This window comes from Xiphias gladius, chromosome 8 (assembly GCF_016859285.1).
Source record: "Xiphias gladius isolate SHS-SW01 ecotype Sanya breed wild chromosome 8, ASM1685928v1, whole genome shotgun sequence".
In the NCBI taxonomy this organism is placed as follows: Eukaryota; Metazoa; Chordata; class Actinopteri; order Istiophoriformes; family Xiphiidae; genus Xiphias; species Xiphias gladius.
The window spans coordinates 27,181,045-27,325,223 of record NC_053407.1 but is presented as its reverse complement, the minus strand read 5'-3'; the positions used below and the strand labels follow the sequence as shown (position 1 = coordinate 27,325,223).

Genomic DNA, 144,179 nt, shown 5'->3' with positions numbered 1-144,179 from the left:
GCATTGAGCCGGAGCCTGCGGAGCGGCGATTCACACAAGACAGAGGCGGAACGGGCGACGTCCGCGGGCAGAGATAGTCGGTCGTAACCTGCACGGTTCGCATCCATAGACACCCGCCCCCCCCTCCTTGTCTCTCTCTCTCTCTCTCTCCACTGTCCTACCTTTCCACTCTCCAGAACGGAAGCTAGAGGTGGAGGAGCCGCGGAGTTATATAAGAGCAGAGGACGCTTCAGCCCCGTCGCAGGTCCGGTGTGACTCATTGATAAATAACCCGGGCTCCCTCCGACCAGATGCATGAATGAGCGCCCGCGTCGGGAAATGCGTGAAGGGGACCGGGATTCTTGTTGATGCCCCAGAGCGCGGGACCCCGACAGACGTCTGGACGCAGGCTTCCTGGGTCTGATTTGGCCTTTTGACTCGACTCTTTTTCGGCTTTTTCACACCCCTTGTGTCGCTGAGGGCCCCGCAGAGCAGCGGAGCGGACCGAGCAAGGCACCCCCCTGCAGACCGTTCGCCCGCCGCCGCGGCCAGGAAGCTCCCCGCTTTCTCCAAAGGCATCTTTTGTTACACCTGCTTATAAATGCTTGACAAGCTCAAGCCCGTCGTCCAGCTCGACTCGGTAATGGCGATCAGCAAGACGGTGGGCTGGCTCCGGGAGCAGCTGGAGACGCGCAGGGACGGGCTCCTGGTGATGGACTGCCGGGCCCAGGAGCTCTACGAGTCGTCGCACGTCGAGACGGCCATCAACGTGGCCATACCGAGCCTCATGCTCCGCCGGCTCAAGAAGGGCAACCTGCCCGTGCGGTCGCTGCTCTCCGACGGGGAGGACCGGGAGAGGTTCGTGCGGCGGTGCAAGACGGACACCATCGTGCTGTACGACGAGTACAGCCGCGAGTGGAACGAGAATGTGGACGGGGGCTCGGTGCTGGGTTTACTGCTGAGGAGGATGAAGGACGAGGGCTACAAGGCCTATTATCTGGAGGGTGAGTGCGGTTCATTCACATTTCGGGGCCCCGCGGCGGCTGCTGTTCATTCACACCGGCAGATTTTAGCGCAGGGGGGGGGGAGGCGCCTTAGCCGGTCGCCTGGTTCATGTCAAATCTCATTCTGTCATCATTGCGCTGCAGCCCAAAAAACAGTGCATCTGAACGGGGGTTCGCTTTTGCTCATTTTGTTTGAAGCCGCAGTCAAGGCGAACCGCCCCCCCCCCGCAGAACAGAGCCAATAGTTACGCAGCTCAACGCGTCCGAATCACAAGTTCAGGTGAATATTTGAAGCTCGAGTAGCGGCCTGGTATTCAGTGGATGTGTGCTCTGTTTTTCCAGGTGGCTTCAGTAAGTTCCAGGCCGAGTATCCGGCTCTGTGCGAAACCAACCTGGACGGCTCCCCCAACAGCGGCTCCCCCACCGCGCAGGTGCTGGGGCTCGGCGGGCTGCGGATCAGCTCCGACTCCTCGGACATCGAGTCGGACATCGACCGGGACCCGAGCAGCGCCACCGACTCCGACGGCAGCCCGCTGTCCAACCCGCAGCCCTCCTTCCCCGTGGAGATCCTGCCGCACCTCTACCTGGGCTGCGCCAAGGACTCCACCAACCTGGACGTGCTGGAGGAGTACGGCATCAAGTACATCCTCAACGTTACTCCCAACCTGCCCAACCTCTTTGAGAACGCAGGGGAGTTTAAGTACAAGCAGATCCCCATCTCGGATCACTGGAGCCAGAATCTCTCGCAGTTCTTCCCCGAGGCCATCAGCTTCATCGGTAAGTAATCCCGCAGAGCTGGAAGCCCACTGCAGCTTCTCCGGCTGCAGAGCCTTACCCCCCCCAGGGCCCCTGGCTCGTTCCGTTGCTACCATGCTCATTCACTTTTAGGGCTGCAAATAACGATTATTTTCATGAATGATTTAACTGCAGATCGTTGCTGCTGTTGGTTTTTTGAGTGGCGCACCTATGAAATGCCGGGAAATGTTGACTCGGGTGACTCTTCAGATGGCCCGTATTGTCTGTCCAACAGCCCAAAACTCAAATACACCAGTTTACAATGACACAAAAAGGGGTGAAATGCAGCAAATCCTCACATTTGAGAAGCAGGATCCAGCTTGTCTGTTGATTATTCGACTAATCGTTTCAGCGACTATTCACTTGAAATCCCCACTCGAAGACATTTTGTCATTGCTGTGAATGTGTGCAGACAAAGCGGAGGAGCGGAACCATATATTCGGGGGCATAATCTCTTTAATTTGTCATGTGTTATCAATGCCAGGAAGTTCTTAGGTTCTTATTGTGCAATTGAGATTAGATGAGGTGTCCCCGGCTGTGGTTTTATCAGTCAATCAGGCAAGGGGACAGACAGAGCGGGCAGATTAAGGCCATTGTGTTGAGGCAAAGGAATACAAGCCCGCCTCTAATGGCGCACAGGCTAAGATGCACTGTGTACAAATGATTTGACTTCAATGGAAGACATCCTGGCCTATCTCTTGTCCCGGGGCTTGTGTAATTGCAGCACAAAGGGCGACGTTGAAACAAGAGAAAGGGGAGGGTGAACGAGGGGAGGGCGGTAATTCGAGCGCAACAGGAAGGAAGTGGCATTGAAAGTAATCTAGGACATGGCACTGCCCCCCTCTCTCCTCCCTCCACATTACAAAAGGAGCCATTTACAGGCCCTGTTGACATCCTGTTCGCCTTGACAGGGTGCCCTCATGACTCCTACGTTTACACGCCCAAATGGCACCATTGTCGGAGTAACCCTAGCGAGCGGAAGAATGGTTTAATAGACCGTAATAGTCAATTTCCCAGCCGGCTACTCTAGGCCAAAAACGAAAGAATGTCGGCTCTGTTTATGTGCGCTACTGCTGCAGCCCCTGTTTGTTGACTGACATGCCTGGGAGATAGTCGGGATAATAACTTCCGCCGCTCTCCCTCCCTGGACCCGCTCCAACTTCCACCACGGCTCGACTTAAATGTCACAGATGTTTATCACAAGTTTTTGCTCCGTCTCTATAAAAAAAGAGGCCGCGCACTTCATCACTTGCACGTCCGAGAGCGCAAATAATGCCTAGAAGCAGTGCATAAGATAAAATACATATTTTCTAGTTTTAAAATAGCGATTAGTTGACTAACAGGAGCAGGCTTGGGTTTTTTTTGACATTTTACAGACCAAGCAATGGCTTAGTCGCAGCTCTAATGCACGTTCTTGGGTTTTGTTTTTGCTCTACATCTCCTGTGTATGAGACGTTTTGGAAGAGGTCCGTAACATTTCCGCCCTTTTCCCTTTCTACCAGATGAAGCCCGAGGCCAGAAGTGCGGCGTCCTGGTCCACTGCCTGGCCGGCATCAGCCGCTCAGTGACAGTGACGGTGGCCTACCTGATGCAGAAGCTCAACCTGTCCATGAACGACGCCTACGACATTGTCAAGATGAAAAAGTCCAACATTTCCCCCAACTTCAACTTCATGGGCCAGCTGCTGGACTTTGAGCGCACGCTGGGCCTGAAGAGCCCGTGCGACAACCGCATGGCCGCACCGAGCCAGCAGCTCTACTTCACCACCCCGACCAACCACAACGTCTTCCAGCTGGACCCCCTGGAGTCCACGTGAGGTCCGCTGTCACCGACCCCCTGTCCTCGCTGGAGGTTTTGTGTGCCTCCTGTTGGAAAAGCTGCAAAAAGTTTCTCTTTTTCCCGTCGTCTGCTGTGCGACTGGGCTCTTGACGTTGATATTGATACAGCTGGTTTGAGGCGACAGCTGCTGAGCGTGGTTGCCGGAGGGCCAAAGCTGTCTGGCCAAGACGCAGCTGCTGTTGACTAAACGAGGAGAGACAGTGAAAGAGACAGAGTAAGAAAAGAGGAAGAGAGTCATTTAAAGAGTGCAGATACTTTCTACTATCCTATATCGCTGTTGGACTCCTGAAGTCTTTATCTCTTTTGTCAATGTGTCTGGGGAAACTTATTTGTTGGACAGGTGTACGTTGTGCTTCAAAGCTCCTAGGCTGGTGTGCCAAAGATACATGATTGTTCAGACTGGACAGAGCTAAAAATTAAAGTCTTTTTTATGTTTGTTTTGGGTTATAGCACTGGTCCCCCCAAGACCTCAGGATGCATTGTCTCCTTTGTCTTCTGTGAAGACTTGCCCGTGTGGGGCTGAAGCACCCCAGCTTTCGATGGCACATTATATACTGGACTCGATTTTACATTTGTGGAGTCTTTTCGAACATTTATACATTGAGTATATATCTTAATATAAAAAACAATACAGTAAAAGCCTTGCTCTAGTATATACCCTTTGCAACAAGTGGGTACTGAAGATTCTTTGTTTCATATTCTACTTTTATGTAAGCAAACAAACTGCATATTGATCAGTATGTCTAAGTTTATTACGCCAAAAATTTAAGTAGGCTTTCCAATAATTGTGGAAAAATCTGTACATGTGTAATATATTTGATAATCGCTTTACGTGTGAATTCAGCCGACCGGCCTTGTTTTTGCACCCACCCTCTCACGAATCAAAGTCACCATGGTCGTTTGCCTTACTTTTGCGCTCAGAAGGTTTTTAGTGCATTAGCCCTCAGAGAAATTCACCAATTCTCTCAACTCTACAGCATCCCAGAGATTTTTTTTTTCCCCCCAAATTTTAACGCAAAAATTAATTAGACTGAACCTCGAGCAGTTTAAATAGCAGCAGCTTTTAATTTGGCACCACATGAGAGCTAGCTTAAGTAGTCAGAATGGCCATCTATGTTGCTCTGGATCTCTGAAGGTTAATGTGAGTAATCCTGATCTGTGCACAAGGGTTGAAAGTCTCTGACATGTAGACAAAGCAGGAGGCTTTGCTTGCCTCGCCTCTTCAGGGAAAACTTGTCAAGATGAGAGAAAAAGAATCCAGAGCTTTGGAGGGTTGTGTTGCCCCCTCCAGAGAGAAGTCCTCTTTCGGGAGGAAGCCATCTATCACCCCCCTTTTCCACACTCCTCTCTTACGAATGTAAAGAAAAGATAAGTTATTAATAAATTGCTATTTTGTCTACACCTTCCGCCTCTTGTGCCTGTTTGTCCATTGACACCCTTTTTTTCGGTGTTTTGTCTGTGTCCACAGTAACACATTTATGTAAGCGTCTCCTCACCCGCAGTATAGTTGAGTGTTAACCAGCTGGCCAAGTCACGACAACAAAACCAGCCGCCATGAATCATGAGGCTGTGCACAAAGCCCTCGCTATTCATTGACTACAGCACTCAACACATCTCCCACTTTACTTTCCAGTACAGAATTAGCATGTCCTGTTACATGATGCTTGTGTAACAAAGCATCGTGCGCACTCTGTTCACTGCGACAATCATTCATGAAATGCAAAATGCGACTCAACGGGTACATAGTGATTCCAGTCACACCGTAAACAGCCCGACCGGTTTTTCCAGGTCGTGCTCCGTGGCGAGGGCTTCAAGTTCACATAAACACTCCCACGGGCACTTCCTGAGGGTGGGCCCTCTGTATTCACCTTTCAAAGGAGGCAGAAAGTACCTAGATATGGTGTTACTTGTTAGCGAAGCATAACAACGTGTACCTGTTAGGACCTGGAGGCTCGGCAGAAGATGATCCTCACAGCGCAGGTGAGGCAGGAGGAGCATTGTGTTTCTCACGCATGCAGCGACTTGCTTCACAGCTCAACAGAGATGCGCTTCTGTGCACCGACATTCCCACGCATGCTGATTAACAGCAAACAGACTGTGTATGTGTGACTGAAGTATGTTCATTCTCTGGAGTGCGGGGAAGCAGAGCAAGCACTGATCTCTGTACATCAAAGTTAATAGACACGGTGTCTGTTGGTTATCTGTAATAAGGGATTTTCAAAGACTGAATCACATGCAGCTCTTTTTTTTCTGCTAAGCCCTTGATGTGTGCAGCATGCACTTGCCTGTCATGGAGTAAAGCCCTCAAACTGAAGCTGAGAGAGTGTGTGTGTGTGAGTCAACACAAACAGCAGCCTCACTGTGATCAGCTGCATAGAGTCGCTGTAATTGCCAAGTGCAGTGTAGGCAGCATAGACACAACAACTTGTGAGTTTAGAGTCTGAAGTTTCACCAAACACACTGACAAGCGATACAGGGCCAACAATACCTCACTTATAAAAAAAAAGTACACAATGTAAAATACAGTGGACAGTACTTTTAAAGAAAAATCTTTTCAGCATTTATACTTTTCCCTTATATGCGTATCAGAATACAGAAAATCTGAAAAAGTATAAATATCTGGAAAGGAAATTAGATGAAGTAGAGGCAGGAGGCTGAAATATTTTCCAAAAACATCTTGTAAAACTCAAAATAATTGAATAATTACTAATAAAATAACTAAATAATAAATTAAATAATATGTAAGCAATTACCAGACAATATATATATGGGAAAAAAATGTCTCGCTGACATGTCTTCTGTAGGTTTAGACTGGAAATACAATCTGACATGCAGTTGAACAAAGCAAGTGAATCATTGGCTATGTAACAAAGGGGCTAAACCGGCGCACTCATGTCCTGACGTAAATGATTTATAAAAAGACTCCTGCATTTCAGTAGGTGCCAGCACTCTTCCCCTTTGCCCACTTTCCAGTTCAGGTGATACTTTTCCATTCCCTGGTAATCATTTCATAATAATACGACTCCTACAGTCCGACTGTAACAGCAAAGTAAAAACAGTGAAGAGCAATGTTTGTTCTAACTCACTCAATTGAGTTTTTTTTTTTTTTTTTTTAAGAGATCATAGATCTTAGGGTTTTAAACGTGCCACATTACCCACAAGAACTTGCGTGGCGAAGGGCGGGAAGACAAGAAGAAAGCAGAAACCTTTGTAGAAATCTCCAAGTTATGTATACAGTGCTTTATACAGTGGTTTCCATTATACCATGTCATGCCAAGTTGTACTGCAGGCAAATAACTGCGGGATGTTATACTAATATTTACTAGCATCATCATTCATTCCCTTTTCTGCTCCTGCTCAACACTTTTAGGGTCATGGGGTTTGGACGTACTGGATGGAAAGAAGAGTCACCAGTTTATCAGAGGATTAATGCAGATGTACTGTACAGGCTATGAGTGATAACATTCCTACCCATCACTAATCTTGGTGGGAGTCCAGTATCCAAATCCATCCAAATTGCAGAAGAAATATGCAAACTCTATACCTGAAGGCCCTTGGCTGGGGATCAAATTCGAGTTTTATAGTTGCTGTAATTACGCTAACACCACGGCCACTGTTCCACCAGCAACATGTACCAATTACCCAAGTAGTGGATCCACGCCATATATGTTTATATTTCACTAGACGTTGGACCGTTATTGCAATTCCTAGAGCTACGTTGCTTCATGGCCAAAAAATGGTAGCTATAACCCTTGAGATGGGTACATTTAGGTCTACCAATCGACAATGGTTACGCTTAGGTTAAGACCGGAGACTGATGGATCGTAAGAGTTTGGTAACTCTGGTGGGTAGAGAGATTGAGGGTAGGACTTAAGTCTTTAGCGATAACTATCGTGGGACCCATGAGAACAAATACCCACATAGTATGTACAAAATCAGACACCTCTCGAGCTCTAGATGGCCAGTTTTAGTATTACTAATGGCTGAAATTAGATTTTTCTAAACAGTGTATTCTGGTCCAGCGATTGGCAGCTGTTTAGCATTTAGCAAACAGTATGTTTACCTGCAAACCAGTAGTCTGACTACTGGAAGGAGAAGGGAATATTGACAACTTGGAAAAAGTGTTTTACATGGTCTAAGCGCTGTAATCGACATCTGAGGCTTCAACATACGCCTATCAACTAAAAGATAAGAACATCACCTTAATCAGGCTAAGGCTGAATATTCAGTGTATGTGATCAGACTATCTGAGAGGCAAAAGCACAAGTGTTCAGACGGGAGTGGTGCCCTCAGAGTAGCATGAGATTCAGTGTCTTGCTCAAGGACACTGTGACAGATATGAACTCTCTGGCTTGGCACAGGGGATCAAACCTGTGAGCCTGCAGGTGAAGGGACAGGTCTCTTCAGCCCCCCGGATATCGTCCATCAAACCTAAACCCAACTATAGCCGAGCCTGGGAAGCTCTTATTCTTAAAATGGACTGCTGTGATGTCATGGCAGGACTGTGATTGACAGATAGGGCCGGGGATATGTGTGGCGTGCCGAGCACCCCGGGGGCTCTCATGGCCGTTCTTCCTGTCTGCAGCTTGGCCTTTCGTGGCTTTAAAGCCAAGGATTAAAGGGCACAGGAAACTACCAGTGCTAATTTTAGACAGGTATGTAGATGGGCTTGGCAGACCCCATCAGCACCTTCATCACCACAGTACCGCTACTCTGACAGGGCAGGCCATACAGGGACCTGGGCAACACGTACGGCAGGGTCATGGCAAGGGCTGTCGGGGGGGTCTGCATGCGTACGTGCGGTCAGATGACTGATAGGCCTGGGGTTAATTGTACAGTAGTGAGGAGAATAAACAGGCGTTCGGACTAGAAATAGCACTGGATTAAAAAACACAAGGGTCTGCGCTGGTTTGATGTGTTGTTACAGGTACAGGTGATGTGATCCAGGAGGTCCAGTTTATAATTCTTTGAGACAGGACTTAGAATTGTGGAAAGTTATCATGACGGCGCTCATTTGATCCTCCTTCTCGATCAAGGTGAGTTAAACAATAGAAATACCTCATTCAGGTCACGAGAGAATTTACCAAGAATGTGCACTTTCACACATGATATTGGCCAATGCATCGTGTTGTGGCAAAATTTAAACTACGTTCAACATTTTTGCTGGATGATTCTTCATTTTTGTTGCAACCTCGTTAAAGTGGATCGCTGAATTTTATGTTTTTCACCTAGGAGCATCAACAGGCTGAAACGCTGAAGCACAAATGCAACATAGATGATCTGACAGAGTGTGGACTGAGGTCTCATATGCTCGGCAGGCTGATAGGCAAATAGAGAACAGGTGAGACAGGCTGCTGGAAAGATTAGGTCACCTACATGAGCGGAACACTGAAGGAGAGATGTGAGGCAAGATGTGAAGCGTGCTTGGTTAGATAAATGTCACAAATATATCTATCTAACAGTGTGGCTGATGTATGGGAAAAACTGAAGTCACAAATGGCTTTATACAAGGAACACATGAACCCTGGACATCAACGCTGTTTGGTTCTTAGGACGTCATGACCTGATTTTTAAACCTAAGAAAAGATGACAGAAAGAAAAGTCATGCAAAGCAGCTATTTACAGCTCCAGCGGACTGGTAAGTGAAATATATACTGTATATCTCAAATGATTAATAAGTGATAAATGACTTCTCTGAGTACTTAGGACTTATGCTGAGAATACCAAGCTGCGTCATCAGCATACTGGGAATCTGTAAATTCAACTTCAATTCTGTAAATTCAACAGGAGGTAGAGAGAGGGAGCCATCTTGAAACCACCCAGCTTACATAGGCTCTGTCACTACACGGTCCGAGTACAACGTAGACGTGGGTCGAGCATGCGCCATTTTACGACATCTTACCAAAGGCCAGTTTGTGTGTGAAGACAGAGACCAGAGAAGGGGACTGATAAGAGATGAAGATGAGCAGATTTAAATGGAAACGAAATGAAAAGAATGAAAAGAATTAAAATGAAATTTTAAAGGACAAATTCAATGAAAAATCTAAAAACTCCAGACTGTGAGAAGGTTGTCCATGCTACTATATAATCCAGTTCAGTTAACAAAATCTTCTTTAAACTTGGCAAGATTGTTTTATTGGCTATGTACTTTGCTTTATAATCTATCATTTGCAATGAAATGCTGACTTGCGAAATATGGTCAAAACTGGAAGTAGCTGTGCAAGATGGCGGTCAAAGGTTTTTCAGCACTAATGACCTCCCAGTCTCCCACGCATGTGCATGTGTGGTGACTCAATCTTGTGTTGGTTGACACTACTCAATCTGTCAATGAAAGTGGAACACTGCTCAGTCTATTGAATGGCATAGCTGTGTTCATCAGAGAGCCCCATCAGAGGGGGTCAATCTGTAGGAGAGAAAAACCCATGAAAAAAGGCACAGAAGCCTCTCTGCAGTTGGAGAGACATGGTGGTGGGCCCAGCACTGTGCTCTCAAAAAAGCGTTCGGACATTTTAATAAACCGGAGGGCTGCCTCTTCATCCATGCTCACACTGGCCGCCATAGAACAGCGGGCATTAGAAAAGCCAGCTATACGTACCAAAGCATGAGGTCCTCCTGAGATACGAAACCGTGTTAACAGCGCAGATATTCCTGATGGTATTTGATCAAGCCAATCCACTGTCCATTTGTCAATTGGACAAATGAAAACACTGAAGAGAGGGAGGAATAAAAGGACATTGACGTGGAGGCTGCGCTGCCTCAGAAAAGAATAAAGGAGAAAAAAGAAAGGGCTCAAAATGAGGCACTAAGTGATGCTGAGAAAGCCTATGAGGTGAATGTACCCAAGAAACTTTCATCAGATCAGGAATCGCAATATCGCACTTCGAGACCTCGGCAACCTTGAAAGCAGGCCTATGGTGGACAAGCTACAGTCAGAACTGAAAAGTTTAGCTGGACAGTTGAATAGGCGTAGAGCATCACATGTGGATGATTACAAGACCAGAACGGTGGAAGATGGATCTGCAGGAAAGGAACTGATACTGTGAGTAAAAGCGCCACCTCCTGCAAAAATCGCCCACTGTGCTGCTATCAAGCACTCGGGCGGTTCAACGTGTTGTCAGATGCGTATCATCTCCTTGGGCTTGCGTAGCAGTCCCTGCTGACCCTTTCCCGGACTCAGGTGCCTTGTGAAAGAATGTTCTCAACGCTCAAATTCATCAAAGGCAGACTTAGGAGCAGCCTGTCGGCAAACAAGCTGGAGACGTTTACATTGAGGGCCACCGAGAAAGACGTCGTCATGGCATTGGACTCCGACGTGGTCCTTGATGGGGTCACTGAGAAGACTGAGCTGTTGAGAAAGCTTCACCTGTTGCCTAATAAGGTGAGGTGAAAGCCTGGTCTGGGCCAAAATGCCAGGGCCGATTTTTTTTGTCCCAGTCCAGCCCCGCTACACACATATGTTTCCGTAGTAGAGTAGAATAAAATAACCGATTACAAGAAGGAGCCTGATATCACCAGGCTGAATTCTCAAATAATAATAGCCCAACTGCCATTTTGGCTGCAGAATGAGATTGTTCGGTTTTTGCAGCAGAAATGGCTCACGACTCCAGGTGCTTGCTAATAACACCATCCCCCAGTTGGAACAGCTACGTTGCTATTGTGTGGGGAGTTTTTGTTCCAAAACAAAGCACAGGCCAAAAAGTAACTTTTGAAAGTCTAAAATCAGCACCTGGACAAGTAATTGTTGAGTTGCTGGCACAGATCAAACATCCAATCAATCAACTTCCGGTTTTTGCTCCAGAGCATCAAAACTCATTCTTAGTTCCCCTAACGCACATCGTAAAGTAACATCCTGAAGTGCTGAGAATGTCATATCCGTTTTATGATTGAATATAGACAAGACATCCGGCGGTGGGCTCGGTGCGGAGCGCCATTGCCCCAGTTCCCACTGGCTGTTTGGCCATGAAAATAAAGGCAAGAGGTTGTGGAGCTAAACTTGGCGCGCCTGCTAATCCTCTGCTAACGGTTCCTGTCACTCTTACCCTCAAGCGACAGCGTGTTGACAGCAGCCTCCACCCCCTTCATCTCGCCCCCCCTCCATCCATCCCTCCATCAGCTCCCCCAGCACCCCCACCCACCTGTCTCATGTCACATTGCTTCCCTCTCATCCACTCCAGTAATTTCCTGTTGAACCTCACAGCTCGTGTTACAAGTTCCAAAATTGCAAAGGCAGACACACACACACACACACACACACACACACACACACACACACACACACACACACACACACACACACACACACACACACACACAGCCCACAAGCTCATTCTCAAAACACGTAGACATAAAATGCAGCAATCACTCTCTCGCACACAAATACACACACATTCCCTCTTGCATGCCAGCCATGCTATCGTTTCCACTGCCAATCCTCACAATCCCATCGCTTACACCATCACGCTTTCCTATTCTCTCTCTCTCTCTCTCTCTCTCTCGCTCTCTCTCTCTGACCAGATTATTAATCCAGCTCAGGGAACAGGCCGTGACCAAAAACCTTGTTGGAAGCAACAGATGGACCAGCTCACAAAAAAACAACGAAATCCCCCAAACACTTCCTGTCAGCGGATTTGCGCGCACACACACACACACACACACACACACACACACACACACACACACACACACACACACACACACACACACACACACACACACACACACACACAAACCTATCAGCCCACAACACCTCTCATGAATGGTTATGATAATGGAGTTTGGCCTCAGCCCAAACGTTGTTAACCTTGACAGTGATCCCGTTTGTGTGTTCAAAGGTGTAAAGGAGGTTTAGATTTGAAGACGTGCGTGTGTGTGAGAGTGTGTGTGTGAAACCGGGGAAACCTGGGACTTTTTTTCTTTTCCAGTTTTATGTGTGTAAGAGGACTTGGGGTTTTTCGCGAGTGAGATCTGACTACCACCCATGGTAGGCGTGTAACACTATACTCGGCTGATACTGATATACTGCAGCTCGATTCAGGATAAAGGGCTTACTACACTTAGAGACACCTTCAACAAAATTGGACTGAAAATAAAAAACGACGCTGAAAGGAATCCTTGTTTATGCTTTAGAAATGTGCCGTTCCACCATTCATAGTTCTTCTATTAAGTTTTTGCATAAAATGAGGGACTCTCTTTAATGGACCGTACTAAGGTGTCTTAAATTTTCACATAGACATCGTGGTTTGCACAATTAGCTGTGATCTCCAGTACACAAGATACTAAATGGGCTTGAAACATGCCAAACCACCTGTATGGTCCTTTCAATGGATAAAGAAATCACCTTGTTTTAAAAGCCGTTCGTGCCTCAAATCTCCACCCTCCTTCAGTTTCCCGCTCATGCAGGTGACATAATCCCTCCGGCAGCCTGTCTCACCTGAACTTCATTTGCCAATCAACCTCCCCAGCAGATAAGACCGCGGCCCCACACTCGAGCATTTCGGCCCGTGCTGCGGTCTTGTTAACAGGCTGACAGATGTTTCCCCCGATTAGAGCCTGTTTACCAGTCACCAACTTCTGTATGATGTGCTTACTGTTGTTGTGTGTGCTCGCTGGCGCTTCCTGTCTGTTTAATAACGCTTCACGCCAGATGGAGGTCCGCAGGTCAACCGTGAGATAACAGGAGACGCGTTTGATGCCTTTATAGTCTCAGCACTCATATAAATGCACACTTCCTCTCATAGCGTCAGCGAGCCCAGCCTGTTGCCGCATCATGGCCTCTCAGACAGGAGTGCTGTCACGCTCCGCTATCGTCACCTCTCCTTTGCTCTGAACCTCCCACATGGACAGATCTCCTACAGCCGACACTCCAGTCACTGACAGCTGATGTCCTCCCTTCCTGTGTCCTGCTCTATGTCTCCAAACAGCAAGTTTATTTAAGCATCTTGACATTTCTTGAACGAGAAGAGGTTTTTAAATGGTTTGCTCTTATAAACAAAGTTTCAAATAAGATTTCAGACTCTTGTGGTTTCTTCACGGGACGGTTAAAAAAACGGAGTGGTTTCAGCTTATCTAAATCTAAATTCCAAAAATCCAAAATCCAATTTATGCATTTTAACAGTTATTTGGGCTGGTAATGCTTTTTGTCACTCTCTGTTAAAATGGTGGTGGAAACCATTTTTTTTTCCCTCTTCATCAGCAGATACATTTTGTCCAGTTGCCATGTTCATCTTTCCATTTTCTCTAAAAGCTGAGTTTACAAGAAGGCTCAACATAATAAATCGTGGTTAGGTCTCAGAACAACCAGGTAAACATCTTTTCAGACAGAATGCAAAGCATTTATTTACTTGGGATTGGATTTAATTTTTTGCTTTGTTCATTCATTCGTTCAGAGCCCACACTTTGACGCATCGTAGCAGGACACACACAGGTGGTATTAATAACATTAAAGACAACTGATTCCATTTAGATTGTGCAGATGATGCTATTCCACATGTTGGAGTACTGGGAGCCTCAATGATATTATTTCAAACTAATTGTTTGTCTCAGTGTTTTGCTGTGAAACAGGTCTGTTCAAGTTTTCTTCAATTAGTACATGAACTCTTATCACAGCCATCCCGTTTTTACAAATTAGTGTGTGTGTGTGTGTGTGTGTGTGTGTGTGTGTGTGTGTGTGTGTGTGTGTGTGTGTGTGTGTGTGTGTGTGTGCGCGCGTTCATGTACGTTTGAGAGTCAAGACTGGATCGTGGGGTTAAGGTTAGACTTGAAGTTTAGGATGAGGTTAGGGTCAGGGGCTTTGGAATGCTTTACGTCCTTGAGGATCTTCACAAGTATAGGACTGCAAACATGTGTGTGGGTTTTATTAACATACTTCCCAACTGTTAAAATCATCACTTGTGTCGTTGGGACCTTTGACCCCACCCACACCCTCTGGAATGATGGGAAAGAATGTCTGGAGTAGGGGGAAAGTCAGAATGGAGAGCCTTGTTTTGGGACTCAGTGTTTTTGCTGTCCTCGTGTGTGTGTGTGTGTGTGTGTGTGTGTGAGTGCAGTACAATAGAGTGTTCTCTATCACAGCCATTCAGCCCACGCAATTTCCACAGAAAGGGTTTTTTTTTTTTTTTTTTTTTCCCTCGTGTGAACACAACCCTACCAGGGCTTTGCTCTGGAACATTTTTAGCAAAATATCCAACCTTAAACATGATTTTTTTTTTTTTCAATTAAACATTTTCACTCAAGGTAAAGCTGTAACTCTGACACATGTTGTTGAGAATTTTTTTCCATAAAGACCATCTGGTCCTTCTCACCAGACAAACTGAACCACGAACCCTGTCCTGGTGCCCGACCACTGCCACAGTGTCTCTGAACACAGAGCCTTCAATTGCTGAAAATTTTATAAAGACACATGCAGTCCTTCTCAATGAGCTCCTCCTCTTGGCCATTGGTAAACCTTTTGAATTTTGTAAGGTAGTATTTGGCATTTTGTTTGATCAGAGTTGATTTTATTCATATGTACCTGATCCTTGAATGTTCCTTGTACTATTATATTAAAGCCATCTGGTTGTTCCAAGGACACTACTCTTGTTATTTGAGTCTTTTAATATTGTAAATCCAAATCTAAGAGTGGGCAGTCAACATTTAGCTAACTCGTCATAGTTTCAAGATCTGATAATTTTCCAGATGTCCTTACAGGTGCTGAAACTGAATATTCTCACAACTGAATATTCTCACAACTGCGCCTGGAGTTATAAGATGGAACCTTACAACTTAGGTTTATATTTCCGTGAATAGGAATGCAGTCTAGACAGCTTTACTCATTAAATTAGACTGGAATAAAGGCAGATGCAGTATTTTAATAATGAAAGCTAACAAATCAACAGGAACACTGACATCCAAGCTGCACTTGTCAGGAAGTATCTACCCTGCTGAAGGCAATAAATGCATATTTAGTAGCTGTCTGGCCTTCATGTGGAGTGGAGAATGGAAAAGCAAATTTAACTACGAGAAAAGTGTTTTTATTGTTAGTATGAAAACGTTGATGATTATTACTGAATTCTTAAAAATGGTTCTTGAGGTGAAATAGTTCCAATTTATTCCAGGTGCAAAGAGTCGGCGGATGCTGCCAAAATCAACAATAGGTGGAATCAAAACCCTCCCCTGACAAGCTGTGAGGCTTATGACAAAAATAGTTATGGTGTTCAAATAGCTGGGTTTGTCTTCGTTTTCTAACAGCATTGCAGATGTGCCCTCAATTTTCTCAGATCCCCACCGCTAACCAATAAAACTGGCTTTGCTGCCGGTGACAAAAATAGTTCGACCATTTACATTACTGGAATTGCCTCTTTATAAGTTTGTGGATGGGCTTGCATATTTTCATAACACCCGGCTTCCCGTCCCTGCAGCCGCCCCCCCCGTCTCCCATCTCCCACTGTGATCCATGTGCGAATCAGATGGATTTGCGGCGTGCTGATAGAGCTGACTGTGTAGCGCCGCACGTGCTACTGTGAGCTGTCCCAGATACAGGCAAAGCGATGGAGAAAACATCCGATTTTCATGGTTTATACCATAATAGGCTTTTACCATTATAGGCATCTGGGCTGAGCCAGCCTGGATGGTTAGAGGGGTGGGTGTTTTTTTTTTTTTTTTATTTGAAAATTGTTGGTCTGAGTTCTGTGAATCCAGAAGACACAAGAAGACCAAGTAGACCAACCACAGTCATTTAGCAAATAATCAAGCTGAAGTGTTAGTTTAATAGTTTTAACAGCCAAGAAGGAATGCAGACGCAGCTTTGCTACAGTCAATACATAATAAAGAACCAGATCAAACAATTAGAACATGAAAAGCTGTAAACACATACTGTAGTATGTGTTTTTACTAACAGAAATGTGATTCCTGTTAAGGATTTGATTTTTAAACTTCAAACAAGCCTCTTCTAGCTCATTGTTTTGGTTTTACTGCAGGATTTCAGTCTGAGCCCCCCCACCCCACCCCGGCAGACAGCATTTTCCAGCAAACAAGCACAGATAAAAATGAGGCCATGTTGAATCAACTTCTGATGTTGTAGCTAAACTATTGTTAGCGATGCCACTTTCAGTGGCTAGCGCTATCACAGATTGCTTGCAACGTTATTTTCCCGTACCCCTTTCTTAAAATATTGCTTCAGCAGTAACAATTTTTGCAGACGTCTTTCACTAGCAAACCACACACACTGTGCTGCATGTGCAATATTGATAGGTTTGTTGTGCAATGTGAAAACAGAAGATACTGGTTTTCATTGGTTTATGGAGCTGCCATTTTACCCGATTTATGGGTCTCAAATTCCATAAACCAATGTTTAATCTTTCATTAATTAGACTTTAAAGTCTAAAAATAAAAATATATTTCAGAGTGTGTTTATCTGAATCTTTTGTCGCTGAGTGAAACTAAAGAACCCCAGTGATATGATTGGCTGTGGACCTCCACCTGGCTGAAAACACCAACGCTGCAACTTAACTGTTTCCTTATCATCGTGAGTCAGACTGGAGACTTACGAAACCTTTTCAAGAACTATCTTAGGCCGATCATAAACCTTGCGTCGACGTGTCCTTCCGCCCACGCAGCCCCTACCTGAGGTGACCGCAGTGATCTTTCTACTATCGTTTTGCGGGAGAAAAAGAGATGGAGGGAGCAAGACATAAAGAGAGAGAGAGAGAAACAGAGAGAGAGAGAGAGCCACAGGGAAAGAGAAGCAGTGGTTGACCAAAGGCGATCTCTAACGGCTCTGAATCATCGCCGCTGTCTCCATCAAGCCCACGCAGCCAGCTCAAGAGGAGTATAAATAGTCGTTATCATTTAAAAGCTGCTTTAAAAAATGACAAAATGAGAGAAACAAGGCGAGCAAACATCACATCCCGCCCACACAGACAGACCTGGTGTATCAGGCCCACTTAACTGATGCTGCTTTTTCTTTTATTCCACTGTGTTGTCTGTTGGCTTCCATTTCTGTATTTCACTTTCTGCATAGTGCCGCTTGTGTCCAACACCTGTCTGGTGTCACTCGGTGTGATGCGTGAATATAAATAATCCTCTTGTGGTTGACTATGCCCCGCACCTTGCGATCAAGCAGAAAAGATTTAAGATTCTTTTGTTCTCTACCTTCATACAGTCTCTTTTGCAGTTTTGGATTTTTCTTAATGCTTTAGCTCCAAATGGAAGACTGCTTGGTCTTCTGGGACATGAAAAAAATCAACAAAACTTATCTTTCCAAAAAATATCTTTGCAAACTAAATTGCAAAAATTCTGAACTGCATAGAGCTAAAACTAAAAGATTTTTATGGTTGACTATTTTTTTAAAGGTCATAGTCCATTTTTAATTGTTCCTGAACGTTTTACATTTTATCATATCTTATAATATATTCACAAACTGTCACTGTCATCTAGATAGTGTTTTTGAATACTCAGCGTATTTGGGAAACGTAATGCCTATTCAGGTTCTCTCTCATTTTCTTTTATGTGTTGTACGTGGAGTTACGTGCTGTAATGTTTCTTGGTGAACAATGGTTGGGCACAGAGACTTCCTGGAGTCTTGTTGCCAAAGTGAGGCTGCCAGGCAGCCAGCGCCCAGAGACCCAGAGACACTGCACAGACGTGGTTGGCCGATGGACAAACTGTTGTTCGTCATGTTTATAAAGTCATGTTTTATTTTTTCTGTTCTGAAAAACCAGCTGTTTCCCCCTGCTCTCAGTCGTTATGTTAATCTAGGCTAATCACCTTTTGGCTTTGGCTTCCTACTTAATGAACAGGCAAGAGGGTGGCATTAATCTCCTCTAATTCCAGAATGTTGAATTATGTCTATAAAGGTGCTACATGTGAGTTGTCTCTGCTGCCAAACGTCGTTTCTTGCCGGGAACAGGTTGTGGTGATGGAGGTCGCTCGCCAAGAGCTTCAGCCATCGTCGCGTTTACAAGACAGGGGGTTAGAATACGTCCTCTGGTCAGCGCTACTTCTTCGTCCTCTCGACTGAGGGCAGACTCAACGCTACAGTGACTCACTATCGCAAAGTAGTATTACAAGATGGGATGGGCCGGGGCTAGCTGGTTAGCATGCTAACTTCAGTAGTAGAAAGAAGTGAAAGAAGTAAAAGCAAAACAAGACTTTTGGCTTTGCTTTCCAGCGCCGGAGACAGCACTTGGCGGGTAAATGAATGAGGTTTGATGCTGAACTCACAACTTTTCATGAAGACTTGCTAAGTAAACAGCTGTTGATGCTAACATTGGCTATGTAGCGACAGCAAAAACATACGCATAGCACCTTTTTAACTGTCTTATTTACTTGTGCTTCCACTCATCAAAGTCGAGAAGGTTTTGATGACAAAGTAGTGAACATAAAAATAGCATCTAGAGAAATGATCACCACTTGCTTGTATGCTAAATGCAGTATGTAGCTACAGCCAGCAGCCGATGTGCAAGCCCTAACATGGACTGGAAACAGGGGGAACAACTAGTCAGCAGCTGGACTACATTTTGGCAGGGAGCATTGACTACCTGGACTCCCTGGTGGTTTCTTGGCAACCTCAGAATTTAAGGAAGTCACTGCACCCAGCCAAGAAATAATCTGTCACATAACCCTCATAACCACATATTGTTAACAAACTTTGATGTATAGATAGAAAAAATTGTCAAATCATAGTGTTGCTTGTTTTTTAATAAAAATTTCTAGTTGAGCCTTGGGCAATGTGCAGGTTCCTTCCTTGTCTCCTTGACCTTTTTGATGCTCCCTTCCCTGAGAACCTTCTTTCAAGAGGGCAAAATCGTCGTGAATCAGTAAACCTGCCTTCTTCTTAGTGTGCGTGTTCTTTCGGCATGGTGATTCCAGACATCTGCAGTTTTCCTCTCAGTCTTCTACCCCTTTATTAGTGAAACTATAATAATATCCTCGTCAAGTATTCCCTCCTGTTTCTCGCTGGTTTGGCTGTGCTGTTTCCCGTCATCAGTGTCCGCCCACGGCAGGTTGCTGGCCCGTCGAGGAACAGGAAGTGGAAGTGGGTGATTAAGGCAGATCCAGGCCTGCTTGCCCAGTGTATCCAGCCCAGGTATGAGTAATACTGCTGACACAACTGTGCCACTTCAGCGACAGAACAAGGGAACGAGAGCTAATAAGGGAGAGAGTGGGAGGAAATAGCACTTCATCACTTCAGGATCCCAGCACACTTCACAAACTACTGGGTGACAAACAGAATACTTCACAGGATTGTTGACATTTACCAAAATAGACATCATATGTAACTCATTGGACGGGATATTTCTGTTTATCACAACCTGGGTCTCATTTTGGTGGTTTGGGCCATTGTTTTCATCATTAATAATAACTCAGTACAGCAACTGCTGAAATCTTGCAATGAGTCACCATTGCTAAAAATATGACAGATAAGGCAAGAAACATAAGCGGTAATAAGAGAGTTTTACAAACTTTGGGCTTACCAAGTTTATTGTGAAGAGCGAGCGAAGGCAAACAGTAAAATTATTATCCAAACTGCCTGTTGTAAACATTTACCAAAGCTTACAGACTGACCTCCTGATTCAATTCTTACTCTCCGTACTCTGTACACAGTGGTTTGACTACGTACTATTAATTTGCTTAAGTCTTCACTATAAAACATTTTGCCTTTGGGAAGCTCCAATGTGGGAGACTTAGGAATAGACTGCAAAACAATCAGCTTTTGTCAATAAAGGAAGCTGCCAAATTCAAATGATCTTTCTTTATAATATACAGTACATGTTTGGTCATTGTTTATCTTCTGGATTGGATTTTGTAGTTTTTACAGCTCAGTGACACAAGACGATCAATTAATGTTTCAATTTGTACTATAACCAGGAATAATATTATTTTTGATGATGAACTTCGATGAATTACATCCCTGAAGAGCATTTTAACTAAATTTACACCAAAATATGTTAAAACTGTCTAAAACGTAACTGGTAAAAAGGTTTGGTGTCAGACCTTTAGAATCCAAAAGCGATGGCGTTTCACTCATACGGTACATACTGCCATTTTGCATGAAAGTGCAACAGCTAAACAGGAATAAATCTACTGTAGAAGAAGCGGACAAACACATTTTCCCACCCAGTGTAGGCTTACAGGACCACAAGGCAATTCAGCTACAAGACAAGTTGAGGTTTGGGTAAATGGTGCATATGTCATTGATTTCTTGAATGGAAAGACTCTCATTTTGTTCTTAGTATGCTAGTGCTGTCATTAGTTACCTCCAGTTACACATACCATCTATTTGTTTATCCAGGGATGGTCACAAAGCATTCGGGGAAATGTAGGAAGTCACTAAGTGAAGGGAAAAACGTGGGGCAAACAGCAGGTAGAAAATGTGCAGACAATAGTTTCTGGCTGCTCTCGTAAACACTTTCGATTCTTTGTTTTTCTGTCTTAGCTTTGGGGCCTTGCCCAAGAGCACCTTGGCTTTAGTCCCTAAAGCATGAAGAGATATCCACCAACATTTTCCTAGTGTGTCCGTACATGTGAAATGACACATTTCTTGTGAAAAGACGTGTTCTTGAACTTCCACTGACCCCGTTTCTATTTGCATCTTCTCCCTCTTCATCTTTATCTCTCATGTTTAGTATTATCCCCATTCAGAGAAAAAGAGGTAAACATAGACACTCTCTCTGTGTTCTCTCTCTTTGTCGGCCCTCTTTGAATCATTTTGCGTCTCTGTTGTCCGGCCAACAGTGGGCCAGATAAATAAATACACATCGTATTCAATCATTAGCCAGCCGAGGCTTAAAATGGAAAAAAAAAAAAAAAAGACACCAGGGTAAAGACAAACAGAGCCTGTCCTTGGTCTGAATGAACCCTCGCATGCTGCCTGTGCATGGGAGGAGTGGAAGCTGTTAGTAGCTTTCCATTCTCTGAAGGAGTTTTTTGAGTCGCAGATAGGTCAGCTGCATTCCAAATAACTGATGTGCAGGTTTTTACTGCTCTATACTGAGCTGTTAGTACTCCTTCCGCTGTTAAACCCTCAAAATCAATGAGAAACAGATTTTTCTCCATAGAAATGGATGATGTTTATTCCCCCAAATATCTGTGGCCACACCGCTTCATCACAGTGGTGCCATCATCCAAGTTTTGCTCAGTGTGGGCTATTAAAAAGGATTTTCTTTAAAAATGTGTTTTTGTTTGTTCTGCCAATATTACCGGCAAATCAAAATTCCCTTGCAAAAGCTTTTAGAATTTTGAAGTGAACTAGACTGAACTGTAATCATTGACATCAAGATAATAATCAGGTGATCGCATAGGATGCCCAGAAATATAAATACAATCACACTACAAAAACAAATCAATTTCATTAAAATGAACAAAAATGACAATAACTATTATTAACAAAAGAGAGGAATTTTTGAGCGATAATTGGACTGAATTTCTGTATACTTTTTGTGTACTTTGAAGGAAGATGTCATACCCTGTGCAGGCTGTGAAGCCACCTGGGATAAATCTGTGGTTTTGGGCTATATAGATCCAACTGATTCCACTTGACTTGGAGTAGTCGTTGAATAATTTTTAGAATGATTGATTAAAATTATGTGTCTGTGACAATCATTGCATTCACATCCCGTATATCTTTCTCGTTAGGAAGCCTTAAATTGTTTAGAAAAACAGCCAAATCACTGGTTGCTTCTGAGATCTTCACAACTAAAGAAAAAAACTTGAGTTTTGACAGCTACTGAACCCCACTGAGTTTCCTTCCTTCTGTTTATGTCTAAAAATAAAAAAAGGCAAAGATATTAATCCCTTATATGGCACTCACCTAGTTTCTATACTTTCTTCACACTTTATAAATAAATGTCAGTTTATTTATTTAATCCATGTATCCATCTGTTCCTGCGGTGTCCATTCATTCTCTTCAAAGCACAGATATGTCTTACAGTTATTGTAAACAACTCTGCATAACTTCCACAGAACATAAGAAAAAAAGTGATTTAATGAATCAAACAGCCATTTCTCTCCTCATTTTCCTAATCCAGCCGTCAATAAAACACCTCTAAATGTGTCATTCTTCCCATACCCTCCTGTACTCGCTCTTGAAAAAAGGCCTTGGGCGCGTAAACACAGCAGCCGTCCTCCTGTTAGAGTAGAGGAGGAAGTTCTTTAACAAACAGCAGGGGCCACACCGGATGGCAGGGCCCTGGCACCTGATGAAGGCTGGAGGCTCAGGAGCTGACAGGGGCTTGTAAATATTTTAGTGCGTCTAATGTAATGTTTTCCCTGGCTGCCACCCCACCCCCCCCTTCCACGCTCAACTCCTCGCCTCAGTTCATAATGTCTGATTATTGACTCCTGAAGGAGAGAGGTCAGAGGTCAGGGTCAGATTCACAATAGAGCCCCTGGAGCTGGTCAGACGGTCAGTGTCTGGATCAAGGACACGTCAGCAGGGTGGATGTTCATCGTCAAAGGAGAATTCAAAGGGTGCTTTCACCTAGCGGAGCCCATTAAGTGAAACTTTAGCCCTTTTTGCTGATTGCCCTCTCAGCACGACAATCGGAGAAATAAACTTTATCATCATTACGTCGACTGCATTAACACATTTACAAGCCGAAGAATAACATTTCTTCCTTCAGCTCTGGTTAATATTTATGTTCCGTCGGTGAATTTGTTTTACTCACGCATATCCTGTGCTCTTTTGTAGCGACGGCTGTGTTACTGTTCAGAAATGAATGGTACGTACCCACAAGCCCACAGATGGTTAAGGGCAGTGAGCCAGGTGGTGAAATAAGGCCAGCAGCAGTATCTGGACAAGTAGCAACCATGATGGAAAGCTTTGCAGAAAATACCCTCTTCAACGGCGCTGCTGCCGTCATCTCAGCTTTAACAATATGGTCCCTTTCTCGTGTCTCATCTTGTTCAGCTATCTTTACACTATGCATAGCTGGACGTTCAGAATACCTGAACTGCTCCTGAGTAGACTTTTGTGGTTCTTAAATTCTGCCTTAGTTGAACTACGGGCCCCATTACAGCATTTCTGTTTTGTTTTTTTGTTTTTTTAAAAACCTGGGAACATAGGAGATGCACGTTTTGTTCGAGCTGCTGCCATCACTCACATGGCCAGAAGCGCACTGGTATCCATTTTTAAGGGCTATCTCTAATGGCAGTAATTTACAGCTTTTGCAGTCTTCTTCAGTTATAAAACTTGAAACGACGCGGTAAATCAATTTACTTATTTGATTGGCCCATATTAAACTCACAGCAGCAGTGAGGCTTCACTAAAGAGCTTGGAACTAGGGTTATTTGTGTAACCAAGAAGAAAAAAAAAAGTAGATAACAAGCTGCTCCAGTGAGTGAGAAGCAAATTTATCTTCAAATGAATTTATTTTCTGTGTGAATCCGAATGTTCGTATCAAAATTGACCCTCGGGGCCACTGTAAAGTGGCCATAATATACGTAGGATAACACCCTCCATAACTTTGCTCAAGCATCTGTAAAGGATGACGCGGAGGCAAGGAATCACCTGATTTAAGGTGAACGAGAGTAGTTTGTTGGCTATTCTTCCATTCATAGTACCTGAGTACTGCGGTTTTACCCTGGGGGGGGGGGCATGACTTAGCTGGGAATTTCTGAGTGTGTCTGAATTAAACTGCTGTACTTAGCACCTCAGAAATGTTGCTTTCGTTCTTTTTAGAGATAAATGAAAACAACCAGACTTTGGAATTAAAGTCTGGGATTAAGTCATGGGACAGAATATGAAAGCATAAGAGCTGAAAAAAAAGGGCTTTCTTGAGAACGGACTCGGACATCTTCAAACACCAGTTGTTTGGCTGAGGGGATGATCTCCTTACTGAATACTCGAGCGGCTTCCTCCTGCCTCCATTTCCTCCTTGGCTGTGACCTTATCTTTTTGTCTGCAATATGTGAAAAATTGACTTTAGAAGTGGGGGGAAAAAATGCAAACAAGTGCTTTAATGAAAGTAAAGTAAAGTGAAGTGTACGTTAAGTAAACAAGACTTTTTTTTTTCACCATACATCCACAAGACCAGAGGCTAAACTTCATCTCGAATCAAATCAAGGACCTTGAATCAAATACCTACATGTAAAGTGTGATTTCTGTGGATACGGCATATTGAGTTTACTGCCGTAACTTAAAATTTCTCGAACTTCCATTAGTAACATGCACTTTATCAGCTTCTCCAAGACAAACTGCGGTGTCATTTCTCACCAACATGAGCTGTCAAACGTTTGTACAGAAGCACAACACCTGCAAACAGGACGGGAGTTTAAGGGAGTTGCGGAAAAAACGCCTTCGCAGAGCTGATATTTTGGCTGATACCGGATGATGAATTTCAGTCGGTGACGATGGATGCACATATCGCATTGCGGAACAATGTGCCACATGACTCCAAACTGAGCATCAGATAAAGACATTCAGCCATTAGTAAAATTTCACATACGCGTTACCTTCTGTCAGACCGGCATTTACTTAAGACATTCCTGTACTGAATCTACATCAGCCAGACACACTGGCTCCGAGGTTTCAACGGGGAAGAAACTCTACAACCTCTGACCTGCTGTTTTTCTTTGTAACTGGGGCGAAGTCTGACGCTGAGCCCGTGGGCCTCTGTCTGTCGGACTGACACTTAGCTGAAAGGTAAGAAGAGGAAACGTCCTGAAATCAATACTCTCCTTTGTGTCGATGGTGCGCCCCTTCTGCCGGAATCCATACATGTTAAACCTCCAAGCGAGAAAGGGATTTTGAATCAGATTTTGAGGGAAAAGAAAGCTCTGAATGTCTGATTCCCTGTGCCGCAGGATAGCTGAGTTTGCACTGATAGTTCAGAGGGAGAGCAGCTTGCTTCACCACTGCGACCAAAAAGGAAAAGCGAGGAGGCTGCTGCAGGGCCAGGGATGATTTTATCAACACGAGTGACTTCTCGGTTTCCCATTAAAGGAAAAAGTACCATTTTCTAACAAGGCAGAGACTATAAAGGATTTGTTTAATTTATTTTAGACTTTTATGAATGATTTTTCATTAATTTTTCATTAATAAGCTACAACATATGGGATGCCAGGTTGTGAAACATCCCTTTGGCTGGTATATACACTGTAAAAAAAAAAAAAAAAAAAAAGATCATAATGGAATTTAGTGAAATTCACTAAACTTTAATCATTAACTTAATGTAAAAAGATCAGCTTTATTTTTTTCAAGTCAACTTAAAACTCCTAAGGATCATTTTAAGACCCACTTCCGAACTTATAATCATGAGTTCTTCTTTGACTTGAAGTCTTGTGACCTGCAGTGATGAATGAATGAATGAATGAATGAATGAATGTCCTGCTGAGCGTTCTCTAAACCCATCAAATAAATGCCGTTCAGCGTGACTAAACTGCTGTTCACTCAACTTAACGCGTAAAGTCAATAAACCTTTTTCTCACACTGACTCAACTCGTCGGGTTTCGCATTGCAACGTCTCATGAGCGGAGTCGATCTGGCTTAAAATGTTTTGCGGTGTATTTTCACCCTCAGCATAACTTTGTCTTTTTAACTTCATCTTTAAGAGACTAGTCAACATTTCGGGGAATGTGCTCACGGGCTTTCTTAGAGTTAGATGAGACGACCGATAACACTCTCACTGTGCGTTTAAGCCTGAAGCCGGAGCCCGGCGGTGCTAATTTAGCCTCGCTCTGTCTGTTTATCCATCTATCCATCCATGTGTCCATCCATCCAATGTAACAAACATCTGGTTAATAGCCAACTGGGAAAACCGAGTCTGAAATCTTTCGCAGGCACAAACACAGCGGCCATATGACCCTCTAATAAATATCCAATAAAAAAGGGAAGAAAGCGGGCCGAGCCATCTGTTACACCGGCTCAGGCATCATGTGCCTGTCTGCAACATTCACAGCCGCTGATCGAGTGTCCTCGTCGGTGAAAGTTTTCTCAGTGTAACATATCCCCTAGTGACACAGTGGGAGGAAAATTTCAAACACAGAAGGAAAGGCACTGTCATGACAACAGACAATGAAGTAAACCGTAAGCCGACTCGATGCTGGTTAGGTGTGTGCGTGTGTGTGTGTGTGTGTGTGTGTGTGTGTGTGTGTGCGTTCGTTCGTACTTGCGCTCATAAGTGCACTGGTGATTGCCATGAAACCCTAGAAGGCCGGTTGCCGCATTACTTCCTTCCTTCTCTGTTCCTAGAGACCAACACTAATGACTAACATTTACTGACTAAATTACACACTCACACACACACACACACACACACACACACACACTGATATGCACCACACACAAATTGTGGGCACATAATCACAGGGACACAGGCATGCACGCACTGAGGCACACACACCGGGAGTGCACCTTTGAATCTACATTTATATGAGCCGAACACCCACTGGAAAATGGTTGAGAGCAGGGTATTCATTGTACTTTTATACTTGTGAGGACCCTCACTGACATGAAGGTTCCTCTAGCCCCTAATCATCAGGGCCACATGCATCACTCTTTTAGCAAACCATACAAAAAGAGGAGTAAACAGCGCATCTGTTGGACTATTTTAAGAGGAGGATTAATACAAATTTGGTGCACTAGTGAGTATTTTTGGTAGCGGGACGGTGTATGAGGGATTAACTCCGAGTAAACTACAGCACCCGCTCATTGAAATGAAGTAACGTGTCACCCAGCGCAACGCTTTGGCCCAGTGATGTGTTTTTAATAGATTTTGGACAAAAAGGGCACAGAGGAATTAGCCCCATTAGGGCTGGACACGCGATACCTGTTAGTGGGTTTGTTGACCACACTTATGATTATTCCTCCCTCAAACAGCCTTTTGAAGAGGTCAAGTCTGGGAAAAAAATTCCTTCACTCTCAAAGCCTTAAAATCATATAAAGCCTCACAAATATAGCAGTACAAGGACACATGCGCACGTGCACATGCACACACACACACACACACACACACACACACACACACACACACACACACACACACAATCCAATCACACAATCCAAACACAATGATCCATTTTATGATGATGTTCACCAGTGGCAGTGTTCTGCTTCCTGTCAAAACACACACACACACACACACACACACACACACAGGAGGAATACAGACGGCCCCTGCAAAAATTGCCCGCCACCTGCCTGGCCCTGACCCCTCCTCTCCTGTTTTACAATGAAGAAGGAAGAGTGTTAAATTGCCTTGACCCCTCGTTCAACTCAGCCAAACTGATCCCGAGGACTGAGATGGATAGGATGGTGGGCGAGCCGACAGACTGACGGGCGAATGGAGTTCAGCTTACACGGTGGTTTCCCCCTCTGGTCAAGGCAAAGTAGCTGGTTAGCGGAGTTAATATTGGCCACGTTAGCCTGCTGTCACCACCTTGACGTTATACAACAGAGGAAATAAAAGACTGGAAAGCGACCCGCTGTTTGAAGTCATTCTGTATTTTTCGTCTTTAAAGCGATGCTCCACCCAAAGTCAGTCTATTCAGTATCAAACAGGTGGCTGCGAAAAGTTTGCAGTTTATTTCTTCACAGTTCACTTGATTTCGTTCTCTCACCGACAGATTTCACTATTTGCCGTTTTTTTTGGGGCAGAAAAAAAAGTATCAAAACACCCACATAAACTTCTCGAAGCACTCCTCCAACGTTCGCCCATAGGCTCAGCGTGTTCCCATCATATTTCCTTAACAAAATAGGGCCAAAATATGCTACTCCCATTAGAGTTTCAGAGTTTGAAGCAGCAGGGAGAGACACCGTGAAATTTTTTCATTGCTGCCAGCATGTGACGTCATTTCCGTTGAAACACAATGGAGCGGGATGCTAGGCCGTGAGGGATCAATCTCAAGTGTAAATCACTAGGTTAAGGAGAGAGGGGCAGTGTGTTGTGACGAGGCAGAAAGTGAGGATTGTGTGTCGCTCTGTTTTTGGTTTGGCGTCTTTTGTTACGTCTACTACTGCAGCATGAGGTCACCGATGACAATGCACTCTTTTCCAGGAAGTTCACTTACGCAGTTCTTGGGTTCTTCAAACAATGGGTTGTGCAGGCCTGCGAAAAAATCATGAAAGTCCAGAGAGGAGGCCTTTGAACTCTTCTATATATCTGGGCTATGTCTTTTTAAAGCTGAACATTTAATCCAAATAACAGATTGGTCGCACGACTATCGAATTTCAAAACACAGGAATGAAATCACCCTTATATTGATAATACACTGACAAACACTTGACAGCAAATATATCTAAATTATTTAAGTATTTCTAAGGCTGTTAAATGTTTGTTACATCAGCAATATTTTTTAATAATGGTCATTTAAGAAACACACAACATTGTTAATTTTCCCCATTTAAGTGGTCAAAAATTAGAAGAAAAGAAAAGCAAGTAAAGCAAGTAATGTCTAGTGCAATTTGTTTGTAATTCATTCTAATGTATGAATAAAGCAAAATATATTTTCACCTTTTCTGATATAAAGTGACCATTAGCATAAGGTGATTACTAGCATTGCTCATTCTGCTAGACACCCTTCAGTTTAACCTTCACCTTAACTACTTAAAGTTCACATTGAAGTTTGCGGTACTTTATGCTTTTTTCTTTTTTCATTTTCTTTGGCAAAGTTTTTTTATTCACCACTGATGCTTTTGGCATTTTTGGAATAAATAAGGAATAAATATTGTCTGGGCACCAATACCCAGCATTAGTAATATCTAACAGTCTAATCTAACCACAGACTAATTTTCATGAATTTCATAAGGATCTACAATGAAAGGGGTGGTCAACTCCTTACGTGGCTTAAGGAAAAAACAAAACACTTATACGCTGTATGTTACTGCAGGTATGGAACTACATTGAAGCCCCACCAAATGACTGATAAACTGTTGCAACCCTGCAAGCACAATTCCTGTTTTTCCGGTTTTTACAGCAAATGTGTAGGATCCCTTTCTGGGATATCCAAGTGGACGAGAGCAGGGCAGAAAAGAAACCGGGCTAACACCTGTTCAAGTAATCCAGGACTACACCCACGGCTTCCCAGAAATTCTAAAATATCATCCCATACTTTCCTCTCTTTTTTTTCACCCCTCTCCTCTTCTGCCCCTGCCCTGCTCACCCCTTGGGCCGGATAATAGAGAGCTGAGGGCGACAGCTGCACTTTAACTGCCCCAGGAGGGGGCATTGAGGGGGCGGGACTGTTGGAGGAAGGGGCTACGCAGAGGAAATAGGGAACTGAAAATAAATTCTTTCCAAATGAGAAGGAGGGGCATGCGTGTGAGTAAAAAGGTTGGTGATGTTGCACCTCACCTGCGAAGTCACCCCACCCAGTGAGGAGGACGTGAGAAAAGCAGGATAACGTTAATTACAGGGTGTGAAGAATGGGTAGGAACCCGAGAGCGCTCTGTCAAGGCTTTTTACGTTTATCCAAGCCAATAAAAACGTCTTAAAATAAGGATTATGAAAGTGAAATAGTTTCTTGTTTTGGCCTTTTGACAACCAAGTCTGTTAGTCATTTGTTCTCCTCCCAAAAGTGACATCATTTGTCTGATTTAGTGCTATGAAACATTTAGCCAAAGAGGTTTTGCCTCTTCAAATCTCTTCATTGTGAAAGCACAAACAGAATTTCAATGTAAAGGACGACAAGATTTAATCCACAGCACAAAGGAATTATAAACACCTTACCGTCAAACACAGTGCACTGTGAGGCCTAACAACACGTCTTTGCAGAGGTGGAAAAACTGTGTATTTAATCAAGCACTGCACTCGGGTACAATTTCATGTTTCATGTTTCATGTTTCAACTTTATTCAACTCTGCACCTACCTCACAGCTACGATGACTAGCTACTTTGCAAAATACTACTACTAATAATAATAATTCAGTATTCATTCATCCAGTATACATGCATATACATTGATGATAGTGGGAAAACTATGTAAATCCATCTGTCCGTACTTTACACCTCCTCCACCATCTGTGGCACAACCGGTAGTATGTGGTTTTTAGATTAGAAATGACTTGGGGGGTAATAGGCTGGTTAGCCACACAGGAAGTTGGACTCTAACAGAAAAGGAAAAGTCAGGGATGTAAGATTTGAATATTCCCCTGCATAAAATCCCTGGATCCCTGCATCAGTGAGCATGGTGCACTCTGTATAACCCTACTCCCAGGCTTGCCAAAGGCCATCGAACTGCACAAAGGCCTTATGGGGCCCCCAAAGGAGGGTGGAGCCATGGAGAATGGATGAAAGCAAGGAGGAAGGAAAAGAAGGGCTGTAACAGACGACAGCCCCCAACCTCCAATGAAGGGCCAATTTCATACTGTCTGAGAAGCCGAGGGGAGAGAGCGAGGAAACGCTTTGAATCTGCAAACGTGTGAATGTGTTCTTCCGCGTTGTGTATGTTTGTGTTACCCTGAGTGTGTGGGAGTAACTGCAAGTGTCGGGCTGAGACACTGAAAGGTGTCAAATGTTTTTGTGTGAAGTAGAGGAGGGATTAGCAGCAGGACAATGCAGGGCAGTAATCCCTGTTTTTCCATTCCGTCCTTCTTCTCCTTCCATCCTCTCTTCTCGGCTTCCTGGCAAGGTTCCTTTCCTTTCTGCTGTTGTTTTTGCATTTACAACTGTGAGAGAAAGTTGACCCACAATACGATAGAGACCGACCTAGATTGGAGGAGGTTATCAGAGAGTATATAGGGGGTATTAGGAAATGAAAAGATAATAAGTTGCTTAGCCGCCATGGACCTGACAATTCAACCGTTGATCGTCGACTGCCAATGAGAATATTTTTGTCATGTGCCTGGCATTCCCTCAACCCTTGTGAGTGTCCGTTAAGAGATTTGACCGAGACAAATCTTCAGCAGAAACAGCCAAAGAAGAAAGAGAAACAGAAGACCGGTTGTTTACTCTACCAAATCCACAGTTCCTCCCATTGACTGTGGTTTCTTCTTCAGTGCCAGCTGGAAGTTTTTTAGGGTATTCACATGGAGATAGTTGGCTAGTTAGTTATGGTGGTTTTGTTAATTGTATTGACATTTGTAGGTGTCAAATGTATGTGCAAATAGGCTGTTAGATGACCTGAAGGTTTCCAAGTACAACTTTTAACAGAATACAGAAAGCAGAACAATGCGATTCATCCACTGGTCCATAGGCGCTAGTTGTTTTGAGGCTAGTTTGGTGGTGCCAGGGTCCTCAGAGGGAACATCTGATAACAGGGAAGGTCAGAGGTTAACCAGTGTGTGTTCAAGAGCAATAATCTGCTTTCAGAGGAGACGCTGAGACCAAACACACATGTTTTTGTGACAGAATATTGTGTTCAGCCAGACATTTACCACACAGCAGACTTTTTGTTGTGCTCGTCACTCATCATACAATTATTGCTCAGAGGCAGCTTGAAGGTGTTAACGGCAAAGTTAAATCCAGTATGTAGACACAGACACAATAGAAATAGGTGCATATACATCAACTTGTAATGCCCATACAGCGTGGCATTATCCAATACATGAATAGTGAGATAAATGTCTTTTGCCACCACGAAAGAGATACAGAAGAGAAAGAGAAATGTGTAGTAATCAACAGCAGTTTCACATTGTTTTGATAAAGCCTGACCCTGGAACAGCTGGGGTTAAGGGTTGCATCATGAAAAATGGCCACAGGGAATTTTCCCCCAAACCCTTGAGTTTTGTGGTCAACCTCGACACACTGCTCACTTCATCATGCCAGCCAATGTGGCAATAACCATTCGCAATCAATTAATTATTCGTTAAAGAATGTGGCTCGGCTGCACAGCTTCCACAGGCCTTGTGTTAGAAGAGAGGTAACACAGGCGTGCTGATGAGAGCACCAGGTCAAATGGAAAAGCCTCACCTCCCAGTATGAAAAAAAAAACTCAAGAGAGGTGGTGGGGTCAAAGGTCAGGGGCTCCCTGCGGGCTGTGAAGCGGCATTTTTCCTTCGGTCCATTCATTCTGCCACTCGTTGGGGAGACAGGGGTCACCGGGGGGTTGAGAGGTCAGCTTTTGAGTTGACAGAGGCCCTGTTCATGCCTGGCATTAACATGCGTCTTGGGTGATCCGATCACAAATGGACAGCTCTAAGTACAGGTGTGAATGCACCCAAGACGCATTCGGGACACACTGAGATCCGATCACTCGGACCACAGTCGGAGGTGGTCTGGGCCACATATGGCCCCATTCTTTTAGCAGCGTTTGGACGTATGTGTCCTGGGCCACGGCGAAGGACCGCCTGCCGAACTGACGTCCTCTGCGTAAGCGGATGTAGGTGCTCATTCGCAAACAAATACAAGTCGTACAAATCACGCAAGCTGGCTTTGTCCACGGCATCTGACGATTTCTAAAAGCCCTAAGAGGTGTATTAGGCGTGAGTCAAACATCTTGGGCGATTTGGTTTGCCTGGAACACACCAGGGAATAGACCCAGTCTGTATTGTTTGGATTTCTTCTTCTAAATAGCAACAACACATTTGGTCTTTTCAAACGGAAATAATGTACATGTTGTACATGTATTTGCATGTGGAGTGGGGAAGTGAGATGAGATCACAAGTGGTCACTCGAGACGCGTGCTAATCCCAGGTATGAACAGGGCTAGAGAGAAAGAGTTAGATGAGAGAGACGGGCAGATAAAGGGTGGTAGCTGCTCTGTCGAGGCTGAGAGGAGCTGAATATAGTCTGGTTTATTTAAGGTTATGTGACTAAGTTATAAATGTTCCCTCCTACCAGGATTTAAGTTAATAGTGTCTCAGTAGCACATGCATGTATATAGACATTTACTGAAATAGGAGAGGTCTTGAGGAAACACAAATACTTCTACTACTACTACTTCTTTTTTTACTGGGAGGTAGATGTTCAGATACCTTCAATATACCTTTCAACGCTGTGTGTTCAGTGCAGAGATAATTTTAGGAGGTTTAGGTTGAGCTTAGTGGGCTTGGGTGGAGACGGTTAGTCTCCTTCAAAGAGATACGGCCTGGGCTAAACGTATCCCAGAGCTAACCACCGAACGCACTGAGACAGAACCGGTATAGGTCCAGGTAGGACGGCATTTCGCTAACCCACAAACCTTATCCTCATCTTCGGTGTTACCGTCTGATATACTGTATTTTACGTTTGACAGTGAGATGGAGCAAATTTGTTTTCAGTCCTTATGGGTCAACACACGTTATCCAACTTGGCTTCAAAGCTCCCTCTCAACCTGGTTCGCCACCGGTTGGCCTTGGTATTAAACAGTGGTAATGAGTTCCTATAATAACTCTTGGAATACTGTAAAATTACTATATAATTAATTTAGGATTACCATGATCCTATCATATAACCCAATTAAACATATATTTTGCTCTTTTAAATCTTGCAGATACTTAAATATGATTGCGGAGAGTGGGCCGTTATGCAAGCTTTTCATAAGGAGACTGAATAGAGAGAACAAAGCCTTACACCATGCCCAGTGCACCGTCTGCCATAGTTAGTGTAAATATTGCAGTAATCACTTTTTAATTAACTCAAAGTTCCCTGTGCTTGAAAATACTGCTGTTGGCTGAATACGAAGCAGACTAGTGTCGCAGGGTTTTCTTCCCAATAAAGCTGAGAGCTCTGTTTGTAGCAGACCTTGTATAAATGTATCTCTACAAAGTCTGCTTTTATCGTTTGTGCCTGGAGTGTACGGCGCTAAAGTCACAGATTTGTTATAATCGGGACATGTGTTCAGTGTCCCATGTCAAACACGTAGTGTGTGTTTCGATGAGAAATGTAAGGGTGAAAACTGTCAAAAATGGTAAAATGTACTGTGAATATAAATCAACTGTACGCGCAAGATAGTTGGAAAACTAATAGAAAATAGAAGCTCATTGAAAGTGGAAAAGCAGACCTGCACGCTGATGGATGTACGCTTGAGGTTACTCGGCCGACTTAAGGATGGCGTCTCGACACGTGACCCGATCTTGCAAGTTAAAACCACCGCGGACTTCTGTCCCATCTGAGCGGTTTGTGCCTCGCGTGGGTGGATCACTAGCACCTGGGCCACACCCAGCCACACAGTCATAAAATCGCACGTCAGCGACTCCCGTTCAACCGCCAGGGTCGACGGCTGCAGTGACTTCATAAACTCAGCCGAACCTCTGCCCCTTGCTTAGTGTTTTCATACCATGACGCCGAGTACGACCCCCTCCTGCTGTGGATACATCCGTCTACGTTCTTAACCAGATCAGCCGCAGGTCGTAGCCTCCCCATTGGTTTAACACACGGAGGAGTAAGATTAATGTGAAAGTGTGTCAAAACAGACAGAACTGGCCTGCAGTAAAACAAGGACAAGATTTTACTCAGCGTAGTTTTCATTCTTTGCAGTGTCCGATTACATGACATGACTGTGTCACACTTAGTTCTTCAGTTATACACCATAATACTCTCCATAAGGATACATCATTGATAACTATTAATACTATTATTAACAATCATAAGACTGGGAAACTGCTGTCCACTACTGAAAACACTGTATAAGTTATTTTTTTGCATTCAGGTTAATAGACTGGAATGATCACTTAACTGTCAAAACTAGTTTATGTTTTTTTACCCTCAGATGTGAATTGTGCTTATTGTGCTCAGCTATGTGAAAACTGAATTGCCCCACGGGCAACAAATTAAGCTTGTACTGCAAATTGAACCGGCTCCACAACACTGCCAACAATCCTATCCAGCCGTTGAGACTGTCGATGCAAATCTGGATAAATAGGAGATCTTATTTTCTTTAAACAAGTACAGGAAAAGGAACTGCCGGCGAAATTATTTTCGCATGTGCATTATCGTACTTGTCGTCGCGACTAACCAAAGGAAAAAACGAGGCTACGTTTAACTTGTCGTCATTTTACCAGTGAGTCAACTGGTAAAATGAAGCATGACTGTTGTTGCTATGGTCACACATAGTTTAATATACCTAACACAGTCATTTCAAACAGTGGTTAGAGTTTTGAGGTGAACCAAGATGTAATTTGAACAGACCATTATTTTTTTTTAGCCATGGTAAAAGTAGAATTATTTCATCCAATGCTCAGATTTTGTTGTTGTTGTTGTTGTTGTTTTTCTGAGCAAATGAAATATTCAAGGCTAAAAAGGAGGCGTAACTAAGTCTTTGTTAACTGCTGCTTCACAGTGCTGAAGATCGAGTGCCTAGGTCCGAGATCAAATGCAGGTCAGGATCTTTTGGCACGAAATAATTTCAGCTGCTTCCACTAGTGATAGAGTATAAAACAGGTGGCCCAGTTGTGCTGAAGGAGGAATATCAATAGCGAGCACTGCGTGCCGGGATTTTGCCGCGACCGCTGATGTGTATATATACTGTACAGTTCATGTCGGCGGGTTCGCGCGTGCGTTCGTTGTTTTTCAGCCCCGCGCAAACAGGTCGTGGAGCCTGGGGCCGGGTGGAGGAGCAGGGATGAGGAGAGAAAGGAGCTGAAAGACAGGTTCTAGGTGCAGGAATGTGCGGAGTGCAGGTGGACAGGACGGTGACGAGCTGCTGAGAGGTTTGCCAGCTGCCATGTCATACAGATCCGGGGTTCACAGCACGGGCAGAGGTGCAGAACACGCCCTCCCCCGCTCACTCACCAGCCCATTAAGTATCTGTATCTTTTCCACTCTGTTTTAACCCTCTATCCGCACTAAACCGACGTGTTTCAGCATCCAGAAAGTGGATAAATCAGAAATGGCAGCGTTTGGAAGTAGTCTTAACCCCTGCTGTTCTCTCTCTCTCTCTCTCTCTCTTCTCTTCTCGTGATCACACGCACATGCTGACACACAGGAACCCTGCTTCCTCCTCTATCACACCTCCCGTTCCTGTAAACTCAAACAGAGGAGCTTTTTGCAGGCATATGTACTTTTGATCTCAATCACTTCTGCAAAAGAACCAAAAAACACCCACGCATGAGAAGTTGCATGTCAGGTAGCTTCGTACAGCAGCTCCTCCTCGCAGCTGGATCCTCTCCAAAAACGAACCCACATCGTGAAACAGACTCGAAAAAACATTCGATGAACACAAGACCCGGACCACAGTGCTTCACAGACATGCATGCACACACATATCAAAAAACGTGCAGTTGCACACACAAACAGGCGCTGGTAGACACACACACACACACACACACACACACACACACACACACTGTGAAACAGGATACTGAAGGTCTTTGGATCTCAGCCAAAGCACGACTATCTGAATGGTGCCTGGCACTGCTGATCGTTTTGCGTGCACTCCCACGTCGTCACGTGTGAGGCGTCTCTTTGTGCCTCCTCTAGTCTTTTCATGCCTCATTTTGAATGCTTCTGTCGCCAGAACAAAACAGGAATTTGACTCAGGTGTCAAGAGTGCGTTCGTGCCTCTGGGACGAGCGCGCTGTCGGTTGACACCCGGGCAAGAACAGGCCGAATTCCTCTGCAGACTGTTGAATAAAAGCAAAAATAACCAGCCCTGCTTTTGGAAAATGCCACTGATTGGACCGATGCGGATTTTATATTAAAAAAACTGCACAGTCGGCTGTTTAAAAGTAGTGCCTGCGTAATTTGTGGAACATTTTGTTTATCATTCAATTACATGCATTCATACTAACTGATACTAACGGACTGATTGTTCACTTGAGCGAACGGAGCAGAAAATAACCGCGTGCATCTAAAAGGGGACGCGTGGAGCGTGCTTGCAAAAAGTTAAGCGGTGCAGTAGCGTGGTGGTGATTCAGGGGTTGCAGAGGGGAGCAGGGCATCAGTGTCAACTGCACCCAGTCTTTCTGGTGAACATCTGTGATGCGATGACCCCGACGTGACCCCCCCCCTCTGGAGAGGAAGTGGTGTGGAACCATGTGAGGAATGGCGTCATAAACAAACCGCGAGCTCAGTGTTGAGGTGCGATGTAGCACACTTGGGTGACAGCTGAGGAAGAGTCAACCTGTGGTGCATGTGTATTCTGAGAACTCTCCTTCTAAGACTTGATTTTACCTAGAATCTGTTGTCACGACTCCACTACTATTTTTTAAAGTACACTTTATTTCATTTTATCATGTATTTTGGAATTATTAGTATCATTATTATTTCATTATTGCTTTTTAGATGCACTTTAAATTTTTACCTGTTGTGTAGACTGTCGATTGAATGCTGCACTGCTGTAGCTGCTACATAAACACTGTACCTACTATAAACACGTATACCTATCTATATAAATCCCAGCAGCAGCAGTGCGCCGACCTCATCGCCATAAACTCTGTTTGACATCTCCGCCTATACCTTCGGAAAACTGAGTCAGGGCGAAGTCGGGCCCGCTGTTTCCCTGTGTAAGCGTTTTGTACTTTTCACCTTTGAAACCGACATCAAAGCATCTCAGCATGCGATCTCTCTAATCAGCCGATATCTGTGTAAAATCTACACGGAGAGGTCTGGAGCAGCGGCAGGGACCGCACAAACTTAACTCCCCTCACATGCAAACAAGAACCTGGCTGACCTCAACTTGATCCTGCCGTCTGGAGTTGCAACAAACCAGGGGAGTAATGAGGAATAAAGCCCTTTTTACTGCCACCCTGAGAGGAAGTCACTAAATGAGGGAGAGGGGAGGGGAGCAGTAAAGCCAGAGGCTGTTTGTCTGTTTATAGCCCCTCATATAAAAACAAGAAAGAAAGGAACAGTTTAGTAGATGCTGGATAGCTGAGTGGTAGGGTAATGCTTTCTGATTTGGAAACAGATGTCCCTGTGTAGCTTGTGCATTCATGTTTTGTGGGCCTTAATGGCGTCTGCACACCTGAAAACTTCAGTTCTTTGTTCGTGTTGTGGCAAAATTCCAAGGCGGGGGACAACGGACCTCGCTACTCAGCAAAGATGCAGGCATTCAAGTGCAGGGCCACTGATGCTGCGCGAAAGTCAAGTCAGTTTTATCTATGTAGCCCTAAATCACTAATTTTCCTCAAAGGACTTCACAAGTTGGACAACAATTGCCACCTTCTCTCTAACGCTTAGAGAAATGACAAAGCTCCATCTTTCGTGATTATGATTTGGCTTTGCCGCCTCCTCAATGGGTTTGGATGTCTGCTGAGGGGCATCAGAAAACAAACATTAAGATGCAGGCTGGTTAAAGACTGTGTAACTTAGCTTAAACAATGCACCCGCACCATACAAAGGACCCCGTGGGTTAATCTGGACCTGTTTTAATGTTGGTTTTCCATTTTCTGGTGTGTTTGCCGTAGATCCGACCACAGCTAGAAAAAACCAAACGATAGCACAAGAGAGCACCGGCAGCTCCAACTCAAGGAACAACCTCTACAGGGTCACATTAATAGAGTCAGTGCTCATGAGTATGCAGAGGACACGGTGCACGGATGGTCACAATATGAATGCACATACCTTCAGGCAGCTAAAACTACTTGGTAAAGGTTAGGAAAAGATCAGCTGCAGATTGTTGTTCCTAATGTTTTCAAGAGCATTCAAAATGTCAGCTTTCGCGCAGATGTTCGGGGAGGTTGTTTGACATTCTCACATTCAACACACTGACTTTTTGCGGAAGCATTTTTTGTAACTTTAATCGTTTTTTGTGTGTGTTTTTTTTCACATATATGGTAAAGGATCCAAGAACAAACATTAATGATAAAAACACTTGTCCAAGGCCAAAGGGAAGAAAGTAATCACACAGAAAGACACAAGGGACCGACTTTACATTCAAGTGATGCATGATAACTTGAAATAGGAAAAGTTGTACTTCTAATTATCAAACGATTTTTTTGAATCGGTTTACGCTTCCATCGCATTTCTCCGCCAACGCTCAACTGGTCTTAATGTGGAGGAGTGTTCTTTGGGGACTTCTGTGCTTTTGCTGTTCCTGCTGCTAGGCTTAATGAGCCAGGGAGGGTTGTGGAGGACTGAGAGTTAGGGATGTTTCAGGTACATAAAAGGAAGTACCGCGGCGACGTTAGTGTGCATTCCTCCCCCCCGATTATGGCAGCAGCGGTAGCCTGCTGAAGTGGCACAGCAGATGGGAGGCCGACTATAGCGGTGGAGAGCTGTGGGGGGGGCGATATCAAAAGAGCTGCTGAGGAGTGCAGAGTAGTGTGGTGTGCAGGCTGTGCGGCAAGGGGGGGGGGGACGCTCCACTGTGGGCTTTTATCGCCAAACAAGAATGTTTGTGTAATCAGGCTTGTTTAGTCTGGTCAGATAACAAGGAACATTTACAATGGCCCTGTTGGGATGAGGTCTGTTTGATGTGCGGTTTTGCACAGAAAACCTGAGGAGAGGTCATGTTTTGGGGGGATAAAACACGCACGTTGTTGGTGTGAGTCACTCATAAATGCAAAAGTTGGCTGTTTTTTTTCGTCTGTTCATTGCACACATTTGTCCTGCTATACCCGTGAGAACCCTCCATTCGTCATGTTAAATATTTACAGTTTGCCTACTAACAACTAGTTGTAATTTGTCGCAAGGCGGACTGACAAAACTATCCAGGAATCCATCACATATATTTTACAGAGGCTTTTATCCGAAGTGTCTTACGTGCACATACTGTACATCGGGATGCAGCTCAGACGCTTTATTGTCTTGCTCAAGGTCACTTTGGCGTGTAGACATGAGGCACCAGGCATCGAAAACACAAATCCTACGATTAATGACCCATCCCACCACCTGACAACCAGCGCCAATATATTACCCATTTAGTGTGAATAGAAGAGATAATACAGTACAGAAAATGGACAATATACACTTACCAAGCACTTTATTAGGAACACCTGTACACCTGCTCATTCATGCAATTCAATCAGCCAGTCATGTGGCAGCAGTGCACAGGCATAAAATCATGCAGATGCAGGTCAGGAACTTCTGTAAATGTTCACATCAAACATCAGGATGGAGACAAAATGTGATCTGGGTCACTGTGACTGTGGCATGATTGTTGGTGCCAGGCTGGCTGGTTTGAGTATTTCTGAAACTGCTGATCTCCTGAGAGTTTCACACACACAACAGTCTCTAGAGTTTAGTCTGAATGGTGCCAAATACAGAAAACACCCAGCGAGCGGCAGCTTTGTGGACGGAAACGCCTCGTTGATGAGAGATGTCAGAGGAGAATGGTCAGACTGGTTGGAGCTGACAAAAAGTTTACAGTAACTCAGATTACCACCCTTTACAGCTGTGGGAAGCAGAAAAACATCTCAGAACGAACAACACGTCCAACCTTGAGGCGGATGGGCTACAGCAGCAGAAGACCACGTCAGGGTCCACTCCTGTCAGCCAAGGAGAGGAATCTGAGGCTGCAGTGGGCACAGGCTGTACCTACACTGGACGGTTTAACTAAAAACGTAGCCTGGTCTGATGAATCTGGATTTCTGCTGAGGCAGCAGATGGTAGGGACAGAGTTTGGTGTCACCAGCATGAATCCAGGGAGCCAACCTGCCTCTCGTCAGTAGTCCAGGTTGGTGGTGGTGAATGTTTTCTTGGCTCACTCTGGGCCCCTTAATACCAATCAATCATTGTTTGAATGCAACAGATTATCTGATTACTGTTGCTGACCATGTGGATCCTTTTATGGCCACAATTTACCATCTTCTAATGGCTACGTTTAGCGTATAGTTGCATGCGAACGTGTGGGCACCCCCTGGGCAAAGTCCATATTTGGTGATTTTTGAAGTGAAAAGAAGTAAACACAAACAGACATTAAAATAAGCCCTTCTTTAAATGATAATGAACTGTTAATTTTTATTTCATTAACTTAAAAAAATTGAAAAAAAAAACAATAATTGTGGCATGTGTAAAAGTTTTGGAAGATTATTTCAAATTCGGAGATATTTTTAACCTGTCTTGCACTCGGCGTATGTTGAACATCAGTGGATTATCCCAATTATTTCTCTCCGTGTAAGTGTACGTGGTTCAAGTAGGCATAGTGGGTAAGAATGAACACACACACACACTCTAATGCAACCACTTAACATAAAACAAACACTCTGCTTCCTCCTCTTCTTTCTCTCTCTTCCTGACACACACACACACACACACACACACACACACACACACACACACACACACACACACACACAGCCTCCGGGCCAGCCTAAGCAGGACAGTTGCTGAGGTAATGGTCCTCTGAGAGACACAGCCGTTCTCCCTGAGCTCCTCCTGCATTATTGAAAGGCCAGTTCATTCATGTCAACAGGAACTTCCTGCCTGCCTGAGCAAGTGTAAGGGATACACACAAGGACCTGTCCGCCTGCACAGTCAGTAACTGGAGAATGCCAAGGCCCGGCTAAGAGGAGCCGCCACATCCGCCACGTCGGGTGGACCGAGTTGGGTGTATGTGGGTTGCGTAACCCACCGGGACTTGACACCAGCGGCGGCAACAATGGAGCGTTTGAAATTTTCTCTGCTGTGATTAGTGATCAGGAAGCTGAGAAAACTGAAAGGAGGGTTTAGTTCATGGGGCTTTTCAGGGAGTTTGTGAATGGATAGTTGATGGTTCACTCATTGTTCACAATGAACAGAGCAGGGAAGAGGGATTACATGCTTTCGGCAAAGGAAAATAGCTGGTGGAACCCAATCCTGAACCTTAAAACTAGTCTGAGAGCCCGTTAGTCCACACTCTAATCAAAACTTTACATAATTTGAATCAGGAAACTCAAGTCCAAACCAGAAATATTTCTCTCAAAGAAGGATAAGATATCTGTGTAGCCAATATCTTGTCACTCTGGTGGATTCTCACAACTTGACTTTCGATGCAACATCAGGGACTTCTGGGACGTAAGACGTTAATCTTTCGATTTGCAACAACATCGTATCCTGACACGCGTGTGCAGTGAATAAGCTTTTCATTTTTCTGACAACAAGTCTTCGTGTCTTTGAATCAATCCGGCAGCAGCCGACCACACTCGAGTTGGAAGCAGAGGCGCATTAGGCAGTGCAGACAAACACTAAAGTGGCTCTTAGATGCAGCAGTGATACGAGCTAAATGCTATCGTCAGCATGCTAACACACACGCCATGACAATGCTAACATGCTGATGTTTAGCGGGTATGTTTTCCGTGTTCCCCATCCTACTTTAGCATGTTAGCATGCGTCTGTGCATGTTAAATCTATCATTTGTCTCATGCAGAACCTCCTTCTGAATCCGTCACGTGAACAGAACTCAGGGGCTGAAGGTCATGGTGTTATGAGAACACTTTGCGTGCTGACTCAGAGGTTGGTGAGCGGGCAGCCGTCACGTCTTGACATTGATGGGTGTCAATATATGGATCCCTGCTCCGGATATTTGATTCCTGCCTTCGCCCAGCACTGACATGAGGTGTTTTTGTCAGTTTGTCCTCTGGCCATCACCAAGCTTGTGGTGCGCAGGATTTCTCCTCAGCCTCTACCTCCCAGCCCGGACCCTCTGCCCTCAGAGGATGTCATGGGATGCAGGGAAGACGCCAGATTTAACCGCAATAGTTCACATGACTGCTTAACAAACGCTGCCATTCAGGAACGAACATCACTGAAGCAAAGCATGTTTCACTGTGCATGTGCTCTCCTTGCACTACTTTCTTACCCCACTGAGGATTTGAATCAATTGTATGCTTAAAAATTGATAAGAATTGATAACTGTGAATTTTACACACAAAATTTCATCTATATCAGGGATAAGCATAATGTTACTCTTTAATTTGGTTGAACTATAAGCTGCGACAGGACACAGTCTATCCACCCACCTAGTGCTTCTGTGCAGCATCCCCATGTTTGAGCGCATGTTGCAGCTTTGGTCTCCATGCAGAGATGACGGTACCAAACATGATAATCCCTCGATGTGACAGTAAGTCTCTTGGTGACTGTGCCCAGTGGTTGCTTGGCAAGAAATAGCTCCGGCACGGAACTCTCCATAAAATCAAAAATTGGTATTTTTACACTTTGGATTTAACGAACAAGGTACAGTGCAAAATTTCCCGAAGCGTTTTATTGTGGAGGTGCTCCATCCCACCTAAAATAAAGAACTCATCATCTAGCTTCAAGAGAAAACTATTCAATTTTCATGAAACGTAAAATTAGGCTTATTAAATTTCAGTGGCACTACATGACTCAGCAAAGGCCACATATTCAATAAATGAGATAATTAATTAAATCTTCATTAAGTAAGAATATTCATAACACGTTGATATGGGTTAGGATCTGCCTGATTCAGTTCTGGAGACACTGACTGACTGATCATGTCATACATTTGCTAAGCAGTTACTTCTCAGATCTGCATGTCACAATGTGAAACTGTTCCTCCTAATAAGAACTTGTCATATGTTTACGTCCGAGTGATGAAGCCCTGTAGTCGCTCTAGTAATTTATCACGGGGCAAAGGTTCACGTCAAGAGATGTTATTATAGACAGTCAAAACTGTTTTTTGTTTTTCTCTTTTAGCATGACGATGAAATCTTAACCCAAACATGCTGAGTACTTATTTTGACCCAAACCATGATCTTTTCCTTAACCTGACCCCGTTGTTATTGTGCCTAAACCTAACCCAACCTTTACCATAGCATTGTCCGATCAGAAAACACATTTTTCTCTTTGGGAAGTCACCAAAGAATGATGATGTTGTTTTAACTGATAGGGACGTGTCCTTTCGAAATGGCAGGAATTTTTTTTTGCAAATTGTTGGGGCAAAAAAAAAAAAAAAAAAATTGACATGAGTTTTTACAAGAAACACAGAGACAAACAATGTCTCTGTGTTTCCCAACTTGAAAAAAAAAATGAAACTTGAAACTCGAAAAAATTATCACTGCACTCCAACTCACGCAACAGACATAAGTAGGTGTGGTACGTCACTGGCTGGACACACGTTTTACTGAAGATAGTCTGCTTCGAATTGAAGTTAATTTGAAGTCGGTATTGGCCTTGTACAGCAAGTTAAACAAAGAATGAAACAATGAATTCATTTGAGTTGTTTTATCTGAACCTCAGTTGACAAAAGGCTGGAAGGAAAGGAGAAAGAACTTTCTTCAAAACGGCTCAGCTCCTCCCCGTCGGCTGGTCACATCGTTGCGTTAAAAACAGTAACAGCAGGTTAAAAAAAAAACAAAAACACAAACAACAAAACAATATTAATTTTTTATCTATAAAAGCCAAACAGATAAACGGCAGAAAAGTCAGTAGTTGGCTGCCAAAGAGCAAACCAAACAGATACAACATAATAATGGGAAAACAAAGTCTGTAAAACCTGTCTGCAGAACTCTGCTGCACAAAGTGCTTTAAAGGACGACATTCTTGCTCCTCATGGGCTGACACGAAGCTTTATTTACTTGACCTCTGAGCCAGGGGTCACATGCCCTCAGCCCCCATTTGAAGTGGGCCACTTGTAGAATTCCCAGCACACCTTTCATGTGGTAGAAATTCCTGTGTGTCCTGGTAAACACTGTGAAGTTTGACCTCATCTAACAGGAAGTTCAAAAGGTCACCGTGGTTTTGGTGGGTGGAACCTCCTCAACCCCACCTGATAAGCAGCAGATTACAGCTTCATCCCTCGGGCCAGGTCTCAGTGACCTTTGTACTCTTCTGAGACTGACCACACAACAGCAGTTGAAGGATGTGTGATAATGATGGCATGATGAAAATGTCAAATAATTCATTTATGTGCAGGGTTAATCATATTAAGTAATTTGAGGGTATAAATGATTAATTCATGCATGCAGACGATCAAGACTTTCACCACCGACAACCAGCGCCAGTACCAACAGTACCAGCGGAGGAAAATGGCCGACACAAGCCATGAAGATGGTCACGAACAGGTTCATATAACAGACTCACTTTTAACACCTGGTGAATGACTCCTCCCTCGCTGGTGGAAAACATTTAATCAGGGCTGTAGTGTTAAACTCTGACTGCCATAAGTCACAAGAGGGACTGAGTTAAGACCATTTCAAACGCAAAGGCGACTAAATCTGAAAACTTACCTTTTCCTCTCTGCAGTATCCGGGCCCTTCGTCTGCACTTAGCTTTCACAGCCTCATATTTTTATCACATAAAGTAAAGAGTAAGAAAAACAGGTCACTTGCAGAACGTTGCCTTGCCTTAAATCTACAGTATTTCTATGCTGCCTTCACTGACCTATTTTAACCCCTCTCCCAGCCCTTGCAAGTATGATCTAAGACTGCTAAAGTCAAACATCTGACTCAACATGGCATCACTGCAGAGCGGAAGCAGAGGCTTGTGAGGAACTAAAATATTGATGCTGTGAAAGGAGGCGTGAGTTCCCAGATTTGCCTCCTGCGCTCTGCTACAAACCAGGGGAATAATGCATTTTCTACAATCCAGCTACATAATGTGTTGGCCTTTCAGTAGAAAGGTTCAAATCTAAAACTTGACGTAGTCTTTTCTTGGAAAAAGTTCAATCTCAATACATACAGAGCTTTGCTGTCATGCAAGCTGTCATTTCGTATATAGTTGTCCATTTTTTAAAATTTCTTATTAGATGAAACTCTTTACTGCAAGAACAGCAAAAATAATCTTATTTCATTTCACAGCCCCAACTCTACAGTGCAAAATCATGTGTTTAGGTCTAAGATGAAGGCAACAGTACCTTTTCCACAATTACACTTTACTACAAGATGATCGAGTAGCAATTGTTGCACACCTTGTAAACTTCTCAGACCATCTGAGCACTGGAAATAAAGGGGAATATTTGGAGACAGAGGAAGGTTGATGGTGTTTGATGACCTACAGGCAAAAACCAAATTGTCTGCTGTGTTTAAAACCCCGACTGAAGCAAGTACCTAGCATCCTGAGTCTGGTTGAGCACGTGTTAATGCCTGACTGGGCATCAGGCTGAAGCTGAGGATTTGGAGACCAACACGTTGGCCACTCAACTCATGACACCATGTGGCTGCAGTATGCAACTGTTTTACAGGTGTCTCTCATTCAGCTGCAGGTCAGAAGCACCACGGATCCGGGGGATCTCCCTGCACTTCTCCAGTTTTCGATGAAAAACGGTTTGCTATTTAAAACATGTTTCTTTGTTGTTGTTGTTGTTGTTGCTGTTCTTCAGGGATATATAAATGGAAACAAATGGATTCATTCGCACAGAGGATTAGGAGTAGGATTATATTCAAGGTTTTCTGGAAGATCATGTGTTTATGGGAAGTTGCGTAATACACTGAATGAGCCAGAGTAGCTTCAGAAAAAAAAAAAAAAGTTAATGGAAACAGTGTGTGTGTGTTATGGTTCTGGAGTTAGATATGTGTATTGTTGGAGTGCGCTGTGGAAGCCGTTGCGTTGGAAAGAGAGCATACAATAATGAGTAATAGTAAAAGTAGTTTTGTGTTTTGTGTGTGTGTGTGTGTGTGTGTGTGTGTGTGTGATGACAGCGGAGGCCTCGGTGCATGTGTGGCGGACCAGTGCGTGGCTGCAGGTCTCATGTTCAGAGTCCCTGCGGGGCTTCTCGCACAGCTTCCACATAGTTACATCGTGACTCATAAGTAATGCAATGCCCCGACTCCCTTCGGCTCCCTCCGACCATGTTCCCCTGCACTGCTGCAGATATCTTCACACTAGGCAACAGGTAGCCGCAGCTAAATGATCTGATTGGTCCGAGAAGCTGTACACCCCCATTCGGTTTTTTGGGGTCTACATCACACGATCAGGCTTTATTGCATGTTATTATGTATTATTATTATTATTATTATTATTATTGTTATATGTATATGTATTTTTGTATTTCAGCTGTTATTGATCAGTTTTCTTTTTTTTTCTCATTGTAGCTAATCCATTAATCCCACTTTTATTCTTTCAATTGGTCTTTTATGTCTTTTTACTTTGTCAGCTCACTATTTTTTCTGTCATTTTTGCTTGTATACTGTTATAATATTTGGAATGTATAAATGAGTCGTGTATCTTTTCTTCTGCTCGATTATCTTTTCTTTATTTTTCTCATTTTTTTCATCCTTTGTCTTTCTCTGTATTCTTCTCTGTCTTACTTGACCTATATATTTTCTTTTGAAAGGTTTTTCTCTTTTCGCTCTCCCTTACCTGCCTCCCGTCATCGGCTAATCAATCCTGACCCTTTTAAACTGTGTAGGCTGGAGACATGTACATAGTTGTGTTGCATTCAATAAAGCTTACAAGAATGAATCATCATACATTTTTAGAAAAAAAAGAAAAAAAATTCACTTTTGGCCTTGAGCGACTGTGGCACTTTTTCTGTCGTATCATTTATCTTTGTACAGTAAGATACGGGTTGTAATGTCTGAATGACAGTAGACTGAAAAATCTCGAGTGAGTAGCAGGGACAAAAATGTCACGTTACAGCAGATGAAGTGTTGCTGTACATGACAACAACAAAACCCACTGTACAGCAGGCTGGTATGGGTGTGAAGAGTCCACCCACTGTACCCAGCAGTCTCCTGCGCTCATCTAATTATAGTCTATGTAAATGCGGATTTGACTGTGATCTTGGGGAGCTTTTAGAACAATGAATCATATTGGATTTTGGAGAGGCACAATGGAAAAAAAACAATTTAACGATGGAAAGACTGAATCACTGCACACACAGTTGTAAACACGTCAGGTGAGTCATTTCCTTAATAACATGCCTGTAATCATCATCATTATAAAGTAATGTTGTGCAAAGACCTTCTGTGACCTCCAGGTTGTAACATTGCTCAACGAGGATGAGTCATAGTGGAGAAGTTACACCCGCCAGCACCTCTAGAAAAACTCGACACTGTTGCTGGTCACTTTTGGAGGCTTTCGAAATACTGGCCCTCAACTCTCAAACAGCAAGAAAGGAAACACACTGTATGGCATTTATTTTTTTCCTAAGCAGCCATATATGTCTAAACTTCTCATTTTAAAAGGAATAGTTGGACATTTTGGAAAATACCTTTATTTGCTTACGTGCCGAGAGTTGGATTTGAAGATCGATACCTCTCCGACGTCTGTACGGTAAATATGAAGCTACCGCCAGAAGCTGGTTGGCGTAGCGTGGCACAAAGACTGGAAATGGGTGAAACGTTCCGATCAGCATGTTCGCTGTTGCAAATGAATAGTCTGTAAAGATCATTTCTAGGAGACAGAGTTGTCATGACAAACTGACGGCGTCAGCGCAGAGCTGGAAACGCCAGCGACGTGGGCCCACCTCCAGAGGACTCTCCTGAATGATGTCATCTCTAGGTGCCCATACATAATTTAGCCTCCTGGCTCACGTTGAGGTCAGGTCTGCAGTGTTCTCCTCCAACAGCCATTTGTAAAAAAGAAAAAAAAAAAAAAATAGCTCATAAGTTTTTAATGATCTGGTGCTTTGGTGAGAGCCAAGGTGCTGGGGTAACATCCCGGGCTGGCTTTTCCTCCCTGTTCTACAGAGAGAGTGTGTGTGTATGTACAACAAGAGTAATTACAGTTTGGCATGGTCCCTCAAAAACCCGTACACACACACACACACACACACACACACACATGCACACGCATACAGTACATTCCTACCTAACCAAGTCATTCTGATTAAAAAAAAAACCCAACTAATTTTTAAACACTTTCAGTTAAGGTCTTTTTCCTATATAAATGCAAAACCGCCTTTGTAATTTTCTTTTAAACATTCAAGATCCAGTGTCTACCTATGAAATAGGAGACCTCCATAGCCTGCAGTGCGGCTGTCTGTGGTGAACACAGACTGGGACATGTAAACATTAAAACATGAATATACACAAAGCTATTTGGCTTTTAACATTTAAACATCCTGCTTTGAGGAAATATTCCGAAAGATGCCCATGTATTTCACTCTGTTGGCCAAAAAGCACAACGATCTAGAGAAACCAGCAGTCAGTATGTACAGAAATCAAATATCTAGGCTATAAAAAATATATACAGTGCTCCAGGTACTGAAAACAGGCAGGAATTGAACCAGCCGCTGCCCCTCTGGCGCTTTACGGTCACAGACATTTTTCAGTCTTCACTGTGGGACTGGACTTCAGAATTCTTCAAACTTCCTGCTACCTTCTTTCTGTATCAGATTATTCGAGCACACACACCTGTAATTCTCCAAAAGTCTCTTCTTTCACATAATCTCTCTTTGCATTAGTCATTCAAGGATTCCGTGAATCTGTGTTTACTTTAATTCAAAGGATTAGTAAGGTATTGCTTTTATTATTTGGTCACTGAAACCGCCCGGCTCCATGCTACCCCTACCTTACACAACCTCGTATTAGGTGAAACTGGGACAACGACAGGTAAAACCACATGACACCCTCGGAGTAGCTCTCACCTGCAGCTGTCAGACCTGTAACTGTTACCTCGCATGACTTCTCAGTCCGAGGTGTGTTATTCTGGCCTGCAGCTCGCACATTGTCACAGCAAGTGAAATTACCTTCTACCGCTGCTAACTGTCAGTGTCACATTTAAATGGTTTACAAATGTACAGGAGATTCAAATGGAAAACAATCAAATTCAAACATTTTTATCTAACCTACGTAGGTAAGTTGAGTCGGGCATTTCAGACATTGTGTTGATGTGCTAAGGCTCAATTATGGGGGAAAAAACTTGAATCAAGGTCCCCTTGCTGGATTTTTTTAGAGCTTTCAATCACATCTAAAGGTCTTCATCAGCAAAAGGAAGTTTGCTCTGTTGGAGCTCTCAACTGCATCTCGTAGTCTTCATCAACGGTTGGACTTTATTCAAGCTATTACTGCCTATTGCCCCCAGTAAGCTCAGTTCACTCAATATCCATCACAAGCAAACTCCATCCACTAACTAATACCCTGAGATATGGTTAAAAGCTTTTGAAAAAAACTAGGCGGTTGACCTCGAGTTAAGATCTCGGGCAAACTACCGTTTCCAAAGTCAAGAATGAACTTTGTTGTTGAGTGAAACGACCCTGTTCACTGTCAGTTGCAGTATCGTCTTCCAGCTATGAACTTTTGGGTTCACAGGCACAAAGACATTTTTCAGTAAAAAAAATCAGTTTAAACCAAAAATAATGCACCTTATACAGTATTTACAGAATTTCATTCATTGCAGTAACAAACTGAGCTTGTTCCCTAGCTCATCGGCGTATCAAGAAAATGTATGATGCAAAACAATGTGATGCATCTGTTACCGAAGACTGATCACAGATGGGCAACTGGATAAAGAGAAAAAAATATGGTATGGAGAAAGGAGGAAGGGACAGATGGGGATAGAAGCAAATGAGATCAAATAGGGTACATGGGGAAGAGGAGACTCAGTGGTATGATGGTGATATGAGTCATTTTTGAGAAAAGAGAGTTGTTTTCAGCACATGACAGAGGCTGGAATGACTGTGCTGTCCAAGAGTCGTGTGACAGCCTTAAAGTATGTAAGGAATGGCCAGGAGGTATGAGGTTTGCAACTCTTTTAGCAGCCTGTTTCCAGCGTCAGAGGTTGAATGCAATTATAACATTATTTCTGCCAAACGAACAAAGTGTCACACTGTTATAGATGCTATATTTTGCTACTATTCTGTAAAAAAAAAAAAAAATGTGTGTTTGATCTTCCTGTCCAATACAGTGTCCCGGCCATCACGACAGTGTATTATAGAGTTTGGAAGGTGTTTGCTGATGGGAAACTGCAGGTCTTTGAGCGCCTCATTACAGAGACAGCAGATGTCTTTGGCCTTTGGTGTGGCATGGGACTGATGTAGAAGAAGCGGGTGGAGGTTTTTTAGGAAAACGCCTTCTCCGTGCCACATCAAAGCCTGTTGCCAAGATGGCGAAGCCTGTGAAACCACATCGTCAAAGACAAACTCCTGCATGTGTCATGATCAGACGGATGTAGGTTCAGAGCGCTCTGGCCGTTATTGTGCGGCCAAAGAGTGGTTCAGGTTCACACGTGAAAATATGACAAATTGTACGAGGAGTGAATATAATAATTGAAAAATCTGTGGAAATGGGCCTATGGCCAAAAAAAACACCAAACTAAAATTTAAGCTTGATGACTGCAATAGAGAAAAGTTCATCCTCAGGGGACCATGAATGTGTGTACCAAATTTCATGGCATTCAATAGTGGTCAAGACATTTTTCTGCTTATAGAATATCAACCTGTTGGTGGAGTCACCAAAGTCAATAGGATTCGCCACCTGGGAACCATGAGTATCAGTACCTAATTTTTATGCCAGTCCATGTAGCAGACGTTAAGATATTTCACTGAATAAATGAAAGCTTTGACCTGCTGGTTGCTAAATAAAAGTCCGGGGATCACTAAAGTAATTTGGATTCATCCTCTCGGGACCTGATATATCTGTACCGAATTTCAGGGCAATCCATCAAAGACTTTCTCAGAAATTTTAGTCTGGAGCAAAGTGGCGGACAGCCCGCCACCGCTGTATCCTCTATGTGTTAATGATAATACTAACAGCACATAAAGCTGAAATCAATTCCATTGGTATCGTATACAGAAAAGCCGTCTACTGTTACTGTAAATGAATTGGGTATTTTTGTGGTTGATGTTTCCAAAATCATCAAAAAATGCAAGAACTACAAGAAAACTTTAGAACCATTGAAACAGTGTCAACATCTGCTTTCAAGAAAGCGATCCTCATTTGTGCTTTTAAAATGTTGAGCAGTGAGCGTCACCTAACATCCGTGCCCAGAATGCTTATGAGGAATTCATATTTTCTGCCCCAAGCTGTGAGTTCGGGATGTATGACTGTGTAATGGCTCTAAATGTGCAGGAATGACTTAAGCATAAGCAAAGTGTGGAATCATAGATGAGCGTGTCTTGGTCTGCTCTTACAGGCTGTGCTTAACTTTTGATTTCTTTTTGCTTCTCTGTGTTTGGGCAAGTGTCTCGTTTTGCATTCTCGTAATTCTCATTAGGATGGCAAGTGGAAAGCTAGTTTATTTATTAGCTGGTACCGTCTCTCTGTTCCAACTGTATGTGCTTGAGATATATATTGCACCAAGAAAGCTGAACATCACAGGTTTGGTACAAGTGTAAATAATGTGATGTTTCTTTAATGTTTCATTGCCCTTCATGAGTTAGTTGGTGGGGGTTTGGTATTTATCCAACCTAAATTTGTCATCAGATTCTTTAGAATGCATATTTAACAGATGAGTAGGAAGGTTTAGAGACATCTCCTGCCTTTTCATCTAAATGCATTTATAGAGCAACACACTTTTGACAGTTACACTGAGAAACCAAATAAATGTTTAATAATAAATGTTTTCTTAAAATTAAGTGTCTTATTATTATTATTTTTTTAATAGAATGATCTGTTCAAGGTCAGCTATGAGGTGTAGCAGAAAAATGCTTCTAATTCCTTGTGTTCTTTGGTTCAAGCGAAAAACTTCCTTTGAAGGCAACGTTTTTCTCCAGCCCCGTGAAAAATCTCATACAGTCTTTTACAAATTTGGTGCACAAGACATTTGGATGACCCTCCTAAAAATTAGTCACTCGGTTTTTAACATTTGACACAATTTTCTAGGAACTGCCAAAATTCTTGTGGGCAAGGAAAACCGTGAATGTGCATAACTGTGTACAACTGTTGAATGCACTGTGTATTTGCGAAAACCTTTGAGCTGACACATATTTTCACATGGATGTTGACACGAATTGCATCAGAGCTCGTAAATCAGTTCATCTTTTTGCAAGGTCCCCAAAAATCATGGGCTGCCATCAGCCAATCAGGATGGATGTCTATCCCTATGTGAAAACACGTAAACTGGCCCTAATATGGATGTAGATTTAAAAAAATTTAAAAAATAATTTTTGGCATTTCCTCTGTAAAATTGCTAATTTTGAAAGCTGTGTGGCTTCGGTGGAGATTTGTTAGGGGTTTTCTATTTTATAGATTCAAGGCTCTGATTTACACATATGGACCCGAACTGACCCCAAGCGGCAACATAATTTCCCAGAAAAAGTGTGACATGACTGTTGAGGAAAAAAACCCTCTTGCTCTATGGTGAGGAACAAGAAATTACAGATGCATTAATGACACTGAGCTCAACTCAGATTTAAAGAATTTATTACAGAGTACTGAATCAAATTAAAATGAACAACCAACAACAGTCAGCAAACAGAGTCAGAGTCTAACTATTCGGCCGAATAGGGTGCAGTCTGTCAGCCTGGAGGCTTCAAGAAACTGACACACAAGAGGTTGAAATCACGGCCCTTAAATGCAGAAAGTTCAGGCAGCTGTCACGTACACAAGTAGGTGGTAGATGCATGTTGTGGCGTAACTCGTACATAAACAGTTCAAACTCCATCCGCTGTTCTCTAATGCAGAGGCTTCAGTTTGTCTAAGACCAGTCATTGAGTACAGTACTATTTACTTAAACAGTTCATTGAAACACACACACATGCACTCTGTCTGGTCAGAGAGAACATCCTACACAATTATCACACAATTAAATACAATTTAATACACCAAAACAAAATAATAGATTAGGAAAACATGATTTCCCTTACAATGACATCCGCAGACAGGTCACAAAGCCCGCTCACACATCTTGTGCGGATCGGATGGTTATCTGATATCAAAAAAGCCAGGTGCACATGCAGCCAAAAAGAATCGGCACATTACAGTCTGGATGCAATCAGATTTGTGACCCGGCAAACGGAGACATGTATGTGTGGCTAAGCGCCAACAAAATGTGTATTAAAGCCCATCTGCGTGTTATCCAGAAATGAGACACTTGGAATGAGACCTCAGTGTTTTGGTGGGGATGGGAGTGACAAAGGGGTCCAGCCATCCTCGGGGAGGCTGACTCTCCTCTGATGCATTGCGCAGTCACTGCTGTTTGGAAAACCGTGTTGTTATTCCGAGGTTTAGACTCATCACCCAGCCCACAAGTTAAATCCTAACCTTCCAAGAACTGTAACGGCAGGATGAGTCTTGTAGTATCTCAGTTACTCGGAACGAGACGCTCTCCTGGTGGAGTTGTGTTTTTTTACATCGAACCCTTGCCTTGGCTTCAGCTACAGCTGTTAGTTTATTTACACCTATGGACACAAAAAGGAAAGAAACTGGGAAAGAAATAATTACGGACGGACTAGGTTGAAGGAAAAACTAATAAACACAAGAGGCTCATGAAAAGTATGGAGGCTAAAATGAGAGAGGCAGACATTAGTCCAGCATGCTGAGTGTACAGTACGTGTGTGGGAGAGGACTGAATACCTCACCCTCTCTCTCTCTCATTTTCTTTCTTCTCTCACAGCTTCGGGGAAGTGCGAGATGGTGGTGGAGGTGTGAGGCGTTATTCTTAGCCTCCCTTGTCAGCGTTCCTGTCGCACTTTTTCTTTTGGCAAGCTTTCTGAAACGGAGATATCGCCCGCCCGCCTGTCACTTCACCCATATTTGTGAATTCTAGTGAGAGGTCATGAATTTGAGGGGGCGGGTAAGGTGTAAGTGCTACCACTTAAGTGTGTGTGTGTGTGTGTATTACTGTGGTCAGCTGTATATATTTGAGATTGTTTGGGTCTGTCAATGGCTGTAAAAAACTGAAAGATGGGAACGTACTCATGGGATTATGGACCGAAGATGGTTATTGTTTTAATTATTGAATTCAATTATTTCTTTGGGATTATGACCAAATGAATACAAAGATACTGACATTCCCATCAGCCTCAGCTGTCCTTTGTGTTAGGTACTAACTAGCAAATGTGAGCCTGCTGACCCACTAGCTTGGCGTGCCACATATTTCAGATTGTTTGATAGCGCCACAGCAACATTAGGAGGATTTATCGTACGTGATATGACCACGTTGGGCTATAATTATATTCCCCCAGCCAGCTGTGTTTACTTTCTTGAACTTAATTCAGGAGACAAGCAACAGTAAAAAAAGGTCCAGCTTGTTTCCATAATGACTATTTAGTCCAGTTGCTGTATTTGGGCCATTCTACCAAACTGCTGTCACACCAAAACCAAAAAACAAATTTTAAGTATGCAAATCTTAGGTGTTTACTAAGATCCTTCTGTCCCCTATTGAAACCCAAAATAATTTTTGAGATTGCAGTAAGCTTAATATATATAAAATAAGAATTTATAGGGCGCTTTCAATTGGGAAGTGGCCGTCCCAAACCCCTAAAATTATGAAAATGATACTGAAAATTTTTTGGGTTATATTTCCATTGTTGCTTTTAAAAAGATCTTTTTAAGTTTTTAAAAAGTGAAATTAGAACAACATTTATTTCATTTTATTTTATTTCATCATGAAGCTTTATGTAAAAAAAAATGTGGTCCTGCATTTTCATGTCTCCACTGAAAAAGTGTAAGTTTCAGTCCATGGGCTGAGACGGATTTTTAGCCACACCCCTATATTTCTGATCAGGAAGTATGACTGCATCCCTCTCTCCCATGGCTGCATGGTGAGTAGGTACAGTAGGCCTCATCATTTTGAGGGAAACGTGTTCTTAAGTCTGAAAATCAGTGTGTAACTTTAAGGAACGACACTACCAGTCGCCTTTGGGTGTTTTCGTTTTTGGGTGTCATTGCAGAAAATTTTGTTTTTTTGTGCGTACAGCTGTTCAGAACTGTGCTAGCCAACCACGTGCTGACTAGCATCTTTGAGACAGGCTCACAATTACCTGAAATTGTCACGACCGAAACGTGCGATGACATTTCGGCTGTGACAGGATCGTTTCGGTCGTGACAAAAGAGAACGCTGGTCGTTTATTTGGGGGAAATAAACCAAATTTTAGCACAGTCATTCAGTATTTTAATGCGAACTCCATGTCATTTAAAATTCCGTGACGTGACTTGGTTTGAATACAAGCTGAAATATAACGCTTACTTAAAGTCGCAGTCTGTGATTCTAGCGAAAGGTCGTTGACTTGAGCTCAACAGCCAATCAAATTACAACCCTCCCTTCCGTGCACCTGAGGAAACGTGTTGGTTGGCCGGAATAGTGTGTGGTTGGTTCTGAGCCCATTTGTCTCCCGTTTTACAGAGCCAGGACCGTGTAGGAGGCTGCATTTAACAACAAGTGTATTGGACTATAATCGCGGACTGCACCTTTAAGTCAGCGTGTTACATTAGAGTGCAGCTAGTAGAGACACGGGTGAATAAAAATACACAGGAAAGACAATCTGGGTGACCCAGTGAATTATGAAGAATAGTCAAGAACTGAAAGAGAAAGAATCAAGAAACAAGGAGAAGGAGGAAAGTGGAAGAGCATCTGCGAATTATCTGTCGGGCAGCAGAGACACGTCAGAAGAAAATGGAGGCAAAAGACAGCAATAGCACAGGACGCCGGTGAAAAGACAGGAAGAGGTGGAGACATTTTGCAAGGCCTCCACACCACCTAGCACTTCCAGCGAGGGTGATCAGACACCAGTGTGCGAATAGCTTTTCTCACTTGCACTCTCCTCAAGACCCAACCTATCCGGTAGCTCCTCGGTGAGGTGCAAGCTGAAATCCAGTTTCTCTTACGTCTTCTTCTCCGATATTTACTGTCAGATGTGCGTCTGCCATACAGTGCGTGCTGGCTGCCTATGTGCCGCATTTATGAGTTATTAGTTCGTTTTATTGACCTAAAAAAGTTGACAGACTGATTCAGCCGTGGCACACAAATGGCGGTGGTCACTGCGGAAGCGTCACTGCCACAACCAAAAATGCGCAGTCACGACCCAAACACGGGATGTTTTGTCAAAAATAAAGCATATTGGGTTTTCAGCTAAGATGTAATGATAGTGTTTGGTTCAGTGTCTATTAAAACTAACCAATCCTTAACTTTGAAGTCAGTGTGATCAACTTTATGCCCTAAAGATTGGAATAAAAATTACAACGAATCCCATAAATGACACTTACAAAATTGTTAAGAGAAAATCATTGTAATGTAAACAAAATCTGAATAGGTCAATACAAACCTTCTTATTGTTGTGTTTCCGTGGTGACAAATTGTGGGAGAGGAAAAATATTCTAACATTTTCTGAAAATACAATACTAGAAATGTATCCCTTGGTTATTATACAATTACATACAAAAAACATGTTTATTTCAAGATGTTTCCAACTCTGACTTTGAACCAGTTCTGTAGAATGGCCCATTTACATTGTTTCATTCTGGGGGGGGGGTCATGGTGAGCAGGATGTTTTCAGCGAATGGTTTTGCTAGATGTGCGTTATTAAAAAAAAAAGAAAAAAGGAATATGGTCAGAATAATTTGTAGAAAAGAGAAGCAGCCAATGCTGACCAATTACGGTTCAACCTATTTGACCAATTAGGTCCCCAAGTGGAATGATAAATCCAGCTCAAGCAGCCGACAGAATACACATTAGGTAAGACTTTATTTGGTTATTTGATGGACAAAAGAGCTCGAGTCATCGAGGGTAAAGGTGGCTTTCATTTGGTTTGTGTGAAAGTTTCATAGCAATCGTTTTAACAGCATTTTAGTGATTGTGTTCCAAATGCGAAGCTAGTTGAAATAAAGTTATGTGACCTGTGATGTGTCCTGCACGTCTACAAATCTTTCCCTCTTTGATCACTCTCAAATCAAATCTGGTGCACATTTAAAGCGTGCATCTTTTGACCTGTCAGCTACAAAAACAACGCTAACAGGGCAGGGAAAGAGTAGAAGACTGCGCTTTTACTGAGCGGCACAAGTACGTACTGTAAACACGAGGGAGGGAGTCGCTCAGATGGGCATCTAAAGCTCCCCCTATCTATCCTGGATATATAGAGGGTGGTTTAGAAAGATGCTGCAGCACTAAGTATGTACTCAGCCAATATAATTCAGTTATACATAGGAAACTAGAGAGACAAGATAGCACACGAAATCACGTTAAAGTCTTAAATCACTTTGAGAGTCGTCTGTGTTCAAATGTTATCTTTCTGGTTATAGGTAAAGCTGATCAAAGCATTAGAGGGGGGGTGCAGATCTTTCCTTTAGATTTACAGGAAAGCCTCCTGTTTATGCCAGAGGCACATGAAGGCCAAAGACAAACACTTCGTCCTTTCAGAACACTATCAAGCCCGGGACCTACCACATCAAAAGCATTCTGCTGCCAGCCCGGCTTCCCCGATGCTGGTAAGCAGGACCGGTCTGGGCCAGGGGCTGCATCATGTGTGTATACCCACACCTGGCTGCCATGTTTACCCGGCAGTCAAAATGTAGACAACTGTGACACTTTGCTAGTCTGGTTCCTCCGTTACGGCCCGACATGGTTAAATGCAATTATGGCGGTTCCCACAACAGGAAAACCTCGGCGTCAAAACTGATCAAAGCTACTGCATTTCTGACCCGGCTAGTTGAAGCCTGATTTTTTTTTTCCTGTAAGTTCATCTGGCTGCATGTTGCCACATGACCGACACAATAATAACGTCTTTATCTTTGTGGCTTTTAAAGAGCAGTGTACCGGATAGTTTTAATCGGTTGTGGGTTTGGACACTTTCAAGTGTCATTTCACAGATTGTTCAGGAAAAGAGAGTAAAGTCCAAAGGAAGCATACACCGTCCTCTCTCGATGATGAATAACGTCACAATAAAATTCATTGCTATAGTTAAACATCAGATTTAAGTGCATAAGTCTTGAGTCTTAGTTCAATGACTCTCCAGAGCTCTAGTGCAGAGATAATATCGCATGTTGTTTTATGAGTTAACTTTTCGACTTGAGAATAAGGCTTTTCAACTTTTGAGGATGAAGTGTTGCAAGATACTGGTTGGTTTCTTGTAGAAATTCTAGTCCGGTGTGGATCATTTCCCAAAACAAGGCCTTAATGTAAGGACCACAATGCGAGAAATCTCATTTATTTCATTGTAAATTTAATTTCTTTAAGGTCGTAAACAAGTCTCTCAACAGTCTGCAGAGACACTTCGAGTATTAATTAATTATTATGGATATTTTATCTAAAGAATGAAGCCCTCAACTTAAAGTGAATTCCAGGGGAAGCAATAAAAATACATACAAAAGTCAACACTGGCTGCGTGATTTTTTTTTTTTAAATGAATGAGTAAATCATGAGTGAAGCTAGTGACAGAGAACAATGGGGGAGGGAGGGGGGAGAAAAGTACAGAATGCATGGGTGGAAGAAGAAAAGCCCTGTATCAAAAGCAGAAAAGGAAACACCCCTCAGAAAGCATCAAAATGCACGAGTGCTGGGGGGTGGGGGACGTGTCTGATTCATCCACTCCCATTGGCTATTTATTTTGGTTTGATGGAACAACAAAATCCATGAGGGAAGTTTGGACAGCTCCGCAGGATGACGTAAAAGAGATGTCTGTGTTTGGGAGGGCGGTGGAGGGGGAGTCGCAATCGCAAGTGGGCCACCGCCTTGAAGTGAGGGAAACTAAAAAGATGCCATGCTGTGCAGAAAAAAAACCCTCCAGGAATTACCCACAGCCCACACAACCTGACAGAACCTCAGATCTGCCTATTCCATATGTCCACTGCATTTAAAGCATTTCCCGCAGCTGATGCTCATTAAAAGTGATTTACTTGCGTTCTTTAGTGAGCGTCGGTGAATTTTATCCGCGTGGCCCTGTATCGAATGTGATGTCGTGGTTATTCACAAGTTTATTGATTCAACCTGCGGAGGTTAATAACAAGAAACAGATTTTGAAAAAAAAAACCCGACAAACAGAAAAATGAGGTCATCTGTTTGCACGCTGGCTTGTATCCACACACAACACACACAAACATATTTCTACATTAACTGGCTTCGTTCCCTGCGAATGTCACTCCCCCGCAGTCATGTGTTCCTGTTTGATGGCCCATTTCTCTACTTCCTGTTCATGTGGAACAGGGACTTAACTCGCTGAACTCAGGGACACAGCTTGTTGCACACACACAGTTTGGACACACGCACACACACACACACACACACACACACACACACACACACACACACACACACACACACACACTTCCTCTATAGTGTTTATTAATTCTGTTTCTTTAAGAAGAACTTTAAATTGCTCTTTAATTAAAATATATTTTAATTAAATGGCATGGAAGAAATTGCTCTCGACTTGCACGCAAAGTATTTTAAAAATGCATTTTTCTTCCTCGTCTAAACCTGGCGTCTAGATTGTTTACAGTGCAAGTCGACCACAGACCGAGTTTCAGGTGTGTTACGCTAGCAGCGGCTAGTAGCAGAGATGAGTAGCTGCAGAGGTGTGGTAAGCTCACTTCTCTCGAACTTTAAATCTTGAGACTCACCCGTTTATCAGGTTTCACAAAAGGCTTTATACTTAATACTAGAGACACAACTCCTTATTTTTAATATGACTTAACCGGTGTTTACTCTTAGATAACTGTCGAGGACCAAAGGTCAACAAGATTTGGCTCTAACCCAGCCCAAACCCTGTCAAATTCCCTGACCGCCGTAGGGCCCAGCGCAAAACTCTATCTCCTGCACCCAACTGAATCCAGCATCGTGTGCCAGTTTGGCTTTAGACCTGCCAGTGTTTGTTACCTACGAGGTAACAAATGGTATTAGTCTGTCTGCAGGACTGGGTTTTGTGGAGGGAGCAGTAGGAGACTTCCAAAACGTTTTTGTGGGTGCTCACTGACAAGCCATAGGAAGGATTCTCAGACTGGGTTGTGCAAGACATTAGTCATCATGGCATGATTCATCTCTCATTTCATTCCCCGTCCCTTGTCTCTCTCCTCTATTCTCTCGCTCCTCTCCCAACTCTTTCTGTTTCATGTCTCTCTTTAGTGGGGGCACTGGAGGTGACACAGAGTGAGATGCTGGCATCTTTTACTTTTAAAAAATTGCATTGGGTCAAGCGAGACACGAGAGGAGTTAATAAGTCACAAGTGTGCTTTGAGGGTGTACCCAAGCTGCACGGGTGCCATTAGCTTATCAAAGTGGAGGGAAAGCCTAAGTCATAGGGCTAGGCAATATGACATTTAAACCAAATGACCAAATGTAATTTGATAATGGTAAAAAAAAGTTAATAATTTTCCTATTACATAATATTCTGTTTTTACATTGCTATGTTCTCGTAACTGCCAGTTGGCTGATTCCAGACCACTGAATAGCCACCCACATCTCTAATTTTGTTAGTGATTCAAAAAGGTGTCACTCTCATGAAACGGCTGTTTTGATTGGTTGGAGAGACGGAGCCAATCAGAGCCATTGTGGGTGGGGGGTAGGTGTGTCAGAAACAAACAAAAAAACAAAAAAAACAACAAAAAAAAACTTGCAGCGACATTTCTGCGGACGGAAACGCCTTGTTGACGAGAGAGGTCAGAGGAGGATGGCCAGGCTGGCCGGAGCTGACAGAAAGGCTGCGGTACCTCAGATAACCGAGAAGCAGGGAAGCAGAGGAATGGACAAGACTGGACAACAACTCCGGACGGACAACACGTCCAACCTTGAGGCGGATGGGCCGCAGCAGCAGAAGACCGCATCTGAAAGTTATGTGATGCGATCATGTCAACGTGGATGAGAATCTCAAAGGACAGTTTCCAACATCTGGTGGACTCCATGCCAAGAAGAACTGAGGCTGTTCTTCAAAGGGAGGCCCCACCCAGTATTAGTGTGGAGTTCCTAATAAAGTGCTTGGTGAGTGTATTTGTGTGTGCTGAACTTACCTGAGTGTGTTCGTTAGACAGCTTAGACTCAAACAGTTATGAAACTTAGCATCAACTCAACTTTCTGTTGTCTTCCGGTTCCTTTTCCCTTTCATAGCTTCTTGATTTAGGGCTCTATTTTCGCGGCGGTGCGGGGCGCGCACGGGCGAGCTGATATTTTCCTGCAGCGCCCTGAGGTGATTTCCTCCACTGCGGCAGTTTGGTATCTCCCCGTGGACCCCAGTGAAAGGACAGGCGCAGTAGAGGGTGTGGCGATACCAATATGGGGCCACGCTGCAATCTTGGTGTCAAGAACGAGTGTGTTTTGCGTGGTCTGCCACTCGCCTGCGAAGAGCTCGTCTGCAGCTAATAATGATGCTTAGCATTGCAATGAATCTATTGTTCCTTTGCACGGTTAAAAAAAATAGTGGAATAATTTTGGACATTTAATCTTTTTCAAGTTTAGAATTACGCAAAGTTTTTGAAACATAATTCAAATCACAGGGCGTAGCGGTTTCCATGCTGCCATCTTAACATTTTCCCGCCTCTGTGCTCCTCAGTCCCTTTTCGGGACACTGGCTTTAATAACTTTGAAAAGCAGAAGACTGCGGAACGATTGCATCTTTGCTGCGTGTACACTGTTCCCTCACTCTCACTGACTCCTCACGCCTCCCACGGTTGGAGCCGGACTTTACGCCACCTCATGTAAATGAGCATGGGCTTCTGCGCCTCTTGCTGTGTTTCCTTTCACCCGAATACGAGGTGCAGTGCCGTGCCTTCGTGCTCTTTAGCTGCCACAGCGGCAGAGCCTTTGCACAAGGTAAATTCCTTTGTGCTTTTTTTTGTCCCAGGGGAAATACAAATTAAAAATGAATCTGTACAGCTCTATAGATGTGGACGGGGCAAACACGTACATCCGATGGCTCCTTGTTTCAGTCAAAATGGATGCAGTTGAGGCTTTTTTTTTTTTTTTTTTTTGATGAAGCGCAATGCACCACCATTACAATGACAGCGTCTGTGCCGTACTCACCCCCCCCCCCATGCAACTCCATAACCACTGTGACATCACCAAAGTACCACCATGTCCTGATAGTGATGCTAAGGTGACTGGTCCAGGAGAAAGAAAACAGTGCAGCCGGCTGTATTGCTCACTCGCCTTTTCTTTTTCCTTTTCGATTTTTCCTCCGTCTGCACCCTCCTTCATCTCACCTCACCTATCGTCACCCTCCTGCCCCTTCCCTTCTTCATCCCCGCTCCCTAAGTTACGTAACAGGGTGATCGCGGCTGTCCGCTGAGCCACCGGGGGATCTGAATGGAGAGGAAATTATGAATGAATATGCAGCCATTCTTAATCTTGTCTCTCCCTCTCTGATGCCTGCACATCCTCTGTCTCTGGGTCTTTCTCTAACGTTTTCAGCTTTTCTGTCTTTGCGCTTTCTCCCCTGGCAATTCCCCCTTCTTTTTCCTTCCTCTCCTGCTTTCTTTTTCCTTTATTTCCTTCTCCGTCCTCTTTCTCTCACCCCTCAGCTCAGCATTACAGCAGCATGGGGGCTGTTGCTGTGCAGATTAAGTGCTGTAATCCTGAAGCGCAGGGATGCAGTGCGCATGCACGTGAGTGCTCGTGTGTGAGCACATGCCGATTTTCTGCGGAGGACCGGATGTTTCTGGTTGCTTTATATCATGGCAACAGCCGTGGTTTATGACCGCCGCTCCATCCCTCTCCGCCTTTCCATCATCATCAGCGCTGCCATCATTATCATCAATGCTCCGTCTTTCGAGTTTTTAGGGGGGATGGGGGCACAGCTGTGCCTGCGATGAGGTCATTGGACGGTTTCAGTGCTCATTCAGGAAAACAGCAGCTGGATCAAAGAGGGGGGAGTGAGAGAGGAGGCGAGAGGGCTCGAACGGGAGGGAGAAACATGCCGTCATCAGAGGGCATATACCCATGTGCTCATTCAGAAAAACTGGCTTCGACACAGAAAAGAAGAGATAAAAGAGAGGGGAAGGGAGGGATATAAAGCTGGGTTTATAGCAGCAGCTCGGTTCCCATCTGTGTAACACCATTGTTTCATGAAGGCAGTGGATGGCAACGGAGGAAGGGTAAAAGAGAAACAGACAGAGAGAACGTCGATAGAGACCATTGAAGGATTTTCAGCTAAAAATGATATAAACAGAGGAAGGATAGGAAATAAAAGGAGATGGTACAAAAGACGAAGCAAAGGATTGTGCAGAAAAAATTCCAGTGTTGTGCTGAATGAATTGATTGCTGGAGAATTTTCTGCTGAAACCCCAGACAGCAATAACCCGAGTCTTTATCAGCATCATGCACAGATGTCTAGACGCCAATGAAAAGGTAACCGCACAGCTAACATATTGACCAGCTGCACAGTGAATTTGTAAACACGGTGCTTTGGAGATATTGTGCCTTCCTTGATGCAGGGAACTGAAGAAGGAGGCAAAAACTGAGCACACGTAGTTCGCCCAGACCGAGCTGCATGTGCTGCGATGAAAGGGACAGGGTGTGAAGACAGGTTCTCGTTCTTGTTGTGAGAAGAAAAAAAAACAAAACTGACAGAACATGAGAAGTGACAGGAAATCACTCCGCCACCTTCCGGCTGCCGGCCCAGAGACTCAGCAACAGCGTAAAAAAGGAAAAGATTTCAAGAAGGCACAGCACTGATATGGCTAATTGATTCAGTTGGAAGTGTTTATTTCCCTGGCTACATGTCGTGCAAATAAAGTTTTTAAAATATCAGTTCTCCATGGTTCAAATAATTTTGTTGCGTTGTGTATGTTGTACGGTTAACTACATATGTCTAAATAAAGGTTGTAAATTAAAACAAAACAATGAAATGTTTCCCACAAGCCCAGGACTGCACCAGGTAGGAGAAGAGAAGAGTTGATTAAGCATTAGAGATTACAGCCAAGAAGTGGGTGGATATCATGGGGGAGGGAGAAAATAGTCACAGCGATGTACTGTATCGCACTCACTGCTGCAAATTTTTGTATGACAATAAAGAAATTGTTGTTAAACTTGGTTAAAATCTTTAAGCGCTTGAATTCTCATTCTAATATCAAGTTCTGCAGATGCTCCTTAGTAAACCGCAGAAGCACATTTTGGTTTTTTTTCTTTTGATTAAAGAAACCCTTTTACCGGGAGGTTGTATTGAGCCTGTTGCTAGCCCTGAGGCTAGCCCCAAGGTCTAGGACGCCACTCTACAGGGAAATGCTTTCTGGACTTTCTTTTGGTACAGTACTGCAGCTGGCCGCCTGGACGGATTTCCAGAAGGACTGACTCACAATGCACAGAGGGAACTCGTGTCCGTCGGCGGCGTACCTGCAGATTTTTCTGTCTCGCAAGACTTCAGCCCATATTAGTTTGATCTATGTAGAAAACGGACAGTAATGGACATAAAGTTACTTTTTAGCTATTTCTCGTAAAACCTGACGTAGGTCATGGGGCTCTACATTGTGGTCTGTAGGTTTTGGGACAAAGATCAGGAGAGGATTTTTGATTTGACGGAATGAATCAATCGATTCTGCTTGTTCAGATGAAATTGCTTCCAAATGCTGATGGTCGAGGAACTGAAGTTTACTCAAACTGCTTCGGTCACAGAGTTCCGAGTAAGATAATGTTTGTTAAACGCTTAAAACATCAAGTGTGAACGGGGTCAAAGTGATTTGTGTTGAAAAGTGGTCTCACACACACACACACACACACACACACACACACAGATACATACACATACACAGTATTGGGGTTAAATTGATTGTTCTCCATGGTCCATGTGTCTGTTTGTGTCAGTGCTGAGTTTGTGTGTTAGGAAGAGATGCAGGGAGGAGATTTTGAATGTGTGCTTATGTAAAGAAATACCACAAATTCTCAAAACAGTGAGAGATAACAGGAAGCAGAGAGACCTGATTTACTCCAGATGGAGGTAAAATGTCAAGAGCACTATCTGTTTTGTGTGTTTGTGTTTGTGACAGTTCACCTTTGTGTGCTGGCTTCCTGGCTTCCCATTAGCACTGAGGATACCACTACACATAATAATAATAATGCAATTGTGTGTTTTCTGGGGTGTGTGTGTGTGTGTGTTTGTGCTTGTGGGAGCGCGCGAGTGTGTGTGAGTGAGAGGGAAAGGGAATAATCTGTGGACCAATGGAAAGCCAGCGACACACACATGCATTCACATCCTCAATGCCAATAGTCACACGCAAACACATAAGTGCAAACACACACGCATGCACGTAAACCCACGGGGCCACTGTCATCTGATTTACCTCCTGTGACAAGGGAAAATGAGAGCACTGTTCACTGATACAAACACAGAAAACACCCGCACACACACACACGCCCATGTACACACACACATCCTTGTTTTACTATATTAGCGCGGACCCATCATTGCCATAATGAATTCTCTAGCCCCTTACCCTAACCGAAAGCCTAACCCCAACCCTTACCTTACCCTTAACCCTTACCTAAACCCGATTCTAACCAGAACCCTAAAACCAAATCTTAAATCTTCAAAAAGCCATTTGAAGGTGTGTCAGAAAGTAAGGACCCGCGTAATTGTCCTCGCTTTCCCAAAATGTCCTCACTCCGTAAGGTCTGTAACTTTGGTCCCCACAATGATAGAAAAACAAGTTAAAAAAAACAAACACACACACACACACACACACACACACACACACACACACACACACACACACACACACACACAAAACACTTAAACCTCTGCTTACACACAAACACACTTACATTCACATGGCTGGCCAACCTCTGTTCGCAGCAAGGCGCTAATTAGCCGCTCCCTCCGGCCTTGGGGCTTCTGCCCATTTCCTGTCAACTTACGTAAATACTGAGCCATTAGAGGACTAGTCTTGCCTGAAATGTTAATTAGCAGTATCTCATCACTGTGTCCCTCCATTTACTTGACTGAGAAGCACGCGAAAGTTATAACACTGCCTCTTTTCTGGCCACACCCAGAGTAGTTTACCCCAGGTGAGATAAATTAAAATTCTAGAAATAAGCAATTGTTAGCCGCAGTTACATGTGATGTGTTGTATTTGGACTCAGTGTTGCTTAAAAGGAATCAATCACAAACTCAAGACACCGCATTGTGGGTGTCAAGTAGCCTCTCATCATTGGACGTGTCGACTAACACCGTAGCACACACTAGACATAGAGACAGAAGAAATAGTTACGGTACGGTGTTGGGGATGTGCTGGTTTTGGGAGAGAATGTAATATAATTGCTGTTTTTTTGCTGACACACGTCTGAGTTTGGAAGTAGGACGGTGGCTTATCCCAATGAGTTGAAACATGTCAACGCTGCACTGCGAGGGTTTAGAAAATAAGGTGCAGTTGTTTTGATGCATGTCAGAGTTCGGTGATGTGTGTTGGCCTGAATGCCATCTAGGTCTTCCTCTCAGCCCGTGCAGAATATCCACAATTTTGGCACCTGTTGTCTGTTAGCTAAACTGCGCTAGTTTGGTTAGCCTGTGGATATGTAGCTCATATAGCGGGCGACATTTGTATCCCGCGTCATCTGTTGCGAGCATTATGGTCTCCCGGTAAGTTCCAATACCGGACATAAAGAGTAGCGGAATGATTCAAAATGTGTGCCGGAAGAAGACGGATTTGTCTCCTGAGACACGAACAATGAGACGTGCTCAGACCATTTGTAACGACACCCCCCAGTTTTGTCTAATACAGGGTCTGAGCCCTGCTATAATGTTCATCCATTTCAGTCAGTCCGCTGTGCCTGCCTGTATAAGGAGAAGCCTGCAGTCGTTCATGGCCCGGTTTCCCTAATAGGGATTAAACAAAATGAAAAAAAGGAATTTATAATATATCTATATATATTTATTTTTATTTATTTATGTTTTTTCTTGGACTAAGGTTAATCTTCAACCATAACTCCTGAGTGTTTAAAACAACAACAACAAAAACTAATAAAACCTGAGTGAAGTTCTAAAAAAAGATAGACAGAAATGAATGTCATTGGCCAGGTGAGGGTGCTGTTAAAAGCTGTTGGTTAATAGGTTGAGAGGAGCTGGAAACTAGTCCCCGTCCAATGTTATTTTCCGGCCTCTGTATGTGTCTCTCCAGCTCTCTACCTGTCTAGTCACACACAGGGACGGAGTGACAGCCCACTTCTGTGAACGGTTCAATTCTTCCAGGATCCGCATGGTGTAAATCCGGGGGTCTCGGTGTAGGATTACTCCAGATAATCTTGCACGGCAGTGAGATGTAATGACCTCGAGGGGTGGTGGCTACAGATTAGGAATTACCACGTTCGTCCAGTGAATGTACCTTTGTAAATCTTGACCTATGCATGAATGGGGATTATGTACTCGATTAAAGGGATTACAAGGGAAAGGGACCTAGACAAACGGGGGAATTTGCTTACACCGGGATATTCAACAATTCCATGTACTACTGGAGAAGTAGGTAAATGGTTTTTGCTGACATGCTGTGGATTTCATTTGGGTGCCTGTGTTGTAGGGAATAAAGGCCCTGTGCACGCACGCAGGTGTTTTCGGTTATTCGGATTAATGAGACCTCTGCTCATGTTGAAGTTGGGAGGACCTTTGCGGGGAATTATTTCACCAAAGTAATAAAACGGATTTTTTTCTCAAACTTTAATTAATACATTCAACATATTGTCATCACAGGACAGGGGCCAGATGTGCCCCACTTGCATACCACCTAATAATTCTAAGTAGATTTAAGTGTAGTGTTTGAGTATGCAGTGTGTTCGGAACAGTCAGTATACATACTGACACACTTTTGAGTGTGCAGTTGATGGAAACTATTGTTCCCTAAAGGAACTAGGAACTAAAAATGTAATCAATTGTAGATGGTGGAGAGAAGACAATCGCAAAAAAACAAAAAAAGTAAAATATCTTTAAAGATATATTTTGACTTTGTGTAGTTTAATTGGCAGTCGAATTAAGTTTTTTACAGAACGTCCTCTGGCACAAAGTAAAGCCGAGAAGTACATTAATTTGTTGTGTACTCATGCCAAATGATTACCAGTTTCCTGCGTGTAAGTAGTGTTCACATCAACACCCTACTTGTAATTATGACTAAGCTTTGCACAAGTGCCCGATACCAGAGAAACATGGATGCCACATGTTAGCCAAAGACTATTCTTCAGTGTTGTTAAAGACAAAATTTAATTGATACTGTTATGTTCTCAAGTATTTTTAACCCTCACACAAAAAAACTTTGTGATCACACAACTGTCTTGAGCTGACGACATGCTGTGAACATGTTGGTCTTTCCCGTATCTGCCATCCGTCCCATGCGGTGTGATTCGGCATAGCTGCAAAAGACAGTACGCCATGAGAGGCAGTTTAGAATGTAGTATGGCACTGGGACGCAGCGCAAGAGAGAAAACTTTCAAAATAAATGAATTCAGCTTAAATAACATTCACATACAACAAACATATTCATTCAGAAATACCAAAAATCAGGCAGAGACCGAATAAAACAGTGAAAAATGAATGAAAAAAAAAAAAAGATTAGAAATGTGAGGTGGTGAGGGTCTGTAAAGCAATGACAATATGAACGGATAAGGTGTAATTTATCCACAGTCCACCTTTATGGACTCACACTATGTCTGAGATGACAAGGGAATGAGAGAAGAGGTTGCAAGTTGTAAAAAAAATATCAAAGAGCTGGCGAGAATACGTTTACATGCACATTGCAGCAAGTACTCTGCCTGGTTTTGTGTTTTATGACGGCTTGATGTGTTGATGACAGGCTACATGCGGAAATGAGAAAAAAAAAGACAAACACAATGTCAGTTCATTTATTTGTCTCCATATGAAGTATGGACATGTTGTTTCCTTCCTCGTGCTTCATTTTAAAAACCCTTGCACTGACGCAGGTCGCACAGGTGGTGCCAGTCTGGGGTTCAGTACTACCTGAGATGAGGCCTAATCAGGCCAGATGAGTGAAAACACCTGTGCGGGTTCACCTCGGCTTTGGTGTGTAGATTTCAGTTTGTGCATGTTTGTATCTCAGCCGCTCCAGTGCTTCCATCGCCTACACGTAGCACTGGGTCGTTCCACTGTGATATGAAATGGTTCTCTCAGCTCTTCTGGTTCCCTGTGTGTTCACCAGCTCGGTCACTGTTCTGCAGAGGATTGTCATATCCTGGCTTAAGATATACTGCCTCCTTGTGGACAAAAATAAGTTTTCAGGCTTGAGCATGCACAGCTTTGTGTGTTGTATGGAAAATGATTCAGTTCAATTCATTTAATATATGTTAGTTCAACACTGCCCATAGGAGCTTTTTTCAAATTAAAAATATGGAAAATGATTCAGTTCAATTAATTATATATATGTTAGTTCAACACTGCCCATAGGAGCTTTTTTCAAATTAAAAAAATGTTCCACTACGTGCTTTAAAAATGATCTAAATGAGCTCAATGAAGGGTCAGAATCCCTTTGTCAGGGCGGGAGATACAGTTTGACTGATCATTTCTTTGTTTCAAAACATTAGTTTGGCCCGAACGAGTTTCTTTGTTCAAACTCACCTGTTGTTGACATCGTACGCTGCTGTTTGGCCTTGTAGTGCTGATGTGATTTTCCTCTCTGTTCTCTTCGGGACAGCTGGGGACGCCCCGTTAAGTATGATGTCGAACAGGATAAAAAAAAAAACAGAAAAGATTGGGCGGAAATGGACAGATGTTGTTTTGGATGAGGTTGAAGCAAGTGCAGTGGTTGGGCGATTATATTGGCACAATGGAATGATATACACTGAATGTTGGGATGATATTGGCCACATTTTTTTTTTTTTTGGTCATTTAATTTGTAATTGTTTTGGATAAAACCTTTTTAAGGCAAAGTGGCCACACCTACAGAGCAAACCATTTCAGTTATGACAACAGACAACAGGTGGTCACTTTGTGAAAAACTAAAAAATATGTTTTGTCTCGGTTTAAAGACAGTTTACTCAGTGTTCACATAGAAAACAGTAGCCAATAGGGGCTTATGAAAAATCCCATATATATCTTTTTAAATAGCTGAGTGTACGATGTTGGATAACGGAACTAACAAATGAACAAAACGCTTCCACCTGATGTCTATCACTGCAATCGTTTGCCCCAGACAGGTGTGGCCTATATAAGGACCTTTCGTTGCCAGGTCTGTAACAGTCTCATCAGGGCATAGACCCGATCAGCCATGTAGTACCTGACGGCACGTCAGAGTTTCTCACACACCTAGTTTCTGCCAGTAAGCTTCCTTTGGGATGCTCCTGTGCCTATGCAAATGCTGCAAACAACTCTGGTCGGACAGTTTAATTTTGAGATAGTTTCAACACAGGGAGAGGTGTATTAAAAAAAAAAAAGTCGCCTCAGAAACCTCGCAGTCATTAGAAGATAATAAGTAATGGTTTTGTATCACAGGGAAATTGTTTGCAGCCTAAAGTGCGTCCATAAAATCGCAAAAGAAGGGAAGAGAACACCGTCTTTCCAACAGAACATCTTTGGCAGCAGAAGTCTATCAGCTGAACTGCCACACGTGCCATGAAATGCAATGAACACTCTGATAGTCATAGTTGGATTAGATATTTACCCAACTGAAATGATGATCAGTAGTGTAATTTAAATTGCACCCCAAATTTCTTACTGTTGTGTATTGTAGTTATGAGCACCTCCATTTCCCGTCCTTTGTGTTGCATAGAATTATTGGGGCTTAGTGCTGGGTACTGTGTGTGCGTTCTTTATGCCACGTAAACACTACGTGACTTTAGAGGTCACAAGAACGCTGTACTGTTCACAGTACACAACTTGTTGTCTTGTAATTGGGAATCTTGAAATTGTTGGGGTTGGCACACTGCATGACTGATCAGCGACGGGGGTGGGACACGAATGGCACGATCTTTCACCAGGAGGAATCCCCAAGGAGTCTGTCTGGTCTCCAAACCGCGTTTTGTCGCGAAAAACGCACGCAGGAAGTGACGTGAGAAATGGCGCGATACCATGCGCGGGACAGGATTTTTTTTTCTTCAAAAATGGATGTCCGCAAGAGACACGAGCAATCCCAGTTGCCCGTGTGCTCATTTGCAGTGAAAAAACAAGGGAGAAAAAGAAAAGAACATGGGAGAGAGGATGGACTTTCTTGTAGCCATGCTTGTCGATGTTGTACAACTCCTCCCCCGTGTCCTGCGCTCCTATCGGCTGTATAGCCCGTCGCTGCGCTCACTGCTGGTCACAATGGGTCACAACGCTTTTCTCAAACTACTGGATTTGGTTCCCCTTGACAGGTCCAGATATTTATGCACTCTGGGTCTCTTGGACGGCGTCTTTGAACAGCGCGCAAATGGTGATCGAGCGCTGAATTACCAGCGCAGAGCGAACGCCAGTTTGCCTCTGGTCTGGGGAAAATCTGGACTAAGTTCATGTAATGTGAACTAAGCATTAAGAAACACTACACTACACTAAAGTAAAGCCAATTAGTTCTGATCTGTCCTTCTCTGATTGACAGTGCCCTCTGGCACTGGCCTCTGCTCCCGACGTTAACCTGGAAAAATCTGGCCCCTGTTCAAGAAATGCTCACAATATTCAACCTATCCACCAACATCGCTTCTTCAATAAATCTGACTTGATATTAGTTTATTTTTGTAACTCCCATTTGAATAGTTGGCGATGACAAATCTGACAAATTTTGAAAAGCAGACATTTACATCCCCTTCTCAACACTCTGGACTATGGGGCCCAACTCATTTTCCATACTGAAATTATGCACTGAAAACTAGACATTGGATTTTGGCTTTGTGAGGCTGGATGAGGTTAATATTACAAACTGTATCTCAGACTAATATTTGAATTCATCCATTATGTAGTTCCCTGACTCTAATTTGAAATGACTCCACATCCCCATAGGGAATTATCTTGAAAAGCTGGAAAGTGTAGCTAGCTGGAAACACCTCACTTCAACTGATTAAGTGGAGGATGGCTAATGCCCCTCTTTCCAACACATGGCTCACCCATCTGCGACTTTTCTACATGAAACCTGATGACTCACATTATCCCTGTGTCAAGCCATTTCCTTAAGACTGGAATCCCCTAGGTCAGCCGACGTGTCACATACAGGAATGGCCATTGTCGTCATTACTACTGTAAGCCATGCATTCTCCCGGGCTTTCTGCCTTTAAATCAAGACAGACGCTGAAACATCTCTACAGCATTAAGTCACACACAAAATGAACAAGCATAAGCGTGTTTATATTCTATAAAAAATGGGGAGCAATTATGGCGCCTCATATGAAGGAGTAAATACATTTTTTTTCCCCGATACGTCCCACTAGGGGAAATACTGTAAATTAGCCAAAATACTGAGAACATGTCAGAGGAGCCTAGAAGATGATCAGTCTGACAGGTTCAAGATTACATGTGATCTGGTCATTTTATTGTATAAGATATTAATTGGTTTCATGTAGTTAGAGGTAGGTTCCACGTAGGAGAGACGTTAGAAATTCAGGTCCTGTTTAGAACAACCCTGGAGAAACAATTGTTTCCAGTGGTGGAAAACTTTAATGGTAATGAACAATGAGGACCATGATATTTGTGTGTCATGTCAAGTTACTTCATTTGCACGTGCTCCATTGACTGTTTTTTGTCGTGGAACGACCCTGTCGCGCACACGTCTTTCCCTGATCTCGAGATGATTTATCTGCCCTGGTTGCTGGACCGGAGCAAACCGCGCTGGAGGTGAATGATGTACGTCGTTGCATCAGAACATGCCACTGTCACAGTGTCAACTCTTCGGAAAAGCAGTAATTTTACCGCGGTGCTCAAGCTGGCACCTCCAAGTTACACATTGACTCATTCTTGTGACACACATCTGGATTGCTAAAGGCGTCAAATAGTATGTGTGTGCATTTTATCCACTGACAGTTGATCTGATCCCAACATGCCAAGTGTCAGCAGATTATCAAGTTTAAGTGATAATGTTATGATCATGGTCAGCAGCTCAACTTCACAGTCACAGGGGGCGGCCCGAGCTATCTGAAGCAGATATTAAGCAGTATGTTTACGTAATTAGACTGGTTCCAAATCAATTCAGTCCAATCAGTCTAATCCATTCTATGTCGTGGGCCCGTGTGTGAACGCAACACGTCTAATATCTGAACGGATCTGAGCAGACACAAGATAAGCTTTGATCATAGATTTTTATTAGGTGAGATGGAGAGTGTTAACTGTCAGTTTCAGGAAAAATGGTGGCTGCCTCTTTGTAATTCATGTCCCACCACACTGTTGTATTTTGGGGTCGACCACATTTTGGATCGGGGTCAAATATCCTCAGGGCTGTTTCGGCACCAGGTCTTGACTGTCTCTTATTTTTTGAAAATTCTTCCATGCATGTTGGGCAACAACCCCTGCGAGCCTTTTAGATGGGGAAAACCATGGTTGTGCATGTAAACCTGCCTAGCAAAGTTTGGAGAAAAGTTGACCCCATTAAAAACCGTCGGGAGGAGACTGTTTTAGTGTCAAAGTCAGATGCTTTGTGTACATGTAATCCACCCTGATTTCCTGCTATGCCTACTTTGGATGATTTAAGCTGTCTTTCCGGAGACAGCACTAACACTTGTGCTAATCACTTGCTTGGCCACGGGTCAGGAGCTACTGTGTAAACTCCTTTTGTTCTGAACTTCACAGCGTCACAAGGGTCCATGGTTCATCAAAGCCTGGAATTGAAGCTCTGATCAATTCTTTTCAATGGGCATCTACTCACATGTTTCATTAGTCAACGTCTACCAGATCTGCCTGAATGTTAGAAATGGTTGGTAACATATTACACTCTTACGTTTCACAGTAAAACATCTGGACACAACTTTTGTCAGCACCTCCTCTAAACTCAGGTGTTTATAAAAAATATAGACAGTATCTGAAAGATATTTTATATCATGTACAGTTACATCTTGACTTAACAAAACGTGTTTTGGAATATTACTTTTTTTGGTATTGGTATTATTTTTGCCACTTTCTTCTGCAAATGAAGCTAAAAGATGGCACTAAGGTTAACTTTTTTCAGGATAGACGTTTTCCCTCCTCTTGGTTCTATCACATGAAACACTCACTACAGTGTTGTGAGCTGTGAGAGGCTGAAGGTACAAAGAATCTTTTCAGTGCAAGTAGAACCATGTCAAATCCTTTCAGAAACCTGCTATACAGAATCTCAACGGCAACCTTGTGAAAAAAATCTCCTAGCTGCACTTGAAGGCAAGCAGGAGCCCGTCATCGAGGAAGAGGGATTTCTGGGGTGTACGGAAAAGTGTAACAAAAGCACGATGTGTAGAACACTATTTACAAGTTTAAAAAGTCCTTGGGAAATACAGACCGTGACCAAGACCTCTTTGTGGTGACGATGTAGGAACATAAAGAAAGAGCTAAATACGAAAATCAAACTGTGGCTGATCAGGGCAGAACATTGAATGTCTTTCATGTTCACTAAGTTGGCTCAGAGATTCATCCTCACACCAGGCAACATTTCTAAAGCGAGCGATCACAAACTGCGTCCTCATTGAGTCAACGCTACATGGTGCAGTCGCACGCGGTAACAGAAGTCTCAGGGGTGAACCGAACCAAACAGAAATGTTTGTTCATTCAGTTTTGCTTCTTTTCAAACAGCTGCACTGCTTCTTTGTCAAGCAAGCACAGACTTTGCTTGGCTCCGTGTAAAACCGCGACAACCTCTGAAGACAAACATTTAAGCATAGAAAACCTACAAAAGGTTGCATCTAAAATCTTATACGACAAGACTGGTTTACAATTTTTGCTCAGATTTTTATATTCTGATATTTATTACTCTTGCAGTGTAGTGATGAATTCACTTTGCAAGTTTATACGTAGCCACACATGAATACTTACGGTGGCCCACGATATAAAAATCATAAAGAAACACGGCAATGAGACCTTTTCAAATTATGAGGCCTCTAACCTTATGAGAGCTAACACAACATTTAACACCAAAGTATGGTCATGTGAAGTGCATTTGAAAATGTAAAATTCTGTTCGGCTGGCAGGTGTACATCAATTGACTAAACACTCCTGACGCAGGTGTTTGCCGTTTTAAAGATAATGTACCCGGGGACAGCAACAGTAATGCAGTTTAGCTAATGAGCTGGGAGTTTGTCTGTTTTAGTGTCTAGCTAATAGAAAATTGGATCAATGAGATCCACACACTTTTAGTTTCAAATTAGTTTTCTTGAATATTTAACAAGTGAACGTCCTTTGAGCAACCTTTACTGCCGTTTTCTGTAGACCTGTTTGTTTAACGCTAACTGTTCGCTAGCTAACGAAACATCAGTGTCAGGTGAAAAATGACGTCTCGGCAGACATGAAGTTTGTTGGGGAGAATTCAAATCCTCCGCTCACAGAAAACTGCCAGAAAGGAATTAAAGTCAGACTGAGTCGGTGGTAATCAAATGGATATGCAATTTGAATATCATGCTCCGTTCGTCTTGGAAAAAGAGTTCACAGCTCTGAATTTGTCACCTTGAGACCTTGCGTGATAAGGGTAGGTATGCTGATATTCACATTTTGAACAATAGCTTTTACAGCTCTCATCCATTTCTATCCAGCACAAACATTAAATAGTACATTTAACATTATTTTCCAACTTTGTGCAGTTTAGTCTATGCAAAGTCTGTTCAAATTCCTCACTTGTGTAGCATGTGACCTTATAATGCCCTACATGAAATTTACTTTTTCCAAATACCAAGCTTAGAAAAGCATCAGCCCTCACTGCTCTTAGCCCAACAGAACCTTTTTCTCAATGACTGCCACTCTCAAGTCTTTCAAACGTGCCATGACATAGGAGTAAACTGATTTCTCATTCCCTTAGCAAGAAAATTGGTTCCCATTTGTCATGCGGGACAGTGATAGTGAACATAGTATTCATGTTTGTTTTCACATATCCAGAGCGTGTCAAATTCCTGAGCATGCATGGTCATAGGACTAAGGAGTATGAATGCTTTTGGGTCAGATGAGGTTTCAATTGTTGGCAAATTTGGATTCAAAAGTTTAGAATAGGTTAACAACCTTTTTGGCAATATGTAAGGGGACAAGACCCCGGGCCCCAGACTGTAACCATTTAATATTTGCATATTACAAATTGAATATAAAACTGATAACCAGGAATATCAGTACTCCTTGCAGAACTGCCTTTATAATTATATATCATATTATACTTCTAAATTTTAATCTAATTGCCTAAAGGGAGAGAGTATATTATATTTTCCTTTTTAATATAAGTTTTTGTTTTTTCATTATTGGGACATTTCAAGACAATGAACTTGAACTTGTGAAGATTTTTTTTTTTTTAATTTTATTGAACAATCAAAAAATAAAACTTTGACTCAAAAAGGTGCAAAACAATTTACAAAATGCCCTTAGTTCGAAGTGGATCCCTTGATCAGAAACTACAGCTCTACAGTGGAGTTTCCATTTGAATTTCATGCAAAATTTTGATGAACATCGGCAAAATAAAAATGGAAGTAATTCCTGTTTGGGAGAAAATGCATGTAATGACACATGGAAAGAGGGTCGCAAAAGAGAATTGTTGGACCACAGACAGAAAACTAGAACGGGATTGGTTATTTCAGATGTCCAGGGTTTAATACAGGAACAATTCATTTCTCCACAGACAGTGTCAGATGACTGGCACTTGGACCCTTTCTGTTGGGTAAGCCAGACATTATCAGTAAAAAAGATGAACCACTGCATTAAGAAGTATTTGGTTCTATGATTAAGAAAAAAAAGTCAGAAGTACAGACCTGTGCACATAAAAACAGGAGAAAACTATGGCTCCTGAAGTGCTTTTTGGAAAGAAACAATGACCACTGACCGAGCTTAAACGTCTGTTGTATGTGCCACTAACTTTAAGCAGAACCTGGGGATTATGCTTTTGTAAAAACCAGATATTGCATTCAGCAGTTCAGTTTCAAATTCTGGGTCAGTTTTTGGGTGACTTCTGCTCCTATGGTGTGGCGTGTTGTTGCCAGGCGCATCAGTGAAGCACTTTGAATTTCAAACAGGCTCGGATTCATGTCTGTGACTGACTTCCTCTCCTTGGCATTGATGGCTGATGCTCCTGGGTGCCATGGTATTTAAAGCCGTCCATGATCACCAAAATAACGAGGAAAAACATGAATTCTCAAAGGCTGAAATACTTCAAACTTTCACAATATAAACCTATAGTATTGATAAATGTGGGAGACATCTGTGCTTCTGTGTCAAGGAACACTGAGGATATCATTGATTAGAAAACTCTGAAATAATACTTTAAAGTACAGAATAATACTTTTTTTAATAAAAAAAACAATTTATGGACTTTTTTACAAGATGATAAATTGAGGATGCCATTAACTTTTCTGTCTTTTTTTTTTTTTTTTGCTGTATTATTGTCTTAGGTCCATCACAAATATTGATAATATTATAATAATACATGGATCAGTTACCTGTTTTTACCTGTTTTTTTTAATCTATATAATATAATATAATATATTCAGCCACAACAGGTAACTGGTAACTGGTTTTAATGTTGTGGCTGATGGGTGTATATACTATATATTATAATTTATTATATAATAATTATATATAATTTATTATACTTATAATTAAGCTGAATAATTTACTTTCTTAACCTTTGGATAAAATAGAAAAAGACAGATTAAGGACAAATACTAAGGTTGTGGCTTAAACCATAGATGATCATTTTGGACTTTTATAAAACTCTTACCTGTAGACGGTTGTCGGACACTTACAACAAGACCTTTCAATAGATTGTTACACTTCAGTATGATCACTGAAACCCAAAGTGGCAGTGAAAGTATCATTTCATCCACAGAACCTGTTAATATATTTATTCATTTGTTCCTTCTTTTCTCTTTTTGTCTTTTTTCTTTCTTTTTTTTTTTATCCCCGAGCAATGAAGCAACTATATTGTTTGACAGTGTTTAACTTCAAATGGCTTAAGGTACATCTTTGGATGGTTATGAAGGAACAACAACAAAGGCCATACTACATGATGATACTCCTCCTCCCATTCATCGAATAATTACTGTATTATACTGTGATAGTTTGGTACCACTTTTTCAGAGGCCACTGTTTATAAAGGGTTGCTAAGCTAACTTTATTAATGGTTGGAATATCATTTACCTGTGCTTTCTTGATCAGTTATAAGCCATCAATAATTAACCAAGGTCTCTCACAGCAAACCATCAAGTCAGAAGCTATAAATGATGATGGGCTGTTTATAAATGTTTTTTTTTCAATCTGGCAACCAAAAACCCGGATAAAACCACACCAGGTTTCACTCATGGTTAATAACAATAAATACTGGCGGTAAGGAAAGATACCAAAAAGATCCTTCGTCAGAGCAAGTTGCAAAAGTTATGTGCTAAGTTTTAAATTGAGTTTTAAAAGTTGTGATGAAAAATGCACATTCTCTAATTTAAAAGAAATTGTTCCAGAGTTCGGAGGTGAATGAAATGAACGCAGTATCACTGCAGGCTTTAGGGACGTGGACGGATTTTAATGGGTGTCATCCTGCCTAATTGTCAAGCATCATACTGTGGTGTCCATTGTCGTACAGGTGAACTACAGTATGTTAAAAAATGGAGGAACAGCCGGGAATCAAATAGGACACCAAAGACTGATCCAGTGAAGCGCTTCACAGTCCGACTTGTTCCCAATGAGTCGTTAACTCCAAACTTATAATGAGAGAGGACCTTCTTAACACGTATGACAAATTAAAGATTCATGTGACAAACATGCTTGTACACTCTCATAGGATCCAGTCGTCATGAACAGCAGGCACATGACTGTAAGTCAGGGTAATTAAAGCCTACATTCACTCCTCTCCTGCTGGAGATTACAAAATAACCGAGCCGGTCTCTCCCTGACTGTGATACTCAGTTTCCCTAGCGACTTGAAGCGGTCGCTCGTACCGTCCTCCTAGGTCCGCAGCCAGTCGGTTTTACTCCCGCCGTGTGTGCCTGTGCATTTGTGTAGGGTCCACTCAGCTCCTCAGAGGCAACTATACACGCCACCTTGCCCTGTTTATCAGAATGCAACTCACTGCGGAGGAGAAAATCGAGCTTGGACTCAAAGAACAGGGAACAGTCAATCCTGCATTTGCGGTAAGTGAAGCATCATTTTAATTCTCTCTTAATTCTTCAGTGTGGCCTCGTGACGCTAACAGAAATTTCAAATACTGACTGAGGTGGCACTGTAAGTAAAACAGTCTCGTGCAATTATTTTTAATATGAATATATTTGATATGGAAGTAGTTTTTTTAACAAACAGACCAAGAGGAGGGGAAGTACAGTGCTTTTCTTCTTACATTACAGCGTTAAGAGCTAAATGTAAGCCAGTGCGGAATGTGAAATGACCAAAGTGTGCATGTGTCCCGCACACAGACGGGATATTTCAGTGAAATCGATTGCATGGTTTCAAAGTATACGGTAAAGCTCAGTCTTCATTGTAGTCGGGACGGATCAGAGATCTCCGAGCTGAAACTAGAAATGGTCATTGATAAAACCTTAAACAAGAAACAGAAACTGAACAGAGGATATTGAAGTGGGGACGTGGTGTGTGTGTGTGTGTGTGTGTGTGTGTGTGCGTGTGTGTGTGTGTGTGAATGGTAAACAGATCTGGCTTCACAGTGTGTGCAAGTGTACAAAGCTGAGCCCAAGGTTGATGTTTCCCCTTTTTTCTCCCCATCCCAATTATCGGAAGAATTTCGGAAAACGGGAAAACAAAACAAACCATGCAGCTTCGAACGCAGATGTGCAAACACGTCAATCTGTCAACACTTGGAAAGAGACTCTGACATGGAGTAAATTCCGAGATGTTGTACTAGGGTTTAATAATAATAAATCAATAAATCAGTCAGGCCTCCCAATGTTTGCATCCAGGTTAAATTTTCATACTTCATCAAAAAAAAAAACCCAACACAAACAGCTTCCAAGACACGACGGGGTTAAAAAGAAGTGAGAGTTAGTTGTTGAGGTTGTTTTAACAAAACTACAGTGACAGAAGAGGGGACAGTAATTCTGTAGCTAAGTTAGCACGGAAGGTCACGGTACTTGGCATAGCATTTCGAATTATGCATCAATCAGAAATGATCCCACTGGGCTAGCAAACGTTTGTTTCAGGTCTTTGTGGCAGTGAAGCCTTTTGCACGTTTCACGCTCAAATCCCATCATATGGAGCAAACGACGAGACAGCGGACTGTCGCCACACTTGCTGCTGCAAATCAGCAACATGCAGAGAGGACGCTTTACCAGAGCCAGCACACAAGCTCCAGATAGCGATGTTCCCAACTGTCCTGCTGCTATAGCTAACATCACCCCCGACACCGCATCTTGGCATTTTGTTTTGATATTATTTCGTTTGATAATTTTATAACTTAAGATTGTAACGACGGATATTTCATATCTGTTCAGTGATGAAACCCACAATGTACCTATCTTTTCCTCATGCTGTTCGGCGTGTGTGTACATGACATGCATACCTGGATTTTGTTATGGAAACAGGACCTTTTTTTTTTTTATGTGGTACACCTGATACAGTGTATGTCTTTGCCACAACAGTCTTTCTTGGAGCTCCCCAGTGCAAGACAATCTAATGGGAAAGTAAATGTGGGTTTTTTTTTTATTTTGCATTTTTTCTTTCCCCCATTTTTCATGCGGTTTAGACAAAAGAGCGTTTGTTTGCCAGTGCAGCTTTGAGTCCAGGGGAAGTCGGTATTGCCGGTCCTTTTAAGGTTTCAGGTATCAACAGAGGACAGAGGCTAAACTCCAAAAACAAAGGCCGGCTTCATGCGAAAATGAACTGTAGATACCTCTGGTCACAGGAACATGTCATGGTACAGTAACTCTGACCCTTGAGTTCCTCACTGGTGGTGTTTTTAAAATGACAATAAGGTTTGAGGCTCATTCTAGTGTTTACTCATTGGAAATGACTCTGGAGGGGACAAATAACTGGCAAAACGTAAAAGCAATAAATATCGCCTTACATTGTTTTGTTACAAACTAAATTAATTAATAGAAAGTTCTGTTTTCATGGCTAGGGAAGGGAACAAAACTGAAAAGCAAAAGCACTTGGCTCCTCGAACAGGACTTGAGGTGTGTCAAGCTTTAAGATCCACAGTTCTGAATGTAAATGCTGTTTATATCAAATGAAAATATTGGCAGATGAAAATGATGAGTATTTTTTGAGTTGTAGGTAAGTACATTACAGTGGGAGTGGGAGAACAAGGTATAAGAGGTGAGGTAGGCTAAAATAAGTTTAATATTTAAGATCGAGATACTGCTTTTGGAAGCGCACGGTGAGGGCAGCGCAGGGGACGTAGCTAAACCAGTGGCAAACACCAAACACATTAGCAAAGTTTAAATGGCGAAAAGCTATAATTGCTGCATTTGATGCTACCTCCTAAGGAGCTGAGAAGCCTTGACCTCAGTGTTGGGTTTAGATGCCGCATCGACAAGTGGAGTGATGGCCGTCCGGGAGGGAGCTCGGTTGCTTGAGGAGGAATTCCAAACAAGCATCGCAAAGGTCCCAGACTCAAGAAAAAAACCTTTCACATTGTACTTTGAGTCGACAGCGACAGGCCGCTAGTTAACTAGTAATCGGCTTGTATACATTTGTAAACATTTACTTTCAAAACTGAAAAAAACAAGATAGTGGGCCGGTGACCTTTTTAGCATCTAGATTAACACGTGTAAGCATAATAAGTAACTTAGTACAGTTCCCCCCTTTCCCCTTCATTTCTACTGCAAACATGCAGGTGATGCTTCTGTATTGCTTTTCGTAGTTCATAGCACGACAACAACGGTCTTCACCTCAGCATCCCACAAGCGAGGGAAGGTTGAGCTGGTTAAGGCTTGAGGTTACTGCTCTGTCTTGCTATCAGACCGAACAATGACGTGGGTTTAAATCAGGACAGCACACACGTTCACAGATGCAGCCCACAGAAAATCTAAAGACTGGCGCACCGCTGGTCTCCCTGCTGCCCCGCAGCATCGTTGAACCAGTTCCCGGGTTCTCCTCAGTCTGCTTTGCAGACGCTGACATGAAGAGCCTCTCGAGGATCATCCATGCAGCCAGCAAATGAATTGGTCCTCCCACGCCCGATTTTCTGTGACTGTCCGCATCATCACAGCTGTGACGTGGAAGGCACATGACGCCGGGCGCTAAATAGCTGCGCCAGCCACCTTCGGTGATGCTTAACCACACTTTCAGCCCCATCGGTTTCCTGCTCTCTCCGATTCACTACATTTTAGGAAGAAACGACGTAGCCTGCTCTGTAATCCATCATGTTTTTCTGATGGCTGTGATTGTCACTGCTTTTCAGATTGAGAAATCAACTGATAAAGACTGTGTTAATCTTCACATTCACTTAGCAGTACAATGAAGTAGTGAGGCCTCCAACTGGACCGACACTGACATTGTCGGTTACTCACAGTAAGAAGATCATTTATGATACTTAACTTAGATTTACTTACTGTTAATGCTTTTATTTGAGTGACATTTTGAATATATGGCTTTTACACATATTTTTTGTGTGTTTTCCATGTTAACAATTCTACTTTTACTTCCGAAATTACTTAAACAAGTTCACCGGAACCGCACGCACAAAAATCCGTGTTTTCTTACCCGACGGTTTGCAGCCATGCAGATAGTTTTACTTTACTTCAGTCCTTTGGGGCATCTTTGCCTTTTTAAATTGGTAGACATGCAACAAACGCCAGCTGTAATCAAACCGGAGAAATTGTAATTACATGCTCAATTTTACCACTTGGCTATTGTGATATCCAATCTCTGACATTTCTGCTGCCACCCATATAAAATGGAGGTGAAAAAAATTATGGTTTTCTACAGAAAGTGTCCTGTTATTCAGGTTAATCCACAGAAAACACAGTCAGGAGTTTTGTTTGCGGAAAGAGCTGTTGAGTGAATCATTTTTTTTTTTTTTTTTAATCATTAAAGTAAGTCACAAACTTGAGGGCAATATCTGCAAACCTAAACAGAAACACCACGCAGCACCCATGTCCTGATACCACAAAAAATAAGTGAGAAAATGTGATTTTTTTTTTTGGAATTTAGTGGCAGGGACAGTATTTTTGTTTTGTTCTGTTGGACTCCTCCATGTTCACTGGAGTGCCGGCAGATAACCAGCAGATGGAAGCAAACGGCCACGCAAGCCCCGGAGCGAATGCCGGCGCACGCTACCTGCCGGAGGACCTCGAAAGCCGGAGGGGAAATGCGCTGCAGCTGGGCCCACAGTTTGCACGGTGTGTCTCTGTCATATGACCCTCGCAGCGGTGGGATGTACACGACCGGCTGCGCTCCTTCTTGTTCGAAGCGCTGACCGGACGCCAGGCCAACCCGCCGAGACCCAGCAGGGCTGCAGCGCGCAGCTTGCGTGCAGTCATGGGACTTTGTCGGGAGTTATCCTTACATTCACGGCAGTCTGGATCTCATCTCGTTTGCTGGCTCTAGTGTGTCATATTTCAGGCATCCACTGAGAAGGGTGGTGCAATTGTACAGGCGCTATAAATAATTGCTGATATTATAGATTACAATGAGAAAGATAGATGGTTTGGAATGAATGAATTATAACATTTTAAACTCTGTGCTGAAAGCATTCACGCACAGCAGGATCACAGCCACGACTTAAAATACAATATGGGCCCTGTTCTATGTCATCATCTGCCCCCCCCCTTCACTCCTGTCTCTCTATTGCCCAATGAACCAGAGTTTCTCAACCAAAACTGCAGACAGGGTCAGGGATTTCTAAAGCTGATATATTATTGCTAATTTCTACACACGTGTTTCAATGCATTTTTAAAAGTAAAATGTTGGTGTGCAATTTTTTTTTTTTTTTTTTAAAGAAAATATGAATAAAAATGAAACGAAATGTGATGTAATACCGTACATCAAAAGTCTATTGCCACAGTGAAAACTCCGCCAACGTTAAGACTGTGGTTTCTGACGTTGCCTGAGTTACACAGTACACAGGACAGAAATGTGACCAGCGTCCTTATGCCATTTCACCCAGGGTACAAACTGAGGGTGGCGCCGAGGGGTCGGGGTTACGGGTTTCTGACCTCCACCAAAAAGAGGGAGAAGTTGAACCTTAGGGGGATCCCATGCTATTTTGCTGTATAATATCCAAAGTTTTGATCAAAATTAAAACCATGGCATGATGTAAATTTTTCTTCTCCTCCCGGTTCCTATATACAGTACATGTGTACATATCTTAAGTAGACAAACCAACAGCTTTACATGACTGACTGTAGGCCACATGACACAGCAGAGCCTCCTTTATCTACTTCCTGACTCGCTAAGTGTTTTAAGCTCCTCATTCTGAATGAAACAATTCCAAGCATTACTGTAGTTTCTCTACGATTTGGGAGGACGTAATCTGAGTTGTTAGTTGTGTACACGTCGAAGCGTTGCTTGGCTCCCTACACACTTTTTTTTTGTACCTCTTCCCCTTTTAAAAAAATCTTTTTCTTTCTTTCCCCACAAGATTACTGCCGAATTTTGCTGCACCCTGTCCTTGCAATCCCATGTCATATGTCACAATCAACAATGCCCCACCTCTCACAACCCTTCAAACAGCCCCTGAATACCTCTCCCACGGTCGAACCCACTGGTGCCATCTACCGACTTACACCTCAAACAAGAACGTCCTCCGGAGCCCCAAGCTTGTACAAACACTCTGGAAATTGATATGTCTCACGGGGCCATGTGGACTGCGTTAAGGGGGAACTGACCTCTTTGCATTTGAAAACAGCTCATGGATCACATGGGACATCCCATAATATATAGTACATGCAAATGTACGATAGAAAAATGCACCGCCCTGAAAACAGAAGTCGGAGAGTTTTTGGTGAATACACTGATCAGCCACAGCATTAACTAATCGGTGTCATAAGGACTGATGTTTTTTCATAGAGAATTATAATTTCTTACTCTTTAATATTACAGTGTTGACACACATGTAACCAGCAAACCAGGCATACTTACACTTGATACTGTCCCATGTGGCCTGTTTTAAGAGGGAGTCGACCTCTTTGCATTTGAAGGCAGCTCATGGTCTCGCATGTCAGGCTGCCCTTAAAGATCGCTCGATCTTCATAGTCATTAATACAAATCACACACCGCCATCAACAGCTATCGCTTTTTTCCCAAAGGATGCCATAGAAACGCCCCTAGAAAAACCTGGACGGGATGGGCTGCCTGTCCGTCACGGGGATGGCACACAAATAAGAGACCCTCCCACCTATGACCTCTAACCTATGGAGAGAAATAAGTAGCGTCAAAATTGTGTTTGATAATATACACATAAAAACAAAATTTACAAACAGATATTTAAAAATTTTATTCATGTGCCTCTGCACATCAACCACATTTTTTTTAAATAAATCATCGTATATATTTGTAAAACTTGCTTTCATCTGTGTATCAGATTTTTTTTTTTTTTTCACTATCATGAAGACTTGTTTCCCTCCGTACCGAACCCACTGACCTTCTCCTCGTCTTTGGATAGTGGGAGGAAAGCCAAAGCCTTCAGCGTTGCACACCCGAAGAAGAGGACCACAATTGATATCCATTTTTCTCACATTCCTGTGATTTGCTTCGTTCTTGATCTCAACAAAACGATATAAATCGCAAAGAAAAATGCGCATTTCCAGGAATAAAACCCTTTCAAGGAAATAGAGGAAATATAAATAAGATCTCTGGTTTCAAGGTTCCTTGGGTATTTGTGAGAGTAAATTGAGGTGACTCCAGCAAACATTTATGACTTTGCCTCAATGAGGGAGTAAACATAACTTGAGTAATTTGGACGACACTTTGATGTAAAGTTCCAACAGAGTTATGTTACCCCCGGAGAGAACTGAACCTCTGGCGCTGTCGGCGTCATACTGCAGACATTAAACAGTAGTTAGAGCCAAAAAATAAGGGAACAAAGGCCCAGACCTCAGTAAAATGTCCCTGCTTGTTAAACCTGAATAATACGGAGTGGGCCCACACACTCACACATACTTTTCATACTACTAGTAGCTGCTGCCATACATGTTTTTTATGGGCAGAAGTTGAAACAACCACCCATTTTCCAGATTTAGAGTCCTATTACTCAAATGGACAGAGCAACACAAATGGACTTGGACAGCAAACACACATGCATAAGTGGTTTTATATATAAAACAGTTGGTCTCTGCAGATGTCTTCCACATATAACAATTCCAATTGCAATGCTGATGCAGTCACCGTGCTTGTGGGCATGTTTGACAGAGGACCTGAGGAGAAAGTATAACTTTGTTTGCCAGGCTTTTCATCAGGACAATCACAAACCAGACCTTGCCCAGTCTGAGGGTCACTTAGCAGGCTGTCCCTGGTTCTCAAAGCGCAAGATTCCTAAAAACAAGATCAATATTAAATATCAACAGACAGCTATCAACGAGCAGAACCTTGGTGAAGAGCTCACTTTAAGTCGCAGCTGCAAAATGACAGGCACAAATATATAAGAAGCTTGTAGCAAAAGGGATTCACTGGATTATTAGACCAGGCAGGAGATATGGGGAGGCCGCGGTGTCAGGAAAGAGGCTGTTTTGTTGAGTGGACCAGTTGGTGAAACAAATCCTGACAGCTTCAGCAGGGATTCATTCAAGGAAATGCAAAGTGAGAGTGAACTGATAAGAGTAAGTACAACAGAAATAATGCTACCCGACGCTGTAACAAGGCGACTGTTGACTCATATTTAACCAGCTTTCCCAGGTGCTATAATCACCTATCAACTATCAACTATTGGGGAGCCTCTTGAAAACGTTTCTAACTTTGGTCACATAGATGTTCCACACGCCATAACGCACCTAAATTAGATTATGTATGCTCAGAATTTATGTCTCTCATCTGAAGTAAACCGAACCAACAGCTCTAGATCACAGCGAAGGTAGAACTCTTTCCCCAAACTACCTTCAGCTTCAAAGACAAAGGAAAAAAAAGCAAAACAATTAAGGAACCTTTGGCTCTGTGAGAGTCTCTGGTATGCTCACAGCAACAGTGAGTGACTGGTTTGAGGTACGACTGTTGACAGAAAATGTCCAGCAGGCTGGAAATGAAACAGAAAACATTGTTTTTTTTAGTTTGATGTTGCTCAGATAAAATACGTCGCTGAATTGATGACTCGTCTGCCTTTGCTGTGTTTCTCCCCAAGGGCAAAGACAATGATGATCAGCCACAGCTGACAGTGGACACTGGGGAGCCACACACAGAGGAGACTGTGGACAAAGGTGTAGATTTGGTATACTCCCTCAATGACAGGCCACCGTGGTACCTCTGCATTCTGCTCGGCTTCCAGGTAAAGTAATCTCATGGCTTGTTTGGTCTTGTTTGATTGCTATCATTGCAGCAAATCTTGTTGTCCTCCATAAACTGGAAAGTACTGTAGAAAACCTTCAATGAATGAAACAGTAAATGTACTGTAAAACTGTAAGACAGAAAGTAGCTAAAACAGAATACAACTCCTTTTTAACCTTACATTAACTAATCTAATTCAGTGCTTATATAAATAATATCTATTACTGGAGTTTTAAACTATATACGTCCCTTTTACTGCCTACAAGTATAGTATATTGAATATACTGAATGGTACAGTACATGGAGCAAAAGTGAAAAAGAAACTATTTGAATTTTTTTTTTTAAAGAATAAACAGCTGCTACTTTATGCTAAAGGGTTCTATATTGCTATCAATATTCCATATTGCATCTTAAGCAATGACTAATGACTTTCAAAACATGAGACTAGGGGCCACGCCAGTTGCATTCCTTAAACTTCAAACCCTACTTTATCAACCAAGCTAGTTCCCATCATAAAGAGGGTGGTCCTTTTTGGAAAAATATCTGCATCTGTAAGAAATTATGATAGATTTTGTTTTGTTTTGTTCATTCCAGAAACTATAGTCTCTTCTTATAGTCTAAAAACTAGAAAGGGGGGGGGCTGTCAAGTCATGTGGTTATTCATATTGAAATGTTAAAACATTAAAGGCTGATATACAGTGCTTATAACAAGTTACAGTACAGTACTTAAAATTCGAAGCACTTGATTTGGAAGATGTTACACCCTTTTCTGAGCAGCTGTCACTTAAATTATGTCAGTAATCCACCGGGATTTGATTCTGACCTTAAACCTGACATCCCTTAATCCATCGCTTCTCAGCATTTCAAAATGTATTATACTCCCAGATCTCATGTTGGAGAAAACTCCTCTCATTTTTTTTGGTTTTTTTTATAGCGAGGGAAGGCGTTCTCCACAGAAAACTAATAAATTAAGACAATATTTCTAATATACAGGTTATATAGGAAAAGGGACATGATAAAAAGTCTTACCCACTGGTACCTGTGCTTACATAAGAAAATCAGAAAAACCAGAAGGTCATGAGTTTGATTTCAGAGCAGCCATGACATTGGAATCATGCAGTAAAATTAGTTACAAGGAAGTCCTGAAAAATGGATAAGCTCTGGAGTGTTGGTCATGAATCAGGAAGTAAGAGTGCAATATTGTTAGTTTTTATTGTGCATTAAAGTCCCTAGGTTGAACCACAGGCGGAGGAAAAATGAGGAACATACTGTGTTTAAAGTGAATAGTACTTTTTAGGATATTTTAAAGCGAAGTTTTTTCCTTCCAGCTGGGAGTGTGAAACAAGACATGTCTCTATCGAAAGACTGCTGTGATAATTATAAGTATTTGGCCGCTTAGTTGCTTGTTTGCTCCAGTGTTTTATTGTTGTTTATGTGCATTTCTTTGAAGAAAACATTCAGTCAGCACACGTTATGGAACACATCAAAGATAAAAACTAAAGTCTTTTACTGTTAAGGGAAGTTATTTGCAGTGAGATAAGACATGTTTTGAATGTTACTCATCATTGCATCAGCCTAGTACAGTTAGCACTTGTTTTTAGGACAATATTTGTTTTGGAGCGTGCTGCGTGACATGGCACCTGGCTGCATGTAAAAAATAAAAGAAGAGTGGGCTTCCCGGAGAAAGACAAGTTTTTCTACCCAAGGAAATTTTTTTCCCTGGGTCTTTTTTTTTTTTTCTTCAAGTTGGATCCTATTACTTTTACAGCTGTGAGTACCTCTTTTTCAAAGGGGTCATTAACTTTCTCCAACCTCACTGTTTTTATTTGAACAACATCCGTTTCTCAGACTTCCTGTAAGAGACCTATGTGGTACCCAGCCACAAAAGTCTGTGTTCTTTTGAGTGACTATGTATTTTTACAAAACATGTTCATTATATTTCGTTTACAATTGAAAGGATCACCCATCATCATCAAAATTCCCAAGATCTTCTGGATCTGGCTTGTCAAATGTGAATCTTCTTTGTTATTAAACTGATAATTTTCTTTAGAAATTTAATGGTACAGTATCCAGAAGTACATTACTGCTACTTTAATAATGAGGTCCAAGTGAAAAATTTTTCTTAGGCTGAAAATGATCTTTTTCAATGGAGGCTACTGACAGCCCGCACATTTGGTATTGGCATTGTTGAAAAGGAAAAACATCCAACTGAAACCCGGATAGGTGACAGCATTTACCAGATTAGGGTCTGTTAATGCTCATTAACGCAGGGGGCGGCAAGTTTCATTGGGGACTTGAGAGGCTGTGTCTCTTAAACAGGAAATACATAAGAGGAGGAGTTGACCGAAATGGAAGAGTTGTAAATTCCCAGGTGGCTGACTGAAACAAATTCAGAAGACCACATGTGTCGACCACATCTTGGACTTTTGTTTTGACACTAATGTTTGCTCACTAAAGTTACACGCTACATCATGTCATTAAATAGCTTGTGAAACGTAAGTATTTGGACAGTGAACCATTTTTCGTAATTCCGCCTCTCTACACCACCACAATGGATTTGAAATGAAGCCATCAATATGTGTAGAATTTCGGCTTTAATTGAAGAGGTTTGACAAAAATGTAGCATTAACCATTAAGGAATTACAGCCATTTTTATAAATAGTCCCTAATTTACAGAGGGTAGAAATTGAATGGACAATTGACTGACAAACAGTTCCATGGCCAGGTGTGGCCTGTAAAAGGTCTGTAGTTGATTCCAAGTGTTGAATTTGCATTTGGTATTTGCTCATGGGAACTCTCAATATGCAGTCCAAAGAGGTGTCGATGCAAATGAAGGAGGCCATCACGGAGTTAAAAAAACAAAGACAAGAACACTCTGGAAGCGTTAGGCGTATCACTTTCAGAGTCTACAATCAAGAGATGCCTTAATGAATGTAAATACAGAGGATTCACCACAAGGTGTAAACCACTGATAACGCTCAATAACAGAAAGACCAGATAAGACTTTGTCAGAAAACCTCTAAAAAAGCCTTCCCACTTCTGGAACAAGATCCTTTGGAAAGATGAAACCAAGATGAACTTGTTCCAGAATGACGGGAAGAGAAGAGTGTGGAGAAGGAAAAGGAACGGCTCATGAGCCAAACCATACCACATCATCTGTCAAACATGGTGGAGGCAGTGTTATGGCATGGGAGTGTACGGCCACCAACGGAACTGGATCACTGGTGTTTATTGACTAAGTGACTGCTGATAAAAGTAGCAGTGTGAATTCTGAAGTGTATTGTTCAATACTGTCTGCTCAGATTCAGCCAAATGCTGCAAAAGTGATGGGACGGTGTTCCGCAGTACAGATGGATAATGACCCAAAACATACTGCGAAAGCAACCCACTGAGCTTCTCAAGGCAAAGAAAAGGAATATTCTTCAATGGCCAAGTCAGTCATCTGACCTCAACCCAGCTGAGCATACTTTTGACTTACTGAAGACAAAACTGAGGGCAAACAAGCAGCAAGCTGTGGTAAGGGTCTAGCAAAGCATCTCAAGGGAGGAAATTCAGCATCTGGTGATATCCATGGGTTCCTGACTTTAGGCGGTCATTGACTGCAAAGGATTTTCATCCAAGTATTAAATATATTCATTATATTTTTAATTATATTGGTTTGTCCAATTTCTTTTGAGCCCCTTAAAATGGAGGGACTATGTATAAAATGGCTGTAATTCAAAAATGGTTACTGCAATATTTTTTATTCATTAAACCCCTTGAAATAAAGCTAAAAGTCTTCAATCATATCATGCTAGCTTTGTTTCAAATCCATTGGGGTGGTGTACAGAGGCAAAATCGTAACCATTTGTTACCACAACTGCATTATCTCAAAGCCTGACCTACTGTAGACTTCTCCCTAGTTTCCAGCATTAGTCAGTCAGTTCTTAAATCTCTTTAAACTTTGACAGGCAGCAATGGGCTAATGTGGCATCTATCTTTAGCTGCGTTTACATTTTATTTTACAGCTAATACAGAAAAAAAACCTGTGTCAATCTTATTTGGAAATAACTTCACTCCACCAAAAAGGTGTGACTTATAACTTCAACCATAATCCAAAAGATCACTCTCTGTGGGCACATGGTTGAGTTAAAGGATGTGGCTGGTCTTAGTTATTGTCAAAAAATGTCATGAAGAGACCTAAATCTTGAACCTATTCATTCCAAATTAAGAGGTAAAACAGGTCCAAAATATACAGTATAGTGTCTTTTTTTTTTTAAAAAGGCCAAATGATAAAATGATAATAAAACAGTTGGGAATTGTAGTTTTGCAGCTTTTGTAACTCAGACTTTGTAAATTGTGTTTTTGTGTCAGACTATTTTGAGTTGTGGATGATTACAAACTAAATTTTTTAAGCGACCATTTCTGGCAGCAGGGTGGTGTATGTAGGAATTACTCAAAATAAACTACGCTGCTCGAGTAGGCACATGGACACCGTTTTTGGACACCAACAGAGGCCTTTGGCATACAGAGAGAGCACATGCTGTATCTCTTTGGCTACATAGGCAACACTTGCTTTAAGGATCAATTCGTTGCAGATGTTGGGCTTTTCATGGAGTTTTTTCAAAAAATTTAAGAAAATTAAATATCAACATCTTTATCCTTGAAGTTGCAACATGTCCTTTTGGGAACTACACAAATCTGCCCTTCATGGATCTGTATAACTTTCCCGACTGGCTTGACCTTCTGTTGCCTCCCTACAAAACAACTGTACTGAATAAACCAGATGGTTAATTTATTGCAGTTTTTTGCACCAAATGCTCAATTCAATGTCAGATTAGATTTGATGTTACACATGTTCAACAGCCACAACAATGTGGCTGGCGTTGTTTTCACCTTGTGAGTCCGTGTGCGTGTGTGTGTGTGTGTGTGTGAGGGGGGGGTCCTACAGAAACCTATTGTAGCTGGAACTACCACAGAGGCGGTTTTGAGTGCTTTGGCAGGTGTTTATATTTCTGTCTGGTTGCCTATCTGTCAGTCTGTCTATGGACAGATTTTGTCAATGCGATAGCGTCACAACCATACAAGATACAGCCACGAAGCTTTACAGATGTGTAGTTGAGATCAAAATGAAAGCCGAGTTATAACATAGGTGTGGTCCAAGCAAGGGCGCCAGAAGTAGGTGGGTTCGAAGTAGGTAAGGGGCCATTGGCCCTCCACTTTACACCCCTAGCCCACATTTGTATTAAGTCACAGATCACTGTATCCCAGTTTCAGTCATTCCTGTCCACTCTAAAACCATTAGGTAAAACTACACCAGCCACGACACCTATCAGTAATGTAGCAATAACTGCTGAGTACTCATGTCTCGCAATGTCAACATGTTGACAGGCCTTGCTTTGGGTGTGATTCCATTGCAAGATTGTCTCTAGTTGAGATAATCTTTGAGAGTATGTAAACAAGATACCATGATTATTTTATGTTTATTTTTGAACAAATTAGTAACACTGAGAGAGAACAGAATTTGGTCCACGATCACAACCACTAAGAGTAGATCATTAGTTGTTTGGTTTTTGGTTTTGGTTAATATACAACAAAGTAAAGTACTTTGGTACGCTATTACGAACTCACATCTGCCATTTTAAAACCTCTTTCTTTCTCCGAATCATGTTTCCCTCCATTAATAGTAGGTTTTAAAGAACCTATACTCAAAACAAGGTTTTACAAACGCTCAGTTTGTAAACACACTGAGGATTTACAGCTGTATAGAACAGCTTCTGTAAGTTTTGGATGAAGATGTATTCACTGGCGATGACAGAAGGCCTTATAAGCAGCCTTCTTCCAGAAGGAATCCTCCCAGTTTCCTCTGTCATGAAACTGACATATGGCATCTCCCTCTGACTTATGGGAGTGGTAGGTTAAAAAATAACCCCATAAATCTGACGAGGCCAATCAACATCTGCCTTCAGTTGTTTTCACCTTTGTTCAAATTCTTTTGGATAAATGGCAACCTCCACCACCAACACCCCCACCAATTCAGCACACACATTTTCACATTAGTAAAGTGTGCAGGAATGTTAAGCCTTCCAGATGAGCTTTATAAGAGCTAAATACTTTAATCTACAAAAATGCTGCTATCGTTAAATTAACAAAAAATGGCAATAGTGTATCTAACTTTAAAAAAGTTACTCATGCACATTAAACTAACAAATATACAGTATATGTGATGCAGTAATGACAAAATATTGCACAAACTACCGTATGTTTTCCATGGCCTGTGCTTTTTAAACAGGACCATGGAAGTGATAGATACCAGTGACTGAAATTGTTCATATGAATCATTTCTGTAATTTCATTTTGAATCATTTTGCAAAGCTTTGACAGACAATGTTTCGGTGATAGGGGCGCCAGATAAGACCACCCCAATACGCATTGAATTAGGTGGCAATGACGAAATACCCGTTCTCTGCTTTGGAAGACTTATTGGTGTGGGACTGAGCCAGAACAAGTCCAGATTTATGTCGGCACATTACTCAGATCAGATTGCAACATAAAACATTGGATGGGATCCGATGTGACAGGCACAGTATCACCACAGCTCCCAGAACTACGGCTGAGCTACACTGGAGGCCTTCTTTCATCTTACTATAAATACAAGGAAGCACCAATATAGGGGTCTCCTGAATGCTTAGTGGTTAACACACAACATGTAATTGCAGCAAGCGCAGTTTTGATTCCTACAGTTTACTTTGTTTGCCAAAATGTCCGATTTCAGGACATACTGTGCTGGATTGTTCAAAACAGGAAATGTGCAAGAACTCAACAACAGTAACTCATGTAGATATTATGAAGTTTATGAAGGACGTTTAGCATCTTATTTTTCAATGCAATTTACAAGGTGTGGTTTTGGAACATCTCATTTTGTTCTTCATTTTATTTTATTTTATTATTTTATTATTTAGTCTTTATTTTGAGGAACACATAAATACATTCACATTTAACATAAAGACTAGCGAAGGTCAGAGGAAAACAAGAATCCAAGTTTCATTTTTTTACTACTTTAAAGTTTCCACAAACTTATTCACCTCCTTCTGCCTCCACAGCATTACATCCTTGCTTTCGGCGGCATCATTGCAATTCCCATTATCCTGGCCGAGCCACTCTGCATAAAGGACAACAACGCTGCCAAAAGCCAGCTCATCTCCACCATATTCTTTGTGTCAGGATTATGTACACTGCTGCAGACGTCTGTTGGTACCAGGTACACTCATTGACTCACAGCACCTGGGAAGTAACAGGCCACAAAGAGACACTGATAAAGTACTTAAGAAGTTTCTACACTGACTTTTTCCCACACACACCCATACACATACGTGAGATTTGAAAGCCTCCGCTTGTGTGTGACTTTACTCTGTCCTTCTGGAATGGTATTTATTTGTGTGTGTGTGTGTGTGTGTTCACATTTTAAGTAGTTTTTTTTTAGGCAGGTTTAAGATTTACTGCAGGTAGAGATAGAGGAGACTACCAGATACAGTGCATGAAGAAAGTCTTCAGACCCCTTCACTTTTATCACATTTTGTTACTTTGCAGCCCTATGTTAAAATCGTTTAAACATTTTTCCCTGATCAGTCTACCCTCAATACCTCGTAATGACAAAGCAAAAACACAAGTGTTCAGACCCTTTACCAACCATGGTAAATTCAACTGGTTGGACATGATTTGGAAAGGAACACACCTGTCTATATAAGGTCTCACAGCTGATAATGCCTATCAGAACATAAACCAAGCCATGAGGTCGAAGGAACTGCCTGCAGATTTCAGAGACAGGATTGTGTCGAGGCACAGATCTGGGGAAGGCTACAAAAAATGTCTGCTGCATTGATGGTTCCCAAGAGCACATTGGTCTCCATAATCTTCAATGAGAGAAGTTTGGAACAACCAGGGCTCTTTGTAGAGCTGGCTGCCCGGCCAACTGAGAAATAGGGGGAGAAGGGCCTTGGTAAGAGAGGTGACTAAGAACCCAATGGCCACTCTGGCTGAGCTCCAGAGATCCTGCGTGGAGATGGGAGAAACTTTACAGCAGAGTTTAGAGACGGAAGCCTCTCCTCGATGAAAAAATACATGAAAGCTGCTTGGAGTTTGCAAAGAAGCACCTAATGGACTTTCTGACTGTGAGAGACAAGATTCTCTGGTCTGATGAAACCATTATTGAACTGTTTGGCATCAATTCTAAGCATCGTGTCTGGAGGAAACCAGGCACTGCTCATCAACTGCCCAGTACCATCTCAGTGGCGAAGCATGGCGGTGGCCGCATCATGCTGCGGGGGGGTTTTCAGCAGCAGGGTCAGGGAGACTGGTCAGATTTGAATGGAGCTGAATGGAGCGAGATACAGAAACATCCTTAATCAAATCCTGGTCCTGACCGTCCTTGAGCGGCCCTGACTTGAACCCAGTCGAACACCTCTGGAGAGAAAAATGGCAGAAAATCCCCAAATCTAGGTGTGCAAAGCTTGTCCCGTCATACCCAAGAAGACTTGAAGCTGTAATCGCTGCCAAAGGTGCTTCAACTAAGTACTGAGTAAAGGGTCTGAATACCTAAATGAATTTAAACGATTTTACCGTAAGTCTACAACACAACAAAATGTGAAAAAAGTGAAGGGGTCAGAATGCTTTCTGAATGCAGTGTATTTCCCGACACCTTGCTCCTCCAACACTTGCCCTACATACACTGCGTCCTTGCACTGGTCACATGATGGTTTCATACGTTTCATGTTCAGACAAAGCAGCACTTAGCTGTACTTGCAACAGCCTGAAGTTACGGCTTAGCTCAGAGACCTGCGGTGGTTCATTTGGAGTTAAACTGTGAGTCAGTTCGCTGCCAGGCTCTACGGGACACTAACAGCGGAAATGAGAATTACCCTTCAGTATAAGTTCTGAAGTAGTTTTTCCTCAAAAGCTGTATGCTCTCCAAGGTTTATGGGGCCCTATTTGCGGTTTTCCTTTTATAACAGAGATGTGAAGTCCTGGGAGCTGTGTGGCACTTGAATAGGAAAATCAGTCTGAAAGTGATGAATTAATCTCTATGTTGTACCACAGTGCAGCTGCCTCCCACACATGCAGTACTGTACAATACAATACAGGGCTCCACACACACTTTCCTGCCCCCTCAGCATGGTTGTAACAGTAAGCCTGAGCAAATAGCTAATCCTTTTGTTTGAGTTCTCCACCTACACAGTTTGGCAAAAGCTTAAAGGGAAAAAAATGGGATCCCAGCAGACACTTTGACATTGAATATTAAGTAAGTTAATCTTTATTTTTATTGCACCTTTCAGAACTGTGGTATGAAGTGGATTGTGAAACAAGAGAATAAAAGGATAAAAAAACACAAAGGTACGCAGACAACTGTGCACAGAAATACGCTGCAACACCACAAAAGCAAAGAAAATAATACACACATGCATGTGCCACATTATTTCATGCAGAGTCACAGTGAAAACATTTCTATTCAAATTTTAAGTAACTTGTCCCAAAGTTTAAGTCAAAATTTTAAAACCAACTCGGAGTCGGTTTAGTCCTTAAAAGCAAGAAGCCGCATTTTGTGAAAGTACTACATGGAACCTAGAATCTCTGCATAATTTTGCTCTAAGACAGTTTCTAAAACTATTATATTCTAAAAATTTCCCCTCTGTGTAACACCATAATGTGAAAATTCTGAGCTGATTTGAAATTAAATGCCTCCTGTACCACCGGTTATCAAAGCCTTGTGGTATACATTTTTAAAATCAATAAGTCATGGGATTACTTTTAACCTAAAAAGCACTCGCACCACTATTGCTTTGCTTCCTGTCTAAGCCACAGGAGAAAAAGCTCATTAAAATTCTCAGCTCTCCTTTCAGGCTTGCGTTGAGCAGATCCAGGTCATCGTAGTCTGCAGAGACCTGATATCATTTGGTCCAGAGACCTCTGACCTTTAACCCCTTGTCCTTATTGAATCGAAGGTTACCGATCCTCCAGGGTGGGACCTTCAGTTTCGTCACGCCAACCCTAGCCATTCTTGCTCTGCCCAAGTGGCAGTGTCCGGCCCCACAAGCAGCAGCGATGGTGTCCTTGCAGCTGCAGAATGAAACCAGCCCACTGCAAACGGAAAATTCTGATGAGATCTGGATGTCAAGAATGCGTGAGGTATGTAACATAAACACTTGTGCCAGAAGATGAATCTCAGTACAAAATGTGCCTAAGCAGTGCTAACGGATTTGAAGGAAAAGATGATGACCCTGTATCACCTTGTAACACATTCATGGATGAATGCCAATGGAAACATTCATAGGGTTCATAACACTCTGTACATGTGTGCATCCAGAAAGATCACAAAAAATGTACTGACAGAAGAGATTTTAATGTCAAACTCGGCGAGTATTGAACTTAAATCTTGATGTGTATTAGGTTCCACATTGTGCTCTTTATACAGATACAGGTCAAGACAAGCATACGCTTTACGTTTTATTGCAAATTAAAGTATATGTTTTGATTGAAGAGCTCAAAAATGATGTTGAAATGTCAAAATTTGGGGTAAAAACGTGGAGTAAATCTCATGAATTCTATTGGAATTTTGAAAGTTTGGGCAAAAACCTGAAAATGTGAATAAGAACCTGAAAGAAAAGGTAAAACAACAGTGTTAAAATGCAGAGATTTGGGGTGAAACCCCCTCATGGTTGTGTTCAAATGCTAAGATTTTGTGTAAACAGAAATTCGGCTGGAAGCATGAACATTTAGGTCAAACAAGACCCAGCAACTGTGTAAACAACTCCACATTTTTAAAGAGAATACGAAAAAAGATCAAATATGACCTAAAAATTGTGCTGAATGCAAAAACCTGGAAATGCAAGTAAAAACTACAACACGAGTAAAACAAGATCCAACAAGTGTGTGAAAATTTGGGGGTAAACCCATTACATTCAGGTAAAAGCACAAAATTGCAAGTGAAAGAAAATCTCAATATTCTGTTCAACATTTGAGCAAACACACAGAGAGTTGGGTAAACGCACAAAAAATAAGTAAAACTCAATCTGAAAGTGCTTAAATGCAGAAATTTGAGGTAGTAAAACTATCCCCAAACCCAGGATTTTTGGTTTAAACCCTGTAAGTCTTTCCACAAATTTGGGGATCTTATCTAAACAAAAAGGATATCCAAAGACTCTTTTAGTGAGCCAGAATTGATCATTTCTATTATAATAATGCAATATAAACTTAATTTCTCTCATATAAGGTGTTGTATTCCTATGATAGATAGGGTTCAGCAGGTTTTATTTGAGCTTCTGGAATCAAACCAAATGACTCAACGTTTGGAATTTAATCTAGAGTAATTTCATTTTAGGGTGTCCAGCATTTCGTAGTACCTTATACAGTTTCTCCTCCTTATCAGCAGGGTTTTGCGCAAGATTATCTTTCCCTATCGCAACACATACTGTGTGCCAGTCACAGATGTATGTTTCAAAGGGGAGACATCTCAATGGGCTGATCATACGGTTACTGCACCTTTACATATTTCTCAGTAGGAGAGATTAATGACATGCAATAGATCTGTCAGTTTCTGTGGTGGGGTTATAATTTTACAGGTGCTCATCTGTTTGACAACACTCACAACTATATGATTTAAAACGAAAGTATAGGGGGAGATTTTTGACAGAATAAAAGCAGCAGGTTGAGAATCCTAAATTCGTCTATACAGGTGGATTTATGAAGCTACCTGTGCAGGTCGCACATTTCTAGCACTCAAGCTGAAGTTTCTTTTTCTTTTTCTTTTAACTTGATTGTCAACACGTATGCATCTTAGTCAGTGATGTCTTGCCTCTCTCAGACAGCCACAAAAAGTCAAACTGGGTGGGGAGCGGTTCGACCTTTTAACTGCTCAGTTTCCGACAGCAGAACAAAGTTGGAGTCTTGGTTTAAATAGCTCAAAGAAAATGTGGATATAAGGCTGCCACAATGAAATGCCATAATTAAATGCTCGATGAATGCCAAAGTCCAAATGAAGCATTAGAATGGCAAAGAACATACAGTATGTTTAACTGTAGACTGATATGAAACACTTTTCTCTCCTTTGCAGAGTACTGAAACCTGGAAGTAAACCTCCAGCAACACCATTGGCAGGATATATGATGCTCCGTTGAGTATCAAAAACCTAGCATATGTATCGATATCATGTCCCTCTTGTCTTGCCATCCACAGATCCAGGGCGCCATACTGGTGTCCTCTCTGCTCCAGGTCGTTCTGGGCTTTTCCGGGCTGGTGGGCTTTGTGCTCAAATATATCGGCCCTCTGGCTATTGCTCCCACCATCAACCTCATCGGCCTGTCGCTGTTCATCGAGGCGGGAAAGAAGTCAGGAGGACACTGGGGAATAGCTGCTCTGTAAGTGGACGATGTTTTACGCTGATGCATTGCACACCAGAAAGGAACATGTTCTTATAGTGGAGGATTTCTTGTATGCAGTGCGTGGGATTTTTTGATGGTTCACTGGCCCACCGATGTGGCAGCCCACCAGGATTCCCGCCCGATGGCTATTCCAAGCCTGGCAAAAGCCCTGCAGTAAATCCTACTTCCATGATGTTGGAATTTTTTTAGAGAGGTGTTGATTCAACTTTTTGGTCATTTTGAAGACTTTAGTTAGTGGTGCTGCTGAATGGTATCACATTTTACTGAGAGGTGTCTCTCATATTTAGTTTATCCTCAGTGACATGAATAGGCTGGAAAGAATAGTATGGGTCTATGTACTGTACTGTACGTCTATCCTATAGCTTCGTGAGATTTGGAGAGATGATAGAATTGCAAGACTTGATTAATTTAATAAGATTAATGTTGATACATCTGGACATAGCAACTTAGCAACTACAGACTTGAAAATTGCAAATACACTAATGTAAGAGGAACACATGAGAAATGAATAACATTCCTTCACTGTTCTGGACTTGCTTGAAGTTCTTGAAGACGTTTCGCCTCTCATCCGACAGGCTTCTTCAGAACTGAAGAGGCCTTTCCATGACCTGGATGACTGAGACTTTTCACAGAAATTCCTATACTGTCCATCCATCTGGTTGATGCACTCCAAGAATTCTGTTTCCAAGAATTACATTTAATTTTCATGTTTCATGCCAAAAGTGTTCACTCGTTCAGTATTTATTTTCCTTTTTTCCACCGTTGTCCACCATCTAAATCCACCTAATCTCTTCAACTACTGCTACTTCAACTCATTGTTCCACAGTTGTTCTTTTTTCCGATACCTTTGTGAGATTGTTGAACAGGGGATGAGATTGTGAGATTGTTGAGCAAATTTTTCTTCATTTCCCACTGTCATCTCCAGATAATGCAGACTAAAGCCATTACACAGAGTGATCCTTGTGGGTTTTAAAAGGTTCAGCACATCCACCCCCTAGTGCCATATATGGATGGTAATCAGTCATATCCTTATTAGCCCGGGTGCCCTACTCCCCCCGCAGGATATCCAGCAGCTTACAGGAGCAGACACGTGGACATCTCACGGTTGTAATTCAACTCTCTCAGTGCAGCAAAATTACTAGAGAGTGGGTCAGTCTGTCGTATGACACAGTGCAGGGGAAATGAAGAAGTCCACTTCCAAAATATGATCAATTTGAATGGCAAAAAATAATTTGGTGTGATCCTTTATTTAACACTCTTGAGATCAAGGAATAAATGCTAAATATTTAATTTATGAAGGCAAATTTTTATTCTACAGTAGATATCATCATATCGTAGTATAAATAACAGAGGGGGTTTTATGTTGATAACAGTGCGGGAGAGCCCAGAGGACTGGGAGTTCCAGACTCTCACAGCTGAGGAGGTCGTGAAATCGATAAGTCCTGTCACGTGCTCCTCTCCATGATATCACAACATCCTCTCCTGCATCTCTCTCCCCCCAAAAAAAGCTTTGTGTCTGTGTCTCTCACACAAAATTGATTAAGATTTCTTAGAATTTGATTTTCAGTTTTTTTTTTTTCCAGCACATATTTGTCATTCCATACGTCCAACTGGACGTTTATACTGATTTTGCTGTTGCGGTCAAAAGTTAAATCTGGATCAGTAGTTTCAGCTACAATGTAAATGTTTAAATCAGATTTGAGTGACTTGCTCATTATGTGGAAGCCCAGAGATACAGAAAGGAACATATTCCCCTCTCTCTTTTTATTACCAACTTTGCCTGGTAGAACTTTTTAAGTGTTCACCAGGCCGCAGACTTTCCCAATGAAATAACATGCACCAAGACACAGGATTGCATTTCATGCACAGTGTGCAGTGTTTTCACACACAGCATGAAAACAAAGTATTCTATAGTAATGGCCACTTTTCGCCACACTGGTTACTTACCCTCATTACACTAAGAGCTGTGAGCGACGGCTAGGCCTTGGGAGAAATGACTGTAAGTAACACATTTTGTCCTGTCTTCTGTTTTCCCACAGCACGGTCTGTCTGATCCTCCTGTTCTCCCAATATCTCAGCAAAGTTGATGTTCCAATGATTGCTTACAAGGATAAGAGGTGGAAGGTTTTCCAGTATCCGCTCTTCAAGCTCTTCTCTGTGAGTTGCCAACATTATCCGGGTCTCATACATAAAAAAAAAAAACGTAAAATTTTCCTTTGAGGACCCTTTGACCCATAACACCTGTTTATGACAACCTTGCTTTGTTTCAAAACTATTTTAATGAAATATACACGGCAAAAAAATCATCCAATTCAAAATTAACCAATCACAAAATTTCTAAACAAGACAAGGCAATTGGTAGTTACTTAAATTAAATCACGAAATCTGGTACGGTGTGCTAGATGATCTTTATATATTCAGAACAAGTGCAAATACATTTTCAATTTAAATATAAGTGTATCCCACTTACCTACATATTGGTTTTCTACAGTGGAAGTGTTTCTTATCTCGGTTCCTGAAAACTCAGAAACTGCAGAAATGCAGAACATGTTGCTTTCATCTTAAATACCAGTAAAAAGCATTTTTACAGGAACTGACTAGTCATACTCGATCCACAGGCTCAGCATAGACCGAACAACTTCTTTTAAAGAAAACAATTTGTCAGAGAAAACAGGTTTCTTTGACCTTTCATAGTAGGTAATATCCCCATGTTAGAAAAGGAACAGGAAAATGTATAGAACTGACATCAAGGAATTTTTAAGAAGATATATATATATAATTTAAAATGCACACACTTTTTATTGCCGTCACTGTGACTGGGGAAAATGAATACAAATATTTGAAAAAATGAAAGGATTGTGTCTTTTTTTTCCCCTTTTCAGGGCTGAGGGTCTTTTCTGGGTTTGCGTTTGACTTGAGCAAACATAACCTCAGTCAAAGTCTTTTTTTTGGGATAATGTGAGCCCCCTTTCTAAAGCCTTCAGCTACAATGGTCTTGTGATTACAGCTACCACCTGTCAGGCAGAGATCGCCTGTGGTGAAGGCGCGACGCAGGGAATGTCTTTCTTTAAACGTATTCAACTAAGGATCGGTTTTGGTTAAGCACACATGCTCCTTTAAACATCCGCCCTGCTTCATAGTCCTGCAGTAACATACCCTGTCAGTGTGAGAGCTGACAAGTATAACCACAGTCCTCTACTGGTTGCTGTCAATTAGATCAGAATTGAGCAGACACATGCTGATTTTCATGCAAAAGTTATACATATTTTGCACTTTGACAAGAGATCTGCATATTTTGAAGTGAGGATCAATGCGGTTGAACCTTCTTCCCTTAATAAGTAGGACATATTTCTTTCTCATAAAAAACAGCCAAAATAAATAATGTGGGTTGTCTTGAATCTCCTGTGTGTGAATTTGTATACCTCCCCGAATGTTGACTCTTTGCGTATGGTGGGGGAAAGAGAACATTCGTGCCAATGAAATGTTTAAAAGGAATGAGAAGCTTAAAAAGAATGAAAAAAAACATCTAACTGAAGACAGAAACCCTTCCAGAGAGCTAAAGGCGTCTCAGTCACTTTGGCTGGTTCAGTGGTTCAGTCTCTGGAAGGCTTTATGTACGGCAGGTCTACGCATCCTGGCAGAAGGATTCACATCTTGTGAAAGCCGGCAAACCTAAAAAAAAGTTTTTACAGCTATTCCTCGGTTTTCATTGTCAATCATCAAATTAGCTTTTCAGTGTAAAGGAATGAAGCTGGGATTATACAGCAGCACAGAGAGAGCTCACCTACTGTGTGAGCTTAGCCAACACCCAGTAGTATACACAGTCTCTTCCCAAGTCCTATTCATCATTTAGTGGCCCTAGAATGCATGACATACTGTGGCACTTAAATCACATTAGCTGTATAATTTGTAGTTAGGATATGACTCTATTATGGATATCACTTCATGTAGCCTCTGCTATAGGTGAAGGTGTCAAGATGACATCAAATCGGAAATCAAAGAAATTATAGAGGACACAGTTTGCTGGCACGCTCTGCCGTCCTCGAACTACTGCGTGACTCTCCTCGAAGAGGCCTGCGTATGATAAATGCATTCATCTGCACGGCTCTTTGTTCCCGTGTAATCCCTGTAGGAATGCAAACTCGAAGCGCACCCCGAAGCATGTTGTATGGCACATGCAGGCTCAAACTTAGTGCAAGGTCTTAACAGTGCAGTGCTGAAATTCACTATTAAGTTAGACTACAGCACCAGACAGGGTTGTGGAGGCATTAGCATGTTCATACTAACATTTACATGCTTTGCAGAAACCTGTGCTCCAGAAGATATTTACCCAACAGCTGTGATTCCTGTTGGGCGTGAACCGATTTATTGGTTTTGAGATTGATTGGCCTGTCATTGTTTTTTGATAAAAAGCAGGCTACTGGCAGGTTATGTTGACCATGTGGGCTATATGAAGCTCGGTATTTAGATGAGTATAATATTTTACTTGGTTTTTGGTCTTCAAAAACATGCTACCTCACAAGGCCTTGAAGAGCTGCTCAAAAGAAGTAGGTCTTGTCCAAACTGCCAGCCCAAATCAGTTTTTTTGAATGTCCAAATTGTATCCAGGTTTATTCTTAGAAAGTCTGGATGGCAAAAACCATGAAATGTGATTTTTTTTTTGCAAATCAGAACCAAACCACATTGGAGGTGCTTTTGAAATGCGATTCCGATCAGATTTCTGCAGATGATTCTCTGATTGCCCACATTGGGTTTCAAAGGGTTTTTTGTGTCACTCACAAAGGCACAGATGATGACGACGTCAAAACAAGAGTGATGGAGTGAGCAGAATCCGTGCTGCTACTAGCAGAGCACTATCAGAGAGTATAGTTTTTTTGGTGCTATGGGTGACAACGACAGAGCCGTGTCAACGGCGTAGCCATGCCTGCGTCATTACCACGGCAACCCATGCAGATAGGCTGGTGACGCCTGGACACACGAAACCGATATGATCACTTGCAGATAACAGTCTGTCCTGAAGGTCCAAGTTGCGAATAAAAATCAGATTTGCCCGCAGTCTGAAGAAAGCCTTAAAGTAGTGTGTGTTTTATGTTGGTTGAACTCCACTTTAATGTATTTTAATGTGTATCTTTTAACAACGTCTAGGCCTTGTTTGGGATGTGTGGCGGATGGCTGGTCTGCTTCTTACTGACCATCTTTGACGTCCTGCCTTCAAAGTCCAACGAGTACGGCTTCTCAGCTAGGACAGACATAAGCCTGGACGCTGTCACAAACTCTCCATGGTTCCATGTGCCTTACCCAGGTAAGTGCATAAATCAATAAATCCTACTTTTAACGTATACTTTATACATGGTTTTAGTAGTTGCAACACATAATAATAAGGGAGGCTCAGTTACTTCTTTGCTAACTTGTGTGTGTGTGTGTGTGTGTGTGTGTGTGTGTGTGTGTGTGTAGTTTACAATAACTATAGGTACATCAGTGCTGCCTAAGGTCCTGAAGTAGTTTTAATGCAAAAGAACATTCTGTCAATTTTTGCTTTAAGAAATGTCAAAGCGTTCGGTCAAAAGTCATTTGAAACTGCTGAGTGCTGTGGTTCCTACAATTTATTGAGTTTGTCTGATAGGCACTCCTAATTTCATCTTCGACAAACATCCAAGCCAAATTAAAACAAAGGACATTCTGAACTTTAGCTGAGGGTTGCATAACTGCCCTTTAATGATCCGCCAAAATGTTACAAAATCTCTTGGACCAAATGAAAATGATCCGCCTTTGATTTAATTGCTTAAAGTATATCTCCTGATATCGTAAAATCTGAAATGGGATGATGACAGCAGAGAGATCCATTGAAAAATTTTTCTGATCGCCCAGGGACAAGAAATTTCCCTGAGAAAAGTTAGCTGGCTATGACTTAAAGTTAAACTGGAAACACGTCGTGCAGGATTACATGTGCTGCTATGAGAAAATTGTAAAAAACTTTGGACTGATTTTAAAAACTAATCATAAATTTTAGTATTTCAACGTTTGCATCTTTTAACAGTGATATAGATATATCTCGGTACTTTTTCTTTGTTCTGCCAAATCTTTTACGTATATGTCTGTCAAAAAGCATCTACGGTTTTGTGGAGTTCGGAAAACTAATTCGGAAAGTTGGTTTGATGTCAGTATTCTTATTCATAAATGTGAATGGCAAAGTCAGTTTTAGGACTTTTTAATTATTTGCAAATGGCACCCTCTGTTTGCAGATGGTACATTCACTCTGACCTTGTAATCCACATTTGAGCCAGAAAACAGTCTACAATGATACCAGGAACAACAGTGCCGATAAAAAAAAAAAAAAAAAATAGAGCTTTTTACAGGTTAGCAGGCCCAACACGGTTCCTATTAACAAGTGAGAAAATAACTATGCAATGTCTTTGACAGGACTTTGTGTTATTCACTGCCCATAAATGGTTACGAAATAAGGATATTTACAGCAACAAAATAAAATGGTTCCACTTTGCTTCCCTGTGGGACAGATTTTTAATGCTGAAGAATGAAATCTTCATCTGATTTGACAGTGATCACACAGACATTTATAACGAAGGCGGCTGTTAATTAAGCTTATTTAGGATGTCTAGGGCTAATGAACTGCCATTCGGGGATAAGGCAAAGCTGATGCATCTCCATCACAGTTATCAAATTTACAAATAAATCTAATTACTACTCTGCAAGTCTAGCTTAATACAAATCTGGCATTTTAGGAGGGGTTATCTTGAATGTTTGACACCTTTACATGTGCATGCCTGCCCTCAAGTACACACTGGTCCTGTGTTTAGTAACTTAAACGTCAAATATACTTACATTTAGGTTAAAATAACTATATATTTTACACAATACGCATCTTTCAACAGATCGTAAACATACCAAAGATAAACCGACAAACGCTGTGGCTGATCAGTGTATATCATCAGGACAATACAGAAAATGTACACAAAGGACCGCAGCAATGTACACAACATACACAGTAAAGTGCCTAGGGATAGAAATAACACACGCCAGCGGGGTTTTCAGTAGTACTTTCCAATCTGTCATCTATAGGTAATCAAATGCTTGTATGTATTAGTACAAGTATTTACCTGTACATAAGGGTGGATCAAGAGTCACATTAGGGTATTTAAGACCGCAATCACAGTTGCAACAGCTTCTTTCCCTGAGGGCAATTTCTTCCTTGGAAAAGGCCCAGATGTTGTAAATTTCATTTAGAAGCATAAAGGGGCCACACCATTACAACTTTTTTCCATCATTTTTTTCCCTGGGAGACAGTGCTTTTCAGTTTGGGCATAGAAATTCTTGAGTGGAAATTTAAGTATTTTGCAAGTTTTTTGTTGAGGTGGAAAGGTTTGCATTTCAAAAAAGAGAGGATGCAAATTAAAGGCTGAATGAAGACAGATTTATCTAATGCATCCCGACGCTGCAGTACCTGCTTCTGCTTACTCTACTTTAGATGAAGCATTCATGTCAAATTGCCAGTCATTGTTACAGGCCTCCACTCTACCAGAGAGACCAAAAATTAAGGTATAAACAGAGAAGGGGTGTTTGATGTGTTTGTAAGCAATGCCATCGGTTACTGATCCTCAATCAATTATATTATCATGTTGTCAATCATGAAAACATTTACATGAAATTGAAAAAATTTAACTGGAATCTAGCTAAAAAATATTGTTAAACTCTGATGAGTAATCCTTGACTAATTTTTACCATGGGGCATCCATAATCCAAAACATGTGTCTGAGACAACAAGCTTGAATCATTAGTTCAGCAACAAGCATATGATCCCTCCCCCTTCCAACCCTTGTACAGTTGGTTCTATTGAAGCCATTTCAACTTTTCTCTGAAGAACACCAAGATATATTTAGATTCTTCAACTAGCCCAACAGGTTATCACACAGGTTATTCATGTCTTCCAAAATGAAAGTCTGTTTCTTTAGTTTGTGCGGTGGGTCATATGTGAGTCTTACAGACATTTTATCAAGAATATATCACATTTTTAATCAGACACTGGTGTGCATAGTTGTTGGGTTGTAAAAGAAAATAGACACAGGCACGTGTTGGGCCAGTGTTAAATACAACAGAATCAGAGAGCCCGTATCCTACAAACATCTGTTGAGTTATTTGTATGAGGAAATCTATAATCGAGAAAATTACGTTTCTGTTGGGACTACTGGATCGAATTCATTGTATTAAAATCGCGCATAATGTTAGGAAATAAACTCTTAGCATGAAATTTGAGTCTGTCCAGATGTTTATATAACAGACTGAATAAGGTCAGCATTGCATCCTGTAAAACTTTGGTCTGGCAGATGTTGCGTACTGCTATTTGTCTATCAACCCCTCAGTGCTTTAGGAACCAAATACATCCCCCTTGACCTCATCTCGTAGCAGTCTGCTAGCCTTTCTCTCAGTCAAAACAAAATATGGAACATTCAGTTATTGTGCTACACAGAGCTAGAACAAACCTCTAAAAGATTTAAATTGTTCCAGAATTTTTGGCAGAAATCCGTTCAGTCTTTAAGTGTAAAGTTGTGTCTCTGCAGCTGTATGTATGGAAACTAAATTATGCCAACTCTGTACCTATAGGTCAATGGGGTTTGCCCACAGTGAGTGTGTCCTCAGTGTTGGGTATGATGGCAGGCGTCTTGGCATCTACCATGGAATCAATTGGTGACTACTACGCTTGTGCTCGCTTGTCCGGTGCCCCTCCACCACCGACTCACGCCATTAACCGAGGTATTGCTGTCGAGGGCATTGGCTGCATCTTGGCTGCATTGTGGGGAACTGGAAACGGCACCACCTCCTATAGCCAGAACATCGCTGCACTTGGCGTAACCAAGGTACACCTCATATTACTCTCCTCTAGGTCTGTATAAAGCTGCATTAATTGATCTTTTTTACCACTTGGGGGCAGAAGAATTACGTGAAAAGCTGATACACTGTCCTGACATCAAGTTTCTAGGGAACATTTTAGCAAACAGTTGAATCTTTATACATCGTGAAGATAAGCGATATTAGCATTTATTTGGAGTCATATTTGTGCTGAGTTGACGAATAAAAGTCCAATATTTACCCTCCTTTTTGCTTTGTTTTGACAATACATGACAATTTAGCTGCTAGATGGTCACTTTCTTCACCAGCTGGGTGCTAAATTTGTCTGCCATTTAGTGTTCGCAGGTAGCATACTGCGGGTTTATCAGTTCTTAGCTTATGACAATGGAATATTTTGAAAGTTTCTGTGATTACATACAGGTCTACACAGTGTAACTGTGTAAGCCAGCTAATAGGGTCATTCTTCTCACAACCTTTTTTGTTGTCTGTTTGCTTTTGGCTCTTTCAAGAGCAGAACTAGTCCATTGAATCTTGACTAATGCTTGTCTCTTCATGCCTTGTTCAGTGAAGCGCTTTGAGGTCTAGCAGAGTGTTCTCATGTTTAACTGCCCCTCAGCACTTCCCCTCTGAAGAATCCCCTCTGCTGTCTTTAGTGCCGGTACATTACAATGAAAACTCAAGTGTTTTTTATGAGCTCAGCCCTTCAAGGGCTTATTGAGATGCATGCACGGGTCAAATCCTACCCAGAATGCATCGTACCAACCAAGGGGAGATAACGAGCAGGGCAAGAGGGGTGAGATATAATATAGCTTAATCTTTTGATTATGGTCTTGTGATATAATGAAAAGGGAAGCTCATAATTTTGGATGATTTATTGATTGGCTATTGCGGTTTTCTGTGAGTCTCACTGTCTGAGCTGCCAACCAGACTGCTGAAATAAATGAGGGTCATATAAAACTGAAGGAGGAGTCACTGTTTCACCTTCAATTTCTTGACTTGCCTAATATGTGACAGTGAGCAATTCATTGACTCTGTAGCAGCTATAGCACCTATACATGGGGTTGCATCAAATGTAGAGCATCCAATCAAGGACTTGGCTGACACGCTCCCCTGGATGTATTCTAACACCGCTGTGGAGGCTCCCAAACCAGCCTTCCCTTATGACGCTTCTTGTTTGCACCAAAAGTATCAACTCCAGCCAGGACTTGGTCTGACGTCGTCGGATGCAGAGGCAGATCCAGCAAGTAGTCAAATAAGAGAGCACCAATGCTCACTTCACCACCTGAACTCTAATTGCAAAACAGGTACGATCCACTGACTCTGAAAAAAACGTGTAATAATACTGATCAAGTTGAACCCAGGGGAGGTAATCACACCACTAGCATTAAGGCTAACCAAAACCAAAGAGATAGCCCCAAAACCACTGCTAGTCCGAGGGTCTATAGTACTTAAGAAAGGAGGTGGAGTAACCACTTTACTTAATAATGTCTACCAGTGCAAACAGTTGTTATATGAAAAGTTTGGCTCTTTTGAAAATGTCGCACTTCGGTTGACATCCTCCTGTCGAGCAATATGAGTAACCATCTACGGGCCCCCAAAATATAGAGCAAACTTTTTAATAACTTTGCTAATCTACTTTCTGCCATGTGTATTGATTTAAACCGTGTTGTTATAGTTGGTGATTTTAAAATGCATATACGATAATCCCAAAGACGGCAGTGCCAAAGAACGTTGGCACATTCTGGATAACTTTTGACTTTCCCAGCATGTACATATTTTACATAATTTTAGACCCAATTATTTCCAAAGGTCTGCACATTTCTGAGGCTGTGGTAACTGATGTTGCACTTTCTGATCATGACTGTGTTATTTTTAAAATTACCATCTCTGCTGAAAGCAGCAGAATTAAAACAGAGGTAATTAGAAAGCCCTACATCAACAAAAAACACCTGTACATTATTCACCCAGGCTTTTACACCCACGCCAGCTCTGCATTCAGTTCCTGTAAATGATCTCGTAGACAGTTTCATTTCTAAAGTTATGCACGTTGTTGAGTGTGGACAGGCAAAAACATTGGTGGGGAAAAAAACAAATTCCTGGTTCATCATGACGTCTATAAAGAGAAACTTCACATCTATAGCGTGGAACTAAAAAGGGCAAGGCAGTCCTTTTTCTCTGAGATTATTCATATAAATAAACTGTCGTTGAGAGAGTGACAAGCCCCTCAGCAAGAGTCCCTCTTGAACTGTTATCCAATAAGTCATTCAATGACTTTGCATCTTTTATCAGATTCAAAATTCTGTGGAGAAGACAAACAGTCTGTAATTCCATCTCGGGCAAAAAAATGGCTGTCGCCTGTGGCTTCGCGTAAGACTGCTCTAGTTAATTTGACACATTTTCACCCCATAGATTATGTAGCCTTGACAGAAAATGTTCAACACCTTAAGCCTACTAACCGCTGCCTGGATAATCTGCCTACAAGCCTCTTTGAAGATGTTTTTAATTGCATAGCATCCGATGTGCTACAGATAGTCAATAGCTCTCTTCAGTCAGGAATTTTTTCGAGGTCCCTGAGGGGCCGCAGTTAATCAACCTCTTTTAAAAAAGTCTAACCTGGATGCCTTAGAAATAAATAACTATAGGCCCATATCAAACCTACCTTTTTTTGGAAATATCATTGAAAAGGTTGTTTTTTAGGCAACTTAATGCTTTCTTGGCGCAAAACAATTTCTTTAACCCTTTTCAGTCTGGATTTCGACCCCGCCATAGCACTGAGACTACACTTGTTAAAGTTTAAATCTGACGAATGATGCATCAAAAACGTCGGTTATGGTATTACTGGATCTCAGTGCTGCATTTTAACACGGCTGATCATAAGATACTCCTTGACAGGCTTGAAAAGTGGTTGGGACTTTCTGGCACTGTGCTAAATTGGTTCAACTCATATTTACAAGATAAGGACTACTTTGTGTCAATTGGTAATTAGGAATCTGAGCTAAAAAAAAAAAAAATCCCATGTGGAGCTCAAGGGTCTGTACTCAAGTCTCTTCTATCCAACATCTACATACTCCCCCTTGATCCGATTATGGAATATTATAACATCTCGTATCATAATTATGTAGATAACACACAACTCTCCAGAACAGTGTCACCACATGACTATAGTCCCGTGATGACACACGACTCTACATAACAGTGTCACCACATGACTATAGGCCCTTGCATTCGCTGAACAAATCAATGAGTGGATGTGCCAGAATTTTCAACAAGTGAAATACAGCAAAACTGAAATAATTGTTATCATCACAGAAGAAAAGACTGAAAGTCAGTGCTCACCTTTAATCCATGACAAGAAAACCTACCAGCTTAGTAGTTATGGACTCTGACCTAAATTTCGACCGCCACATAAAGACAATTAAAAAAAAAATCAGCCTACTACCAACTTAAAAACTTAGCAAGAATGAAAGAATTTCGGTCTGAACAAGATAAGAAAAAGCTGTTCATGTGATTATTTTCAGCAGGCTACACTATTGTAATGGTGTCTGCACAGGTCTTAGTAATATCAACCACACAGCTGCAGCTAATCTAGAATGCTGCTGCCTAAGTCTTCACTAACACCAAGTAAGTGGAGCACAATACACCAAGTCTTTAAATCACTGCACTTGCTCCCTGGGCGTCAAAGGATAAGATTTTAAAATCCTATTATTTGTCTGTGACGCATTAAATACTAAATACATCTCCGATTTACTTGTATGTTACAAAGCATCCAGACCCCTCAGGTTGTCTGGGACAGGTTTTCTCAGTGTTGCCAGAGTCAAATCCAAACAAAGTGAAGCCTTTTTTGCTCCCCACCTCTGGAACAAGCTTCCTGAATACCTGAGGTCTGCTAAAACTGTCAGCTCATTTAAATCAGGGCTTAAAACATTATTGTTTGCTGTTGCATTCCAATAAATTAAAAACGTAATTTCTTTTTAATCTTAAAGTATTTATTTGCTTGCTTTCGCCTTTGTTTCAGTTTTTATTGTCTTTTAAATGCAATTTGAATATCTTCTTAATGTCTTTTTTAGTATTTCAATGCCTCTGTAAAACACTTTTGATTTAACAGTCAAAGCAATAAATGTGATTGAGTTTGTGACTGTAAGGAGTCGTCTTGAGATCTTAACTGTAAATCCGCATACCTATTTCACTATATTTTTGCAAAACAGTGGACCATATTCTGAGAGGTTTCACCTTGTGGAAACTGACAAACAGCACGCACGCATCTGCTTTGTTCCTTGGATTGGAGAATAAAAACAAATTGCCTTTGTGAATACTGAGGTATAGAGTATGCTACATAATGGAGATGTATACGGCTTGAATTTGAACAACCTGGTTTTGGACTGCCTTTATCCAAACTGGAAGACACTCTTCATTGGCCTGCTATCATTAGCCCTTGCTTTGACTGTAAAAGATCAGGATAATTAGTATAGAGGCTGAAGTGGCAAACAGCCACAATTTACATGTCAGAATTCCACTATATCTTTTGAAATTATTGCCTGCTTTCAAAAATAATTGGAAAAAAACTGTCTCAACAGAACAGTCAACAATGTTCCACTGTCTGAAACTACAAACTTTGATAAACTGCACCAGTAACATCATCACTCAGATGAGAACGTCCATAAAGATGCCTTGTTGTATTCTCCAGGCAAATGTCGACAGTGTTTACTTTGAAGAGACGTTGTATGTATTTATTAGCATGTCAGTAGAATGTTTCACTGGAATGGTATGTCAAATGTATATGGCACTGAGCCAGGGTGTGTCAGTTTGATTTAGTCGAGCCCAACTAAAATAACAGCCTGTCTTTGAGCAGCACAACTCCCACCATTACCACCCGAAAGCCTATGCTACCGCTGAACGTTCTATGGACTCTGCAGGCCTGACCTCAGCGTTCTTTTTCTCAGGTCACTTTCTCGGTTGTCTCGTGTCTATGTCCAACTCAAAATCTTCGCAGATGAGATTGATCGTGTCCTTATTAAAACCCCTGCGTGCTTCTCAGAGGTTCTTCCCATGCACCGCCAAAGCTGGCATTGGCAACTGGCAAGGCAAGAATTATAGATGAACCCATCTTGCATATGTCTCTGTGCTCATTTTATGCCAGGTTGGCAGCAGACTGGTCCTCCAGACAACTGGCATTCTCATGATCGTCCTGGGAATCTTTGGGAAGTTTGGAGCAGTTTTCATCACCATCCCAGACCCGGTCATTGGAGGCATGTTCCTCGTTATGTTTGGAATGATCGCAGCAGTGGGGATATCCAACCTTCAGGTAAACACATTTCAATATGTAACATTTTAATAGTATCATATTTTATTTTATTTTATCCAAAGCAACTGCTGTATAGAGTATTGAGACACCCCATCCTTGTAAAATCAAGAACCTGACACACAAAAAAAACTTCCTTCTAAAAGGTCCTTAAACTAAACACTATTTTACATTATTAAAATTAGAAGAGCGTCTTACTTTGGGTACATTTTCCTAGTGAAAAAACATTAGAATCAGAATGTTGAATTTTTAACAAACCGAGAGGTAATAAGGGATTTATTGACCTTTAACAGCAAGCGCTAAAAGAGTCAACAAAATCTATCTCCTCCTTTATTATTCTCACAACATCACCCTTCCATCCTTTCCCACAGCAGACACACTGGTACGTTACTTAAAGTGGAAATCTGACGGGAGAATGTGATGAAAACACAAAGCTTTGCAACGATGAATCCTGTACACTAAATTCGTTTTTTGGCTTCAGAATGTAACTGTGTAGCTGTGGTGGAAATGTTTAAACTCCTCTTTTAATGAGCAGTAAAAACTATAAGTATTTTTGGCCAGGGATTCCTCAGATTCCTAGCAAAAGGGAGTTTGAGGGAGTGTATGCCAGAAAATGTAACTTGAAATGTAGACATACTGTCAACATTGTACTCGCAGTGCAGAGGGCCAAAGTCCATCCCAGACAAAGCATTCTTCCTTCGAAGGCTTTCTTTTATCTGTATTGGTAAACAGATGAAACATGATACTGTGCTTTTTGTCCACGTTCAGATGACCATTTAGTTTGTACCGAACAACCAGAGCCACACTGAGTCTTAGCCATAGGTGTCAAAATCTCATGGCAGCTACGATATTTACAACGTAACCGTCATTTTATCTCGGTTGCAATGACGAGTTGCTCAGACTTAGCTCAGAATGTGGACAGAAAACCCCAGTATCACATTTCAGTTTTCCAGAAAGACTAATGAAAGAAACCTTCAAAATACATTTAGGACTAATACTAATGGAACAGAAGCAAGCTCAGCAGAGGGGCATGTCAGCTCTTTATTGATCAATAACTGTGCCCCCCCCCCCCCGATATACACGTTAATGGTTTTTAGTGTAATGGGCCAGGAAAAATCTTCTGTCTTTCCAGCTGACTTAACCTCTCAAAACTCATTCGTAGACATTCGGCTGCAACCGGTCCGGCCTGCGTTGACCTGTCATGACCAAATACATGTGAATTCTCTCAAAATAGAATTCAGGTCTTTTTTGGAGTCCCAGATTTTTTTCTAATCACATTTCAGTCAGTTTGCAAAACAGCGATTGCAGCCAGCTGAGACAAAACAACAAAATAATGGTTTACATGTGAGAACCAATAATCCAATTTAAATAAATTTGTATCACATAATCTCCCTCTCTTTCTCGCTCTCCCTCTCTCTCCAGTATGTGGACCTGAACTCATCACGTAACCTCCTCATCCTCGGCTTCTCTACCTTCAGCGGTCTTGTCTTACCTACCTGGTTTCACTCCAATCCTGGCATTATTGACACAGGTGATTTTCACAAAGACACACAGACACACACACATAAAGTGCCTGTGTGCTATCAGAGGCACTTTAGCGGAACACCCCTTAATATTATTAGAAAACATACACACGTAATGACACACATTTTTCTAGTCTTGAGAGTCAGGGAGGTGCACACATTGAATGGCTCAGGAAAACACACCGAAGAACAACAATCTTGTGAGAACACAAAATATAGCATGTTCTAGTACCAAACTAATCAACAACAGTTTGTCTTGCTACTTTATGCTGCATTTTGCATGAGAGAGTCACAAGACACGGAGGAAAAAGGCTGAACTTTGATGAGATGGTAGATGGAGAGAACTGCTGTAAACGCTGGGAGAGCTGGAGGAGAAAGAACTTTGCAAGAGAGATGAAACTTCAGGTGGGCCGTGGCTATGACCTGAAACTCACTTACAGAAGACCGTAATGTTTTATCTATTTGACCCAGGCTTTTGAATCATTATTTCTTTTTCTACATTATTTCACCAGACCCAGTCAAAAGGCAAATGGATAAGGGCAACACACACCAGTAGGAAATGGCGTGCGTCAAAACACCCACAACTAGCTTACACTTTGTGTATATAAGCCCACACACGGCATTGACGTTGGTCCTCTGACAGTGAGTTGGAGGCTGTGTGCTCCCACTGCTCCACTTACAGATTACCCTTGAAAAGATGGCAGCGGTTCTGCCAGCCTAAGCTCCTGAGTTCAAGGTGTTCCCAAATCCCAAAGGCCCAGATGGCAAACACATTGGTTACCTTTGGTCTTTAGCCTAGATTTTAAAGTGGCAAGGAGAGCCTTCCAAATTGTCTTACCTGATCATGAACCATGAATATTTTTTTTGTGTTTTTTTTGTTTGTTTCACCCCATATAGGCAGTTTGAGGATAGAAATGTCAGTCGGTTTGTAGCTCAGTTGGTCAGGCAGTTGGCCGTGGCCAACAGCAGCTCAGCCTGCAGTGGTTACTTGGGGCTTTTACACTCTTAAACTTGATTCTATTCACAGTAACACATGACTTTTTACTTGTTTTCAATGTGGGTATTAGGGTGGGGGAGACATATTTATTTAAAGTTTAATCATGTGGGTGTTGTCAATCCCTTTGAGAGTGTATAGTCAATTCAAACAGGCTTTTCTTGATTATACACGACATTAGCTGCCTGGGGAAGCTAGAGTTACAGAACTAGCACTGTTGGTGACTGAAAAAAAGGAAGGTTCATTTGTGAAAAAACCACCATGGACACACTAAAAACTCACAAGCAGCATCACATGTCACAGTTTTTATCATATAAGCAATTCACACTCATTTTTAGACTAGGTTTTATTTTTTATGTTAAAGTTTTTCTTTAAATTTGAGTATATTACTGATTACAGATGTTAATGACAGACTTTCATTAATTCTTTAATCAGGCGTTGGTCTATTTTGCAAATAAATTTTCATTTTTAAGTGCAGAAAAATGGTGATGTTCATGAAAAACTATTTGAAAAAAGGATTCTGTTTTTGACTGACAACTGCCCTGCTACTGGCTAAATAGTGGTAAACCCATCTGCTAAGTAACATAAGTTGTAAAAAGGTCTAATAATTATTTGTGAACTCCATCTGTATTGTGGCAGCTCTTGATAAGATTCAAGTGAGAAAACAAGGGTGCTTCAGCTGACAGAGGGCAAAATTCACACATTAACACCCGGGTTTAATCTGGGTTGGTTTTGTGTTCCAGTGAACACAAATGGCAGTGGCTGCCATTGTCTTTAAAGATGGTGGATTATGTCTTTTTCACTTTATGAGCCTCACTACTGGCTGGTCAGGTAGGAAGGAGGAAGCCACTGTGAAAGCAAAAAAGTGGAAAAAAAAAAAAAAAATATAGACAGAAAAAAGTGATATATTATTTTGCAAGACTGGAAATTATCCACTTTACATTACATAAAGATAATAAACACATGTACTCACATATACATGCAAAAGATATGTATACATGTAACAGATAGAACCTAATTACGCTAATGAAACATTAATCCAACAGATGAAATAAAACCATGTGGAGCTTTTACAAACAGGTCTGATCAATCAGAGATCTTAGAAACAATCAGAGATCAATCACAGGGTATCAGATAATGATTCCCCGCTTTTGAGGACACATTGATCAGCCACAGAGCATCGTCATGGCCACCTCCTATGAAGCGCCATCAAAAGAGCAATCCTCAAGATTAAACAGCTCTCCCCTGCAGACATAAGACCTTGATCCCATGAGTCATGTGATGTGAGTGTCTCCCAGGAAAAGTGCTAATCCAGAGTTCAACACTGGGCATGAGGGCTTGTCTGGTTTTCTCAGGTCTAGGCTGATTACCTCCCAATCCTCTTGGCTAGCCCCCATGTCACTGGCTGTAATCTGCTGGGCTCAGATAAAGCACTCTTGCCCCCGAATCTTTCCCCAGCTTCCCCACTCAGCTGATAGCTACACACAAGAAGAGGCCTGTCAGTGCTCTTTGTAAACAAACTGCCACTCCAGACGTCTTTGGATGTACAGGCTGTTGGTTCTTAAAATCAACTCAGCGGGTTCCTTGAACTCTTGACACTGCCTGTATGGGCAAGGAAATGTGTGTGTGTGTGTGTGTGTGTGTGTGTGTGTGTGTGTGTGTGTTCCTGTCATAAGCTACTTTTGGGGACAAATTTCAGACTAAAGACCAGTTAATTGGGAACGGCTTGTCCAATTGGGGACAAAAGCCTTGTATCCAATTGGTTAGGCAAGTAGTGGTTTCTTGTTCGGGTTAGTTTCCAGGAAATAAATGCAAGTCTATGTAATATCCCCAAAGGTAACAGACACCAACGTGAATGCGTGCATGTGTGTGTGTGTGTGTGTGTGTGTGTGTGTGTGTGTGTGTGTGTGTTGGGATGGGTTCCTTAAACAAAAGTGTGTTCAGAGTCAAACTACATCAGGACTATTTGCAATTCTTGTTTCAGTTTGATCCAAGTTCATTATGCACTTTATTACCTAAGGGTAATAAACTAAGGGTAATTGTACATGCAGTGACGCTCTGCATTCACCCATGTGCTGGCGGTAACACATGCCACATGAAAGGCCAGCTCTGAATCAGGGAATTGGAGATGCCATGGTGGTGGCACTCCTAGTGATTACCGAGCCCTGTGGTATTTAGCCATGCAAATAGTTTTGGTTTTACATGGCCAGGCTTGAGATATTCATCTATGAGATTACTTCCTACACCAATACAATAAAGGCAAAAAGAAATTTTGTTTACTGTGCTCACAGAATAAAAATAGGACCTCATAAATATTCTTTTTGTCACTTAGCATTTAACTGTTTCTGTCTGTCAATTAAAACTGCTCAGTCATGTCTGCAGATTGTCCAAAGTACCTTAGACACCGTTTCAGGAAAGACACAACACCGTTGAAGTTTTTTAATGTAATTTTTAATGCTTTGAGCACCCATTCCATGTGTCACAAGGCCTTAAGTGATATAACTTGAGTCAGCATCGGTGGGGGCTGAAGGCTAAAAGTTTGAAAATGAAAAAAAATCTGGAGGCTTGGAGTTGAAAAGAAGTGAGGTTACCAGACCTCTGCACCCCACTCCTCATCTCTGCTTGAGGATAGCAGCTCAAGGCTACAATAGCCACTACTAGCATAACTTATCCGAATCTCTGACCAAACTGTTGGTGGTCAAGTTGCATTGCGGGTGATGTACTGTAGGCATCAGGTTTTGACGAGGACGAAGTATGGGTGAAATAAAAAAAGATGATATTGCTGGTCCGCCTGAACCGATTTTGATCCTTTTGGGGTTTTTTTTTTTTTTTTGAGTTTGACTTTGTTATAGCTGGGCAACACTTAATAAGTGGAGTACTCTTCTAAGCATACTTCAGTTTCCAAGTGCAAATAAGGCAACTTAAGTATGTGAAAACAAGGTCAGCATTGGATGTAAAAAAAAAAAACAAACATTTTCATTGAACATAATGTAGGGTTTTGCAGAATTGTCCAACATAAGTGTTCTTGTCTTCCAATATTGTTGGAGCACCACGACCAAAATCCATTCATCTATGTTTAGGGGGGGTTGGCAAGAATGTCAGAGGCAGATTATATGAAGTCTCAGTACCTAAACTCAAAATTATCTAAATGGAAAGATACCAATAGAGATGTGGAAATATGTCTTTTTGTGAACTGATAACTTTCTCAACAGTTCTAAACACCGTAATCTTTGCTTCATGAATATGCCATCATTGTTAAGAAATACTGCGTACATTTTGATTGGTGAAGTTATGTTTAACATCTTGTGCCTATACGACAATTTTCTTTTTGGACATGTGTCATTTGATTTACTGTCAGGCACCAGTTTGCTGTTGGTTTTGGTCTAAGGGAGCTTGTATTTCTTTCAGTTTTAGTAGGCTGCACGCAAACCTGACCTCTCACCTCCGTGTGGAGGAGGCATTAGCAAAGAGAATCTCCCTATGAGATTTATAATTGTCGAATTATTTCACAAGCTACTTAAGTGTAAAAAATGACTTTTATTAGTGTTTGTTGTCTTTTTTGTTTCAAGGAGTAAAAGAGCTGGACCAGGTGATTGTAGTGCTCTTCACCACACACATGTTCATTGGAGGATTCTTTGGGTTCATCCTGGATAACACCATTCCAGGTATGACAACATTGTTGGCTAATAATAATAAATTATCAAAAAAACCCTAACAGCACTATCAGCTAACCAAGTCTTTTCTTCTTCAGGTACTGACAAAGAACGAGGCATCAAGAACTGGCAGGACAAGGTGCAAGAGGAAAGCAAAAACATGTGTGACCAGTCGTGTTACGATATCCCTTTCTGCAATGGTGTTTTGAAACACTTTAGATGTTTCCAGTACCTGCCCTTCCTCCCGTCTTACAAGACCACCCAACACGGGTCATCCAAATAATGTAGCACTAACTTACAGGGGAGCATTGATGCTGGCCTTTTAGCCTTGTAAAGCCAAACAGTAGGTACTGAGCTTTGAAAAACAGAATAAGTGAAACTGGGAAATTGCATTAAAAAATGGGCTTCTATCCTCACTTACACATTGTTGGCACAAAGGTTGTTTCATTGCTTTTATGTTATTTTTTTGTGATACATAACGTCGCTGTGGGATGATACTGTGACTCTTGCCTGCAAGTTCAAAAACATGCAGGTTTGTTGACTGTCTAAAACAAAATCTAAATCCTATTTCTTTATTTAAAAACTATTCAAACAGAGACAACTGGTTACTGTTTGCCTATATAGGGTATTGAACATGGCATCTTTATACAGCCTGGGGACAACCAGCTGTGGCGTTAATCTTCTGGCGTACGTCTGAAACCACTGCCAGCCTTGCCTGCCACTGCAGACAAGGGTACCGATGCCCGGCCCTCTTAACTACAATATGAATACTGCAGGGAATAAGAAATAATCCACAGTGAATGAGGTTCTGTTAATCAAATGCTATATAATCTAAACCTTATATTTTCTTTAGCACTCCAAGTGAAATTATTTTGTCCTTATATACAGTGAGACACTGATTTAAACTTTTTGATTGAATTTATAGAAAAAAGTCGAGTTGCTGTGACTCCTTACAGTTTGAGTTCAAGAAAATAAACCTTCGCATCATTTCTAGGTTAGTAAAACATTTGTAGCGCCTGAACAAGCAAAGAGCAGCGTGATACACTTAAGAAGGCCTCGCGAAGAGCTTGCAAAGATATTAAGTAGGCATTCCTTTAATTTGTAAAAGGGAGTCAATTTAAAGTGTATAATTATATATTTTTTTAAACATCTCTTCGGTGTGCGTAGCTTTTTGACTCTCTCAGCATGCACCACATCTTTGCGTTATTCATGTTCAAGGTTTCGGACCATCTTTTTTACGGACCACAGCCAAGTGACTTTCACATAGACATAAAATGGATGATTCTTTCATGAACTGATGCACTGTTCCATCACAAGGTCAGAAATGACTTCAAAGCTGGCAGAGTAATTGTCTACGTGTCATGAGGCTGCTTTGAAGCTGCTGTTCAGGCATTACGAATGTGTTGTAACCCATACATTTTCAGTGGGATCATTACTACCTCATCAAGAACCGTTACTTACAAAAAAAGATAATAAATGGAAGGGTTTTTCATTAAAAATAAAGTATTATGTGATGTCTTTAAAATAGCTGTTTCCATTAACGTTATTAAGGTTACTGCTTTATACATTTTATTTTGTCCTTTTTCACTGTAAGTAAATTTTTAATATTTAAATATTATGCTTTTACATTAAAGAATATATGTAATTTTACTCATTTTTGTACTATAATTTTAGATCAGTCCTAAACCATGACAATGAAAGGTTGCTGATAAATAAATTATGAACTTAATAAAGACTTTCAGCATTTTTCTCAGTCATTTCATTTTGAGATATTAAATTAAATGTATTCCTTTATTCTTTATTTCTTTATTCGCATGTCCTTCTCTAATTACATCTACAAGATTATGTTTGTGTGTGAATTCTCTCTTTCAAATGAGAATGAAAACCAACAGCAAGTCACACAAAGCCCCTCATCCATTGGGTTAATCAGTCCGTGGAATTTAAAGGAACGGGTTTTAATCTTAATTATGAACCTTTTAAAGAGTTCTTTGGGTATGAAACTGAAGAAGTTATTCCTTTGTGACTAGAAAGCATAACTGAAACACTTGGTATTACTCCATATGGTTTTGATCAATGTTAAAAAAAAAAAAAAAAAAAAAAGGCTGAGCCTACGGCCATGCTGACAGCTCTGTCAGGCTGTATTTAGGCACAGCCATGCTTTGAGTTAAATGTTAATTTAACATCCAATATACAGTAGAAATCTGAAATAACTGATTTCTTTGGACGCTTTGAGTCGGCAGAAACAAGGAGTGAACACAACACTGACATATTATCTCCTTTAAGTCGATGTAGCGGTCTTGCCAGCAAACAGTTGTTCAATTACACATCCAGCAGTTTCAGAGTAACATTACCATTCATTTGGAGTTTTTCTGGCCACCTGATGAATGTAGGTCCAATATTCACTCTCTTTTAGCTCTTCTTTTTTCGGTCTCTAACAACTCCTGGGGAAAATATCTGTCTCCCAAGCTGCTAAACGCTTTTTTGGTGCTGAGTCGGTAGTTTCCAGTTGGTTTTCAGAACTTTTTCGCTGGAAAGAGCTGCAGCCAAAAACAAAAGTAGCGCAGTTAGAATAAAGTTGTGGGCCGGATTGGCAAACCATGCCCTGAAACCTGCTATAAAGCTCCACACCCAGCGAAATCTTTCATCTGCTTATCTGTGGGTTACACAGACAAATTGTTTTAATTATGTTATTATCGTTTTAAGATTGTGATTGTCCTTCCTTAGTGGCATAATGACAATAATTAACCACCACAAATTGAAATGCTGAGGAATAAAAGTGAATGGATGGGAATGTATAAACAGAAATATCTGTTTTGTCGTCGGTCTGTGTTAGAGATACATCCAACCCCAGTCCAAGAATAGAAATGTTAGCATAACGCCAGACTGCAATGTTCTCTCTCATTCTTCTGTGTTCAGCTCTTTAAGCACAAACAGCTGATATCTATCAGACATCAGCATCTTGACACCCTTTAAAGTTTGTGACCATTTTCTATAGTTGGAAAAATTTCACAAGCTGCACGCTAGTTCTTTTGGAGGAGGACCAATAGCCCGGAGACTAAGGAATCTTGGTGTGGTTACTTCGTACCACCCTATTTCCAATGACATTGTTCTGATTGCAATTTAACTCCAGTTTCACCCCAATTGACGTGAAGAGAATTGATTTTTTAAATACCTACATTAAGACAAGACCCAGCACTGGCGGGGGAACAAACTGTTCATCTGAGGGGTCTGAGGGCTCATCCTGCCATCAGTCACTGTGACTGTGAGTGTGAATCAGGGTGAGGTTTTGTAAGTTTTTATTAAGGACTGGAACAATTTAGAATAGTTTATAACAAATGTGGATTGTTTTAAGTTTATATTACATTGGAAGATACTTTGTGCTACGTCTACTCATTTGTCTGCTTTCCCTCCTTTGGGCTGCTAACTTCTGGTGAATGCTGGGGACTTGTGATAGCGTGTGCAAGAGCTAACAACAATAATGCAAGGCTCTTTCTATTTGAAGATAGGCTCTAGATAATTCTTTTTGTCGCTGAACAAGAATAGCTGGATATTGACTCAGTAAGAAAATGTGTTAAGTACTGAACGTGTATGTGTTGAGGCACTTCAACCAATGTAATGTGACACACATTAGAAATTTACTTATGAGCAGCCTCTTGTTGCCACAGAGCATCTTATCCTGTTCAGATAATGGCTGAGGAGAAGGTTAATTGGGTTAACGTAATGCTAAGATAAGGCTTCTAACAGTAAGGGGTAAAGTAAGGTTTAGGCAATGCAGCTAAGAGACTCCTAGACCCAAGTGTAGTAACAAGCGGGTGTGAAAATGTGGTTTGCATATGGATAAGAGAGAACATATGTGACTGCAAGTTTTTGGCATTTCAAACTAATACTTTACAAACAGGCTTTGAAGTTTATGTTTCCTTTGTTGATGTCTTGCTGTTCATCTCTCACTGATATTGAAAATCTTGAAAATATCATCCTCCCTTGTAATTACGATCCATTCAATATCTGACAGTACAGATTAGCCTCACAGCCTTTATCCAGATAAGAAATGTTGGGTGATCAAAAGGTCTCTGCTCCCAATCAGGCATGTCATCTTGCAACAAAGATGAGAGGTTTAATCCCCTGTGGTATTTGCTATCTGTGAGTACCGTGTACCTTTTGTAGTGTGAAGACGAACTTTGGAAGGAACAACTATGCAAAAACACTGATATATCTAGACCAAAACGCCAATAGCACCTTCCAAATAATGTACATACTGAAGTTAAACTGATGTTCCCACGAATTAAGAAAAAATAATGAATCCTAAATTTCACAAAGTAATCTAACCTCTGATGTTGTGACCCAAAAGTGATACTCCACCCAAATCTTTCTTTTTAGTGGCAAATGCTCACCTCCCATAGGACCCCTCCACAATTAGGCAATCCGTAGAGAGGCGGCTCACTTATTTGATCCACACTTGGGGTGTGACTTTTTATTCGAGGTGCCTAAAAGGTTTGAATTTACACCTAAGGATCATACACTGGAATGGTACTTCTCCCAACGGCAGCTGTTTGCATAGATAACAATAAATATACTTATAAATAATTTCAATCGCAGCACAGAACTGATAATAACACTGATAATAATAATAATGATGATGATAATCTTTATTTGTGGAGCACTTCTCTTAACCCATGTTACAAAGTGCTTCATACAGAGCAGCAAATTAAAACAAGCAGATCATACAACTAGCCAAGACTGCTCTTGCAATTCAGACAGCCATAGCAATTCTTAGTGATCTGTATATAAAACGAATAATGGAAAGTGGTACAAAGCACGTGTTTTTACTATACATGGTTGATTTCCTTATTTGTGTTTCAGAACCTAAATCTTATCTGCCAGAGGTAAAGGCCTTATGTTAAGGAGTATCACATGTAGCTTCATTGTGTTCTCAATTGCATATATTTGAGTTTGCTACCAACCATGCACACCACCTGGCTATTACTTACAACTGATATATACATGGAAGCATTTAGTGTTAGGTAAGTTACACAGTGAGTACCATATGTGAAAGCCATGTGGCTGGGACAAGTGCCAAGTTTGACACCAAGACCGTCACCCGATCTAGGAACAGGCCAGTTGCACAGATATAAATTTAAGATGGTTGTCTAGCCTTGCAACTCAGTTGGCACAAATCTAACAGGATTACTAAAGCCTAATCAGGATTGACTTGTATCGACAGATGCGAGTGTACATTAAGTGAAGAGGCACCTTCGGCCACAATGTTCCAAACCTGAGGTACTGTATTTGAGAAAGTCTGTCAATGCATTACCTGCTGTGGGTTTTATTATCCACTGCAAACATGACTCATCTTGGATGCATTCCACCTCTGAGCTGAACATCCGATGTTTTGGATTTCTGGGTGGAGAAGGTGGCACACATCATAATTTCACCACTTTATTCCAGCCATGTGAACAAACTAAAGTTGGAGGAAAATCAACATTGCAGTTATATGACTTTGGTTTGGCACCGCAAGCAAATGTACTGGGAAGGCACATCCTTTAAAAGATCTAACTTAACTAAGTCTGAGAATCTAACCAATACTGAATGAGAAAATCAGCTTCAGTTTTTTCATTCAATGTAATTTATACTAGCCTTGCCAAAAACACATTTTAATTTTAGGAATATCCCCTACTCGTTAAAAGAATAAAAATAGAAATATCACTTCTGTACCAACCTTTTCTTTTAACCTAAAGATAGAATTGCCCCAAAGCAACCCAAATTCAAAATCTCTCTGCTTATAGATGTTTTGAAACTTAACAAAGTTCAAAGTTGACATTCAAAACTATTACAGTGAGCTGGTTGGCAATTTTAAAGTTTGGATGCTTTATCTGAAGTTCCAGGAAAATCAGAGAGAGTAAAAGACATTCATTGCCAAACTCAACAAAGCCAACAGATCAGGGATTAGAGCAAAAGATGGAGCAGGTTTGTTTCCTCTTGCTTAAGCTACTTTATGCAGCTTTACTCTAAGGTACACCATATTGAATTAGTCCACAGGGCCCAGAAGGCTGGAACCTGTTATTTATCAGTCTTAATTAGGTCATGATAATTCTGGAAAGTCTCCAACTTGGTCAGGATCCAAAATGGTTACGGGTATTTTGGGAAAAATGTGTTCACCCACCCGATTTACACTTGAAATGCTTCAGAGATCACTGTCTTACATCTTCCATGTACGTTGCCTCACTACCTCGATTAATTAGAGCGGGCTGGTTTCTCCCCCACCAAAATAAAAGAACAGTCAAGGGTATTTTCATGTATGGAGTATACAAAATAGCATTCTACATTTGTGTTAGATTTAAACATACTAACTTGTATTTAGAATACTTTTTTCTACACACCAAAACCATCAGTGCAGCACCATGGACAGGGCCTCATTGGGCTTTGAGTCAATCAGGAGTATCCTCCATGTTATATTTATTCTACATGTACGTACATTTTCAAGTAACTATACTTTCAATTACTGTATATACTTGTTTATATTAAAAAGAGGAATAAGAAATGTGTCTAAGCCACGTATCTCTAGGATATGTTTGTGGTTTTGCTTACGTTTTGAACAGAAATCGTAATTTCAGTCCTTCTGTTGAAAAAAAATCTCAATATACTGTTAACAGTATTTTATCGTTCACAGTGTAACAAACCCTGACTTCTACAAATTAGATCTATATGGAATGTCATGGAGGAAATGCCGTTTGTGGCAACATCTTGTTCAAGTGCAGGAAAGCATTGTGATATTCTTATAACTCAGTACATAGGGAGGGATCAGGGTCGCGGCCTCACACTTAAGAAAGTGCTGACCTTTAAAATACTTACCAAACCAGAGCTTAAAGGAGACCGAATATTGTACTTATATTCATCAAATGTCTTCGACTGTTGGTTAACACGTTAGCCTTAAACTTTATGGGGCTATATCTGTTAGCTGGCATGTGGAGTCCCTTCGCACCTTAAAATGCAAAAATACATTTTAAAAAAATGCAGATTTAACAAAATCCTTTGTGACATTAACATAACCATAAACACCTCAATCATTCTTTAGTTGCTCGGAGTGGATAATTGATGGAAAACAAATGAAAGTTAATAATGTTTTATATGGACATTTTGCCTTTGCAGACACAGTACTTACAGTAATAGGCGATTCTGGGGGCGACCAAGTGGGGAGTGAGTGAGTGAGAGTGTGTATGTGTGTGTCTGTGTGTGTGTGCGCGTAGAGGGCTGGGGGTGAGGATACTGCATCGTGTTGTGTATGGATGGTTTGCTGCTAGCGAAAGTTCTTCAAACTTTTTTTCAGACAAACTCTAAAATAATGACCTTCAATACAACAGGCCACATGCTTTAAACAATATTGTTATGCGAGTGTTGTTTGAGTAATATAGTGTCTTTGTGCAAAAAAAGACAGAGAAAGTGTGCACGCACATATACACGTACGTGCGCATGGAGTATCTTCTTATTTTTTTCTTTTTTGGTATGCCATTACAGTAGTACAATGAATGCTCCTACACCCAACCAAGTGTACTAATTAAAAACAGAAAAGTATGAGTTTGAACATGACCCGATGGATGACAATTTTGGGGGTTTTCAGATTACTCTCGTTCATACATCTGGGGGACAACACGCCCTAGCCAATGCTATTTAGTTGTAGATTAACATGATGATGATTTTAACATTGCCTGCTCTGGCCAATGGTTATAATTCCATCCGGATGCGAAGGTTATGTGGGTCACTTTTCATCTCAAGCCCGGTAATTACAGCTGCATTTACCTACTGTTTTTCAACAAACTCGCTGGTCTTCCTGTGATTTAAATTTTGTATGGAGATATGTCCAGGTATTTTAAAGTGTTTCTGGTGTGGTTTCTGCCACAGAAAGAGCCAAGCAACAAGGACAAGAGACTCACTTACCGTGCGCTTGCGTGCTGGTTGGTAACCGAACCTCTCGGGAAATTGGCATGTTACGTAGTCATGTACTTTGCACCTCTACACAATCGCCATATTTGACACGTTCAAAATGATAAACTAATGCCTGAATATATGACCCACCTATCTTGATGTTATCGCTTCCAAAATTCTTGTACCATTGGCAGCATACCAGAAAGGGGCACATTACTATGAGAAGTAGGTAGAGTTTAACACTGTGCAGCACTTGATTTGCTCATTAACCAATACTCATTAACATATATTACAGTTGTAATAGACTTTAAATCAACACGGGCAATTAAAATATTATTAAGAAATGCTTGGGTTCATAAACACAGCCTAAAAAGAGTAGCTTGTGGTAAAAGTTACCAAGGTCCAGACCTTGGGGACCTCAACGGTAGCTACAGTGGTGAGTACTGGTATCGTCTTTTGTCTTATCCTTCAGAATGTCCATGTCTATTACAACCACATCCTATAATTTCGCAATGGCGTCCGAAACGATGAGTTAAATTACCGAGAAGTATAGAGAATGTTTTGTTCCCCGCCTTCCACCTGTAATGTTAATCCTGTCCCATTGGGGCTAAAGATACTGTAACTCACACTGGCTCACACTGTTCCTTTTTTGTTTTGTTCTTTTTTTTGTTGTTTTCATTTGTTGATTGTTTTTTCTGCAGTGTGATACTGTGTTAATTAAGTGTTTCTTAGCCTCTTTTCAAAACCACTAACATTGATTTTTAAAAGTTAATCACCACAGGCATGGCAGTCATCAAACAATCGCTCACAATCTGCTCTTGTTCCCTTCATCCCTGTCTCCAGCCTCTGTGTCTCCTCTTATTTCCTCAGACCAGCCTTCCTCTAGTCACCCAAGAGATGTCCTCAGACTTTCCTGTGTATGTTCCTGAGTGTATTCCTGGTGTATCTGCTGCCCGTTCCCTGTGTTTCCTTACGAACCAGCTACCTGCTTCTTGTATCCCGTTCTCTGTTCTTGCCAAGTTGCCTGTCTACCCGTCTGCCTGGTTGTCCGTCTGTTCTTCCTGTTTATCTTCAATCAACGTATCTCTGCTGCATCAGCCTGCCATTGTGTGTCCGTGTCTGGGTCCGCTGCCTCTGCTGCTGGTTAGCAATTGAGGCACAACCTGTCATCATTGGTTTCATTAGCATTATAAAATAGATAGATGGAGCTGTACACTGTGGTAAAAGAGACTCCTGGGAGATAAGCCATGTGGGATCAAAAACTCTCACTTGATGCCAATTTGTGGGTAGTACAGGAAAGAGGACTGACAAATCTATTCTCAACAGCAGGATCTCTTTGGTAGTAAATTACAAAATATTTAGCAAGTTGTTGTGGCATGTCTAATTTGTGAAGGGTGATACTGGGCTTAACTGCACCCTTGAGTACATGAAAACATAAATATGCCTCTTCCCTTGGCTCTGTTTTAAATTAAATTCGGTGCAATCTGACAAGCTGACTAACAAAAAATTTCACAATAATAGTTCCATTCATAGGTGTGCCGGGGTGTGCATTTTGTTACTTCACGATAACAGATTCCAGCTTTGATGTAAATGATCAACCGTTTATTGTAAATTGTCAAATTTTATTCTTATTTTTTTATATTATTTTACTTAATGTGGAGCATTTGGCATAGTGAACGGTCTGCAGAAATAAATTACACAATATATACATGCACGAATGACTAAATGAGCCAAACTGAGATTTATAAAAGTAAAGAAATTTGTTCTCACATTTTATACGTAAAACCATCCTGTATTCACTGATAATCTTTCACTGCACAGTGGCAGCAAACAGTAATCCATTGATGTGTAGCCCATGTAACTTATAAACATTTGAGAAATTGTGGCTGCATGATCACAGTAACTGTACAAATCATTCAGTGGTGCAACTTTGACAAAAACATATTGTGTCCAGACCCCATATATGTGTTACCAATACAAAAAAAAAAAAAAACATATTGTGTCTCAGAACTCTGTTTTAACTGCGAATCCAGCCATTTAACATTTTGTTTAATGAGACATAAACATTGATTTTTTTTTCCATAATTGGTACACATAAAACCTTTATAACTAGGTGTTTAGACATACAACTGTTCATCCTATTTGTCATGTCAAATGGATTGGTTTATTGGTATTTTACAAAGCTTTGAAGTGTTTTTCAAGCCAGAGTTGAAGAGTTCATGTTGACTTCTGAAGTAAAGAACTGTTAGTCAATCAAACAAGTCCTTTAGAATGTCATGAAAAGAAAACCTCTGCAACTTAAGCACTGGGTGGATCAATCTTGCCTTGGCTTGTGTGTCAGCCAGTGGCCGGAGGAAAATTTCACTGGTAGAGGGAAAAATGGATTCAATTAAATACCAGCAAATTCTGAAAGCAACCAACACTTCGTCTGTAAATAAATAAATGAATAAATAAATTTTTTTAAAAAAAAAAGCTGAGGATGAAAAGAGGATGGCTTCTACAACAGGATAATGATCCTAAACACACCTCGAAATCCACAATGGACTACTTCAAGAGGTGCAGGCTGACCTAAACATTATTGAAAATCTGTGGAAAGACCTGTGGAAAGAGCAGTGCATGCAAGATGGTCCAAGAATCTCACAGAACTGGAAGCCTCTTGCAAGGAAGAAGGGGCAAAAATCCCGCAAACAAGCTGTTACAAAAAGTGTGTACAAGCTGTGATACTTTTCAAAGGGGGTGTTACCTAAGTACTAACCATGCAGGATGCCCAGACTTTTCTTTCAAGCCTTTTTCCTTTTTTGTTATTTTGTAAACTGTAAAAGATGGAAATAAACAAAATAATCTTGCTTAAAATATTAAAGAAATGTGTCATCTTTAGCTTTATGCCTTTCGGAAATCTGGTCCTCTTTTACTCGCTTAACTATTCACAGTAACAGAACTTTTGACCTTTTTCATGCCACTGTAACTTAAGATCCGCTCTTAATCTACTCTACACAAAAAACACTGAAGACTTGCCCCTTAAAACTTGTGGTCTTTCCTATGAACATGGCGATACATGTAGCCACCTGCCAGCTAATCAATTAAAGCCTCAAGAAGCCTATAGACTGATCCCTCAGATCAAAGGCAGCTCCGATAATCTTGTCTCAGATCCTAGGGACATTAATGAAGTCTTTAGAACCTCTTAGTCTTCTTTGTATCAGTGGCGATCAGTGACTTTTACCTATAGACAAGCAGAGCCAAACAACCATTGCTTGAAAAGTGAACGGGACTATTTATGGTACTTGCTAAGTTTGGATTTGGGGAAACTTTGATCTCTTGTACTAAACCTTTATACTCATCCCCTTAGGCATCCTTTTGTTCAAACTCTTATATACTCCTCTTACTCTCCCTTGTCCAGTGGAACATGCCAAAGGTGTCATTTATCAGCCTTGCTCTTCAACCTAGCAATAGAATTACTGTTGATTGAACTTATGTCAACCCCAGTTTTAAAGAGCATTGTCCATTTTGGTGTTGAACATAGGGTCTCATTATAAACTGATGACCTTTTACTCAGTCGTCCAGGATCCTCTGCCCATAAAGTGGTGTCCATCCTGGAAGAAACTGGCTCGTTCTTGGACTACAAACTGAAATTCCATAAAAGCAAATTTCTCCCTATTAACAAGCAAGTCTCTTAGATAAAAAAATCAGACATCCCCTTTCAGTTAAACTCCTATGGCATTAAATGTCTCAGTATTGTTGTCATTTGCTCAGTGGCCTCTATGTACAAAGCCAAACTACCTCCACTAGTTTCAGACATGAAAGCTGATTTTCTACAATGGCGTAACCTCCAAAAGTTCATTGTGTGAAAGTGAATGTATATATTTCAGTGTCTACTGATCTTCATTCCAAAGTCCTTTTTCCAGAAGATAGACAAAACAATTTCATCTTTTTTGTGGGCTGGTAAAAAAGAATCCCTGAATTAGTAAATCCATGCTCCAAAGACCAAGATCTGGTGGTTTAGCTGTACCCAACCGCATGTCATAATATTGGTCAACTAACATTCAGAAAATTCTGTTCTGGCTGCATTCCCCTGACTGGTGTATTTTGGAAATCCTGATTCTGCTGCTCCTCCTCACTGTCTGCTCTAGTTTATACCTCTGTACCTCTATCCCCCTCTAAATATTACTTTAATGTCCTGGTGAGATCCACTCTAGAGATCTGGCTTCATTTTCAGCGTCATGTCAATCTCCGTTAAGCCTCCGTACTAGGGCCTATAAGCAACAACCATATGTTTTCACGTTCCTTACTAGACTCAACTTCTGGTAAGTTGGACAGGCTATGAATCAACATCTTTAAATATCTTTTTGAAGATGGAGTACTCTGTAGTTTCTCCCAGCTAAGTTCTAAATATTGCCTATAATGCTCGAACCGTTTACACAACTTTCAGATTTGTCACTTTTTACAGTCACAGTTTGCTTCCTTTCCATGATGTCCCCTTGAATCGGTATGGGAAGACATCCTTAGACTGTCGCATACCTCTCCTTGATCTGCAATATATACAGTATTGTTATATCCATGGGTAGTGTTTCTGTTTCCAAGACTGAGACCAAATGGGAGTCAGAACTCGGAGACGAGTTAAATTACGATTGGTGGGCCAACACTCTGCATAGGATCGATTACTCTTCCTCCTGCGAACCTCTGCGTGTGATCTAGCGCAACCTGACACATAAGGCTTATCTGTGTAATGCTTATTTGGCAGAATTCCACCATAACATTAGTCCAATGTGTGCCCACTGCCCGAAACCCGTTGACATATGTTGTGGTCTTGCTCAAAGCTTAGAGGGTTTTAGTCAGCTATTTTTAGAGCTATCTTGGAGGGGTCGAATGATAGAATTGATGGTTTCCCTTTGCTAGAATTTTTTCTGTGTGCCTAGAGTCCCACTTCCCTGTGGCACTGCTGTGTTTGTTGTGATTGCTTTCCTAATGATCCGGGCCAGAAGTAGGATACTCTTATCCTGAAAATCTCCCTCTCCACCTCTAAACTCTACATGGTTTAGTGACACCATGTTCTTTCTCCAGCTGGAAAAGTTTTTTGCCCTCGTTCTACAAGAGGTTTAAACCATTTTTGACATATTTTCAGAACTTGATAGCTGTTGTAGATATGTCTTGGTGACTTTCGAAGTATATCCCTTTTTTTTTTTCGGGGGTTGGTGACAGACAGGTGGGGGTAGAGGTGTTCTATGGATTTAGAGTGTTTTATGTTTATCATTCTTAAAATTGAATGAAACATTGAAACATTGAAACAAACAAAAAAAGAACTCATGACTGGAAAAACTGAGACAGAAATTCACTGGGTAAAAACTTAAAAATGAAATATTCATGCACGAAACTGGAAAAAGTATGCGTTGATCACTGAACGAAACCGCATCTATGTTACAGTTGAGTTTATCAAACTAGTCCGCTGGTATCTCAGCTGAACGTGTATACTTTATTTATGGAACCATTTTTAGTCTAGTATGATCTTGAAAAAAAATCATTCTGAAAAAAATTGTGAAATTGTCTCTTAAAGTCCCTGGTAGATTTAAATGGGAGTCCTTTGTGCATGTGCAGGCTGTATGAACCCAGTGTAGGAATGGCGGACCACTGACAATACAAACTAATACATAAAGAGGTAACAAATTAGTGTATATATATTAAACGGCTATAGCAGCATGAATGATTGATTGATGGTGGTTAGTGATCACCACTGGATATATCATTTCATAGCTTTTTATTATTAGACATGTACCACACAGTATTACTGTGAATAATAAATAATTAAATCATATAGAATAATTAATTTCATTCTAAACTTTTTAAATAAAATATAAGAAACTAAGAGACCCAAACTCAAGGTCTACCATTTTTGTTTTCTCATTAAAATCTATACAAGGTAACTCAACACAAGGTAAACAGGGAGGGACAGAATTAGACAAAACTCTGGCTGCATTTCATTTCCTTAAAAAAATTTCCTGGAACAGGATCCATATCTGATGTCTTGTAGTCAGTTGGCCACATATATCAGCATGTGATTCAGAGGCAGGTAAAACATTAAACTATGAACAAAGGCATTATAGGCATTGGAGCTCTCTGGACCTGGAAGTGATTACATAAAGTGACTTACTAGTATTTCTTTGGTAGCACACTTAATTAGGGGCCATAATACAGGAATTTGGTTATAATGATTAGGTTATTAAGCCAATTTTTGGTCAGAGTTCATTGCCAAATGTATGAGACTGGTCTTGATCAAACAGTTGTGGATAAACAAATCTTAAGATATTAAGAGTTAAAGAGAAGGATTTGTCAGCAGGATTATTCAAAAATTACGGAACCGATTTGCACCAAACGTGGCGGAGGGATCAGGCAAGGGCAGAACGCATTAAATTTTGGTACAGATCCGGGTAAAGGGGCGGATCCAGGAATTTCTTCTTCACTTTTCTTAATATTGCGAGATTTTTCGTCAATATTTGGCCTGCTCAGTTTGGTCAGGCGGCCAGCTCTAGGAAAAGTCCCGCTGGTTTCAAACTTCTTCCATTTAAGAATTATGGAGGCCAGTTGGGAACCTTCAGTGCCTTCCCCAGATCTGTGAGACGCCGGGAACAGCTGTATATACTGTTGTATTCAAGCACTATAAGACTGGTCGTTATAAAGGTAATAGTAATAGTGATACTTATAGGTGTAATAGTGTTATTAATAATAATAGCAGCAATTATAGCAGCCCCAATAATAATAGTAATAATAATGATAATAATAATAACATTAACATAAAATTAATAACAATAGTGTACTATTGGGTGGCAGATACATATATACCTCAAAACTTATTTTCAATTTCAATACATGAAATCTGAAAAATTATTTTTTTGTTACCTACGTTGAATTTGCCTGGAATTATATTGGATGAAATCTGGATGAATCCCATGATTTATGGCTTTATCTGTGATTGGTTTCAGCACTGGCTCAAGAGGTGACAAAGCTGTTGTCTGGCAGTGTTAGTTGCCGAGTCTGGTCAAACACACACATTTAGTGTAAATCTTAGGTGGAATAATTGATGGACAGTTGATGTTATGCAATTCTTTCCAAGGACTGTGGATGGTTTGGGAGCACCACATTAACTGAAGTATTACTCTCCTACTGTATGATCTGTCTGATCAGCACCCGGTCAGGGATCAAGCCCTGGGACAGGCGGCTGGGAACAGATGATCCCTTGTTGGAAGACATCCAACTCTCGGGCAATGAGTTCATGTCTTGTAGAAAATAGAAAGTGACCTAATCCCAGCATCGACCATGCCACTCGTACAGTCTCTGATTCAAAGCATCAGTGTTCGCCAACCAGTCACATGCTGTGAAACAAAAAGACACGGGCATGTACATACATGCACAAAGAGACAAACACACACACAAGTCCCAATAAGGTATAATGCCACTGCAACCATTTTTCACTTTTAAGCAGTGTTTTTCAAAATTTAGAAAACCGTGTTCACTTGAATGTGACAAGCAGGTGCGCAAATGCATCAAATCACACCTTTGAAAGTTTTTTTTTTTCTATCACGACAAATGCGAGGTCTTCCATCGTGGTGTTCGGCGCCTGATTAAAAGTCCTCCCTCTGTTCTGTTACTTTAACTCGAGAGATTTTCTCTTGTATTAAAACAGAACAGCAGGATGTGAATAGAAGAGTCACATTTATGCAAACAAAGAGCCCCATGTGGCTAACAAGCTGCCAGTTGGCCACACCCATTCTAAAAAGTATTGTAGACAATGGCCCAGTGTTCGCATTTTGAAATACCTTTTTTTCAGAGGATAGAAACATGGATTTGAAATGACCTGTGTGACAGGTAAAAAATGTTCTGGTAAAAAATGCTCCTATCTATTGCAGTGATGCAGCGTTTGACTGTCGAGTCGGTAGAATTGTCCCTGAACTATTTGAGACTTAATAGTATGAATTCTGCTTTTCATTCTGAATCATGAAATCGACCCGTATTCGCCATTTTAGGCAGAAATTCCCAGTCAGGGTAAACTGGAGGACACTTAGATAAAGAAGCCAACAATCACCTGTCAGTCAAACACACCAGCAGACAGCTAAGACACACATCAGACTTCACTGTGGTACTTGTGGAAATAACATTGAGCTTCGTAGTTTGAGAAACAAGTTCTGCATTTCTGAATAGATTTCACTGTTTTGTTTTTTTTTTGTAGTCACAAGTTTTTCTCGATCTTTGCTCCCTGGTAGAACTATACTGCCGTTTCATCAGAGCAATGTATTGGGCACTGTCCAACACTCGAGCTTTTCTGTCTTCCCTGTGTGTAACTTAGCTAGTGTTTGTTTGGGGGTTTTTTTTTGCTTGCAGTTTCTGTCAGTCTTACTTAAATGAAATGTGAAAACTTAACTCTTCCCTCTTTAGCCACTGTATGAACTATAACAGCAGTGACTATTGTAGTTATAGGGAATATAACAGCGTTGTTGTCTTTTAGATTTGACAACCGCCACTGTAAAAGTGTCTAGTGCTTCTAAAGCCTTGCTCATCCATGCAAACTACTTTGATCAGTACAAAGAAACATGGGAAATGTATGAAAATGAGCACATCTTGATTTTAAACTAAAAAATGAGCTGCTCCAGTTCATTACTTGATTAATAGCCATGTAAAACCATGTGAATTGAGCATAACTCTGAATTATGCATTATCGAGCACAGTATCGGCCAAAAAGGAAGTTTGATTATAATATGTGATTGTATCTAATGGCGCTATCTTTGCAAGTCATGACAACTAAAATAAAAATAAACACAAAGAGACTCTATTGGATTCACACGCATACAATATCAAACAGAACCCCTTCTGTTCGTTCAGTTAGTTATCAGTGTATTTTTTCTTTTTTTTCATGCTAGAAAGTATGTGCTCAAAAGGCTGATAATGGCAAATGTCAGGATATCAGGAATGGTGGATCTGAGATGCAGATGAGGTCATTCGCACAGGCGACAAGGTCAGTGAGAAAACTAAGAAAAGATGGTATTCACCTGTAATGTGTCATGAGCCTGTTGTAAGTTAAGTTAACAGGCTTAATCTTCAAATCACTGTCCTCAGTGAATGTTCGATTCAACGGCGTTGAATGTGGGAGTTCACTTCAGGTTTGTTATTTACTGTGGTCGGTTGAAGTGTGCATGTGTGCTGTGCAACAGGTTTTTAGAAAACATCTGTGTACTATTATACTCCTGTTAGGCATGAAAATAGAAAATGCATCCGTGTTCCGGTCTGTACATGAAAAGTAAGCTCATTCGGAGTTAACCTCACACCCTTATTTATTATTACTAGTCCAACTGTGAACTGTGTCAAAAGTAAAGGAGGGTAAAACTTCCCCTCATGAGATTACACAGAAGGCAGGGACCGTCTACTTCACGATTTTAGCCAGTACTGTAGATAATGAGGTTGCCTGTCGTTTCTCCCTTTTCATCCTTCCAGTGTCACAGTTACCTTTTTTAAATCCACTTGCAGCCAAAAACTTAATATTTTAGCGACACTCTGAGAAGTAATGTGTGTAGGTACCTGGGTAACTACTAACTTTTTCCTGTAAACATCAGTGACCAGGTATGTATAGTGACAGTAGAACTCCATGTACAGTATCTGTGATTAACTCGCTCCCTGGTTACCACACAATTACAAGGACAAATAGTGTGGTTGGCTGCAATCTCGCAACACACACAAAAATCAATCGACTTGCTGTATGGCTATTCATTAGCCAATCATTGAACCACCGCGTGATGTTTACAGTGATTATGTGTGAGGCCCTGATAATTGCACACCAATCACACTAGTTCAAGTTGAATGGCATGGCTTTCTCCCCCAGCTGGCAGACATACAGGCCACTGTTTGCATAAGCTACGGCACCCACACACACACACACACACACCTAAAAACATTACACCCATATGACAGCATAATACTGATTGACAGACGAGAAGGCAGAAAATTGCAATTGCAAAAACCAGTGATGTTGGCATATATTAATTTGGAAGCACTATGCCTTGAATAATGTTACTCAAACAAATCGGACTAAGATGTTCTGTAGTAATGAAATATTTTTTTTTTAAATGAACAGATTTTCATGCCCTTGAGTAACGAGGTTTACAGTTTACAAATTCATTCGTAAGTATCTTGAGTTTTTAAAAAAAACGGATAATAATATGTTCCCACTGCAACAGTTTTGATTTTATCAAACAGTGAATCGGCTCTTTAGATGCCTTTAATGCAACATTGCAAGGTACTGCTTATCACTCATCAGCGGAGTTAAACAGTTAAAGATGTAGCCATGAGTTTTCGACCATGGGGGGCTGGGGAACTGACAGATATACAGAGCTAAGATATTATCACTCTATAGAGTTGTTGTCGTAGCAAGTGTTTGCTGACGTGTTGGTTAATAAGAGCCCTGAGACTGAACCATACAGTAAATGTACCGTAAAACCAAAACAGTAAGTTTTCATGCTTAAACATGCCAGAGGTGCAGAAGTGGTGATATTTCTGTGAAGGTTCAGCAGTCCCTTTTTGCTTTACATGTAGCAATTTGATAAATTGTCAACATAAAATACTGATTAACTGAACTCTGTTGCAAAAAATAAGTGTTTAACCAATACGAATGGTTTCCCTTGGTTTCATTTATAAGGTTTGTATCAGTTTTATGTGTCAGAGATAACCTTTCAGCAAGTCTTTCTCCAACACTCATGTGCACTTAACTTTGAGTAAAAACATACAGAATGTAAATTAGCTTTAGGGACACGCTTTAGTTTATATAGAATAGATTTGGCAGCACTGCGTAACAGCACTAGGGTGCACAAAGGAGTCATGAGTTGAGCAATATACGGGGCATTTGAGTTGAGATTTTCCAGCACAGAGTGAGCAGAATGAACAACAAGGAACTTCATGAGAAAACAAGCTTTGATGCAGACGGCTTTTATTGTAGTGAATAGCATATGGGCAAATCAAATCAATCAAACGGGGAATTTTTGGAAAAATGTAACCAGTTAGACACAACACTGGTTTATGTGAGAAAACACTAAAACTAACAAGATCCAACCCAGAGAATCAAACTATAAATCAAGGCCAAATGTTACTGTTGGGAAGTTGTAATACATGCTGGATCAAACACAACTGCTCAGCTCAGCCTTTAACAGCAAATGCCTAAAACCTATAAGAAGGGGTTGAAGTTAACTTACATGGCCTCTGCATTTAAACGGATCTGCATTGAAAGGGTCATGACCTCCAGAAGGTAGCGTCTGCAGTCGACACATATCCCACCCCACCTCCAACAACAAAGCCCACAGTAGCTTTAATGTTAATCCGTGTCAGCTCGGTGAAATCCTACTGCTGAACTGGTCCCAAAGGTCAAGGTGCCAGTAACGTGGAAGTTAGAGCATCTTTAGCTCTCGTGATGTGAGGCATTTCAGTGTGAAACAATGTACGAGTGGGGTATCATTTTGAACGACCTTTCCGGGTTTTGATTTGATCGCCCAGGTTTGATTTGGGCACGAACCTCTGTCTGCCCCCACCTACATCTCCCTCAATGACTCTATTAGACCACGAGGCGGAGGATGAGGTAGAAATGAATTAAACAGTATTTGCCAGCTGATGTCGAAACACACACCTCCAGTCTATGCTATTGTCCCGCAGCTAAAACCTGCAAGCTAACAAGGTCCAGTGCCTTTTCTGAGCCTCTGAATGGGTGATTCCCCCCATGAGCTAGGCTGACCGGCATCTGAGAGCCGGCGCTGCCAGGAGACATGTTGTCAACTTTCACAGTGTGCTAATGGCTGGAGAACGATATGCGGCTGATAAAAGCCGTTTATCCTGTTGTTCACCAAGCTGTGAACCATTAGAGATTTAAGCTGTTTGTCCCGATATAACATTCAACAGTTCAGAGGACCCATTGGGCCATTAAATTTGTATTCCACTCAGAAAATTGAAGCTAGTAAACTTAGCTGGCTGACAGTAGCACTGATTCCCACTGGACGTTACTATTCGTTCATGTTTTTTCAACATCTGCTGAGTCATTGGCAGCTGCTGCTCATAAAGATGTCGGTCTAGCCAACTTTAGCCCTCAGTATTTCATACAGTATGTCCAGATGGGCCATGGCAAATGACCCGACTGCCAGATAGGCAGCAGCCCGTAGTCCTGTGACCTCAGTGGTGTCACAGAGGAACGTGATATTGCGGATGGAGAAGCGACAGGTAATAATGTTCACCAGTCAGTTGGTTAACAGCCTGTGCAGCTGTTGGAATTGCAGTAAAAGAATAAAAGAAACTATTGCAGTGCCACCCCACACTGCTATTCCACCAGTACCATCTTTGTCATTAGTGTGAAAAATGATTTGTCCGTTGCTGCAGAAAAATAAAGAAAATTTAAATATGTTTGTTTTGGTAATTACAATTTTATCCATAGTCGTAAAAACAAGCAACAAGGTTATATATATACATATATATATATATATATATATATATGTATATATATAAATACTGATTTCTTTTCAAAAATAAATAAATAAAATAATTAAAAAATAATTATATTTCACTTTCATTCATTTAGAGAAAGAGAAAACAGAGGGAATTCAATGTATAAATAAAAAAGTAATACTTTTTTGACATGTACTAAGAGTAGAACAATTAATGAGGGATAATAGGATAAGAACTTGGAAGATGAGTGTTTTGTTTAAGTGTGGCTTTTAACAATGCGTGTTTCTACTTGCTTTAAATTAAAAACCTTCCCTTGTTTCTTTGTTCAGTCAGTTACTGGAAATCACCACTGTCCATATAGTACACTGGGAAGAAAAAGTGTGTGAACCCTTGGGATTACCTAGTTTTCTGTGTTAATTGTTCATGAAATGTGATCTAATCTTCATCTAAGTCACAAGTATGGACAAGGACAATGCTCTTAAGTTAATAATACACAAGCGGTTATAACCTTTCGTGTCTGTCTTACTGAACACACCCATTAAACACTCACAGTGCTGTTGAAAAAGTAAGTGAATCCTTGGATTTAACAACAGGTCGAACCCTCTTTGGCAGCAATAACCTGAAACAAGAGCTTGTGCTGGCTTCTTCCCCACAGAACTGCTTCACTTCAGCCATATTTGTAGGATGTCTGATGTGAGCGGTTCTCTGAGGTCATTCCACAGAGATGGTTTTTTTTTTTTTTGGAGAGCTTCAGCTTAATCCATGATGTCCTGCCACGGAGGCCATGCTCCACGCAACCATGCACCATGATTTGTATGTCATAGACTAATGAACAGAAATGTTAACCAGGTCCAATGATTCCCTTAAGACTTTAAGGTGTTAGTCTGGGGCTTCTCTTTTTACCTCACTGAGTATTCCGTGTTGTGCCTTTGGAGTCATTTTAGTGTGGTGCCACCTTCTAGTGGGAGTAGCCACAGAACTAAATAATCTCCATTTGTAGACAGTTTGCCTAACTTTGGACTGATGAATATCTGAACTCTGAGTTTACTTTGTTACCCTTTCCAGCTTTATGCAAATTCAAAGATTCTTGAACCTAAGTCTTCTGAGATCTTTTTATGTGAGGCATGGTTTACATCAGCAGATGACTCTGGTGAGTAGCAAACTCAAAATGTTGAATGAATGTTTTTTATAAGTCAAAGTAGCTCTTACCCACATCTCAAATCTGGTTTCATTGACTGGACTCCAGTTTTACTTACTCCTGACTCCAATTTGTCCTTGTTGAGGTCATTGGCCTCGGGGTTCACATACTTGTTCCAGCCCACACTGTGAATGTTTGAATGATGTATTCAATATGCACAAGAACAATACAATGATTTGTGTGTTATGAGTTAAAATAGATTGTGTTTGTTCCTAATTGTAACTTATATTAAGATCTGACCATATTTTAAGACAATTTTAAACATAAATGCAGGTAATTCCAAAGGGTTCCCTTGCTTTTTCTTGCCACTGTACACTATGTGTGTATCTATTTGGGCCTTGAGAAGTTAGCATGAACCGCCTCCTGTGTCACTGTGTGAAACTCTTCACACTCGGGTGAACAGACGTGGCTGAAGAACCGTGGTGGAAAGTTACCAAAAACATTTACTCAAGTACAGGGCCTAAGTAGAAATGGAGGTACTTGTACTTAACTTCAGTATTTCCATTTTATGCTGCTTTATATTTCCACTCCACTACGTTTCAGATGGAAAGAATGTACTTTCTCCTCCACTACATTTTCTGTATTTGACAGCTTTAGTTACTAGTTACTTTTAAGATGAAGATTTTACACAATGGACAATATAACAAGCTTTTATAACACACTGATAATGATTAAACCAGTGGCTTCCAACCTTCCAACCCTCTAAACTTTTCACATGGTTTCATTTAAAATAAATGTTCAAATGATTCAATTCTCATTAAAAATGAAAGAGAAGTCCAAAAACTGAAAACAGATTTGTTAAATAAGAACCTTTTTCTTCTCTCCTCTCCCATGAATCATCTCACGACCCCAAATTGATCTGATAGCCTTGTATATAAAACAAGTGTGTGTAAGGTAGTTCAAACCAGCCGCCCCCAGCAGCTACAACAGTAAGTGCGGTTGACACACCAATATTCAGTTTTAATAATCTAATCATGTCAGTATAATCATATATCAGTCAGAGGGACTGAACCAGTACTTTTAATGTAATACTTTAAATGCATTTTGCAGGACTTGTAATGGAGTATTTTTCAATTGCTGTTTTGGTACTTTTACTTAAGTAAAGGATCTGAATACTTCTTCCACCGCTGCTGAAGACTCATGGTTTGGCAGTGAAATGGGATTATGGCACAGAGTGGGGAGTGGCAACAAGTAAACCCGGAAGGAAATTTGGAAAATACAAAAATAAATACAATTTGGTGGAATTAAAAAAATTAATTACTTAATTAAAACATGTCCAGAGATGATACCCTTTTTTTGTGTGTCCGTCCGACCCTCCACTCAATTGCTTTGTATATTAGAATGAGTGACAAGATATGAATCACATTTGTAAGTATCACAATTATACCATCATCTTTGCATTCTGCAAAGTTTACATTTAACGGGGTTGGGATACTGACATCTTACATCCAGACGTTT

General features: G+C 41.5%; 2 protein-coding genes and 1 long non-coding RNA gene across 3 annotated transcripts in view; 2 read left to right on the top strand and 1 right to left on the bottom strand.

The window, feature by feature from the left end:
• Nucleotides 1-5,159, top strand: part of dusp6 (dual specificity phosphatase 6) — a 5,171-nt gene extending 12 nt beyond the window's left edge. The window contains exons 1-3 of the mRNA XM_040133827.1: nt 1-983; nt 1,326-1,760; nt 3,281-5,159. The exon at nt 1-983 is cut by the window's left edge and continues 12 nt beyond it. Coding sequence (XP_039989761.1) covers nt 581-983; nt 1,326-1,760; nt 3,281-3,594 — 1,152 coding nt within the window. The 5' untranslated portion in view covers nt 1-580 and the 3' untranslated portion in view covers nt 3,595-5,159. The remainder of the gene's footprint in view (nt 984-1,325; nt 1,761-3,280) is intronic.
• A 63,704-nt stretch (nt 5,160-68,863) lies between these two features.
• Nucleotides 68,864-71,039, bottom strand: LOC120793604. The gene is made up of 3 exons (XR_005708007.1): nt 70,557-71,039; nt 69,995-70,195; nt 68,864-69,337 (listed from the first exon to the last, which is right to left on the bottom strand). It is a non-coding gene; the product is annotated as an uncharacterized LOC120793604 (long non-coding RNA).
• Nucleotides 71,040-79,833: 8,794 nt separating this feature from the next.
• Nucleotides 79,834-121,809, top strand: si:dkey-106n21.1 (solute carrier family 23 member 1). Its single transcript, XM_040132308.1, has 13 exons — nt 79,834-79,864; nt 80,043-80,170; nt 88,261-88,404; nt 95,486-95,643; nt 98,381-98,564; nt 100,611-100,792; nt 102,856-102,973; nt 105,962-106,118; nt 109,433-109,686; nt 114,816-114,980; nt 116,400-116,508; nt 121,064-121,159; nt 121,246-121,809. The coding sequence occupies exons 1-13, from the start codon at nt 79,834-79,836 to the stop codon at nt 121,428-121,430; spliced, it is 1,911 nt and encodes a 636-aa protein (XP_039988242.1). The 3' UTR covers nt 121,431-121,809.
• Nucleotides 121,810-144,179: the final 22,370 nt, after the last annotated feature.

Coding starts and splice junctions, on each gene's coding strand:
- si:dkey-106n21.1 (XM_040132308.1), top strand. CDS start 79,834: ATGAACAGCAGGCACATGACTGTAAGTCAGG. Junction 79,865..80,042: donor GCACATGACTGTAAGTCAGG/GTAATTAAAGCC, acceptor GCATTTGTGTAG/GGTCCACTCAGCTCCTCAGA. Junction 106,119..109,432: donor GTTCCATGTGCCTTACCCAG/GTAAGTGCATAA, acceptor CTGTACCTATAG/GTCAATGGGGTTTGCCCACA.